Here is a 111,373-nt window from a genome sequence, read left to right as displayed (position 1 = left end):
ACTTTCATTTTAATTGATGATTTGAATCCAAAGGAATGGATCCCTACTGGTAGAATTCTCAACAGGTAGCACAAGGGGTGGAAAAAGAGGCCTAAATGGTATGCAGCCACTGGTTCCAGTTGGCCTGCATTTCACTTGCTTCAAAAGATGTTTCCTGAAGTTTAAAATAAATTTTTATATTTCTTAAGAATTAGTGGAAAATTATTAAAAAAAAATGCTGACTTATACTATTGTAGCTACATGTCATTGGAAGAATGATAAATACCCAAAGATGTCCCTGCTCTAATTCTTGGAGACTGTGAATATGATGTCTTAATGGGCAAGAGACAGAAGATATGAATAGTTTCAAGAAACTAGAGCTGGAGCGATTCTCCTGGATTATCCAGGTAGGTTTGACCTAATCACCTGATTACCAGGTGATTAATCACCTTGGGTACCAGGGATTGAACTCGGGGGCACTAGATCCCTTACCCACATCCCCAGCCAATTTTGTATTTTATTTAGAGACAGCTACCACTCAATTAATCCCATCAGAGATTAATTCAATGATTAGGTTAAGGCTGTAACCCAATCATTTCTCCTTCAAACTTTCTTGCATTATCTCACATATGCGCTTTTAGGGGAACACCACATCTAAACTATAACAAACTCTTTGTATATGAGAATCTTGTCTCTTTTTTAATAAAAATAGCTTTTTTGATTTTTCTCATTATACTGATAGGAATATTAAAACAAATATAAACAAACAAACCAACACAAATTAACCAAAAAACCATTTTACCCATTTGAAATCTCACTATCTTAAGAGATCTGCCATTAACTTTTTTTTTTTTTAGTACTGGGAATTAAACCAGCAGTGCTTAACCACTGAGCTAAATCCCCAACCCTTTTTATTTTTTTTATTTTGAGGTAGAGTCTTGATAAGTTGATTAGGGCCTCACTAAATTGCTAAGGCTGACCTGGAATTTGCAATCCTCCTGCCTCAGCCTCCCAAGTCACTGGCATTACAGGCATGTATCACTGTGCTCAGCTACCACTAATATGATTTGATGGGAAATGAAAATATTCTATACTTATATACAACTGACTTTTCAGTTGAATGTAGAATGGTAGGTTGGTCATGATTTTTCATCAGGTTTCTGATTGCACTGTCCTATTTAAAATTTTGTTAGCTAAAATATAGTACGTCAAATTAAACTTGAATTTTGGATAAACGGTGAATACTTTCTTTTTTGTCTAAGTAGGTCCCAGATATTGCCTGAGACACACATGTGCTGAAAAAGCAAAATTTATTGTTTATCCAGAATTCAAATTTAACTGTGCATCCTATATTTTTATTTGCTAAATCTGGCACCCATACTGATATGACTTACCTAACTTTATTTAGATCAGAAGACTAAAGATTGGGTCAGAATTTCTGCTCACATTTATATTTGCTGATATTAGGCTCTTCTGTAAGGTCAGATAGACTTCTTACAGAAAAATCCCTCATGACAGTACCTTTAGTCTTTTCTCTTGGGCTGGACAGAGAATCTCCCAAAGGTCTTCCTGTCAGTATCCTAGGAGCCCAGTGAGGGAAGGATGCTGGAAGAAACAGCAGGAATCTCTAAATCCAACACTTAGTTGCATTATAGTCTTCTAATCATCGTGGTTTTAGATAAGGACCCACTCTGTCAACCCAGCCTCTTAGTGAATAAGCATTCAGCCAAGATGTCAGAAAGTATCCTACTGTTGAGGTATGAGGAAGGAACCAGGGATTGAACCAAGGAGAAGGCATCTTGAATATCTTTTATACATTAATCCTTGTTTTAGATGTTTTTGCTTATTTTACCTCTGAGTCCTACAAATTTTAACTACTCTGCAATATAAATCAGGGTGTTCCTAGCTTTTCTCAGTGCTTGAGATTTATTCAATCACAGATAGTAGATCAATCCCTATTCATCCATTTGCTTTTCTGTTTTTTTTTTCTTTTTGTATGTGTGTGTTTTCCTGTTCTTTCAATTCTTGTAGCTTTACATTTTTGCAAATCTCCTTTCTTTAGTCTTGATGAACTGTAGAAAGACAGCAAAAGGAAATACCTGTATTCTCATGTTTAAATTGTAAAACCCAGTGGTATTCTACATATTGACTTTCATTTATTAGGTTTGAGAAGCAATCTATAGGTTATCATTAGGTTGCTCCCATAAACCTTCAGGAATATATCAGAAATCCTGAACTATTTTCTATATAAAAATTCAATATCGGGGCTGGAGTTGCAGCTCAGAAGTAGAGTACTTGCCTTATACATGTAAGGCAATGGGTTTGATTCCTAGCACCACATATAAATAAGCAAATAAAATAAAGTCCATCAACAACTAAAAAATATTTTTTAAAAAAATCAATAATTAGTTTTAACAATTTAAATGATATACTAGTCTAGCTACAGATAAATACATAGAAGGGAAGACCCGAAAGAAATATTCCAAATCTTATTAGTAATTATCTCAAGGGTTTAGAATATAGATGAAATTTTCTTTTTTTACTTGTTAGTTTTTTTATACTTTCCAAATTTTCTATTTGAATATTTATAGATGAGCGTACATTTAAGAAAGAGTTTTGTAAGTTCTAGAACATTCTACCCACATTTCTCAAAGTATCTTCTGTGAAATACAAAGATTCCATGTGACGTATTTGGGAAAACTCTTTACAAGGACTTTCTTTTGCTCATTTCTGTGCTCCTCTATCTCCCAGGACAATGTCTGGGGAAGAGCAGGTGTATTGTATACATCATATTTCACCAATTCTGAGTCATGTTTTTTCATATTTTAACACCATTAAGTTATAATTGATGGCATCTTCTAATACTGGCTGGGCAGCTGGTGGTCTTACCTTTTATTGCCTGCACAAGCTTGTTATTCCTGCTTGAATTGGTGACAGCTCAAACCCATAAATGTGTCAGTCAACACATCATTCAAGTACCATTTAGAGGAAGGAATAGACTTCTGATTGTTGTCTGAAAACATGCTTTTGCCACGCTGTGTTAAGGTCTGGAAGGTACCATCATATGAAGTTGGAGAATAAGTGTCAGTGGCTTGGAAAAAAATCCTGGATCATTCCTTAGAAATGCTGCAGCCTTGATGCTGTTGGGGTATAGTGGACATGATTTGTGGAGTAACCTTGACACCAATGACTCCAGGCCAAAAAAGGGACCAAGTAAATTTACACTCTGATTGTGAATTAGTATTAGGAATAGATTTTATGGTTTATTTTCCTTTGAATGTAAGAACAAGAAAGATATGTGATAGAAATCTTTGTCTAAATAAATCTAGAAGGAGCTTTTAGTAAGTATAAAATAAAAAAATACTAATACTTAAATCCTCATCTTTAAGAATGCTATCACATAACAGTGTCATTAATTGGTAATATTTTCTGCTTATTCCCAGGACACAGATTAGTGTTTTATTTAACAATCAATAGAAAGTTGGAGTAGATAAAATACAGTATTTGTTAATGGTATATGGAAAGTGCTATTAAGAGGACTTAATACATAAATACATAAAATACATAAATTTGTCTAGTTACGACCTTTCAAAGCCTATTTCATCATAGACTTGTGTTTTATATAACACATTTTAATCCTTAGAAGTATTCAGTGAGACTCCATATGGGAAACAATGTCATACATGCTCAGTTTTGCTATTATTATATCTCATAATAGGGTCAATGTCACATGGTAATTGGTGTTAAATGAGAATGAGACTAGTGAACTCCCTTTTCTTCATCATCCACCTATTTAGCTAATTTGCTTATTTCCTTTATCTAGGAACTGCTGGTGCAGCTGTGGGTAGAAAGTATCCAGGAATTAAATCCAGGCCATGGAGTTCTATGTTTCAAAAGAAGTACAGCATTTGAAGCTTCTGTTATTAGGAGCAGAAATAGTGTAAGTAAATTATATCATCAAAGATGCTTTTAAACAAAATAATGTGGATTTAGTTCTTGTATCCAATCCTCCGTCATAGTAGCAGTAGTCTAACAGTAATAACTAAGATGGACAAAGAAGAAAGAGGCAGGAAAGAAGGGAGATGGATCCTTGAACCACAAGTTAAGTAATAATTAGCTCTTTGGGATGAAGAGCAATTGACCATATTTTCACTCTCCTCAGATGTATTATTTTCTATTTTAAATCTCAAAGTACGTCTGAATTTTGGCAGGGGGTCTTGAGTGGAGTCATGTTGGGAGCTACTGCATAGGAAATGAGCACATATCCTTAGCCTTGAGCAATGGAGGTGTGGAAATGTCTTCTGCTTTGCGCAAAAGCAGATGGACCTCACCTCCGCTCAGCAGGGGAATGAAGCTCTAGGAGTGGGCATCACCCAATGAGACTGGGCTACACCCCCCCTGAAACCCAATCATTTGCCTCATTTGGGTTGAACTTTATTGAATGTCTTCCCCTCTATAAATAGGATGGTTTTAGGCATGCTCTCTCTCTCTTTCCAAAGGATCCTTAAGGTCAAGAGCCATCCCTGATTCCTGCAAGCAAAAGGTATCTCTGTGTGTTACGGGCTTCCTTCAGGGTTTTCTTGGTTATTAATGTAGCCAGCTCTTGTGAACGCAGCTTAGGTCAGCAGCCTGGCTGCCTGGTGATAGAGTCATCCTTTCTGCCTTTGGAATTGAGGGAGTTTAGACTGAGATAGAGATAATTGATCAGTGCACACAAGCAATGTGTGCTTAGAGAAGCTGAATATTCTCTAGGCCCACAAAACTTGGCATCGATCTGATTTAATTCACTAACAGAACTTAAGAGAACTGCAAATGAGAAAGGGGATTGGTCTGCAATCAAGGCATGCAAAGAACAGAACCACAGAGGCATGCACAGGCAGTGCCCATACTGCCTGATTCCTGCGTAGAGCAGTCCAGATCCAGTGCACAGGTCCTTGGTGGATCCTTGGCAGATAAACTCTTCATGTGGAAATGGATATTTTGGGGGGCAATATTACTCCCCATTCCTTATGTGGAAAGATTCTCTACAAGAAACATCCCTTACTTCTCTTTCCCATATTACTCCTTCCCACAGTAGGAGAAATGTCTTATCTAACAACTAAAACATGTTAGAAAAAGATGGTGTTCTCCCCCGCCCTCCTCCCCAGTCTTCTTTTTGGAAACTAGCCTCACCATAGGATGGATGCCTGCATTTTGGCCTTCTCTACTGCCCTGTCATCAGGGCCTGGCTATGGCAGTGAGAGTAACCTTACCAGTGGCAAGGTTAGATGGTCTAATTCACTGGAGAAATATTATCAAGTTCACTTAGTTACATAACTAAAGCTATGGCTCTCATCTAGTCTTCATCAGTTATAAAGTTGGCATCTGAAGCTCTATCGGATTGACTCCATATTTGACTTTTATTTGGTATCAAATTGGGTGGGGAAGGAAGGGATGCTGTCTACCAGGTCCCTTTATATAGTGCCAGATAAACCAGATTATTTTATACTCTTTTCATTAAATACCCAAATCACACACCTAACTCCTTTTATTCTGACTCCATACTTATCAACAGCCTTTGGATAATTACTTGCCTTTTTATGAGGCTTGTTAAAAGGAAAATTAGGATGTGCACCAAAAGATATTAAGTGCCTGACCTCCTTAGTAGATATATTCCTTCTGGTAAATTCATATGTTGGCATATATATTTCACTTTTGTGAGTCCTGGTAAATTGTGTCTGCCAATAAGAGATAGGTATGTCAACAGAATGATCTTTAAAATTTTGAGAACAATAACTAAAGTTCCAAGAGCTTTCACAATTCAATCTAATCCTTTTTTGGGGAGGGGAAGAGGGGCCACTGGAGATTGAACCCAGGGGCACTTTACCACTGAACACATCCCAGGCTTTTTTTTTTTTTTTTTTTTTTTTTTTGGTTCTGAGGAGTTTTACCATTGAGCCACATTGACAGCACTTTTTATTTTTTATTTGGAGACAGGGACTCACTAAGTTGCTGAAGCTGGCCTAGAAGTTGTGATTCTCCTGCCTCAGCCTCCCAAGTCACTGGGATTACAGTTGTGTGTACTGAGCCCAGCAATCCAATCTGCTTTTAATCAGCAAGAGCTGTGTGGTCTGATTAAAGTGAGAAAATGCAGGATTGCTTTATATGCAAATGTGCTCTCCTTTAGGTGTGAGTACTTTTATTTACCTTAAGAACTAGGGAAAATAAGATCAAAATCAGAGGTATGACCATGTGGGTGGAAGTTATAGACTCTAAACTGAATTGAAAATTAGATAATGATGATAATGATTCATATGAGCCATATGAAGTTTTCCTCTTTACTTTTGTAGTTCTTATTGTAGTGTGCTAGAATGTACAGAGCTCATTAGGTTCCATCCACAACACAGGCAAGATCTAATTTTGTCCTAGGACAATCTTCAAATTATCAAGAGGCTGAGAAAGTAGCTCTAAAAACTAAGTTGAGATATAGCCTCTAAAATTTTTCAGGATGATATATTTTCCTTGTAGAAAAACATTTTTCATACTTCAGAAGATTTAGATCCAATCACAGAAATATTTAAGGGAACCAAAACGTAGTATTCATATTTTTACATTAATTAATCTGTACAAAGTCACTGTATTTAGTGTTGGATTATATAAAACTTTAATCTGTTAAAATAATAGGTCAAACTTTTAACACCATTTAAAATTGTTTAATTGGAAATTAAACATTTAGAATTGTGGGTCTAGTCTGACTATAATTAAGTGTATTTGGGAATTTGAATATTTAAGAAAACTTGAAATCATTCTAAAAGTTTCTTTTATCAAATGTATAAGTATAGCTTAATACTTAAGAAAGTTTATTAGATAATTTATGTATATATAGAAAAAGTTGAGTGATTAAAGGTATTAATGCATTTTAAACTATTAAATGAAATTTAATTAACAAGGATTAAAACTGGTTCCAGACAATAATTAAAGGCCTTGTTTAAAGTGACTGAAAATTTTCTATTTTTGTAAATAGAATAATAAGGTTTGTAAAGTGAAGTGAAACTGTAAAGAAGAACTAATTCTTTTTACTTATAGCTTTAATAATAAATTGAATAGTTTTTACATAATCTACTAATGATTTTTTCCCCATATAAAAAACAACCTGGAAGAACGAAGATTCTCATTTAATAGGAAGCAACTTTAGTATACAGATGAATCAACTTTCTGATATCAAAAAGTTGAGGTCATTGTGTAGATTTGGCCAGGGGAATTTACTAAGATAATGCCAACTCAAGATGATTCTTGGGAGATAAGGAACTGACTTTTAACATACTACATTGTACTGACCACATTATTAGCAATTCTTTTGCTTTCTGAAATTTTTTGTCAGCCGTTTTAGTGTTTTATTAAAATAAATTACTTCCTTAAAGAACTGAATATTTTAAGATGCATCATTTCATTAAGATTAAAACATATACTTTGAAACTGGGTGTGGTGGTGCACACCTGTAACCCCAGCAACTCAGGAGGCTGAGACAGGAGGATCACCAGTTTGAAGCCAGCCTCAGCAACTTAGGGAGACCCTATCTCAGAATAAAAATATAAAGAACTGTGAGGATGTAGCTCACAGTAGTAGAGTACTCCAGGTTCAATCCCCCATACCAAAAACAAAACAAAACAATACTAAATTACATGGGCAGTGGATGCACTTCAGAAGTTGCACATTTGCATAGCATGAGGCCCTGGGTTCAATCCCCATTACCACAAAAAATAGAAACATACAATTTGATTTTTATAGTTCTAATGCTTCTCATCTTTGGTACTAATGAAGACAGGTTTGTAACTTGATTCTGCACTGTGTACAGCCAGAGAAATGAGAAGTTGTGCTCCAAAATGCATTCAACTATCATGTATAACTAATTAGAACACATTAAAAATAATAAAATAAAAATTAAAAATAAAATTAAAAATAATATATAATGGGGGCTGGGGATGTGGCTAAAGCGGTAGCGCGCTCGCCTGGCATGCGTGCGGCCCGGGTTCGATCCTCAGCACCACATACAAAGATGTTGTGTCCGCCGAAAACTAAAAACAATAAATATTTTTAAATTCTCTCTCTCTCTCTTTAAAAAAAAAATAATATATAATGCACCTAACTTCATAATGACTTTGCACTTCAAAAGAGCTATTGTTCCTTCCCTAGGTCCTATTGTGGTATGTGACTAAGTCACTGGCTAGCAATGTCGAGAGAGTTTAAAAGCCAGGCAGACCTTGTTTTGAATTCCAGGTGAGACTTGTACTTGTTTTGAGAATTTGAGAAGATATTTAAACTCTTACCTTTCTATTTGGATAATAATAATGACATAATTAGGTTGTGGTGAAGTTGGGAAGTATTGTATAGATATAATTGTTTCACTGGCCCTCAATGGATCATAGATATAATTCTTGTGGGTAGTCTGTAAACAAGGGCCTATGTGAAATTAGATGGGAAAGGGTTAATTTCTCCTTACAGAGGGTTCAATGTGTGTGTGTGTGTGTGTGTGTGTGTGTGTGTGTGTGTGAAGGACCAGCTGCCTTGTCAACATGCTGCAGTGAATCATGGCTGGCTGCCAAACAATGGCTGCAAAGACCCTTTTGCCATCAGGCTTCAATCTGTATAGAGTGAATGATACCCAGTCAGGACTGGACTTCAGACTTCATAGAGCCTCATGCAGTCCCTCAGAGATCACATGCTGTGAGAATAACCTTTAGGCCCAACAATTGTCCACACAGGTTTTGAGTTGCTTACTTAATTCTTTAGGGTTTCTTTCATTTACCAGCATATGTCCAGGTGTTGCTGTTGTCTGTATAGTCAGTGAATGAGTGTCTCCACACCTCAGACCCCATGGTTATTTGAAGCAAAGTATCAGATTGCAAATCTCTTCTGTGAAAACTATAAGAGACTATCTTTTTCCCCTTTTCCATATTGTTGTGGCTGATGAAAAATTCTGATAGTGGCAATTTGTATCAAGCCCCAACTCTAAACAGTGTTCAGAGAATCAAATAGAACAATCTCGAATTGAGAGGACGGGGTGAGGGTGGGGTTGGAGAGGGTAGAAGATGCTGACAAGATTTGGATGCAAAAATAGTGAAGCTTTTTTAGAGATGATATAAAGAGGAAAAGGATAGCTCCTGCCTTGACAGCCTCATTGAAATTCAGTATTTTTGAATGAAGCCTTTGTACATCTAAAGACACCTTTTAAATGGAACAACAGAGATAGAATCTAATGAATACCAGAGGAAAACTGACACCAATTCCATGAAGCAAAGGACACCGAAATAAAACACTTGACCATCATCCCAAACACACTTTGTTGATGTCTTCTTTTTGATGTGCCAAAAGTCAAACTTTTCCAATAAACATTTTCATTGAATTTTTCCCAATTTGGTCTAAAGAAAACTGAATTTTTAAGGCATAAAATATATATTGATTGGTTTACTTTGCATTGCCTTCAAGGGTTAATTATTCGTCTGATCACAATGTAGGTTTTGATAGGGAAAACTATTTTTTAAAAACTATTTTTAAAACTATTTCAGAGAAGTTAATTTTCAGGTTGGAAAAATGTTTACAGAGTGCTCCTGGGAGTTGCTACAACTGGGGAGATAAACAATAGGTGTTCTCTTTAAGGAGCTTACAGTCTGGTGAGGAAGTTAGACAAATGTGTAATTACGATGAACACTTTACCTGCTGAAAGAGATTTATACAGTGTGTTACAGAAGCAGCAGTGAAGGGCATGGAGTTAAGCCTGGGGCTGTCAAAGAGTTGGTTTTAGGCCTACCGTGTTGAAAATGCCAGCAAGCTGTCTGTGGGATGCTGGATTTACCTTGCAACAATTTTGGAGTAAAAGCTGCAGATGGAGCTCTAGGGAATATTCACAACTACAGAAAAATCAAGTGCCTCTGAGAAGCATTAGGCACTCATGTGGAGATGCTGGATTTTTCCTTATGATTAATTTTTTAAATGCCGTTTAAATATAAATATTACTAAGGGTCGCTTTGAAACTAATAGAAAAAGATTTGATGAGGAAATTCATCAGGAAAATGTAAAAAGGAAGCAAACTCTTGAGAAGATCACAGTTTCTAATCTCAACTGTATAGAGCCTTTTGACTAACTCCTACTATACAATCTATGAAATTAATGAAAAATCAAAGAAATCAAATAAAATTATGAAAGTAATAAAAATTAATCATAAATTGATATAAAAGGGTCAAATGTTCCAGTTTACCTTAGTTTATTTGTGGGCTATTTAGGTCTAAGGGGTTCTTGTGATTTCCTGATTATGGCACAGATGTTTTTGGTAATGAATTAAAAAAATTTTCAGAATCTTATGGAAAATACAAAATCACTCATAATTTTACCTCTTTTCTGCCCCCCTCTTATAACCTCTTAATATTTTGGTATTTTCTACAATATATACATTTTTGTGAAGGTACATAAGTGTGTGTATTTTCTGTTCCATTTTAATATGGGGGACATGAAATAATTTCTCTTGCCACTATCCCACTATCAAGAAAGAATCAAGAATAAATCATTTCTCTTGCCACTATCCCTTTAAATACAGGTAGTAGCATGGGTCAGTAAAAAGAAGTAACAATTAAAAGTATCCAGATCCATTTGAAATGGGGTAAATTGTTCAATTTCTGAGTAGGTTCATCTGGTTTAAATTTCCAACTCTTGCATTGAAAGCATGCAACCTTGGGCAAATTCACTTATCATCAGGAATTTTAGTTTCTTTATCTGTGAAATGGAGACAATGATACCTAGTATACATGGCAGCTGGGAGGGATTAGATGAGATAGTATGTGTAAATAAAGCTTCTTTAAGAGGAAAAAGCAAATAAGAGCTGAGATAAAGAGTAGCTGTAGAAGTAGGTTGGGATGGAAACTACTTAGGAAGGATCACTATGTTGACATCTCAGAGGAAGACATCTTAGAAGGCGCTGGTCATAGGAAGGGTAGAAGCTAAAGTATTCTAGGCAAAAGGCAGAGCATATATAAAGGTCCAGGTCAAGAAGGAGGTTGAAGTGTTTGAGAAACCATGCATAGACCAGTGGAGCTCATGCACAGTAATTAAGGCAAGAGTCCAGAGATATACACAGGGACAAATATCAGGCAAGATCTAATAACCACGAAAGGAGTTTTCAATTCACTCTAAATGTGATGGAAAGGTATTTCAGTATTTAAGCAAATGAATTACCTGATTGTATTTATGTTTTATGGACATCACTCTACTTTTTTTTACAGAAAATGGATTGAGGGGATCAAAGACAGATGTGGTAAAGGCTACGGAAGTAGTCCAGTGGAAAGAGGGTAGTTTTCTGGACTGGGTTGGTGACAACAGACAGAGATTAAGACAGATTTGAGGACTATTTTATAGAATCGATAGAACTTTCCACTACAGTGAACACAGTATAAGAGAAAAGAAAGGATCAAGAATAAATCATGACTTCTGGCTAAAAAGTGGTTTGTATCAATGGCAACGCCTTTCATTACTTGTCGAGAAGTGAGATGATGTTCCACCCAAGAGCATTTCATTTTGTGCACATTATGTCTGAGATATCCTGTGACAGTTTGGGTACCAGTGTCTGGAGGTCTGGGCTAGAGATGTATGTTTAAGAGTCATTGAGATATATACGTAACTTAAAGCTTGAGAACTAATTGAGATTATATAAGGGAAGGGAGAGACCGTGGGCCAAAAGAAAAGGAAGGAAAATAACTGGAAAGGACAAAAATGGCTCAGAAAATGCAGCTGCTCCCCATTCCATCATCGCCCAGTGCCCTGCAGGGAGAATGAGCTCTTGAAATTAATCCTGGGTTAATTTGGTGGAGTAGGGAGGGGACAGTAGAGACATATATGAAAGTCTTAAATAGAAGCAGCTGCTAACTCTTCTGGGTAGTAATTTGATGACTCTTTAGCTTCAGTGGAATAATTTTGTTGAGTAGATGAAAAGTTTAAAATATGCTTAAGCTGAACTGTGTATACCTTTACATATTACCATTTTTTTAAAACTTTATGGGTATATTCACAGAGGATATTTTCAAGTGGAATTGAAATGTTTTTTTGGATATAGAAAACTTGGATATGCCATATGCCTAGATTTGAGTTAACTTAATGAGCAAATATTCCTGTTAAAATTCTGAAGTACTATGTATCTGTTAATGATAAGCAATCATTTCTACTTATGCTTTTCACATTGTTATAAAAGAAAGAAAAATTATATCTGTAGCTTATATATATATACTACATCCATAGTGTCTAGTAAGTGATTTGGGGTTGGTATTCACTGGAAAGCAATCATTATTTACAAACTAAGAAACTTTTGTTCATTCTCCTTATTTAACCTGATGGCTTGGGAACTTTTGTTTTCTTTCTTTTTTCCAAGGCATGAAAGAGGCGAAAATCTAAAGCATCCCTGTTACGCCCTGCACTGATGTTACTAAGTTAAAAAACAAGTTCAGCAAGTTTTAAAGAAAAGACCTGTTAGTTAAGTAGAAGGCAAATATTTTCTTTAGTGCTGAGGGGAAAGGGGAAAGTCTCATATGACACATAGATGTTCTATCAATTCTCACCTTAAGCCCTTTTATCTCAGAGGAGAGAGAGACAACAAAACAACATGAGTGAAACAAGGAGAACTTATATTAATGAAATATTTTCTCTCATAAAATGCAAAAACGTGATGATGCTATTTAATTCAGCTTCTCTGTATTTTTTCATGTAAAACATAAACTCATGATAATTTTGGATGCGTTTTTGACTGGGATGGAGCAAGTAAGGATAGCAGCTGAAATGACACTGCTAAATGAGGTAAGGAAAATTGGAAAAGGAAGTACATTCTTGAGTTGGCCCCATTGCATACAAATGACAGAGATGATCTCTGCTTTTCCTCTCCTGAACAGCACCTCACTCAGAGGTAACATCCCAAAGGCTTTACTTATCCACTGGAAGACAGTGAAGTGTGGACATGTTGGAACTGAAACAAGGCTTTGGGAATGAACTCTGGAGCTGAGAGGGATTTAGCACAACAGTAACTCTGGTTGCTAGAAACTCTATTTGAAAAGAGGAGAGTAAAAGTGTTAAATTTTTAGAACTGCCAAAGTGACTATTCGTGAAGAAGGTTGATTTCTGCTCCTTGTGGTTCTTTCAAATCAGCTCCCAATGAATGTTGCCCTGAGAAACTAAATGAAGAATTCATACCCAAACTTTGTACAGGAAAACACTGGGATCCTGAGCCTCTCTGATCATGAACCTATTAAAAGAAGTGCAATATTAGTTAGAGGAGGACCACGTGACCCTTATACATACACATCCTTCTTCCTCCTCTACTGAGAAAGGAGTAAGAATGACCAGGGGAAAAAAACGAAGCACAATGTCACAAGTTGGCCTACATCACAAGATCATGGAGGCACTGACATGAGGTCAAACATGGCAATGAAAACTGAGTCACCATCTCGGCACCTGTGACTATGGAACAAATCTATAAGGAGGCATGCGGGCTGGGTGGGATAAACTGGATCTTGTAGAAAGAAAGAAGGTATACTATCTTGCACTTTAAATATGAACAAGGAAAAACCTGTGGTTGTTATCTCACTCTCTTGCCTCTGCAAACATATTCTATTACGTTGATGAAACAGGCCACACATATTCCATTTAGGGCTTGTACTAAAAAAATTTAATGACATTATGGTCCAGGCACTAACAAGTTGGAATGAATGCTCTGAAGCCCTGAAAGAGATCCTGGAAGATATGTGTACTCTCAAGATTATTGCTCTATTTTCTTGTTAGTACAAAATGTTGAGAGTAGACAGATTGACTAGAGAGAGAAACTCAAAAGGCTCAGAGCAGCAGCTAATAACCAAGTAGTTCAGAAGAATTCAGTATTTTATGACTAGGATGGCCTTATCAAAGTTTGCCAGAAGAATATGAGCTCTGAAAAAATTAGATTGCAATTTCCAAATGTTCCCTACTTCTTTAAAACTCAAATCAATGGTGTGTAGCATATTTTTTATGTTTTTGTTCAATCAACGTACCTTGGCATGCATCCTTGGTCATTCATCATGTATTTATGTTACTAAACATTAATTTTTATAGTAGAAATATTTCAGAACTTATTTTGAAACTTTCATTATACCTCGGATCTATAATCAAAATTGAATTATTATCCAGTGGCTTTTATTGGTACAGATGAAGATTCCATTTATGTATGGAAACAAAATTTTAATGTTCTACATGCATTTGAAATATCACAGGGCTCTTTAAATAACTATTTGGGAGGAACTCGTTTAGCATATCTTTCCAAGCATGGTTTCTAAAAAAGACAATCAAACTGGCAAATAAATTTTGCTGCTCAAAAATTACAAAGATTACTAATAGGAAAGATTTTTTTGTTTTCCCTTTGCCATTGCTCATAGCAATCAAGTTGCGAGAACTCTAGTTGAATGCACTGGCTCCTGAATGGAGTTCACTTGTGGTTCTGGCCAGAATGCCCACATGGAGTGAGCATCCTGACCAAGCAAAGCAGAGCCTGCAGATTGAGTCGCTTTCAAGCACCTGAGTGAAGTTTTCTACCCTCCTCCAGTAGCTAGTGATCAAGTACCACCTTTCCGAGGGGACAGCAAAGTACTGTGATCCTGGCAGACACAACTGACTCAAAGCAATGGAACAGCTCAGAGCTCCCTTGGTTTCAAAAAGAAGGAAAATCAGCTATTAGGAAAACTGGAGGAATTTTCTCTTTTGGAAAATTATAGGCAGAATGTAATCTTCTTCCATGTGCTTTTTCCCAGAGTTAGAAGAAGGATTTAAAACAACAAAAACAAACCCAAAACAAAACAATATTCAGCTTCTGGATCAGGTAGTTAGGTAGATTAGCAAGGAGACAGCCAGTTAGCTAGTGAATAGGAAGGCCATCTGTCAATTCTGCCTTTTCTGATTCCGTCTTTCTTCTTTAATTTGGTGCCCTCTTCTCTCCTTCTCTTCCTTCCCCTCTTTCTCTGCCCTCTCCTCCATCTCTCCCTATCTTTCTGCTGTAACTCCACTCACCTAGTGCTTCCTTCATCCTTTCTTCCAATGCTGCAGCACATATAAACAAGCACAGTGATGGAAATGTGGTAGAGTTTTGGAGGGTAGAAGTTTTGGGGGTGCCTAGGACAGATTTTATGATGTGGTATTCTCAAAGATTCAATATGTTAAAATATGCAGCTTTTGTATAATTAAGATCACTAAAAAATATATATATATATATATATATATATATATATATATATATATATAGGATACAGATTAAACTAAATCTGCCTTAGTATTGCTAACTAATTAAACTAAGTGAAGACTCATGATTTGTTATCATTTTTACATTAAGAAAATTTCTCAAATGGAGGGTAATTACAGCAGAAGCCTAAATAGATGTTAACAGACCATACTCTTTCTGTTCTGATGCATTAATATTTCTTTTGTGTTATAATTGTTGTACTCCTCAGGGCAAGTTAAATGTTTCTTTTGCAATAAAGTAAAATTGCATAGTGCAAAGTGGGGAGGGCAACACTTGAGAAGGAATCGCTGTTTTGAGATGAGTTTGATATTTCTAGTCAAATTCATTGCAGTTTTATTATCTATGTTGCAAAAATTTCTAAGACGTTTGGCACTGCTGTTAGTTTGAGCAGAAAATGTATCTTTTGAAAATCACACCTTTCTCTTGGTCTATTAAATTGAGATTCCTAAGAGTACTCATTCTGGGTTATTATTGATTATTGATGTATCCACTATTTTGTGATAACTGTTGTCATAAAAATCACAAAATATTGTCATTTTTCCCAGTAAATGAAAGAATGACAGGTTAAATGCATAATGATTGATGCATTTGATTGAATTAACTAAAGAAAGATGGACACTACTTTTTTAACACAAAATTGTACCTAAATGAATATCCAATGTATAAAAACTAAACTTAATGTGGGCACTTGATACAACTGTTTATTTTAGTCACAGCCATCTTTGAAGTTGAAAAATTGACTAAGAATAATAAGGAAAGCAAATTTAACAGTTAAAATTCCTAGATATATCCAGAAGCACCATGAGTATTTGATTTATGTAACACAGAGGCCATTTCTGAAGCTCTCTTAGAAACAGGAATTTGGTTTTATTTATTGCTTTTTAACCAAAGAAAAAATATATTTTTAATCAAAAAATATATATACCATATATCTAACTTGGAAAGCCTTAAAAATTGACATGCGATTGTCTTTTTCGAAGCACTGAACTATTTTCATAAATTAAATTGAAGGACATTCCCCATATCAGATCAGTAATTAGTATTTAGGAATTTTAAAAAGAATGTTAGAATATGAATATTTTGCCTCTAAAATGTTGTTAAATTATCCTAAAAATTATCTTTTTAACTAGAGATAACAAAATTTTAAGTATGTGATCTAATTTCTTAAATTTGTAACTATATTATTAAACTTAAAAAAGTTACTAGAATATTAATGATGAGAAGCTTTTACTTTTCCCTCAGGATAGAGAGCTGTTAAGCAACTTGTCCTGCCTCATGAAAAAGACAGCTGTGAACTTCATTTTTCTGCTTGCCAGTCCACTGGTCATTTCACTCTCTGTATAGACTTGGAGTGTCTCAGAAACAAAATTAGACTGGGGGTGGGGGAGATCTGCTAAAAGTAGAATTTCCTCCAAGTATTTTCTCAGAGTCTTTTTCCAAAAGATTAGTTCAGTAATACTTCTATGACCAGAGGCCACTTATCTTAGAACCTTAACTACATAGAAAATTGAGAAGTAAACACACACACAAACACACACACACACACACACACACAAACACACCACAAGCATACACACATTTAAATCATTATGCAAAAAAAAAAAAATCACAAAATCCTCACTAAAGCTCATTAATTTTTCTAGACTCTCATTAGAGTCTATTTTGTCTCATCCTGCTTCCTATTCTATTATCTAAGTTCTCCAGATTTTCTGCCCAAAGTAAAATTGAAGATCTGTCATTTGCTCTTGATAAGGAAGAGAGCTTGCCTCAGAGCTTGGAGCAAGTACATAATAACCAGTAAAATAGTAAACAAACCTGCAAATACCAGCCTGAGGATACAGAAAATTATGTTATAAATGCACTAAGTAGAGAAGCTAACAACCCTGCTTACCTTCACAAGCTGTGAGAGCAACACTGTGAAGAGACTTTAATGCGTTCACTGCTAAATCTCAAGCATGTTTCAGCAATCTCTGCAGGTTTACACATGCAAGCAGCTCCAGCTGTAGGGCTTGAGGTTTATGTCTGAAGGCTCAAGGCAGACTCAGGCTTACTGCTTACAGATTTCAGTATCCAAGGAAGTCCAACGTGTGTGTGTGTGTGTGTGTGTGTGTGTGTGTGTGTGTGTGTTGAAGGGTGGTCATAGTCGGGGGACACTGATTGTACATCGTATTAAGAAACAGACATTAAGCAAGTTGTAACATTATAGTGACTTAATGATCCATTCTCAACAGGTCCCCACAAGCAAGAAAGCAATTGAAAGAGTGAAGAAGATCTAGCTTCTGTGGGGGAGGGAGAGAATATCGAGAACAGAATAGTCAAACAGGATTTGAAGAAGGATTTCTGATTCTAAATAGGTTTCTAAATCGGAATGTCAGGTAGGAAAGGCAGAAACAAGAGATAAGAGCCCCTAAATAGAATTTGGTCAAGAGAGTAGGGTCAGGAGGAATAGGCTACTGCTGAGAGACAGGCATTCTAGAGAGCCCTGGAACAATTTAGGGTTGTCCTTGCTGTTGTACTATGTGCAATACCAGGGGTGCTCCCTCCTTCCCTTCTTCATTCCCGTCTTCCTCCCTTCCTTCTTCTCTTCCTTCCCTTCTCTCTTTCCTGTTCCCTTCCTTCCTTCCCTCTTTTCTCCTTCCTTCCTTCTTTCTTTGTTCTTCCTTCCCTCCCATTCTCCGTTTTCTCTCTTCTCTCTGTTCTTTCCTTTCTCTCTTTCTTATTAGTTTATTATCTCCAGTCATCTCTGTACAGCTTTGATTCAATCCACATCTTTTGTTTCACAAATATATTATACACATATTACTTTGTTAGAGTCTGTAAACAAGTCAGGATGGCGCCTGGCAAAATGCCAGAGGGAGTGGTTTGTAAAGTAACGCCAGCGAGCCATTAAGTGTGGAGATTCCTTATTGGTTGACTGCTCTATCGAGTTTATGTTAATTAGATAAGCTGTGTGGAATGTATAAATACCTCTGTTGTCCTACAATAAATGGCTCCCATTCCTGCTGTTATCAACATACACAAGTTGTTCCTCACCCCCGGTTATTCTGCTGCAGCCGGACTGCGGCATTACTTATAAGCCAGAAACACTGTGTGTGTGTGTGTGTTTGTTTGTGTGTGTGTGTGTGTGTGTGTATGCAGTCTTCCCTCCTAACTCAAGGGTTCTGCATTTGCAGATTCAATCAACTGAAGATTGAAAATAACTTCATGTAGGGATAGGGTTGTAGCTCAGTGGTAAAGTGCTTGCCCAGCATGGGTGAGTCCCTGGGTTCGATCCTCAGCACCACATAAAAGCAAATAAATAAAATGAACGTTAAATTCTTAAAAAAGAAAAGAACTTTGTGTATATACTGAACACATACAGACTTTGCAGATTTTAAGTCTCATTGTAGTTATGCTTCATTTGAGGTAACATTGTCATCATACCTTGTTCTCCACTTTAGCTGTGCTTGTTATACTGTGATGCATTTAAAATGACTACTTCGACTTCTTTTTCTGTTCAGAACAAATTCAGGTCAGTGTGTCACAGGCAGTTATTTGCCCTCTTGCTCCCACTCCATACATAAATCATACCTTCCTGTTTTTATCAGGTCTCATATTTATGTATAGGAAATTGAACATTATAGGTAATACATTGTAGTAACTCTAGGCCCTGGTCCCCTTTCCCACTTTGGGACTCTTTATTTCCACTTGTGTGGTTTTAAGTGACCAGCTGCATTTCTGGAGGGAGGACTATACCCCCATGATGGTGACAATCTGGATTGTTCCTCAGGGAGGCACAACTTGGCTTTTTTCCCACAGTTGGGCTTTTTCCCCACAGTTTCCCTGGGATGCCAGTGGTACTGGGCAGAACTCTCTACTCTTCCCTTGACCACAATCAGGTGTTAAACTCCATTAAATGTCTACTGCTAACTGTACTGTTTCAACAATGCCCTGGGCATAAGTTCCTTTAGTAACCAATCCAATCAAAATATAGCTTCTTCAAAAGAAGAACATTGGCTTCTGAGGCCAATATTTGGTATTTGTTCTGACTCCAGAATGACTCCTCCCAGCTGTCTGAAACACAAGTTCTCTCCTGCAAACTAGTTGTCTACCTCTAGGCTGAATCTTCATTAGATTCACCAAATTGCCTTTTATCACAAGCTCCACTGTTCCTGAGAGCACTGTTGGGCTTCTGTTTCTCCATGTTCTATTGCAAATGAAGTCATTTCCTTTGGGAAGGCTGGATATTTATGCCTTGCTGCTACCTCCAGGCTTAAAATCTCTGAGAGTTTCAGAGTTGGAGATGGGGGCCATGGCAAGCTTCAAGTGACATCCCCAATAGCTGATTTATGGGTAGGGTAGCAGCAGTCTGTAGTCTTTCTGGCTTGCCTCTCTTAGCATGGAACCACCACGTCATGAGCTGGAATGAGGTTGACTGGAGCCCCAATATTTACAGTGTGCCATGGGTAAGGACTTGAGTCTGAAGGAGGAAGAGAAAAATGATAATATGTTGTTGATATGAAGTAAGAGAGGGGAATCCTGAGAAGAAGGAACAAATCTTAATTTATTTTTAAAATTACTTCTATTTTCTTTAGGCAGCCAAGACACTGGGGGAAAAGACTGAATCTGTTGGAATCTGTTGGGAAAAGGCAGCAATTTAACTACAGATAACCCCAGAAATCCTCCTCCCTTCCCTAATATCTTCTTTTTTAAAGTGTCTGATATTTGTGGAACTACTTCTAAACCCAGTAAGGATGGAACTTTTTACTTTAGCCTTGCAAAAGTAGATGTAATGTTTGCTGTACATATTTCTCACTTAAATTTATGTTTATAACTTCCTACTATACTCTTGAAAATAGAGTATCATTTCCTGGGTGTGAAGCTTCGTTCTGTGTTAGTGTCACATGAGCTCTGGGTGTCTGGTGGGGGACCCCAGTGGATAAGTGCTGGGAACTGCTGAGCTGGGGGCCTTTGGGGAAAAGGGGCCTCTTGTGATGGATGGAGGGGGTCAATAAACACAATCACTGAAGAACTTTTGTTGAACTTGTTAGGTTTATGGCTAGTGTCAAGTCCAAAGAGCAAATGAAGATGGAAAAGAAAGATAAATAACAAAGACAGAGGCAGAGAAAATGGAATTGGAACAACATCAGATTATGAGGAGTTGATTGCAAAAGTGCTTCAAAACAAATGGAAAACTGTCATGGAGCACCCATCTGTTTTCTCCAGATTTGTAGTGGGATGTAGACATGAGGCTAGTGACTTCAAGTAGATGTGGTTATACAGCATGGCTAATGATCATTGACTCCTCCAGATGAATGACCTGGTCTCTAGGTTAAGGCACTCTAGACATGAGGAGAATTTAATGGTCATGGCCAAATACAAGTTCCTTATTTCTCCCAAGTTCCTATATTTCTACCTCTTTTTGTTTCACATCTTCTTAGTTGTCAAGTTCTTTGAAATGATTCAGTATTGGTATTTCTCAAAGTATGTCCAATAGAGTATTAGTATTTCTCAAGGTATGTCCAATATTAGTAAGAATTTCTTTTTCTTTCTCTAGCATCTCCAACACATGTGTGTACAACACATACACACTCATACATACAACTACTACTTGATCAAGAATATTTAGGGTATTCTGGATTACTTATATAAAGTAAGAGTTTTCTTTCTTCTAGGAGTTCTCAGGACCTCTAATATGTTGAAGAGTTTGCCAGTGCCCTAGGAGGCAAATCTAATAGTTAACACTTCCTATATGCATTTGCCCTTAGAATGCTTAAAAGATAGTGGTTCACAGAATATTCTTTGTTAAATACTGCTAACAATTGTCTTTCTACTGTGTCCTTGTCCCCACTGCATCCTATATATACTGCTATCAGAATAATCTTCCTAATGATCACACAGCCACTTATTTCTGGGCAATTTCTGTGTGCTGTGTCAGCTATTATAAGGCTGCAACCAGACAACCCAATATCGCATTTTGGCTCTTGCTTACTAAATACATGACCTGTCTTAGCTTCCTTATACATAAAAAGAATTGTTTTGAAGATTAAATTATTATTTTTATAGCACTCAGAAACAACACTTTCTAGCATATAGAAAGCACTATAAAAGTTTTTTGCTGAAATTTCTCTTAGGGAGAGGAGAGTGTGAAAACAGACTTCTAGGGCCTGGGAAGAAAGAAGACTACGAAACAAAAAGACAGTTATGTCTTCTTCATGAGAAGTTAACAGGAATTTGGAGATGAGGTGTAAGTAGTGAGAGAGAAGATCCAACAACAGGGGGCCACTCAACATGGAAGCTTTGTGGAAAAGGCTCTTGGGAAGAAGTAAGGCCCAGAGCAACAAGAGGATGTCTAGTATTTGTTTTGAGTTGTAGATGGTGCTGCTACAGAAATTCCTCCAGATTCTTTGAGTCTTTAGTCAAAGGCAGCAAGGAACATAGATTTGTGCTAGCTGTATGTTGAGAGGGAAGGAATCTTTTCCTAAAGGCTACTGCCCTTTAGGAATGTTAGTATATGTGGGTTGGCAAGAGGACCCATAAACTTGCTTATAATTCTAGAAGCATTCCCTTCTTCTTTCCCTATTCCAGAATCCCCAGGGACATTGCAGGGAGAAAACATTTTTACCCACTGCTTGCGGGAAAGAGGCTTAAGCTATTCTATTTAAACCTCTAAGGACAGTGTGACCCCAGCTAAATGTAGGCCACTCACACATTACATAATGCTCATGACCACTTTAGGAGGCAGGTGGACAGACAAGGAAACTGAGGCTTAAGGAGGTGAGATCATGAGCCCTTGATCACATCACTAGCAAAACATAAAGCCAGCATCCAAATTCAGGCCAACTTCAAACTCCTGTTCTTTGTTATGTTATTCATTTTTTCCTATCAAAATGTTTCCAAGGCTGTCATTGACTCTGAATGAAGCACAAACTCCTTAGCCCAGCCTCTAGGATCTTCCTTAGTCTGGAAACTACTTTCCTAATCTGTAACTCTTAAAACTAGGGTCTAGAGGAGTTTCTCTGGGATTGAATTTCTTGGTTTTAAATCTTGCTTTTTCTAGGACCCTGAGTTCAGTTCCCTGGATTAGCCTTGTGGACTGGGTCTTGGCAGAGAGTGGTTAAAATTCCCTTGGTGTGAAGCGGGGTCTTTCCTTGCTTGTGAGAAACTTTTCACATCTTTTATTCTACCCAACCCCTTTGACACCGAGTTCTGTCCCTCTGCCAGGGCACCTGCCTGTGACCATTTGCTGGGTCTCTCTGACACTGCCATCTGTCTTCCTGCCGGGATTTCCACCTACTCCTTGCCAACACATTCCCCTCATACTTGGTTCCGCTTGACTGCCTGCATTTACGTTGCCTTTTGATGAGTCTCCACTGAGTTCCAGTCACACTCTTAATTGATTGGTCTAGTTTTTAGGTTCTGGCCATCCATGCCTGCTCTCATAACTGGATGAGGCAATTTTGTGAAAGCTTGGATGTGTAACAAACACGGTAAGTTCATGTGGGAACACTGGCCCGAATGAATTGTTGTACGTGCAAGTTGGTGACACTAGAAGGAGAAGAGGTGGAGAAAGAAAGGAGATTTAAGAACCCCAAGTTTCTAGTGGCTGTATTCTCAGTCTCTATGTCTGATCCGGGGAGTGGCTGTTGCGACCTAGTTCACTAAGTCAACATGCAATCCACTTTCCAGCCCATGCTGTCTGCTGCCACTTTTTTAGGCCACCTTCCCTGAAGTGAGAACTAGTTCATCCCCACATTGGCAGGCTTGAAAGGTTCCTTCCCTCTGTGACCCTGTGCTAAGGTAATAGTGACACATAAAACACCACTAATAGAAAACTCACACCAAAATATGCATAATTCAATTCTCAGCAGGTTTTTTAATGAAAGTACATATATGTTTTCTAAATTAATTCTATTACATCCCAAGTCTTTTTCTCTAGTCAGTTAGAATAATGTTATTGATAAAGCTAAAAATGTATTCAAATATTGGAAATGCTTTTAAGTTATTAAAACTAACCATAGGAGCTCTCCATAGATGTCTTAAGTCTCCTTCATGATATCTCTTCCCTTACTACTGTGAATTGTAGATGGTTCATAGTGCTTTCTAAGAAAGAAAACTGACCAGAGATAGTAGAACTTAATGGCAATTGTTGAATGATGACTGTCAACTTTTTTTTTGTATTAATAAGTTAATTATTCATGCATCCATTCCCTGAAATATGAAATAAAAATTCATCACATTTCTAGCTTTCCATACATGATTGTGACTAACACACACATGTGTACATGAGCATGCACACCCATTCTCCCATGCAAACTAGAAAATTCCACTCAAAGCACCACAACACCAAGCAAATATACTTGTACATATAACAGTAAAACCAGAAATAGCGATTCATCTACTCATTAATGATATGATGCAATTCATATCCTCAGTTATTTTCTCTTGACTTTTCAGATATATGTAATGTATCATCACATGAAATGCAGATTACAGTTCAATATAAATTTCAATAAGACAATGAATAAATTTTAGTGTATTTATGTCCAATATGATTTTGTTTCATGCAATTTATTATTTCTTGTTTCCTTGAAATTTAAATTCCACTAGATATTTAGTATTTTATCTGACAACCCTAAGCTTGCGATATAGTGAAGTCTCCTTAATTCAGTAATGAAAGGATTTTCTCAGATTCTATTGGGTAAACTCTTTCAGAAGTGAAAGGTGAAAGTAAATTTGCCAATCATAGTTTATATGTTTTGAAATCCAGCTTCCTGTACTCAAAAATCAATTTTATATGCCTGGAATATTTTTCTCCTTGGTGCTTGTCAATAAATCTCCAACTGAGATTTGAAATTTTTTTGAAATGCAGATTAACGGGCAAAAGAATCCAACAGACCTGAGTTAAAACTTATCTGTGTGGCCTTGGAGAAATCAACCAAGTCTCAGTTTCTCACCAGGTGGTTATGAGGAATTAACAACTTTCTTTGTGAGAAGCAGCTGTCATGTTAGGCACAGACAGCTTTTTCACAACTTATTAATTCTCTTTCCTGTAAAGATTGTGAAGACTTTGTCCCAGGTATATTTATGAGGTCTTATACTAAGGAGCAACAGGGACTCATTCACATAACCACACACCTATGCTGCTCCTTTGCTCTCCACCCTTGGACAGAATAAGTGGAATAACAGGTATACAAATGAGGTGACTTGTAGAGTGAGGAACTGGTATTACCTTCCTGCACAACTGAATTTTATCCCTGACTCTGGGACTGACACCAGAGAGACTGCTTTTAAATACTTGTTCTATTTTGTTAATATCATTGCCATTATATAAACAGAAAAGAACGGTTTTGTTTTTTCTTGTAAGGCAGGGACTTAGCATGTTCTTCGACATGAGGTATATTAGATGTCACCCACTTAATGAAACACATGTTGCCTTAGGATGAGTACCTGCAACGCAGACAATGAATAGTGTAGACATTTTTTTCCTAATGTGCTCTTCCACATGCAGATTGTTATGCCTCCCACATTGTGAGTTTTCTATCCTCCTTTTGTGGAAAAAAAATTTAAAAAGCAGTTCTTACAGAGACAAATATAGAGCCTGCACATTGATAGCTGAACAAGAGGAGGATTAGGGAGGGAGGGAATGACAGCTGCCCTATAGAACTTGAAGAACTGTCCTATGAGAGAAAGACTTGCTCAGGGCTATGGACTCCAAAGGGAAAATTAGGGTGCAGGGCTACAAGTGAAAGGAAGGCATGGTCAAGTTTAAACCATCAAATCTGCCCCATATTGCAATGCCTCAAACGTGGTGTGGTGATGTCTCTTCTACTGAAATGTTGATTCGCAGACACCGATGACCATTTATCAGGAGTATATGAGGAATAACTACAGCACTGTTTTTCTTCCTAACTTGCAAAGTGGGGATAATAGTCCCAATTTATCAACTCACAGATGAGGGATTTGGTCTAGCTAAACACAAGGAGACTCTTTCTAGTTTTTAGGCCTCTATAAAGCCCTAGTTATTATGGTTCAAACTTTGCTGAAGACTAGAATTATCTTGGGAGCTTTGAAAAATCTATATGTGCAGGTCACACCTGCAGAGATGCTGATTTAAGTGTGTGGTGTAAACTAGAGCATTAGCCTTTTTTTTTTTTTTTCAAAGCTCTTTATGTAATTCTAATACACAGTAATTTTGAGAACCACCCAACTAGTGTACTGGTTGGAGAAACATCATAAGTGCAGTTTGGACTAGAAAATTTTATCATTCTAGGGCAGCTGACCTTTAAAGAAAAGGCACTTGATGGTCTTCTAGAAATAGAAGAGGTTTCTATTCCGAGACTTAGTGCTTACTGGCACTCTTTTTCTGTGTTTCAATGGAAGTCACAGACTTCCCTCAGTGAGGGGATTTTTATCTCTCAGAAGAGTGGATGGCACCAACAGCATTTGGATGGTTCTTTTGTTTCAACAGTCAAAATTTCAATGGGCATACACCTAACTTGCACATCAACTGGTAGAGGATAAAAATGGCTTTCTTTGTTCTTCTCCATGATTCCCAAAGTTGCTTTTTTACCAAGGAGGGAGTTGTCTGATGGATGACTAGACAGACATTTTCCTTTTTGTTTTGTGTGGATGCCTTATACTTCTTTGTGCTCTTTTGGGCTTGCTATCTTACACACTGCTTAGTAATTTGTTTACCAAGAATGTTCCTAGCTTAACCGTGGTCTCAATTTTAGTTCTATCCAAATAAGACCATGTCTCATTGTCACTCTGGTCATGCAGTAACTGACTCTAGACAGGTGATGATGGACAGAACTACAATATCCTTTTTTCCTGAAAGAAAATTTAAAGAGGACTCCAGTTATTAGGTTTTCCCATAGATGTTGCTTGTATATCAGATCATATTTGTTGGTAAAGTTTTATTTGCCACATAATGTGCACAAAACAATCAGAAATGCATACTGGTTATTTGTTTTTCATATTTTAGTAATGGGGACTGAAGTCACAGACATTTTACCCCTGAGCTACATCCCAAATCTTCTTCTTTTTTTTTTTTTAATTTTTATTTTGAGACAGGGTCTCACTAAGTTGCTTAGGGCTCAAAAAGTTGCTAAAACTGGTCTCAAATTTGAGATTCTCCTGCCTCAGCCTTCTGGAATTATAGGCAGATACCACCATGTCAGGCAGAAATGCACACTATTGTGAGACTAAAACCATCAATTTTTTAAATTATGGAAAATATGATCCAGTCATTTTAACTTTAAGTGTGAAATTTCTTACTTTTAAAAGGGAAGATGTTTAGAAGGATAATCTCCTTTTGCTGTTTTGATACTTCATAAATTTCCAGTTTAAAAAAATGCAGTTTGCCAAAAACCCGTTATTATGCATACATTTCAAAATAAATTCAGTTAAAACTCCAAACAAACAAACATCAACAAAAACCCTAACCAGTAGAAATATTGGAAACTGAATTATTTGCAAAAGAGTTGGAAAATGTTCTTTCTAGATGTTAGACTGGACAGAATTACTCTGATATTTATGTTTAGGTCAATGGGGGAAGAACTCCTTTTTAAAAAAATCAAGGAGTACAACAAATCAATAAGAGGGATCATAGGGCACCATGTTAATGACAAATCACAGGAGGTGGCTCCATAAAGGTTGTAAAAACTAGTTTCTCATTGCAGGAATTGGGTTGGGCCACCCCTTTGCCCCCCTTCTCAAACACAAATATTTTCATATAATAAAAGCCTGCTTCCCTATACTTATAACCCAGCCTCCAGTCCTCCTACACCACCATTTTAAGGGGTATACCCCGCGGACTTCTCCAAAGTTTGTAGATTTTATCTCTTTCTGCACCGCGTTGAGTAGAGGTGACGGGTCCCTGTGGGGGATCGCTCCGGGTGAGAGGGACAAGAAACACCCACTAGGACCCAACCCAGGCAGCCAGCGGCCGAGCATGCGCTGAGAGTTTGTGCAGCTGGCCCTGGCCGCCACTGCTGCCTTGTCCGGACTTGGCGAGGACTTGGGAGGGACAGCGGCGCTGGGAGGTGGCTTAGCAGAGACTTTCCAGCAACTGCTGCCCAGGACTCTTTTTTTTTTTTTTTTTTTTTTCCTTTTTCCCAGGAGGCGGCGACGGCGGCGGGGGGAGAGGAAGAGAAGGAAGCGTCTGCAGCTTGAGTCAATGCAGCCCTTCGGCTCTCCGGGAAGAGCGTTCCAACCCCGATGAGTCCTCTCCGCGCGTCCCCAACTATCCCCGGGAGGGAGTGGGGCACGGAGCCCAGCGCCGACGGTGAGTGGCCGCACGTCTCTCGTCTTTCCTGCCCGCTGTCCCACCAGCCTGCTGGCGGCTGCCCTCGCGCTGTGTGCTAAACTACTTAAAGGCTGGTTTTGCAGCACCGCGACGCCGGCGCTTCCCCCCGCGCCCTGCCGGGGGCGCGCGGACGCGGTGGCGGGGCCGGTGACCGCGCTGGCTTTGTGCTCTGCGGGCGACTGGGAGCGCCGGGTCGCGGCCGCGTCCGGGGTCGGGGGAGGGGGTATGAATGACTATCCGGCGTCTGCACAGCTGCACCGACCCTAATTCCCCGACGCCTCCTCCTCGCCCCCAGCCCCAGGCTAATCCATCATTCTGGGACGGAAAACATCATTTCTCACGTTCTCCCAGAGAAACTCTAGTCGCCGAACGGAATCCCAGCTCTGCGCTGCCCTTCGGGACCCGAGAGGGAGTGCGGAGTTGGGGTCGTCCAGGATCTGTCCTAAGGAGAGGGGCACTCGCGCCATCGGACTCGCGGGTGGCGCCTGTGACGTCTCCGGGGGTGGGTAGTATAGTTTCTAACCTTCGGGACAGTGCCGAGCTGAGCTGTCCCCAAGGAGAGGCGTGGGTTGAGGGAGGTTTTGAAGGGCGTCTTATCAGAATGCAGAGGGCCCCGCCGCGTGTCCCCAGAGAACCAGAGTTGACTGTGCACCTTCATTCATCCTGAGAGTCAGTGTTTCTCTTCCCAGCAGGTGTTATCTGACGCCAGTGTGGAACTTTGGGGAGTTTAGTTCCCACTAAGACTTAAGCAAATGATGTTTGATGAAGATGAGCTAGGCTTAGGGACCCTCAGGACCCTGCGGAGGGCGGGCGGAGGACGAATGGGCTGACGGTGGGGAACGCAGTATCCAGAAGTCCTCTGTTGTCCTCCGCCCCCTGCAGACCGCTGCTACTTTGCCTGTGGGAGTAGAATGTGGTGAAAGGATGGGGCTTCTCCCTCCTGAGGCTCACAATGGCCAGAGAAGATTCGGTGAAGTGCTTGCGCTGCTTGCTGTACGCCCTCAATTTGCTCTTTTGGGTAAGTCAAATAGTTCCATTGCTCCAACAGGTGGGGACGGCTGGACCGGGTTTTCTGCAGCCACCAGATAATACGCCAAAGGGCATGGTTCAGCATTAATTAATTACATGGCATCGCACCCTCTATTTTTCAGAGAAGTAAAATTTGACCTTCTTAAAATGTCTTTGATCTAGCTCAAGTTCCATTTGTAATTAGAAAAAAGAAATCCAGTCTTGGAAACTAGTGTCAGTGGAATTAGACATGAAGTTAATCTAGGGATATAAATAAATGCACGTGCTTGTACTGTTAGATAAGAAAATTATGACACACTTCTTGGGCAACTGCTTGTTTGCAGGAATTTTAGATAACTGCAAGCCATAAATTTTTTCTTTACGTCATTCTAGCCTATAAAAATTGGTTGGGGCAAGCAGTCCTAGTGTTTTTGTAGGAATTCTACCTTGGTATGCTATCAAAAAGACTGGGTAGATTTTTCTAGGGGATTCCATAGAGTCTGAAAGGTGGTTTTCATGTAACTATTTCTAAATTGGCAAAGTTTAAGGAATTTTGTGTATGCTTTTGGAAAATCCCATAACCATTTAAGGAAATAAAATACATAAAATTTAACAAGCTCATGGAAATCTTTATGCCCAATGAGTGAATGACTTTTTATGCTTTATAACCATCCATTAATTTTCATAAAGTGCTATTAATAATCACATTATTTATAAAGTTTAGGAAAATATGAAAATTCAAGCTTAGAATGTTCCTTCAGGTCATGCTCAAGCAGGCATTTTTTTCCTTTTCATCGTGTGTGTGTGTGTGTGTGTGTGTGTGTGATATCAATGATTTATATTCAAAATTTCCTATTAGAAGTTTTAAAGTACATTTACTTATTTGTTTGGCTGGCTGGCATTGACCAGCCTTTTTTTTTTTTTTAGAGGTTTGTTATACAAGGTCTCTAGAGAATGACATTTTTGGTTAAACTGGTCCTTATGGATTGGCATAATTTTAAGGTGACAAATTGAGTTTTCCTTTAGTGAATAATCCGAAAGGTATTTAAATAGTATGTTTTTTCTCAATGTGAATATTAAAACATATATTAGTTAATTTTACCATTGGAAATGTAAATCACTATGATTTTGTTGTAATTTTTAATTCTAAAAAGGTACATTTTTAAGTGGATCATTAAATCACCTGCTAAACTAAAAGGGTTAAAATTTTTGAAGTATTTCTTCTAAAATATGTAATTATTACGCCTATCTACCAGCTTCTAACTTGTCTGCATTATGCTTTTTAATTATAGAGTCATCACATCCTATCACTAAATGGAACTTTAAAGATGGCCTGGCTGAACTTCCTTTCTTTGTGAGCAAGGAAATTAAGAGCAAGTTAAATGACTTGCCAAAGGTCAAATATTCTAATGATATTGATGCCGGGAACAGAAGTTGGGTTTCTTGCACCTATAACATGTAGCCTTACTCAGTTTTGAACTTTGACATTACTGAGATTGTTTTGCTGCTATTCAATAACAAAATAAGGTTTGGGGAAATCTGTTTATCTTGTACAGAGGAGGAAAAACTCAAATCATTTGACAAAAGTATTGCTCTTCAGACAAATGAAATTTGTTTTAAAAACATCTGTTCCTTAAGCTTCTTCAGGCATCTTGGTTGCTTCCAGAGGATGTCAAATGCTATTTCTTTATTGTTACCTTGTCTTTTAATTTCCTAACTTTGTGTGTGTGCATTCTGATTTGTTAATTTGTTTGGATCACTTTTCTCTTTCTTCATCCCTTCTCTTCTCCTAGTATCTTCTCCATTCCAGCAAATGAATCCCTATATTTCAGATGAGATTAAGCATCCTCAGCGTGGGGTGGCTATAGACAAATCTCTGCATTCCAATTTGTTTCATACAAAGAGAGATTGACGCATACCTGTCTGCATATCCATCCTCATTCATGTACATTCATGATTTTTCCTCTTGTAAAATTATTTTTTCGATTGATTTAGTGTCATAGGAGTGGGATTCTTATGTCAAAGGTATATAATAATAATAGCAACAAAAACAAAACAAGATAAATAGCTAACATATATAACAAACAAAATATAGCTAACATAAAAAATCTTACATACTTTTATTATGTTTATAAGGAATATTTAGCATCTAATCTATTTAAAATACATGTAATAATCCATATTTTTTGAAACTGTTGTGAGGGTTAGAGCTAACATATGTAAAGCACTTAGAACAGTGGCACATAGGTGCTGTCTACATGATAGCAGTAGGCACAGTTGTAATTATTACAGTATTGATGATGCTCAAGTAGATTCCAGGAATGGATTACTACTATCTTTTTGGTACTAATAATTGTATTTGTTATTATTATGATTAATATTTCTGCTACTTCTACCACTACTACAATTTCTTTGATCTAGCAACCTTATCCTGGGAATCTATACCTTAGGAGTAAAAACATCAGTATACATTAGTATATGTACAAAACTTTTTTCCCCCCTTGGCAAGAGATGGGAGTATGGGGATTGAACTCAGTGGCACTCAACCACTGAGCAACAGATCCTCACTGAGCCACATCCTCTGCCCTTTTTTGTATTTTATTTTATTTTTTATTTTAATTTTTGCATTATAATCCTTATTACACATATAGAGCACTATTTTTCGTATCTCTGTACATACAGTATGTTCACACCAACTTATGCCATTATACATGTACTCTTTTTATTTTTTTGCATTACAATAGAATCTTGCTGAGTTGCTCAGTGCCTGCCTTGTTGTTCCTGAGGCTGGCTTTGAACTCACAAACCTCCTGCCTCAGCCTCCTGAGCTGCTGGGATTATAGGAGTGTGCCACTGCACCCTGTGTATTTTGCTATCTTATCAATGTAATAATTTTTAATTTTTGACAATTTGAAAAGTTTAAAGTGTTGTCTCATTATTACTTTATTTTGTACCTCTTCCGCTAACAGTTTGCATGAGCATCATTTTATATAGGCATACTCTTTGTGTATATGATTTCATTTCATTTTCATTAACCATTTTATATTATTTAGTTTTGATGTTTGCTTATTTCTGGTTTTATGTTATCTGCTGCTATGTAGTACTCAAAATAGTTAACCAAATTTTTATTCCTTTTAATATAATTTTTCCATAGATCTGTACATGTCCTTTTATATATCCTTTTATATTCCTTTTCTGTTTCTCTTTTCTTTTTTTAGCATCTGCATTTTTTTTGTATTGGTTAATATTTCTTCTTCTGCCAGGCACAGTGGCACAGGCCTGTAATCCCAACAGCTGAGGCTGAGGCAGGAGGATCATAAGTTCAAAGCCAGCTTCAGCAACTTAGTGAGACCCTACAAAACTTAGCAAGATCCTGTCTCAAATTTAAAAAAAAAAAAAGGTCTGGAGATGTGGTTTAGTGGCTCAGTGATTTAGTGCCCCAGTGTTCAATATCTGGTACAAAAAAAATTTAAAAAATAAGATTTCTTCCAGATGAGGTGGTACACACCTATAATCTCAGCAGCTCAGAAGGCTGAGGCAGGAAAATCACAAGTTCAAAGCCAGCATCAGTAAAAGTGAGGTGCTAAGCAACTCAGTGAGACTCTGTCTCTAAATAAATTACAAAATAGGGCTGGGCATGTGACTCAGGGGTCAAATTCCCCTGAGTTCAATCCCTGGTACCCCCTCCTCCCCAACAAAAAACAGATTTCTTTTTCCAACTTTGAGCTTATATTATCCATTTAAAAAATCTGTTGAGATTTTAAAATGGATAATTTAAATAAGAGAATTAGAATTGAATGAAATATACATTATAACTTTGGAAAAACTGGCATTAATCTTTCAGTGCTAAAGCAATGTTTTGAGATCTCATGGTATATTACCAAGTAGGAAGCAATTTTCATCTTTGTGCTGGGCACATTCCTGAGCATCCTTATATTACTCTCTTATTTAATTTTTATAGTAGCCATGTAAAATAGTTTTTTTTTTCCCTTATTCCTTTTTTTTTTTTTTTTTTTTAAGGTAAAGAAACTGGTATTCAGAGAAGTTCCATAACTTGCTAGTAAGTGGAAGAACAGAAATTCAAAGTTCAGCTTTGTTTTCATCCAAGTGTAGTAGAAGTTACATTGCTGGGAACAGTGGCAAATTTATTTGCAGTGAAGAAGCCAAGTAAACATTCTCAGTAGGAAGGGATTAGCTGTCCACCTGCTCATTCCAAGTCCTCTGGAGCAGGACTTCTTAGTCCTCAGTGTGCATGAGAATCACCTACGCATCCTGTTAAAAATGCACTTTTGGATTTAATGTGTTGCAGTCTTTCCTGAGTGTCAGCATTTTTAACAATCTTTGCTGCTGCTGGTGGGATCCACCCTCTGGGGAGCAATGTTTTAAGTTCTCATTGAAATTACAAGTAGAAAAGCTAGTGTGGCCTCTGAACCCCACTTCTTAAACCAGTTTTCACATCCTGACTATGGCAGTGTAGTGGGAGAGAAACAGACACTCACTGTCTTCCCACTGGGTTGTAAAATTGATAAACTTGCCCTCATTACCTAGGGGGTCAAGAGCTGCAGAACATTTTAAATAGACTTATCCTTCTGTTTCTTCTATATTGGCATCCATTCACCTTTTCTATTCCACTGGGTGTTTAGGGAAGACAAGAATGAATGTTAATCAGGAAAACATGGAGAACACTTGCAATTTTCTTTTGTTGTTCTGGGAGTTGAAAATCAAATTATAAATCTTTTAAGTATAAAAATACATCTTGATTGTTTAACTTCTTGAAGTGTGAGATGCAGATATGCGTAAGTGAGAGCAACCCATAGTGTATTCAAGATAACAAGTGCTCTGCATTTTCTTTATTGCTATGGATTCGTTGCCTTGATTTGCCATCTGCTGAATGTCTTTTCTACATAATGATGAAACATGAGCCTGGTATAATTGTACTGGGGCAACAGACAGATGCTGGGCCCTCTACTTTGTCATGAGTGTTGTGGGTTTATAATGCAAAGGGACACATGGAGATGATGCATGTAGGGTATATCCTGGGAGCTCCTTAGAGACTATGATTCACATTGTATCCATGATGTAGCCTATCTTTACTTGAAATTTATCACATTTTTACTATATAAATGGCATATTAAAGAAATGACACTTTCCTCTATTTTAAAGACGACTTTATGATATGAGTGTTTTCCATTCTTAGATGATAATTATTTTTTGCTATTAGAAATCGGGATAAATATGATTCTCTCTGAAAATTTCTGAAATTGGGGAACACTTAACATTCATCAAATATGTGTGTTTATAATTTTATAGAAGTATGATGTCCTGCCTGTAGCATTTAATTCCTACTTCTCACCATCTTAGAAGAAGAGCCATTGTTTTGTTAGTATCATTATGAGTGATAGTTGCAATGCAGTGAAACTACCATGATTAAATATGAAAAGAAACTCATAAAAGAAAGCCTAAAAAAGATGGACAGTTGGGACTTGTGAGGTAGATGAAACTACAGAAGGCTCAGGCATTCTGGTCTTTTTCCTCTGGCCATGTGTAATGAACCGTAGGATTTTGTTCCATGCAACCCCTAAAGAGTTGGATTCTTGGAAAGTGGAAGTTTGCATTCAAAGGACATTTATGTATTCATATTAAAATATGGCTTTTAAAGCCAGGCGCAGTGGCCCATGTTTGACATCCCAGCTGCTTGGGAGGCTGACACAGGAGGATTGAGAGTTCAAAGCCAGCCTCAGTAACTTAGAGAGGCCCTAAGCAACTCAACAAGACCCTGTCGCTAAATAAAATATAAAAAATGTGCTGGGGATGTTGTTCAGTGGTTAAGCTTTAGGTTAAGCATAAGTTGTACATGGGTTCAATCCTTGGTACAAAACACACACACACACACACACACACACACACACAAAAAACCAAAAAAAAAAAAACCTGCTTTTTGAATTGATAACCCCGACTTTATACTATGACTGGCATTCAAGTTTCTTTCTTTTTTTCTTTTTACTCTTTCTTAAGATTGGTGGAGTACTCTCCAATAAATATTTTTCATCTTGTAAATAAACTTTAATCATGAAAAATCCCTTTAGTCTAAGTGCAAACCTGACTTTTTAAGTTTTTTTTTTTTTAAAAATACTTTATGACTAGCTGAGTGAAGATTTGAGCCACTGCATGCTTCTTAGGAAATGCATTTCAAGGACAGGTATATGGTAGGTTCTTTGGAGTCTGCTGTGCTACTGTTGACTGGAGCAATGGGCCTCTCACTCATCTGAATCCACTTGGATGCTCCTGAGCTGGATGGAGTGGAGCTCACTGAAGTTGGCTTCACAGAAACTGTTGTGTAAAGTGAGATATTTGATCTTATTTTATCTGCAGTGCTTATATGGTGACCAAAGTCATGGAAATCTGGATGATTTTGAGAGTAGAGTGGATATCTACTCATATGCCAGAACTCCAGAGGCTTAAAGTAAGTCTCTCTCAATCACAACAGGAAGGAGAGTCACCCTATGTAACTGTAATGATCTGTAAGAACTATCATGCAGAACTCCAGGGTGCTATCGATTTAGTCAGCTCTAATTAATAGGTGTTCATGCTTAAATGATACTCACAGGTAATCTCTGGACCTCATTTCAACCATCATTAGTGTTGTCTAATCTTTCACAGCATTTTTAAACAATGTTATCTGTTTGCTCTCTTTTCTTCTCCATTTCCTGCTAGAAGGGAATCTGGTAAGCAGAGCTGACACAAAGCGGAGAGGGGAGAAGGCGTGAGAGCTTGACCCACACTTGTTACTGGTGGCACTTAGGTTGTGCTGCAGCCTCCAAACAATCCGGATTTTATTATACATTTACATTTCAATAAATAACAGCTTAAATCATATTTTAAGAAGGAAAGCTCCTACTCTAATTACTTAAAATATGTATGTATATATATATATATATATATATTTTTTTTTTTTTTGATGGTGTTTGGGATTAAACTAGTGACCTTGCAAGTGCTAGGCAGCACTCTCCACCTCATTTACATCCCCAGCCCTTTTATTTTTTATTCTGAGACAGTCTGGCCTGGAACTTGTGATTCTTCCGTCTAGTTGGGTTTATAGGCATATGATACTGCACCTGGCATATTCCTATTCCAGTATTTGCAGTTTCATGTTTCAAGATGAGCAACTAGAGGTCCTGAAAGTTTGAATTCTTTGTCCAAGTTCTCTTTGTAGAGAGAGTGTAACTAAGATGCAGATCTCTGACATTCTACATCTTGCTAATAGATCTGATACAAAAATAAAGTTCAGGGGGGTGACTTTAGACATCTTTCATCCTTGAAGAGAAACCATTTGTGTCACTGTCATCTTACATGAGACTATATAAGATACAAATAGAAAACTGAAGGTTTTAAAAGTGTTTTTGACTGTGACCTGCCATTTTATGGAAACTATAGTTATACATTTTCTGATAACTTCCAGAGAATGCAGATACACATACAGTTCTGATTTAGAAAACAACTTGATTCGTAACTTGTTTTTACAAGTGAAACCAGAGTGTCCCAAACATAAGCAAATTTAACGTTTCTAAATATTTGTTAAGAGCATTTTCTAAGCAGTTTTGCAAGGCAGAATGTGGCAAATGTTCTGCTAAGTAATACACTAAATATATTTCTACAAAGTAATACTTGTGTTATTTTCTAAACATTTTCTTGAGCTTCAAATAGTGTGTTGCAGTAGTTGAGACTATGTAAGGAATTATAAGCCTGGTTACATTGCTTAGTTATAACTATAGTGTTCCTAACAATTTAGTCATCAAGAATGGTTTGATTTGATCAGTACACAATTGAATACCATGATATACTCCATAATTATATATAATTATTATGTGTTAATTAAAAAGAGAAAATATCAATTTTAAAAGGGGAGAGTGCTAATTTGGTTAATGAGCAGAAATATCATCATCGGTAAAGAATCTGGATTGCTTACATAAGTTGTGCTTCTAGATTTAGTAATATCAGGATTAGTTATTGAGGTGACTATCTTACTTATTTAGTTTGTTGCTATAGGCATGCACTATTTTGGTTGCTGTTATCAATTTCTCAACCCAAGTGAGTAAAATCACTCTATGAGCATGAAACTGTTTTCAGATATTTAATGTGGCTGGAATTAACATCTAAAGAAAAAAAAAAAAAGCCATTGACTTTGTCCTTCACTGTGGGGTAAGGTTTTGCATTGATATTATTTATTTTGACTAATGTTCTATGTAGAGCTGTAATCTATGGGCGTACTCCTATGGGGAGAAATAGTGGGACAGAGTAGAATGTAAAGTCTGTAGTTTAAAGAACTTTTGAGAGCATCTAGTCAGCCACTAACCTGCATTGTAAATCTTTGATTGCCATTCAGCATTTCTCTGCTGGAAAACTTGCAGCTGTACGAAGCTGAGCTTGTTAAAGCACCTTTTGATTTTGTTAAAGATCTCTAATAGTTGACTTATCTAGCATCTCTTCTAATTACTTTCTGATCCATTCACCTAACGTGTGTTAGGTTCTGCAACTGAGTGCTCTGCTAGTGACTGATGGGGAGTTGAACCATGATCTGCCTTCTACTGGGGTGGCCATGGAAGGTAAAAACAGGAAATAACAAGATAAGTACTCTAGACTGCATGGAGAGGGAGGTCTGTGGGTGAGTGAGGAGGGAGTTGGTAGATAGTCTTAACACTGGCTGATGTTTGGGCTGGTTTTGAAGAAGTAGTGGTGGCTCACCCATGAGGATAGGAAGGCTGGGCAAGATGACATTCCAGGCACAGGGAACTGCATGAGCAAAGATGCCAAAGAATTGGGAACTATGAATGATGCCTCTTGCAGTTTTGTCATTGTCCAAGCATGGAAAGGATATATCAAGAAACAGGGTTGAAAAGATCAGTTAATGGGTGTCTGAAGAATCCTGTGTGACCTGGTCAAGAGTACAAACTTTATTCTCTAGAATGAAGCTGGGGAAAGAGGAAATAAGGGTTGGGAAGAAGCCAGGAAAGAGAGCTATAGGCTAAAATGCTGAATCTTTCTTCTATCAAGGTAGCTGAAGGTTGAATTCAGGTGGAATCTGTGAGCTGGAGAGTTCTATTATTAAGGTGATTACAATTGCCTGGTAAGAGAGGATGAGGGCCTGAACTAGCCAGAAGCGGCAGGAAACAGGGAGGAATTTACCCACTGTCTTGCAGGAACCATACAAAGGACTTGAAACTAATTAGATGTCAAATGGAGGAAAAGGGAGAGGTTCAGGCTGTCTGCCAAGTTGCCAGTTTATGTGATTGAAAGGTTGATTATACCACTTACTAAGACAGAAAAAACAGTGGGAGGGACACACAAGCTTTGAGAGGAACAGAGAGGCGTTAAGTTTTAGAGATGTTGAAATTGAGAATGACCGTGGTCATCCCCCAGCCCTGTATCACTGGGCTTCCTCCCACTTCCATTTGGTAGACCTTCAAATATCTGAGGATCCTATTTTTTAACTGATTTAGGAGTAGTTGAGTCTCTTAAATTGACTGAAAAGATGAAAGGAAAGCCCTTAGGTAAAAAATGACTTGTGATAATAAGAGGTAACATATATGGATCTTATTATTCTGTTTTTTTCATCATATGAATTTTCTCTGGTAGGATTTATTTTTTTATCACACTTGCTATTTGAAAAAACAAACAAACAAACAAACAAAACAAAACAAAACAAACCCTGAGGTTAAAGAAAGATTAAATGGCATACCCAAAGTCATAGAAGTGAAAAGGAGTTAGAGTTGAGATTCTTAACTGGAATTCAGAGTTCTTTGGCTCCTATTGTCATCCTGGTCAAGGCCACACACCTTGAAGCGGCTTCTGAGACTCTGGTCTGCCCCCGGCCTATTTGAGCATCCCCTCCATGTGCCAGTTGCCCTTCCTTGAACATGTCATGCTGTCTTCGCCCTGGGACCTTTGCTCTTCTTTCTGACTGGATTGCTCTTTTCAACCCCTCTCTTCCTAATTAGTTTGGCAATATTCTTCAGATCTTAGCTCTCTTAGAGAAGTTCCTCTGACCCTCCGGAACAGGTAAGAAACTCCAAAAATGATTTCTTAAATCAACTTGTACTATTTCTTCCCAACACTGAGTACAGTTTGCAGTTGCATATTTATATCTCGGATGAGTTGATTAATGTGTGTCCTTTTCACTTAGTTAATTGCACCATGGAGTCCCTGTTTCTGCGCATCCATGTCTCTCTAGCACATAGCATAGCACACAGGCAATGAGCAGATGACCAATACATCTGTGTTTTTTTTTTTTTTTTTTGAAAGGAAGAACAACATCAAAGCCCAGATTTCAATTATCCTACCATATAAGAAACATCTTGAATTATACTCCCCAAAACAAATACACATTTTTGTTATAAGTGGAAGAACAGTGGATATCGAGGCAGTGTTAACAGATTATACACATTGAAGAATCAGATAACTTATTGACACCTGACTCAGAGCTATTTATGATGTTGAAAATTGACTACATAGCCTGTAAGAAATTCAAGGCTGTGGAAATAGACATCAGTCATTACTTTGAAGTGTGATAAAGAAAGGAGAGTTGTTTTAACTGCAAAATAATTCAAGACTATGAAATAAAATAGCACGTTAATAAGCTAGCCTGTCCCTGTGACACTTACAAGGTATTTAAAGACCCACTTGTAGCCATGCAGAAGAACAACACATAATCTCAGATTTAAGGAGTTCATGGTCCTCTGCCAGTCCTTTGTGTTTTTTTTTTTGTTGTTGTTGTTTTTGTTTTAGAGAGAGAGTGTGGGGGGGGAGAGAGGAGAGAGAGAGAGAGAGAGAGAATTTTTTAATATTTATTTTTTAGTTCTCAGTGGACACAACATCTTTGTTTGTATGTGGTGCTGAGGATCGAACCCGGGCCGCACGCGTGCCAGGCGAGCACGCTACCGCTTGAGCCACATCCCCAGCCCAGTCCTTTGTGTTTTAATAGATTCTATTATTAATTAGGTATCCTAAGGCCAATGGATCAGTAGATAAATGCCATTGAAAAGATGATTCAGTTTGCTTGCAGATCCCAAGAAAAAGAGTATATGTCTCCCTATGGGGTGGGGGGCTAACAGGGGAAGCAATAGGTTTGGTGGCAGGCAGAGCAGAGGGAGAGATTGGAACTGTGGGTGAGTGCTTTAAAATTGTGGTTTCCATGAAAAGGAATGGGTGAGGCAAGGTAAGCAGCTTTAGAACTGGCTAGTTTGAAAATTGGCTCTGGGGTGATTAGGACAGGTGTGGTGGCCCTGAGTGTGAGAGCCTGATAAGGGAAGTCCTTGAGGGTATGGATTCTGGAACTGTTGGTTTATATTTGAAAAGTGCACCTGGGAGAAAGACTCTCCCAAGGAGAGGGTAGATTAAGGGAGGAAGAAGGTCAAGGCAAGGTGACTCACATATTATCATCTTTTCTGGAACAGGGTCTGTCCAGTATCTGCATGCAGAACAAATGTTAAAGCATCAAGTTTGCAGAAGCTAGAAAGGGTGGCTAATACACTGTGGCTGACCCACTTGGTAGATTTTATTAAGTTTGCAATTTGTTCTTCATTCCCCAAAGAACTGAAAATTAATAATAACTGGCATCATTCTCCTTGAACTGTGGTCCCAGGGTTCCTAAACCTGACTTACACAATCAACTCCTTTGGAAGTCTTATAAAGCCTGTAAATCATTTTCTGAATAATTGTATTTTAATATGCATGTAAACTGTATTGGCATACAGAGTAAATTAGTTATGATGAAATACATTCCTATATACAGGTTAAGAACCATTGAGCCCCCATTCACCAGAGAATGCAGTTCGGATATTTAGAACCATCCTGACTGCTACAGAATACTCACAGCCTTCCTTTTTAAAAAAGAAATCCTTCACTCTCTCTAGGCTGGTCTCCTCACTCTTTGTGAAGTTTGGAACGCTGATTTCTAAACTTGGAAGATAGTTAGGGACTTAGCCTGGTACTCCAAAGCCCAAGGGCTTGGATTTGGTACTCAAGGTCTGCTACCTCAGATATGCTACTCAAGGTCTGTGAGAACTTCAACAGGTCACTTATCTGGGCTTCATGGCACTTTTTACAGTTTTTAATTATTTCATGTAAATGTTTATTATCTGTGTCCTCCACAGTGCTTCAAAATGGCCAGGATCTTGTTTCTTTTATTCATTGTGAATCTCTGGTCTAGCCCGGTGCAAGGGAGATAGGAGGTGTTGAGTAAATATTTGTAAATAAATAGTGTAAGAGTGAATTCATTAGCTGGTTTCCAAAGCAGATAGCCATTCTTCACTGTTCAAGAGGCCACAGGCTCTTCTTAGAACCTTTATCTGGAAAACATGTTTCATGGCCATCCTTTGCATCAGCACAGAATCATTTGTACTTTAGATATTCATTATATCAGCGTTTAAAGATAAATCTGTGACAGAACTGTAACTGTTGTTCATTAAGATGCTAGAAATTGCTCAAAGTCAGGAAATTAAATTTTACTATACTTCACTTAAGATGGTAAGTGCAAGGCACATTTTAGAAAGATTTCCACCCAAATAGGAAAACCCTTTAGAATATAGCAGTTAACATGCAGTTTTTAGAAGTTTTCCAGGAAGACTCATTCTCAACATATTTTAGATAGGATTTTTTAAAAGTTTTTCGTTATGGGGGGGCTGGTGTAGAAACTCAGTAGTAAAGCACTTACATGCCTAGCATGAGTGAGGCACTGGGTTCAATCCTCAGCAACACACACACACACACACACACACACACACACACACAAATAGTAATAATAAAATAAAGATATTGTGTTCATCTACAGCTAAAATAATATTTAAAAAGTTTTGAGTTATGGAAAATTTAAAACATGCTAAAGTAGGAAGCATAGTATAATTAATCCCAAGTTACCCATTACCCACTGTCTATAATTATCAAGATATACCCTTTTCTACTTTTTGCCTAACCTTTACATATCATGATTATTTATGACACCATATCCCAGTCATCATGATATTTCAGTTATAATTACTTCAGAATATTTGTCTAGATCATAAGGTCCCTTTGAAAATAAACATAAACCTAACCCATTTTTATACCTAAAATAATGAAGATAATTTTTAATATTTTCAGACAACCAATCAGTGTTAAAATTTCTCCAGTTGTCACATAAATGTTTCTTTGCAGTTGATTTGTTTGAATCAGGATACAAACCAAATAAATATATTATACTGGGTAATATCTTCAATCTCTTTTAATCTATAATAGTTTTTCCTCCCTTCATTTTTTCATTTGCCAGTTTTTTAAGTCAAAGAAACCATATCATTCCTCTCACGTTCTGATTTTACTGATTACATCCCGATGGTGACATTTAACAAGTTTAAATTTATCCTCTGTACTTCCTATACACCAGTAATTAGAATTGGAGGCCTAGATTCTAGTTTGACTGACTTTTTGGTAAAAATATTTAGGAGCTATTTCTGATCACATCACATTGGGATATACATTGTGACTGGTGGTCTTTTTTTGTGACTAAGATTGATCAATGGGTCTGGTCTTCTCAATCTGATCTCTCCATTCTAAAAGTCCCCATGAACTTTACACATGAAAACCATTCAGTGGTTCTCAGCCCTACACATGGGAACATCTGTGGAGCTCTGACACATTTCGGATGCACAATTTCCTCTTCAGAATTGGTCCAGGGTGACTGGACCCAGTAATTTATTCAGATTGTAGTGATTCTAATGTACAGACAGGATTGAAAATTCCTGACCTGACAAATTTGGTAGCCATGGAGGAACTTTCCCTCACTGGGGTGCTATAGTGTAATTTCTGCATATAGTAGCAGAAAGTTTTCTATTAAAACTTTCAGTCTTTGGTTTCCCCTTTAATTTTTTATACGAAAAGTAGGATAAATATAAATAGTAGAGTTCTATAATGAGTCAAGTATCCAATGTCCTATATAAGTGAATAATGAATTTTCTTAAATATTTGGAGTTTATATATTTTTAGAACATTTGTTATGTTTCAACCATTGCATTTATTATTAGTAGTGCTGTTATTTTAATGCTTACATTTTATCTGAATTGTATCGAAGAGAAGCCCATTTAAATTAGATCCGTGACTTTTTTTTTTATTCTATTTAATTGCCCAGTAGTCACATTTTATTGTTTCTTTTTTTTAAGTATGAGAGTGTGTTTTAGGCTCATCTTATGTCTGATAATTTAGTTCTGTGATCCCAGCTGAGGTAATTTCTCTCCTGAACCTGAAGTCAGCCATTTAATTCTTGAGTTTTCTGTATCCTATTTGGTGGTATTCTATTTAGTGGTTATGGTATGATTTACTAAATGAAATGGCCTATATTTATAGTAATTGTAAATAGGTAACAAATAGTAATTAGAATATAAAGATTATGTAACAACAATTCTTAATTTTTCAGTTATTAATCCTATAGTGAGTTTTGCATAAATCCCGGTAACCATTTTACATTTTTTCTCCTTAGTTAATGTCCATCAGTGTGTTGGCAGTTTCTGCTTGGATGAGGGACTACCTGAATAATGTTCTCACTTTAACTGCAGAAACAAGGTAGGCTTTGTGATTACCTATTGAATTCTTCCATCAGGTTTCCTCTGATCCTCATGCTTAGATACCTGATAGGTGTGGGGCTCCTCCAGGACCTTGTAGTCCTGCCCATGGCACCTGCCCATGGCACCTTGTTGCAAAGGCTGTACTTTTAGCATTCTCCCTGAGGTGTGTTGCTGGTCCCCAAAGGGATCCAGTGACTTATGTTTGTGTGGGCCTTTCTGAGTATGGTAACCCCAGTCACCTGTCCTCCTGACGGTGTGCCAGCCATGTTATATTTGTGTATAAAGGAAATCTTGGCTACTGTTCCCCAAGGAAACCATTGCCAACTGCATACCTTCATATTCCCGGGCTAATGAAAACCTTGCAGTGACATTTTTTTTATCAAGTTTCAAGGGATGATCCACTAATATCACAAGGGACAAATTACCTTTCCTCATCTCAGAGTGAAAATTGTAGTATATAACCCTTAGAACTGTGGTAAGGATTAAAGTAGATACCTTTCTTTAAAGTCCTAAACACAACAAAGCTTTTACACTCTTAATGGTTAAGTTTTGTTATTATTATTATCATCATTAATTCTAATTAACGCATTTTTGTACTATTCTAGCAAAAATCATCTCTTTTCTTCTGTGAATATAAATCAATTCCCTCTGCATGGCATTCTTTCCCACTTTAGAGGAGGGGAAAGTCTTTCTCACAGTTGTCAGGGAGGAGAGATGTTATGCACATGGAGTGAAAGATCAGAAGAGCGAAGGTGATCCTCCCCGCTAGCTGGGAAATTGCCAAGGATCCCATGCAGTTTGCGTAGGCTAAGGCTTCAGAGCTTATATTATATTTTATAATATTGTGTTTTATTATATTTTAAATGAGTTGGATAAGAATTCTTCCATTTGCACAACAAGAAAACAAAACAAAAACAATGAAAAAGGAAGCAAGCAAATAAACACAAAAATAGCACCAAGGTTTTGAAAGAGGCAATATCACCATTAGCTTTAAGGGTGATGTTTCAAAGAATCATGGTTCACAGTTGCATCTGGCACAATGTCTTGGGTGTGTTTTGAGTCCATTTTACTTATAACGTGCTATGTTTTTTTCTTTCAGGGTGGAAGAGGCAGTCATCTTGACTTACTTTCCTGTGGTTCATCCGGTCATGATTGCTGTGTGCTGTTTCCTTATCATTGTGGGGATGTTGGGATATTGTGGAACAGTGAAGAGAAATCTGTTGCTTCTTGCATGGGTACAGTGTTTATATCTTTTTTTTTTTAATTATAGTTAAAAGGACCAACTGGTAATATATTACTTTTTATCAGTCTACAAGATTATGAGCTTGGGGAATTGCAATAGCAGGAACTAATCTGATGTAATTGATCATCCTGTGAGGATAGAACCCTTCTTTCTTTGAGAGATGATTTCAAGTAGTTGCTGTACTGAAACAATGAGTAGGGAAATATGTACATTTCTTCATGATTTCACTCCAGGGTTATCCTATACATTTTAATTTGACAGCATAAGTTTGTTTGTTTGTTTTTTTTTTGTTTGTTTTTTTTTAGTGTCATAGACAGGATCACCACTCAGAAAGGCCCTACTAAATGAGACCTGAGAGTCATAATGGAACTCTGTTTCCTACTCTTCTTTTTTTAAAAAACCCACCTTGTTAACTCATGTGAAAATCCAAGTGTTGAAATAGCTGATACAGATTTTAATGTTGGTGCTGCCTTTACATAGTTTAGTGGACATAAGTGAGCCTCAGTTTCTCTAATCTTAGTTATTGTTAATTTTTTTTTAAACTCTCAAAGAGTTGGACAAGATTATATTTATTTTATCATCAAATTCTATGGCTAATCTTTTAAATCAGAACTTTGCAAAAATTAGAGTTAATTTAGTTGGTTACTGTGGTACACACCTGTAGTTCAGTGATTTGGGAAGCTGAGGCAGGAGGATTGCAGGAAGAACTGGGGATGTATCTCAATGGTAAAGCACCCCTGTGTTCAATTCCTAGTACAAATAATAATAATAATAATAATAATAATAATAATAATAATAATAATTAGAGTCAACTAAAAAGTCTGCACATAGATTTTTAGAAGAACGTTGAAATATAAAATATTGGACACCTAGTGGCGTAGGTAACAGGACTGCTAACATGTAATTGCCAATATGTAAAACTCCTGAATAATTAACTCATTAGCTATATTTCTTTCTTTGTGGAAGGCCTCAACCCTGGCTAGGCATTAATTTCATTTTAGGAACCTAAAAAATTTGAGGGTGTGCTGGTAAACTGCATCTCTGGACAGTTAAAACCCTGATGTATGAGGATTTCCATAGGACAAATCCTCCCAGCATGGTTGATTTCAGGTTACCAACATGATGTCCCTGAATGTGGAGTTGGGGAGAGAAGAGCACAAATTGGCTCTTGGTAGGCAGCATGCACACACCCAAGCCTCACAGGCTCTCCTCCCACACAATTAAAACAGAAACTTAGTGGGAAGCAGAATAAAGCTTCAAATTTACAAGAATAACCTGTATTGATGTATTCATGGGCATCTTGGAGGATAACTCTTGAGGTGTAACATTGGAAAACAGAGGACTTTAGAAAATAAGCCACATTCAGGAAAGCAGAAATACGCCTCTGCCTAACTTCTCTCACGTGGGTGTATAGTGAAAAGGAAAATAGTGGAAAAGTTTGGAATCATATCATGTTAAGATATTTGGACAATAACTTAAAAATAAAAGACAGGACTTTATATTAATCTTCTGTAATTTGAAGGATGTAAATATATTTCAAACTTTAAAAAGTTTCGTGCTTCTTTTTTAAAACCAGTATTCAAGCGCTTCTTCTATCCAGTCTCTCAGAACAATGGCTCTTGTCCTTGCTCTTCCCAGCTGTTACTCTGGTTGGTCTCTAGGTAGTGGGATGAGGCCAGGTGGGGTCAGGTGGTTCAAGGAACCACAAGGGCTTTTGGAAACACCCTTTGATAACCATTCATTCATCCCATTTACTTGGTAGCCAATCAAGTGGACAAATTACAAAGTAATCAGGCCTGCCACTGAAGATAGGACAAATCCTGGACCAGTGAATGAGAGTTTTAGGATGCATAAGTGACAAGGAGGACCAAGATCCTAAGGGCCATGAACTTGTGAATTTGTTCATTCCCTGATCACTTACTGAACACATTTACTACCAGTTTTTGCCATCAGACCAGCCAGTGGATAGACAGACAATTTCACTACTCTGTGATAAGATCTCTAAGATCTGCTGAGACCAGAGAGGAAGAGTTATAGTCTCAGCCGGAAGGGCTGAGTGCTGGTTTCTGGGAAGATGATGAGCATAGATTGATGCTTACTTTTCCCCATCCCCTACTTTGCTGGGTGGATGTTCTCTTTTTTTATGAAACAACTTTTTGTGTTTTGCTGCTTCTGTGTCCATGGGTGCCACATCTAGATTCCTTCTCTGTCTTTGTCAGTTCATTCTCCATGTGCTGTCTCTGTACTCATCTAGGCAGAGTAAAGTCTAGGTCCAGCACAGTGTCTCCCTTGTTAAAGAAAGAACTATGGTCTCACCTCCCAGTTGTTCATTACAACCAATCTGTATCTAGTTTGTTTCTGAGGCAGTTTCTTCTCTAGCTTCCTCTTCATAGTCCCCTCCTCTACAAAGTGGCCATGTCCTTTAGGTTCTGATTCCATAATCTTGGGAACTTGTCTTCTCTTTTCTGTTGACGTATACAATGTTCCAGTTCAGGCTCTCAGGACTTCTCACTCACATGGTGCAGAGCTCCCTAACTAATCTTTCTGCCTCTGTCGTCCTCTGTTCTACCCCAAACCAATGTTGCCAAGGTTACTCTAATATAACCACAATCACGGATTTCCTGTCCCAAGACTTTGATAGTCTTTCTAATGCAATATTTACAGGTATCTCAGACTTACACCAAGGCCTTTAATCAAGTCTTCATGAGCTATTTTTCAGCTTTCTTTCCTAATTCCCTATTCTCTGGTCTCTTTATTCTTGTTTAAATATCACCAGTCCATTAAGATTTATGTGAAATACTATCTCCCAAAACAACAACAACAATGATGACCATGATAATTAAAGTAGGTAACATTTCTACGGAGTTTACCATGCCAGACAGGGTGGAGTTTTACATGATTTTTTCACATAAAGATTTTGACATGAATTACTCACTTTTATCTCTCTACACTTCTAATAAGATAGGTACTGTTATTTTCAGATAACATGAAGGTGAGGAAATGAGGCACAGAGAGGTTAAGTGATTGACTTGAGTTTGCCTGGCTTAGTAAATGGAGAATCTGCTATTCAGACTATGGCAGCCCAGTTCCAACAACACATCTATAATAATTTTGTTATTTTACTGAACACTCTTTACTAATGTGTCTTGCAGTATATAAAACATTTCTATATTATTGTTCATTTTAAACCTGTAAATAATCATCTGAGATAAATAAATATTAAATGAAGCTCCGAGTTAAATAATATGTCCAAGGTCCCCGGGCAGTAGGGGTGGAGTGGGGTTCAGCTCTGATTACCAAGTCCAGTTTTCCTTGGGCCTTTGCTAATGTCTCCAATAGGCTCTTCTCCACTTTTGAAGTTATGTGTATTACTTTTACTATATATTTTCTTTGTTGATAACTGGTCTAAACTACCAGACTACAAACAACTTGGTAATGTGAGCCATTCTCCTTCCCCATTGCTTTAACAAATATCTAGTAAATTCAATAATTCATAGGAAATTAGGATAGTGAGAGTAAGGGTGACCAGCATATCAGACTGAGGATGAGGCCTGGAAGACAGGAATGAGAAAGCTTGTAAAGGAGGAGCCTGGCTGTTATGAAGATTAGGTTACAAGGGAATGGCTTGTTAAAGGAAGATGTGAATAAAGAATGGGACATAATGTTAAGACTTTGGTAAATATTTGCAAGGCAACTCTCATGGTGTGTGTGTGTCTATGCGTGTGTGTGTGTGTGTGTATGTGTGTGCACGTTTATCCTTCATCCTATTGTTTTTTAAAAAATTTAGAAAGTTCCTGACTTTTATTTTGGATGTAGATATTTAAACATGCAGAATGCATTCGACTAATCTGTCCATTTCTCTGTGTTTAGTCTTGTTTCACATTTAAGGCCAATAAATCAGATTCGTTTGAGTAAGTTCATTTTTTTATTTTAAATATATTTTTAGTTGTCAATGGAACTTTATTTTATTTTTATTTTCAGTTGTAGATGGACACAATACCTTTATTTTGTTTATTGTTATGTGATGCTGAGAATTGAACCCAGTGCCTCACACATGAGAGGCAAGTGGTCTACCACTGAGCCACAACCCCAGTCCAAGAGTTACTTTTTTTTTTTTTTTTTTTTTTTTTTAAAGACAATTGGTATCTCTGAGATTTCCATACATATTGAATGATTAAGAACCTGGCATGGAGGTGTACTACTGTTCAGGCAAAAGTAAAAATGCTATTATTCATCCACCTGGTCAAAAGAAGTGAGGGAGCGTCCTTCACCACAGATCTTTATAACCAACCTATTTCCACCACCCCTTCTCCTCCAAACAGCAGCAATGAAAAGCTGAGAGGTCACCTATTAGAAAACCTTGAATTTAACCCTTTTGTTGAATTATAGATTTTTAGATGAAAGTTGTTCAAACACAGTAATTTAAGGTTTTCTGATAAAATAAAGGATTTCTAATTAAATTGTATTTCAGATAAAATATGAATAGTGTTTTAGTATGTGTTTTAGTCAGCTTTTTCCCTGATATGATTAAAAGATCTGACCAAAACAATTTTAGATGAGGAAAAGTTTATTTGAGGGCTTTTGGTTTCAGAGGTCTTAGTCCATAGAAAGTTGGCTCCATTCCTCGGGGCTCGAGGTGAGGCTGAACATCATGGCAGAAGAGTGGCAGAGGGAAGAAGCTCACATCACAGTAATCAGGAAACAGAGAGAGACTCCACTCTCCAAACCCAAATATATACCCAAAGCCATGCCCCTAATTCCTACCTCCTCGAGCCATGCCCTACCACTTCAGTTACCATTCAATCCCCTACTTAGGGGATTAAATCACTCATTGGGTTAAGATTCTTACAACCCAATCATTTCTCCTCCAAACCTTCTTACGTTGTCTCCCAGGTGAGCTTTTGGGGGACACTTCAGATCCAAGCCATAACAGTATGAGTGTGCTCCACGCAAGACTTAAAATAAACATGTATTGAAACATTATTTGTTGTTTATCTAAAATTAAAATTTAAATGGGCATCCTGTATTTTGTTGCATTTAGCTACCCTACTGTAGCTAGATTTGTTTTTCATCGTATGAAACTGTCATAGAATAGAAACATTTATGTATTTATATAAGGAATAATTAAAGTCTAATTATAATGGGAAAATAAGAGGCCAGAAATAATTAGGAAAAGAAACTTGACTATTCTGTGACTTTCAAAGTAATTTCAGGAGGAGAATTTTTTCTCTCTTTAAAAGATAAATTGAAGCTAACTGGAAATTGGTTTTAAGTCTTCAAAGGATGCTTCCCAGGCTTCAGCTGCAGACTAAATGAAATTCATTTGTTATTGCAGTTCTACCTTGCTATTAACGCAGGCATTAGAAAAGCAGTGGTAGCTCAGGGGAAATGTAAACAGATTGAACAGACAAGTTTACAATGTCGGCATCAGCTGAATGTCACTGTCAGGAGTTCATCATTTGTCAGAATGCAGTGTTAATATACACTCACCTGCAGCAAAACAGTCAAGCTCTGCTCAGAAATGATGTTGGATGTACCTTGCATGTTTAAGACCTGTGGATTGTGTTTTAAGGGGGACAATTTTTTTTCAGTTTTATTATTCCAGAGAATTTGCATATAGTTATTGATTGTGCAGAAGCATTTTTAAAGCTTTCTTAAAAATATGGAGCGATTGAAACAGATCTGAATGATTTCCTTCATGGAAATCAAGTAAATTTTTAATGGCCATGGAAAAAATTTCCCCTCCACAGTTGTTGTGTTGTTTAAAATCCTAAGGTAAAACCAGGGTATTCTTAAATAGTAATTAACTTTCTACAGACTCTTTGTTTAAGGATGTCTTTCATGTGGTTATAAGTGTTACAATTATGTAGTTGGTGATAGGTTGCTAAATTAAAATTAAAGTGTTAAGTTGAATATCTTCATTATTTTGTTCATATTATTGGCTGAAAGCCTAACAACTTTATTTCTAAATCAAGGTCTCTTATGTCATTCACCATATGTTCAGCATCTATCTATTGTTTTACCTTTGTTTTCTCAGAAAATACTTAAAGCAACTAGATATGGTTAGACCTATTTTACAAAGGAGGAAAAGTAGCCCGCCCAAAGACTCACAAGGTGCCCCCCTTAGCTGCTGTCATTAGCATTCAAATGCAATGTATGCTCCAAGCCCATTCATGTTTCACTACACTCCACTGTTATAATACGTTTAATTAATTACTGGCATTATTTTCACAGACTTAACTATGCTTCAATTATTACTCTGAAGCATTCAGTAGTCATTTAATTTTCAAAATTGTAATCTTTTAGTGTAGTTACTATAAAAGGAACTCTGAAAATTTTACCATAGTGATCATTCTCTCTAATCCTGCCAAGAATCAAGCAGGTTCTCTTTGCCTTTCACCTTTCCTCTGTTCCCATTCTCCATTCCATTCCTTTTCCCTCCCTAGACATTGGGTATTGTGTACCTAGCCTGTAACAGGCATGTGAAAGATAAGAAGAAAGGGGAGAAAAGAAAGAAAATTAAAAAGTGAAATGTATTAAATTTACAAATAAGTGTCCTTGGTATCCTAGAGTCAGGGACAATGGAGACTTTCAGAAGTTTTCACAGGAGCATCTTTATCTGAGGTGGATATTGAAAATTTATTGGGTAGAGAGAGGAGGGAAGGGGATTTACAGCAATGTGGGGAATGCATGCAAAAATGGAGGAGTAAAGGAGTGTTATGGTTTGGATGTGTGGTGTCCCCCCCAAAGCTCATGATGAAATTATGTCAGAGGTTTCTAGGTAGAGTGATTAGTTTATGAGAGCCTTGACCCAAAGTGAATTAATCCCCAATGGGATTAACTGAGTAGAAACTGAAGGTGGGAAGGTGTGGCTGGAGGAGGTGGGTCAGTGGGGTATATATTTTGTATCTGGTGAGTGGAGTCTTTCTCTCTGCTTCCTGATCGCCATGTGAGCCACTTTCCTCTGCCACACTCTTCCACCATGATGTTCAGCCTCACCTCAAGCCCTGAATTGAGACCTCTGAAACCATGAGTCCCCAAATAAACTTTTCTTCCACTAATTGTTCTGGTCAGATCTTTTAGTCACAGCAGCAAAAAAGCTGACTAAAACAAAGGGCATGGCAAGTTTTGGCAAAACTTAGAGATTCAGTCTGGTTGTGGTATCAGTGCACAGTGAGAACAGTGTAAAGACAGTTCCGTTATTAAGGCCTTTGGAGGAGATTCTAATGGTACCTTGCTCTATAGAAAGCCAATGGGTATTTCTACAGTGGGATTGAAATATTTCACATTTGGGACTGGAGGCAATAGAAAACCCTGTTCATAGTTGAACTGTGGCTTTTGTACACACAAGAGCCCATGACAGAGTTCTGTGATCCCTTCTGATTCTTAAGTGATGCTGGTGTGACTGCCTCTAAATATGTCCCCAAAAAGCATGGAAATAGATGTCTTTAAAAGAAAATGCTGGGTTGGAGACTGGGGCCAGGATAGCTGCATGTCTTTTTGACAGGATTTTGGATGCTTATTGGACCTTTGGCTTACTTCTGGGTTTGAGACTTGAATGATTCTAGTTTCGGTATTTCTGACCTTTGCACTATTTATGTGTATTCTGTCATGGGAAGCATTTGAAGCCTTCTGATGTACTGTTTTTTCGTAGACACATTTGAAATACTTTTAGTTAAATATAAGACAAATAAGTCTATATCCATTGATTGAGAGACTGTTCTTAGACTGTGAGAAGTTCAAAGACACAAAGCCAGGCGTCCCTCTAGCAGCATGTACTGTTGAAGTGACAGTTCCCCTGTGTATCCTGGTCACTAGCTCAGCAAGCTCAAGTGCTTCTCAAGGTGAATGTAGCAACTGTGCAGTGTTTTTGCTTTCTCATCTGCTTCCACATTGTCTCTTTGGCAGACATAAAACAGTAGACATTCATTTAAAAATCATGTAGCTGTCTAGATGACTCAGGATGCACTGTGCTAAATGTACAGAGAATTAAAACAAGAGGGCAAATCACAAATATAAAAGAGAATCTTGTCATTTAAGGCAGTAAGGAAAGCAACTTCCAGATAAACTGTTTAGGAAAATTATGCTTACTGTTTACTTTTATGTGTGATGTTTATGAAGCTGGTGACTGAATAATAAGATTATGAATTGAAAAAAAATACTTTTTTATGATATTACATATATTTTTAAAAATTTACTTTTAAAGATTGATCCATATGCCTTTCCCTTTTCACATAAAAGGTGATAACATTCCCTGGTTGCATGTTCAGGTTAAGATGGATCTAAGCTCAAATGAAATAAATGATAAATTTAAATTTTATTTTTAAAATATAAGTAATATAGTTATCACATGATGTATTCCTATTAAGCAATATATTTGAAGTTTTTTAAAATAAATGGTTGTATCTATATAAAGAATATATATATGTAGATGCATACATGTATAAAAAAAGATAATCTGAATTTTCTTTTGATTGCATTTTTTTCACTTTTTTTTTTATAACTCTCAAGTTTGGAGACTGCAAATTTCCTCAACATAATTAATAACTATGAAGATGTTTTAAAAATATTGGGTGTACTATGGTTTATGGGATGCCTTTGCTGAGTGCAGGGTAGGTTTGAAGATCTAGAAGGCTAGTGGCCGGAGCCACTGTGATAATGCTAGGAAGCTCGAGGTGGACTTGGAGAAGGGCACATAAGCATCATGGGGTGGGGTGTAAACCAGCAATGCTGAAAGCTGGACATGGGAGTTGGGGTCAATGTATGGACAATGTCTAGTACCTGTGCATACTGCATTTTGATTTTTTATGAACAGAAAGGTGGTGCATTCTGACCTGGCTTTGCTCATGTCCTTGGTAGCAGTGTCTGTTCCTAGTTGCTTCTGGGCCTTTTGCTCAATTACCTGGAAGATATGACTACCTGATTGTGGCACTCAGGACTAAGAGGACTTCCTATTTAGGAATTTTTTTTTTTTTTTTTTTTTTTTAATGATAGAAGAGATACTAGGATTCTCACAATATACCTTTACTGACAAATAAAGATGTTCATGTGGGGAAGGCTAGCTCAGTGTTTTAGATTTTTTTTTCTGTATGTCTATTGTAAGTAAAATTCTATAGTCTGAATATCTTTAGTTCAGATTTGATAGTAAAAATGTAGTTAGAAAACTAAATAAGACACCTAGAAACTGGGTGCTGGGGATAAGGCACCCTTTGAGAGATAAGCCACCACCCAGCACCTTTATTGGACAGGTGAAATCATAGTTCTTAGGGAGCTGCAGAAATTTTCCAGCCTCAGCAGTAGTGGGGGAGAGGAAGATTCCACAAACAATGAAATGGGTCAGGACTGTGGGACCACCGCTTAACTTGTTTGAGAACAAGCTAATTCATGTTAGAAACATTTACTTCTTATAGATAATGGATATGCTTTGTTCAAGTCATCATTGATTTGTTTATAAAAGCTTGTCTCCAAAGGCCTTCGCTTTTCAGCATTGTTCTATTCAAATATTTGTTTTAACAAAAGTGTGTTTCTTTAAAATTGTTCTGTAATTCATTCTGCTCAATTCACAGTGATCCTTCTATCAATTATACTCACTGATATTTTGGCAGCATTCGTGATTTAATGATTATATCATTATTCACACATGGTTTTCCTTCTCTGAACATTGAACCTGACTGTGAATTAGTTGTAACAATCCCCCAAAATTGTGTTCTTATGTTGTTTTTTTCTTTTTTTAAGGAAAACAAAAACCCATGTTTTTGTTCAAGAAGAAAGTATATATTTACTTCAAAAGATGTTATCTACATATATAAAAAATATAAACATAAAATGTATATCTATATAAAATTATAGAATAAGCCTGTCTACTTATAATAAATATTTGTACATGTGGATTTAGAATATTTAAAAGAAACTATTTCTTTAATACTGTTTTTAGCAAATAGGGATGTTGGTTATTCTAGAAAATATACAAAAATAAGTTATAAGGCATATTTTGCTCAAAAACCAAGATAAAACAATGAAAATAGTGTGATTAGGAAGAAACATCTACAGAGTTATGGATATGTTTAGAAGTTATTAGCAGATATTAAAGTATGAGTTTTCTCTTTGTCTAGTCAAGAATCATCTTTTCACGTTTTCCATATTATTTGTTGTTCTGTAAATGTTGTAAGAATGTCTGCCATCATGAACTCCTGCCCGTCTTGTGCTGGGGAAGAGCCTGACACATCTGGGTGGGTCTTAGAGGTGGGATCAAGGTCAGAATTGAGTCTGTTTTGCTTAGTTATTTCTAAGGCTGCTTCCTATTTGCCTTTTTGCGGGCAGATTCTGGACATGGGAACCTCTGTCTCAAGTTCTGAAGAATGGCCCAATAATCTGTAGAGATAGCTTCTTCAGAGACCTGTAACACCCTGTAAATCTTTGAAGGTGAGGCTGAGATTTCAGCTGACCTAGCTTACAAGGCAACAGAAGCCATTCACTTGGTGACCTCTCCAGCGAGTCCAGCCGTTTTATTGCAGGACTTAATGTGTTACCTGCCATGGTGTAAGTCGTTGACCTTGAGAACTCAGCTAGACCTGGGTTCCTGCCACAACACATTTCTCTGTCTAGTAGTTGAAACAGCACATGGTGCAAACACTAATTTGGACTTCAGCAACACCTTTGATTAAAAAAAAAAAAAAAAAAGACTCAGCAAAGACCAGTTTAAGTAAACTTGAAAAGAACAATAAATTAGGATACATTTGTAGAAATAGTAGTATTCTGTACTTATTCAAGTATAAAGTCTGAGCCACAGGGGAACACAACTTACCAATACTTTCTTACCTGAGCTTGACTTTCTACCTGTACTGAGTAGTTATAAAACTATTTCTTTAACAACTGGCCTGCAGTTGTAGCTTTTCCTAAATTAGACTGACCTCATTCTACTTCTGATTCTTTAAAGGAAGAATTGTGTTGCTTTTCTTTTGAAAAAATTGTGGAGACATCAGACAAGGTTAACTGTGAGCCTGCAGAAAGTACCAACCCTGTGTCTGCTATGACATTGTTTTGAGAATTAACTAAACAGAGACTGTGTGTATATATGTTTTAAGCAGCAAGTATTCTTGAGCTGTTAGTATTTTAGTCCCTGTGAATTCTTAACAGAAGGGCGGCTGTTCCATTATCTTGTACAAATATTTGGCACTGGAATTCCCTTATTTACTAACTATAAGTAATACAATATTTTTAAACCTCCAATCACTGGGAAAGGAAAAATAAACAACTGACATAAAGATACTTAGCACTGAAAGCTTGCAGAGTTTAGTATTTGACAGCGCAGAGACTGGAGTTTATCATTTATCATTTAGTGAAAACAGACCTTTAATCAAACTTTTTGTTTATTAAAAGGGTTGGTTATATAACATGTAGAAGGAGTCAAAAGGGTCTTTGTTTTCAAAATACTAAAATGTTCAGCAAAGTATGCTATATTTTTAAATAGTTTTTTATTGTGGGCAATTGCATCTCAGGTTGTATTATTTTTCCAAGATAAACAAATCTGACTTTTGTGGTTTTAAATTATGTTGACTATTACTTATAGGAAAAAAATCTGAGTTTTTAGTCATAAATTAAGAGAGTAGCAGGTTAAAATACTTGTACAGTGTTTATAATTTTTACTTTTCTCTCAGTGAAACATGTTCTTGATGGAGTTCTGTGATCCTTATTTGATTATTTACTTGCACAAGGACACACGCAAAAGTGTTCAAGAAAGCAGTAGTTTGGTTTTATAATAAGGATTCTATTATACTCGGTATTAATATAGAAAAACAGTTTAGATAACAATTACCTATTTGTGATGATTAGAATATGGAGTTTTTTGTTTTCTTTAGATAGTCTGTGTTATAGAATACTTTCTTTATAAAATTAGATGAAATAAAGATGTTCAGTTTTACACTGACACAATGTGTTTTTTTCTAAAAATGTCTTTTTAATTGGAAAATCTATTTCCCTACGTTTCTTAACTGTTTACTGGGTTAAATACACTCAATAAATTGATTAACTTTGTTAGGGAAGATTGCTTTTTTGTTTACATTAGATTAACAAAAGTTAAAAATGAAGATTGAAGACAAATCAATTTCTCCCAATGAGAAAAAGTTCTTTGAAATATTTTACACAAAAGCAAATAGTACCTTCTTAGAATTTGTTAATATAAATAATTAATAGGAAGTAAAGATGTAAAAAGACAAACATTTCTATCATTTTTTAGTGCTTTTTGAAAAGTTGGATTTAATGAACTATTAAGCACTCATTGGCTACATGTCCCTTACTTAATTATAAAAATTATAAAATGTGAATAAGAACAAAATTAATTTTACTGTTAGAAGTTATAAGTTGAAAAGGCAAGTAAGATGGAATTGTTATCTGTTATAACTTTTTCACATAGTTAAAACTGTATTGGGGCCTTTAACTAGACATATAAGGTAGTAGGAAAAAAGGAATTTTTTGCCATTTTAAAAATTTTTATATATTGGTGATCTTTTATTTTTCCCCACCTAGGATTGATCAAAGATGGATACATGGTACTTTTGTGACACTCTTCTCTAGTTTAAAGATGAGGTTTTGCATATACATGTATGAATGTGTACTTATATGCTTGTGTGTTTGGAAGTTAGAATCTGTAGATGATGTATTATGAGGTATTGCTAACAACAATGTTCCTAATATAGATATGTTTTGTTCCAGCCACTGTTCATGTACTTTGCCTACCTTGGCTTACCAAATTCTTCCACTATACTCTGAGCTTGGCACTTCTGTTATCCTATTTTACAGATGGGAACAGTGAGGAATGGAGAGGTTAAGTGATTTGCCCAATTAAATCGTAGCGCTAGAATCTAAGTCCAGAATGTCTGGTTTTAGAGCTTGTGCTCTGAAAAACTTAAGTGTCCCTTTTCCTCTCGATCATAAATGAATTGTGTCTAGCTCCATTTTCTCCTTTTGGAAAGATGGAGATGATAATAGTTTTGTAATTTTTGATGAGTAATTTATATTAAGATATGTAAATACCTAGCACAATAAAGGACTTTTTCTTTGAGTGAAACAAACTATTGTGGAAAATAATCCATTTTATACTAATTTGGGTAGAATGTATGTGTGGTTTTAATGAGTAATATTGCAGAAGAGATCCAAATCTCCAGGTGATATGTATTAAGAGACCTTAGATGTGCTCTAGAAACCACATTTAAGTATGCACTTTTGTGTTGTGTTATACCACTTCTATATTAAACGATTGAAGGTATATTTAGCAAAAGAAAGGCAGGGCCTGAACATACAGAAAGTTTTCAATTGCCACTCACCTCCTTTAATCCCAATAACCCTTAAGTTTATTTGAGCTACTTATAATTTTTGGCATTTTAGAATTACTTTTTCTGTGTAAAATACATTTAAGTTCCTTCAGTATCGAGTCTTTTCTCTTTGGTGTCGAGGTTGAGTTATTGTTTGCCTTATTTTGTTTTTACTTTTCAGAGTGTTTCATGCACATAATTTGAAGAGTTAATTTAGTGTTAAAACTTTTTTTTTAATGAAATATAGCATCCTTCACCCCTGCCATTTCTTACTCCCAAAAGGCAACTGCTATCAATTTTTGCTTTAGCAGATTCCTTTGTATTTACTTTCACATCTCTAAATCACATATTTATGTAATTCTTCTCATTCCTTTAGTTTTAGTTTTAAGCACTATCCATTGACTTCCCCCATGAAGATGAAGAATTGGCATCCTTTCGTGCCTGACCCTCTCCACCTCTACCCGGAGGTATCATAATTTTGGTTAGATCAGTGTTTACATGATTATGACTATGGAAAATCTACTCAGAGCTAGGCCAGATAAAATACTGGGTTTATGTTTTCTTTCTGGAATAATATGCTGTTTTTCTTGGAATTAAGAACTTTGTTTAGTTTCCTATGTATTAACGTCTAATTTAACTACACATCCCCTGGTATAATTTTTCCTCTTTATGTACTCAAATATATTGGACATTTCACCAATTTTTTTTTCCCCTAAACATCTCTTAGAACATTCTAGACTTGCTCTAGTCTTGGCCTGTCGACATTGTCGCCATCATAGAATGTTTTCTCACCTCACTGGCATTTCCTTTGCCTCCATTTATTTTAGATACTGTTTCCTGGATGTCAAGTCATTGTCTTTTTCTGTTTATTTTTTCATTTTAGGGAGCTCATCTTCTAGTAGTTTCCTGACAAAGCAAGCACAGGTGATTTTTAGAAGCCTGTGTGCCTTAAAATGACTTTGTTTTGGTGGTACTGGGAATAGAACCCAGGGCATTCTACCACTGAGCTACATCCCCAGCCCTTTTTATTTTATTTTATTTTTTTACTTTCACAAAGGGTTTCTCAAGTTGCCAGGGCTGACTTGAAACTTGCTGTCCTCCTGCCTCAGCCTCTGGAGTTGCTGAGATTGAAGGCATGTGCTATGAAGCCTGGCTGAAAATGTCTTGATTAACCCTCATATATTAATTTTGATGGCTACGGAAAGAGGTTGAAAGTCATGCATATTTTTTTTCCCCTCAGAATTTGGAAGAGCCTAATCTGCTCTTCTTTAGCTTCAAATATTCTATGGAGAAATCCAATGCTATTTTGGTTTGAGTTTTGAGCTTTTGCAGGAAAGCTAGATGAATTTGACATCATTCCTCTGTAGTACTGTACTTTCTCTCTTATGGTACATGCTGTGCCCAGGTCCAAGACTGTCCTAGTGTGCCCTCTTCCTCAGACTTCTTTATTGATAGAGGTGTGGCAGCCAGCTAGATGCATGCTGTGAGGGAGAGAAACTACAAGGTCCAACCTCTTCCTAAAGGGTTTTTGGCAAGTTGTCTTGTCCTCATCCACTTCTAGAAATATCTAGAGCTTCTAACACTGAAGTACACCAGGCTCTGCGGTATATGTCAAGTTGTTCCCAGCTTTCCCCTCTATAGACCTACCACTCAATTTTCATGAATAGCTGAGAAATTTACTATTCTTTTATCTGCTTTGCACTTTCCAAAATATGCTTGCTGTTGTATCATTTTATTTTTAATTTCTCTGGGATTAGATCTTTTTAAATACCCCTTTGTTTTCATTCTAGTAAAGTTTCAAGAGGGAGACAGGTTAGGGTAATTGGCTTTCTCTGGTGTAAAATCCTAGGGATGGTGGTAACAGGGAATCAGATCACTTTTATAAATAAATTTATTTTAAGAATCTTCTTGTGATTCTACCATTTTGTCTTTACACATATAAAGAAATGAAATGACATTTAAACTTGGGGGGATATGTCCCCTTTGTTTCTGTTGGGAGGTACATTTATAGTCATCTAGGACTTAAACAGGAAGGTGGGATGTTATGCCCTTCCCTTCTTCCAGTGGGCACAGGTTGGTAAGTGATGCTATTCTTGCAATTCTGTGGCCAACTCTAGTTAGTTTAAAATAATAAATTGGTAAAGGCAGGTAATTTGGTGGAATGAGATGGACATCATTACCCTGAGTACATGTATGGTGTGACGCTATATTATTACAACCATAGAAATGTAAAGTTGTGCTGCAATTTTGTACAATTAATCAAAATGCATTCTGCTGTCATATATACCTAGTTAAAATAAATTTTAAAAGTAAATAAAATAACAAATTTATTTCAGTCCTTTAGAAAAATAAATTGGATCCCCACCCTTCACACTCATTGTGCTTCAGTTTTCTGAATGAAGACATTTTTTGGAAAATGCCAGCTATATTCTGACTGGACAGGGATTTAAGATTTTGCCAACTAGCTTCTGGGATTGGATGCTCTTTTGTGGGGGTGACACTGATAATCTCCAGAGGATGAACAGTTTTACACATCTTCATCCTATAATAATTACTTCTGTTCAAGAAGTGTGACTTGAGTGCTTGCTATGTGCCAGAAAGTACATTAGGTATTTTAAACACAATGATCTTTCTTGTCCTTGTAGGCATGTATGTTCTGGTAGACGCTGTTATACTATTATTAATGGCTTCCATTTAGGGAGTGGTTACCATGCAATAGCACTTTACCTCATTGAATCCTTAGCACAGCACTACAAAGTGGTTTTAACATACTCATTTATAAATGAGGAAATTCAGGCTTACTGGTTTGCCCAAGGTCGCTCAGTTAGTAGGTAAAATAGCTAGAATCTGAAGCCAGGTCTGTTTTTTCTTCTTCTTCATCTTCTTTTTTTTTTTTTTAATCTTCTACTTGTGTAGCTTAAAAAAAAAGGTCATCAAGACAACTTCACATATGTTGTTCTATCTAATTTTCTACCAGTTGACCCCATCAGGGCACATACATTTGAACTGAAGTTATTTATTTTCAGCTCTAGCAGTTTGATGAAAAAAAAATCAATTATCAATTGAATTATTTCTGGGGCATGTCCTATTATCAGAGTGCCTTCTAGATATAATTTTTGTGTGGATGTATGCTTCGGGATAAAATTAATATGACTCAAAATTTAGCTTCGTTATAATAGAAGCAGTTCTATTTTAAGGAACCTTGTATTGAATAATTTCTCAAAGTAAATATAATAGTGATGCAAACAATTATATTCTAATTTCCTTGTATAGACAACTATTTCCTCATTCTTCATTTGTTTGTAAAATGCTTAGTTGATAGTATCACAGGAAGATGGGGAGACTGCATATTGCTGCTTTTCTTGAATTATGCAAATGGCTTTAAATGTTTCAAGGCACACTGGATTGTCATAGTATAATCTACAGATACACATAAAACAGAGGCAATATTTAAAATAGAAATGTGTAGGTGGAAATCAGGGGAGTCAAATGTTAACAAGAAATGCAAGGTTCAAATTAGGTAAAGGAAACCCAAGGAAAGGCTGAAATTGGTATTCTGAGTTGGTAACCTGATCATGATTTCCACTGATATTTATTGAATACCTACCTGCTCTGTGATAGGTGCTATTTAGGCATAAGGAATAAAATAATGCTTAGGAATAAGATCTTGCCAGCTGACACTCATGGTCTGGCTACTGAGTGAGCACTGTGACTTGGGGGTAATGCAGCCATGGAGTTGAAAGCCTACATGTTTGATACCTGAAATACAGTAGACAGGGGATCCTGAAGTGCAGAGGGAAGGAGAAAAAGTAAGCTAGTCAAGAACAAGTGTACTGGAAACCGTGGCACATTGCAGGCTATGACAACTATGTACAGGAAGAAAGAGCAAATCAATATTGGATTGTGTTTCATAAACTAGCATAGAATGGCATTTATAAGTCAGCATATCTGTATCATACCTCACATTTTCTGAAGCCCTTTCACATATACCCATTCCGCCTTTACAACTGCAAAAGGCTTTATTTTTATTTTCACTGTGCAGATGAGCAAACTGACATGGGGGCAGTTAAAGGATTTGCCAAAGATCACACAAGTGTATTTTCAAGCTGGGAATTTTCTAACTCAACATTCAGAGGCTTTTCCACCATGCTAGAGAGAAGGCACCCAAAGAAGAGAGGGCTAATTGCTCTGCAAGCTAAATTGGTACAGACCATCTCATCAAACCATATGCACTGGGAAAGTTAGCATGAGAGGCACATGCTAACACCAGTAGGGCAACATATACATGCTCCCAAATAAAGCTGAGGACAGCAGATGGTTGTGTAATGAAATGTGATATGACTGTCCACTTCAGACCATAGCAAAGCTCAGTGGAAGCTGGTACTTATTCTTTGCTAGTTATGTTCTGTTGAAACTATGGCTAACATTATACTTTACAGATGCTTCAAATCCAGTCCTTAAACTAAATGGCGACTGAGTGATTCTCTATGCAGTAATCAACATAAGAATGACTTTACCAACAACTCAGATCTCATGGAAAAAGAAAATTTAGGAGTAAATGCAGTTCATCTAGTGTGTTGCACAAAGGGTAGATTTGACATTCATATTTAAGAATGGAAATACAAGACTGAATATTTCAGGCCAATGTAATAACAAAAAAGTGAAGACAGCTAACAGTGAAGTTGCAGCTTCATTTGTAAAAACACAATATTTCAATTAAAGTATAGATTTAATTCATTACAAGAAAGTTTTATAATGTTAATGAAATTTGTGCTTTCAACCTCAAAGTCAAATAGGGCTCCTGAGTATTAGTGAAATAAAATAAAAAGCAGGGTAATTGTTTTGTATGGGAGAGCTTGCATCAGATGAAAACATTGGAAATCTGAAATACATGATCATTTTGGAATTTTCCTAGAGTTATAACAGTGGCCAAATGAAACAGAATTTACCCTCTTTCTCCCATAATCTGTAATCTCAATTTTGAGTTTGGAATGAGAATTTGGTTTAGGTATATATGCTTGATGTATTCATTCCTGTGGATGCCTAGGTCATGGTATTGCTAACCCACTGTAATACTCATTCTAAGAAATCAAACGTGATATCATGAATCCATAGGCCTGGCAATTACTCAGGTATTACACATGTTGCATACATCCGGGTACTTGCCCAGGACCCTGTGCTGGGTTCTTTCAACAGGTTCAGCTTGGGCTTTTGCAAACTTATCAGTGAATCCAGGAGGCAGGAAATGAGTCATGTCAAGTGGGATTTCAAAGGATATAAAATCAGTCCAGAAATCTGCATGGTTAACCCCAAGATAAAGTGAGCATATCTGTATCTCCTATTCTCCTTCAGCATATAGAATTATATCCATGTCCATGTTTTATCCTTGGAGACATCTGGCCTTTTGAGGACTGCTTTGGTTGTCAATGTAGCAAGAAATCAGTTTTGAAAAGAATTTAGGTTAAGGATCTGAGAGAGCAAAGGTATCCTGCCGTGTCATTTTTCTCTAAGATAGGAAAAATGATCTAGCATGTAACTACTGATCATTTGTCCACTGTACCATAGGAGCAAATATAATTTTTTGTGTTTAAAGATCTCTTAATTAAATATTAAAGAGATTGCAGAGACTGAGTTGGAATACTGTTGCTCACCAGATTTCAAGACTGAAATCTTTAAATGAAGTCAAAAAAAAAAAAAAAAAAAACACTTGGAAATGAGAAGTGAGGAGATTAAAGCTGACTATGAGTCCTACATATACTGAGAATAAGTGTAGCTTGTAAAATGGATCCCCAAAGCAAAGTAATACTTTATGTCTTGAGCAATTATCATTTTCAAGCCATGCTGTTGTCTAAGAAATTATGCCGTTCTATATTCTTTATTTTTTTAAATAAAGGGACTATGACAGAAGCAAAATGAATTTTATTGCTTTACATTTTTATAGTATAAAGATTATATTGTGGACATAGCAGAAAAATCAGGTTAATTTTCTGTATTGTTTAATGTTTTCCCTTCTTTGGGCAAAAATTGTATTAAAACTCAAAGTGTAAGTTCTGGTAGCTCACAATCCTGTATCAGCCCACTATCTTCCTTTCCCTGCTACCCCTTGTTCAGAAGCTCCTTATGTAAGTGACCTCAGCACACTCCAGTCAGAATGGTAATTATAATGTGTACAAGTAACAATAAATGTTGGGAAATATGTGGGGGAAAAGGCACACTCATACATTGCTGGTGGGACTGAAAATTGGTGTATGGAAAGCAGTATGGAGAGACCTTAGAAAACATGGAATGGAACCACCATTTGATCCAGTTATCCCACTCCTACGCCTATACCCAAAGGACTTAAAATCAGGATGCTGTAATGACATGGCCACATCAGTGTTTATCAGCTCAATTAACAATAGCCAAGTTATGGAACCAACCTAGGTGTCCTTCAACAGATGAATGGACAAAGAAACTGTGGTATATATACACAATGTAATATTACTGAGTCATAAAGAAGAATGAAATGATGGCATTTGCTGGTAAATGGATGGAGCTGGAAAATATCATGCTAAGTGAAATAAGCCAGTCCCCCAAAACTAAAGGCCAAATCTTCTCTCTGATATGTGGATGCTAACACACAAGACGAGGATAGAGGGGAAAGAATAGAAGTCTCTGATTTATCTTTCTTTTTTTTCTTAACAAATATTTATTTCTTAGTTGTAATGCCTTTATTTTTTTTGTTTATTTTTATGTGGTTCTGGGGAACGAAATCAGGCCCTTGCACATGCTAGGCGAGCACTCTACCACTGAGCCACAACCCCAGCCCTCTGAATCATCTTAAATATCACCTTTATAAAGAAGCCTTTCTGGATCACCTGGTATACAGAGCTTCCAGTCACTTCCTAGCAAATCTCACTTTTTCATTTATCCTTTTATGTAACACATACTTATCATGTAACACATACCTTATGTGATGAGAGACACAAAAAAGTACCTGCCCTTCATGAAGCTTTCACTTCAGTGAAGGGAACAGTTGATGATGATTGCTGCCCAGGACTCTCACACAACCCTGCACTGTGAGGCGGAAGATTCATGAGCTCAGGGATGTTTTATTCCTGACGGAGGCATTGAAAGAACTTTTAGAGAGCCCATTTTTTCCTCACACTTTTGCCATTTCCTTATGTAAATTTATCTCAACAGCGGGGGAGGTGGGCAAAAAAGAACATACATAACGGATACGTACGATGGCCCAGCCCTCCAAAATGTACTGTGCACATTCTTGAACATTATCTACTTTGGGCATTCATTTTCTCATTTGTAAATGGGGTAGCCTCATTCATTTCGCAAAGTTCTTGGCTGGATTAATTATGAAAGTGCCTTATATATAGAGTACTATCCAAAAGTTGCTAAATTTTTATTTCTAATCATCCTAATTTCTATCCTTGGGTATCTGAGCACTGAACTGGCATTTCTAATAGTTGGATATACATTTCTGTGTTGCTCAAAGTCAGTGTTTTCACAGAACTACTTACCCTTCCACATTTCTCTACCTAGGGTTGATGTGTCTTTCCCCTTCAGTGTCTAAATCCAGCCAGTCTAATTTCTTTTATTTTATTTTTCTTTTATTATATTGCTTGGAGGTGGTCTTTCCTGCCAATTTGCAAGGACACCATCTAGATTCAGGTCCCCACCTCCTGTCTGCTCTTTGTTCCCTTCTAAGGAATCATCAACCTATCTAATTGGTGCTTCCCTCTCAAACCAATTAGAATCCTTGTTACCATGGAGATAGATTTTAAACCCAGTAGTGTATTATTTAAAGCTCACCATAATCTGTCTTAAATCGACATTTCATCTGCCTTTCACTTTTGATCTCCTAACATTTCTCTAATAGGTGAATCTTATTCTGCTTCCTTAACCCTTCATTGAGCCTTTTGGCTGCCTCTGAACACTTGTTCATGTGTTTTACTTGTCTAAAAATTTCCTCTTTTTGTTCAGCTCCCCTCAGTTTGTGTTCATCTGTGTTCTCCATTATAGGAATCCTGAATCGTTATCCTTATTTTTGATTTCTTTCTTTTTTTGGTACCAGGCATTGAACCCAGGGGTGCTTAACCATTGAGCTACTGAACCACATCCTCAGTCCTTTTTTTTTTTTTACTTGAGACAGGGTCTTACTAAGTTGGTTAGGGCCTTGCTAAGTTGCTGAGGCTGGCTTTGAACTCTGCCTCAGCCTCCAGAGCTGATGGAATTACAGTTGCGTGTCACCACGCCTGACTTCATTTTTGTTTAATTTTATACTGAACTCAGGTTTGTGCTATCTATTTGCCCATGCGTACCTTGTCAGACTTTCTGAAATTCTTTTATAAATCTAAGTGCCTTCCCATGATAGCAGCTTACTATTACTTTTTTGCATTGTCATTGGTAGTTGATATTTTGCTTTATACTATGCTTTTCGAAGAATGCAGAAGAGGTCTCCATTGCTTAAAAGAGTGAGTTATAATATGCTTACAGGCAGCACATTGAACTTTTTGATCATACTTCATTCATTTTGAAAAAAAATGAGGTTTAATTTCTCAGAGAACTTGATTACGGTTTATTAAGCTTTAAAGTGTAAATTCTTCTTTGGCCTATGACAAATACTGGCATTTATAAAAGATTTGTCCTAGGAGGAAATAAAAATGCCCACTTAGATGAGTATTGCATGCTATCTGTAGGTGTTTCTAAGCTTGCTGAAATTTTCCTCATCTGCTTAGTTTCCTTGTCCATTAGATAAATATAACACTATATAATATCTGATTTGTCTTTGATAACCATACTTCACATGGTTCTGTACTAATAGCAAACTTTTGTTTTTCTTTTCTTAATAAAATATTTATTTTATTTTTTAATCCTAATTTGTTATATATGACAGCAGAATGCATTGCAGTTCATATTACACCTATAGACCACAATTTTTCCTATCTCTGCTTATATACAAAGTATATTAACTTTTGTTTTTCTACAGTACTTTGGAAGTCTCCTTGTCATTTTCTGCGTAGAACTGGCTTGTGGTGTTTGGACATACGAGCAGGAACTTGTGGTGAGTTCAAAGAAATATATAATCACAATATAAAACAATATCTAGTTCAATGCAGTAAGTCAAATATTTTAGAGTAATGTCAGTCCACAATTGTTAATTTGAATGTTCATACTACATAACATGCTTCGTAACAATGAAGTCCTAATACTTCTGAAAAAATAACTTTCTTTTTTGTGTCTAAAGTGTATTTTCAAACCTTAATTTATAATACTTTATTTGGTATACTATGGGACATGTCTGTAATTCCACAGATTGCTTAGATGTGGATGTTAGAGATAAAGCTAGCATATATTGTTAAATAATTTTCCAACTTCTGAGTTAATCATAGGAAAAATCTGCATGTATAACAGGATTTGTTTGAGAATGCTTGAACATATCTCCTTAAAGCCTTCCAAGATACTGATTACACAGAACAACCCTGGGACCAGGAAGCTTGCATCTCCTGCTTGCTAGAGGCTGAATCATCTTCCACTAAAGGAAGTGTGCTTGGGGATTTGCTGTTTGTTGACTGCCATCTAGAAACACTCTCACAGCTTGAGAGTTGGCTACTTGAAAAGTGCTCTTCAGCAATTTTTCTCTTACTTCAGCCATTGAAATGGCTGGAACAAATTTTATAGCTGTATTAGCATGAATGAGGCTAGGAGCTTCTCAATCTTAAAATTCTACTGGTCAAGTTTGGTTTGTCTCTCACACTCTACTTTTGCTCACAATGGGTGTTACTTATTTAGTCTGCTCACTTCAGTGATGGAAATTTGTGCATTTATTATCCGTGGGGTGTTATGCCTTTGCGTGTCTGTGAATGCTGGCTGTTTTCATGGAAGCAGGCCAGATTTTTTCCACCTTAAGCATTGTAGAATAATTCTGTTTCAGCAAAATGGTGCTTTCAACATGTAATCCTTGGACCATCTGTAGTAGGACTTACCCAGGGTGATTCTTAATGGTGCACATAACTGGGCTCCAACCCAGATGTGCTAAGTCAGAAAGAGACAGCAGGGTAGAGGGCAGGGCCAGGGACCCTGCATTTGTGATAGTTTTAAACATTTTTAAATTCAATAGCTCTGAAGAAAAGAGGGTGATTAGTTTGTATTTGTTTGAGAGAGAAGAGTGCATTAGACAGTTGTGTTAATAATTGAACTCATTTCTGGCAACTGATGCAGTTATTAAAGATTGAATGGTGAACTTGCTACTTCTGTGAGGCTGTTGTGAATATTAAGTGGCAATCTACTACAGACTGGTGGGTACTCTGCATACTGCAATTTACATGTAAATGATGCCTTGGTGCTGTCACTCAAAGGAGCCCCATGAAGGCACTCCTACCAGAGGGTAGCTACTTTGAGGAAGAGGAGTGGATTTATGTTCTCTTAGCTGCATTATAATATAAAGTGAAGAACTTTCTTCAAAATGAAATCTACCAAGAAAATATAAATTCTCTTTTGGTCTTTGAGTTCACATATTCACTCCATCCCTAGAAATTTAGTATATTTAGGAAAGTGAAAAAGTAGTTGGGGAATTAGTTTTGGGGTCTTTGTGGTAAAGAGATTGTTAAGTTTCTCTGTTTTCGAATAATAAATTTCTGTCCCTTACAGTCAATCAATAGAGAGTAAATTTTACAACTAATTCTTGATCCCTTTACCTCAGCTTTGGATTGTGTTCTGTTTGATAAGTATCAGATTGTTTTAGAAATGAGCTTACTTTCTGTGGATTTTTAAAATGTATTTTATTGTACATATGGAATACTGATATATGATCAGTCTCCTAAGTAATAGCAAGTTTAAAATGAATTCATTTAAGGAATTTGAAAAGGGATTGTTTTAATTCCAACATACTTCTAAGAAACACGAGGAAACTCAAAAGAGTTTGTATTTGTTTAAACACCCCATTCTATTAAGGGACAATCTGCAAAAGGCTTCTGAGTTCTAGTACTAAATGAGTGCACACTGCCATTTCAATTGAGGGCATACATCATTGTTTTGCTTGCATAAATCTTCCCCATTACCTCACCAGGATAGAGCAAGGGCTGTTTAAAAGTAAAATGTGGAAAGCAGTCTTTAAAAGAAAAAAAAATTCTTCACATTTTTTATTGCTTCTGCACTAATAACATTGAGAATGAAAAGTGCCATTAAAGTTTATTATCTGCCAAATTTTGCAGAACCCAGCCTTTACATAGAATGAGCTTTGTGCTTCTAGCAGTTCCCTGCCTGTTACTTTATGGCCAGATCCCAGTATTTTGTGCCAGAACCTCAATGGTCTCCTCTGTTTTCTTACCACATTTGGTTTCAGAGTGATTGTGGTCACCATGAAGAAACAACCAATATTTATTTTGGAAAGTTAAAAAAAAAAAAAAAAGTAAAAGAATGTTCTATTAGCTAAATCAAGAGACTTGACATCAATCTAGTTCTCTGTCATTTTTGTTGCTTATATGTGTTTACCTTTTAGTCATCATTCCTTTAGATAAAATCTGTCAATAACATTCTTTCAGATGACACATCTCTTGAGAATTTATGTTACTTCCATTTATTTTATGCCTCAAAAGCTATGAGATAATAATAACTCATAGTGGGTAGCTTGAACTTGGGTTAGTTCCCTGAACTTTGTTGAAGCTATATTAACAGAGTCAGCCCAGTATTTGAGGAACAACATTATGTGCCCAAGTGTTTGTATGTTTTCTTCTGTGAAGCCTTATTTCCAATTTTTTTTAAAAGGAAAAATTGAAGAATATCTGCGATCAAGAATTTTTAAACTATTTCTATCAACATTGCTATGTTTAATAACATTTCAAAAATTATCCTAATCTTGAGTTATAGTAGAATTTGTCTCCCCCTTTTTATTTTCAGGTTCTTGGTTTTTGTGTCTTTTTTTAAAATGTCAGGCTTGCTGCCCTGAGCTTTATTTAGTCCACAAACAAATAGAAATTTGAAATAGGATTTGCAAATTCTAATACATTCTGAATGTATGTGTCAATATATGAGTGACAGCGTTTTTAAGTATGTGAGAGTATTAGTGTTTGAAAAAATGTGCTTGTGTGTTGATATAATTTCCCCCTCCCCCCCCCAGGTACCAGTACAGTGGTCAGATATGGTCACTTTGAAAGCCAGAATGACAAACTACGGCTTACCTAGATATCGGTGGCTTACTCATGCTTGGAATTTTTTTCAGAGAGAGGTAAGTGCTATAGTTTTGGGGTGAAGAGTATAGTATTAGTATCACACTTTCAAAACAAGTATTCAAAGATTTGGCTTTGGTAATTTTTTTGTGCAGAAAATTAAACCTATAATTTAATTGTCACTGGTGTAATTTTTTATGGAGAAATACCTTAAGTTAACTCTATACTCTGTTTTTTTCCTCCCATGAATACTATTTCCCTTTTATTTCACCTAGTTCATATACATTTATTTGGAAGTTATTTTTCTAAACTATTCTGAAGTTCCTTTTTCATGAGTTATTTTGCAATTATCCAAGTTTTTATTTAAATAGATATTTTTTCTCACGAATTTTAGAGCTATCTGTATTTTAAACATCTCTTTAATTTTTTTTAAAGATTGTTCTCATTTGGGGGCTGGGTATGTGGCCTAGTGGTTAAGCGGCCCTGGGTTCAATTCCTGGTACCAAAAATAAAGAAGATTGTTCTCATTTAGGAGTTTGGAGTCAGTACATATATCATTAAGAGCATGAACTTTCTAGTCAGAAAGTTCTTGATTCAAATCCTAGCTCCACTGCTTAAAATATTATGTGAGATTTTGTAATTTTCTTAACCTCCTTGAGCCTCAGTTTCCTTGCCTATAAAATAGGTGTAATAAAAGTATCTACATCCTGGGAGTGCTGAAAAGTTTAAATTATATCAATAAATTTGATCTCATTTAGTTTATGGTTATTAATAACACCAGAAAGTATAGAGGCTTTTAGCTTTTCTTAAATAACTGCCATGTAGCACTTTATGTGGCAGTGTATGCATGTATATAACCATTTCAAATGCAGTCTATATTTAAATGTTGAAAATCTGGTGACTTAAAGTTGACCACTGTTCTTGCTTCAGACTAAGCTTTTCTCCCAAGCAATTTCCTTGTGTTTAACATTCCCAGATGATCCAGAAACTCAGATTCCTTTAATTCATCTTTGTGATGGACTGTGAAGCAGTCCAACGAATATCTTACCCAGTAGCCAGCTCTCTGCTTAATTATTCTGTCTTGGAGAGGGACAGAGGTTCAAGTTCAGGACAATCTCCAAATCTGGCTCTTTGTCTTACAATTGTTGAGATGGTAAAATTATCATTGTAACACAGATTTCCTGTTTGTTTAAGTGCTTCCTGACTTTGTTTGTTTACTGCACATTGGTACTAAAAACAACACAAAGGGAAAATATGTGAAGCATTAGGGAATTTATAATAAGCAAGTAGCTGAACAGCTACTGTCCTGGGGAGGAGCACCCCAGAGCTATTTGTTTTCTGGAATTTATGATGTAGACCATGATAATCCAATAATCCAGGTTTAAAAAAAAAAAAAAAGTGAGGTGTTTTCTGTTGTTGTGTTTTTTTTTCTGATGACTTCAGCTAATATACATTGGATAGACAATGTATAAACACTGCACTTGACAATGCGCTATTTTTAGAATTGTCACATGGTAAGCTCCCTCCTTCATGTCATAAGGCTATTCCACTAAAAGGAGTGGGGATGATCTCTGAGCACCCTGAAATAATTTTTCTAAGGCTCTTATGTTAGTCTGCTAGGACTGCCATAACCAAGTACCACAGATATGGTGGCTTTTAATACAAATTTATTTTTATGTGGTTCTGGAGGTTGTAAGTCCAAGATCAAGGGGCTGGCAGGGCCTGTGTCTTCTTAGGCCTCTCTCTCCGTGGTTTATTGTGTTAGCCACCTTTTTTACTTTATGACAGAAATACATCACATAAACAGTTTAGAAGAGGGGAGATTTATTTTGGCTTGTGGTTTCAGAGGATTTAGTCTATGGCTGGCTGGCTAAGTTGCTTTGGGCTTGAGGTGAGGCAGAACATCATGGTGGCAGGGCATGGCAGAGAAGAGTTGCTGGGCTCATGACAGCCAGGAAGCAGAGAGAGAACGAGAGACAGGAAGGAGCCAGAGACAGAAATAGTTCCCAAAATGATACCATGTGACCTATTTCCTCTACCTGTAGCCCACCTGCCTACAGTTACCTCCCAGTAAGTAGTCCATTGTTTCAGTCAGCTTTTTCACTGCTGTGACTAAAGGAGATGACCAATACAACTGTAGGGGAGGAAAAGTTTATTGGAGGGCTCACAGTTTCAGAGGTCTTAGTCCAGAGGGAAGCAGCTCACATCATGGTGGTCAAGAAGCAGACAGAGAAACTCTACTCTCCAGATACAAATATATACCCCATAGCCACACCCCATATATACCCCATGGCCACACCCCCAATTAACCACTTCCTCCAGCCACACCCCACCTGATTCTAGTCACCACTCAGGGATTAACCCACCAATCTGTTAACTCTCACAATTCAATCATTTCTCCTCTGAAACTTCCTGTATTGTCTTACACGTGAGCTGTGGGGGGATATCTCATATACAAGCCATAACATTCTGCCCCTGGCCCCCAAAAGCTCACACTCATCTTGTTATGCCAGATTTGTGGGACCCCAATAGACCTCCAGGAGCTGAATCGGATTTATTGCAAGCTCGAGCCTGGACTCACAACCTTCCCGACGCAGCGGTCCCAGGGAGTGAGTCCTGGTCCTTTGTTCAGTGAGATTTTATAGGTTTTGGGGGGATACTCTATGCGTCACAACATCACACAGCAAATCATTCCATACCGCGGGAAAGTCAAACAACAACTCTTAACATTGATTAGCACATTCAATGGCAGGAACAATTTGGGTAGGGGTGATTGGTTAATATAAGAGGGGGATTCGTTTGAACTGATTGGTTTAGGCCACGAGGGGTGTACGTGCTAAACTACATGGTTTCCCAACATGTTATCAACCACCATAAACTACTTGGGGGTCATCTGGCATCCCAGTTATTTTCTCTGTCTTATGCTGATTGGAGGTTGCTAGGGGGGTTGCTATGGGTCCTTACCTAGCCTAACTGAGTCAGGGACACCTGGCAAGCAGACCTCTCCTGTTATTTACAGACAAACAACTCAGCAGGGTGGGTATGTGCTTAGGAGTGCTCTGTGGGTTTTTCCAAGGACAAGGGTCACGCCCCCTTCCTTAGGATAGGCCTTGAGGTAGAAGCTGCTGTTATTTATTTATTTTTAAAAATGGAGTCACATTAGTTTCTCAATCTGACAATGCAAAATATATTTAGTCCAAGAGTCCCCATAGTCTCCACAGTTCTGAGATTGCTCAAAGTTCAAGTCTAGAGTCTTCTCTGAGGCTCAAGGCAATCTCGCATTGTGAGCTCCTGTAAAATTAAAAGCAATTTAAAAGTATCCAATATATAATGGTACAGAGTAAACATTTCCATTCACAAAAGTAGGGACATACAAAAAAAGGCTAGGACCAAAGCAAGACTGAAATTCAACTGGTCAAACAAGTCCTGTAGATCCATGTCTGGCATCTGGGGCACATGGCATCATGAAGTTCCCTCCAAAGGGCTTGTGTAGCTCCGCCCCTGTGGCCTTGTTTGTTGCATCTCAAGGGACCTTTATTTTGGCTTGTCTCTGCTTGGTTCCTGCAGATTTCCTAGGACAATGTCTAACATTACTGGTATTTCTTAATCTTGGGGGTCACCATTGCAGGTTTGGCTTCCTCCTCAAATCTCCATACCTTGCCTTCCCATGGAGTGCCCACAGAGACTCTGACCCTGCTGCACTTTGCCTGGCTTCCAAGGCCTTCCTTTGAAATCTTGGTGTAAGCCTCCATGACCCACTAAGTCCAGCATCCTGCATTCCTGCAGACCAGTACCAGTACCTCCATGTGATGAATGCTAAAGTCTGCCGCCATCTTGAGCAGTAGCCAAGCCCCCAGGGACCCTGGCTGCAGCTGCCTCTGAGTGTCTGGGTGGCTGAGCATGTTGAATAAACTTCCTAGGCCTCCTTGTGTAAGAAGGATTCCCCACTGGTCTCTTCTCAAGAAAATTTTCACTTTTACTCCCTTGAGCCTGAGATGGGTTTGATCTTGCCAGCTCCTGAGATGTATCCAAGCCATCTTTCTTACTGTTGAGGCAAAAGTCTTTAGCATGTCTTTAGTGGCAATAATGTCTTTAACAACTACAACTTCCGTAGCCCCAGTATTACTTCCACCTTTGAAGTCCAAGTTTTTCCAATCTTTTCTGCTCTGCTTTCTTCTCCTGATTATCACAATAAACGTGGCTAAAGGCTGCCAGCAACATCCGTGCCACTGCCTGAATGCTATGCTGTCTAGACATTTCTTCTACCAGATTAAAAAGTCTATTGCTTTTAAAATCAACTTCTTATAAAGTCTCAGGACATGGGCAAAATCCAGACAACTTCTCAGCTTGAGGTGAGGCAGAACATCATGGTGGAAGGGCATTGCAGAGGAGAGTTACTGGGCTCATGACAGACAGGAAGCAGAGAAAGAGAGACAGGAAGGAGCCAGAGACAGAAATAGTTCCCAAGATGACACCCTGTGACCTATTTCCTCTAGCTACAGCCCACCTGCCTACAGTCACCACTCAGTAGTCCATTAAGTTATTATCCCTTCAAATAGATTCATCCACAATGAGGCTGTGACCCTCATAATGCAATCATTTCATTAAACCTCCACCTCTGAACTTTGCCACACCAGGACCATGCTTTCAACACACGAGCTTTTGGAGACATTGCAGATCTAAACTATAACACTTATAGCTGACCATCTTCTCCCTGTGTCTTCGCGTTGTCTTCTCTATACACATCTGTTTAAATTTCCTCTTCTTATGAGGATGTCAGTCATTGGATAAATACCCACCTAATGGACTAATTGTTTCTATAAAGACTGTATGTCCAAATAGGGTCACATTCTGAGATACCAGTAACTGGAATTTCAAACCATGAATTTGGTTGGGTGGGTGACAAATTTCAGCCTATAATACCCCTCTTCAAAATGAATCAGAGCTAAAAGTCACCTTTCAGGTTTCAATTTTCTTGATCTCTTGTTCACTGTTACCCTGAGTATGTGCCTCAATTTAATGGAGTCTTGCTTAAGTCCTAGTGACATTTATTTAGTACCTTTTTAAAAAAACTATTTATTACCTTTAACATAGTGGTTTGAGTACAGGCTTTGGGATAAGCAGGCTCTGCTACATTTTGGCATATGACCTTGGGAAATTACTTGACCCATCAAGGGATCTCAGTTTATTTATGTATAAAATGGTGACTGTATGGTATTTTCTAGAACTGGAACAGTGTTAGCAACAGTAGAGCTATACTACTATGCAATGTTAAAGGAGACAGGAAAATGACAAGAACCATGGTGATGTGTTTGTATAATGATGAATTTACTAAAAGACATGTTCAGGAAATGTTTTGGTACAAATTCACTATCCTCCATTGAAGAAGAAAGATAGCTATGTAAAAGAAAAAAAATTCAGAGACTTATGAAAAAAAAAAAAAAAAAAAAAAACATGTTTGGCCCCGACCATAGTATGTTTAAGTTATTGGAAAAGATAGGTCAGTGCCATTTCCTGACAAAGTCAGATAAATGGGCTGTACCACTGTGATTGAGTTAGGGTGTTCCAAGGACTGCCCTTGGAAGTCATCAAATTTGGAAGGACTCATGCCATTAGAAAATGAGAAAAATGAGTTTTCTCTGAATGTAAGGATTTTAAAAGACTGACTTTGAAAAAAAACAAAATAAAAAGACTGACTTAGAATTGTAGTAGTTGATGATTTTTAGAAAGTGAAGTCCTTTTACTTACTACAAGTTATTTTTAAAGACTACTTAATGAGTTATGTAAAATATATGATGTCAAATTATGTTTGACTTAAATTGGTGATGTTTCTGTTATGTCTGATTTTAGAATTTGACTTTGTGATGATTATGTTATATTCATGACTTTTAGAGTGAGTTGATACCAGGAAAATATTAAAAACATTTGTAACACTTCTCAAAACTTTAGTATTAACTATAGCTTTTAGTAATCATCATTTATAACACTCCCAAGATAACTGTTGTTCTTTTTAAACATCAGATATTTAGGCAAGTGGAAAAATCCAAAATAAATTTTAGTGTTTTCCTTATTTGGTTTCTCATGAGAAGTTCAGAGTTCTTCAAAGTTGACTTTAGTTAAACATTGAAATGATGATGCACTATTAATCTTGAGCACAGATTGATCTCTTGGGCTACTTCATTTGCATAACCAGTCACTCTTGGCGGAGTTTTTCTCTGTGACTACCCATATTCCTTGCTTCTGACTCTATGGAAGAGTACTTGTTTCTCCTTTACCCAGGAGCAGAAAATTATTCAGGAGATAATTCTCTGAATCTAATCTGTGTATGTCTTTAAACTGTGTTTCTAAACCTTCATCAGAGTTTTTTGCTAATCTTTGGTGCAACAAAACAATAGAGAAAGTATAGTTTTCTTAAATATGATTTAAGAAAGCCAATATAAGTTGTAAGTCCAACTTTATTCAAGCTTAAAGGCACATCATTTTTTTTTCCTGAAATTATGATGATAGACTGTGATGGTTTATTTCAAGAATCTCTTTCTGTTGAATGAAAATTTGTTGGCCCAATCAGTTTATTTCTTGAAGTTTTTGGAACTTTTATTGGTTACGGATTCCAAGTCTTCAACCTTTATGATAGATTGGTCAATAAATCTTTTCACAGAGATTATGAAACTTTTAATACAATATTTAAACGTGTTGAACAATTAAATAGCTAGATGATATACAAATCGACTAACTACTCACTAATGGCTAGAAGGAAATGGTAAAGGTAAGATTTCAGCTATTTGGATTTGTTATTTTGTACATCAAATTTGCCATTGTAGACTTGTGGAGGGTGTTGGAGTTGGGAAGGGAGACTCGGTCAGACCTGATTTGTTTTTATGTATTTGGGGCATTATGGTTCAGAATTGTTCCATTATGGGGTAGGTAGCCCTGGTGTTCCTTTACAGCATTTCTATCGTCAACTAGAATTTACACATATCATTAGGTGATGGCAGAAATGAGTTTAGCTCTGAGTACAAAAATTTAAGAAATCTAACATTTAATCTTCCATAAGTTAAAACAATATTTTTGTAGTTTCTGAGCCTGACCAGTAATTCTTTTGCAGTTTAAGTGCTGTGGAGTGGTGTATTTCACTGACTGGTTAGAAATGACTGAGATGGACTGGCCTCCAGATTCCTGCTGTGTCAGGGAATTCCCAGGATGCTCCAAACAGGCCCACCAGGAAGATCTCAGTGACCTTTATCAAGAGGTAAGGCCACACTTGTCATGGACAAACCTTTTAAAAATAACTTTCAGGAATTGACAATATGTCTATGAAATTTTCCTGTGTAAATCTGAAAGGCCTTAAAACTTGTCTCTGACATGTGGAGAAACAGGATGAAGCTAAAAAGCCAACATAAAAACCTGAACACTAAAGACATTTTTAAGTGAGAAGACCCAGTTTTACAACTACTAATTTTCAACTGTATTGTCTAGAGCCAAGTTCAGTTGCCAACTCCTAGAGAACCTTTGAAAACAAGCACATGTAGATGATATAGCTAACTCTGAATATTTGGAAAGCACAGGGTTTGGAGTTCCTGGGCAGAATATGTGTGTTCGGGCCTCCAGGGATTTGGGGGGAAGAAACATTCTCCAGGAAAACACTTCTTGCTACTCTTCAGTTCCCCCTGGTGGCTAATGCCAGTAGTGATGCCAGTTTTAGTTTGCTGGTGGAATTTTATAATCACTTGGATTAAAGTCAACCTTATGTGCTGAGAAACTTACACATTTGTGCGTTCTGGGCTAGTTGATCCAAATCATCAGTTACTTCTTATTACTTTCCCTATTCCTTCATTTTCAGTGGTGATTTTCACATTGTTAGGAGTAGAATCCCAATTTCAAATTAAAGTCTAGAACTGTGTTGTCCAGTACAATAACTGCTGGCTCCACGTAGTTATTTCTGTTACAATTAAATTAACATAGATTAAAATCTCAGTGTCTTATTTGCACCATTCATTTCCCATGCTGAACAGCCTCTTGGTGACCAGTGATGTACTGGGGATGCAGATATAGGATTTTCCATCATTACAGGAAGTTTTATTGAGCATTTCAGATCTTGAATGAAAACTCAAAGTGTGACTCAGATAGAAGGGAAGCTGCTCAGGCTGAGAGGCTAGGTTCAGTCCCCAGGAATCTATTTCTGTCATCTATCTATATCTATCTATACTACATATAAATATACATGTATGTATATACGTGTGTGTGTGTGTGTGTGTGTGTGTGTGTGTGTGTGTGTATCTCCATTCAAGTACCAAACTAACAAAGCACTCTTGAAAAACTCTGGCTTATATCTTGGGATGCTGAGGCAGGAGGATTGCAAGTTCAAAGACAGCCTCAGAAACTTAGCAAGTCCTAAGCAATTTAGTGAGATTCTGTCTCAAAATAAAAACACAAAAAGGACTGGGGATTGGCTCAGTAGTTAAACATGCCTGGGTTCAATCCCCAGTACAAAAATAAATAAATAAAACCAAACCAAAAATACCCCCACAAACTTCTGGATTAACACAGAGTAACCACTTACGCTATTCATAATACACACACACACACACACACACACACACAGACACACACACACACGTGTGAACACTAAAGACATTTAAACACTAAAGACATTTAACACTAAAGACGTGTGTGTCTCTGTGTGTGTGAGTGTGTAGATAAACATTCAGTATGGCTAAGAATGAAACTTTAAAATGAAATACATCAAGATTTATAAAACGTGCTTTTTGTTTGTGGGAGGAGTACTGGAGATTTAACCCAGAGGTACTGGGGATTTAACCCATGGATGCTTTACCACTGAAGCTACATCTTTAGACCCGACTATTTGATTTTTTATTTTAATACAGGGACTTGCTATATGGCTGAGGCTAGTTTCAAACTTGGAATCCTCCTGCCTCAGCCTCCCGAGTCACTGGGATCAGAGGCATGCACAACTGTCAGCAAAACATTCATTTTGTTTATTTCAAAATGGCTTACCTTAGGAAATTACACATTTTCCCCAAGAAATGCTATCATTTAAAACATCTTAAAACATTTTTTAGACTGTCTGCCAAAGTCAGCTGCAGAGATAAACAGTCCATTTTTACTATATATCAATTTGAATGCTATAATGAATTAATGAAAAGAATGCTGGATTACCTGCACATGTGATCTACTGTACTCATATCATAGATATGAGTAACTCTTGGCTGTTGGAAAATTTTATCTCAGAGGATGAGAATATGCTACATTCAAGAATATTTTTTTTTGAAAAAGAGTGATCTGTCCTCTTGAAGGCATAACCTGAAGAATGCCAAATATTTAGGAGTTTCATAATTTCATGAGCTTGCTAGGGTATCACAAGCTGAGGGGCTTCAGCAACTGAAGTTTACTGCCTTGTAGTTCTGGAGGTTAAGAGTTCCAGGTCAGTGTGTCAGCAGGGTTGATTTCTTCTGAGGGTTGGGAGGGAGAACCTGGTGCAGGCCTTTGCCCCAGGGCTGGTGGCTTGCTGGCATCCTTCCCATCTGGTGGAAGCATGCCACAACTGTGCCTTCATCTTCATATGGTAATCTTCTTGTGTGTGTGTGTGTGTCTTCAAACTTCCCCTGGGAGCCCACTTTTCTCCAGTTTGACTTCCTAACTTTGTCATATCTGCAACAACCCTATTTCCATTTCACATTCTTTGGTTTGGAGATTAGGACTTAAACATGAATTTTGGGAGGATGCAATGTAACCCATGACAAGAATTATGGAAATAACTTGTTTATTTTAAAAGAATAATCAAAATACTTTTTTTGTCATCCCACACACAATTAAGAAGCATTGTGTTTGGATGCTGTGATTTTGAATGTGTTATGTTTGGCAACATTCGTCTTCTGTGAAAAGGAACACACGAGGTATAAGTAATTGACAAACCACTATTGGGTCATAATTTCTAGGTCCCTCTGATTATGCCACATCTTTTGTTCTAGATGTGAACTGAATACCGTGTTGATGTTGGTTAGTGTCTGTCATGGTACAGTCAGTTAACAAATACAACAAAGTCATGATCGGTCCATAAAACAAAATAGCACTTAATTTTTCCAAGATAGTAGTAAGTGCAAACAAAACTGTGGATATTCATATACATTATAACTTACTATTAGGCATTTAAAAACAGGTAATTACAGAATAGATATGTGTAGGACATGTGAATTGAAACCCATCAATTTCCTTAGTGTGAATTTAATACATTTTTTCTGCTTTTTAGAAGTATTAGGTCAATATTGAAAATTATTGGGTTATAACACTATAGTATAACTTCTACTTTAGTGATTAATATTGATGATGTGATTATAGTCAATACTGAGCTCAAGAGAAAGGCAAAACATGAACCAGTTTACTAAATCTACCTGAAAAGTCTGAATGTGGATAAATTATGTTTATTTTTACCTTATTAGCTGAAAAAATGTTTAAATTAGCATTTAATATACTCTTCTTGTAAAAAAAGTTCATTTTTACATTTGGCTTAGCTTATTTTCACTAATAGTACTTTATAATGGAACATTTTGATTTTAGAATGTCTATAATGGAAAGATGGAAAGAAGCCGCGCTTGTGCAAATGTGAATTGAAAACTCAGATTATTTTGAATATTTTTGTATTTTTAGCAAAAGATTTCACCAGCTAGCTGACATTGTATATTATAAGATGTTCTTTAGACACAAATTTCTGGCCAAGGAGAAGGTTCATTATATCATAGTAATCTTATTTTGCATCTCACAATTAATAACAGACACTTACATTGGCAATGATATAGTACATAATTATATGCATAGTTGACTTACAAAAGTGGATCATTTAATAACTTTATGGCACAAGTACAATTAAATCCATAATTAAAAATAAAACTTAATTCCACTTTGCCCTGGAGAACATATGTTTCCTAATTGCAGTGTGTCCAGAGATCATACAGTAGGAAGATGAGTGTGTGTGTGTCTAAAAGAAGAAACAAGTGAATAATAACTGGAGGTATTTGGGATGTTTATTCTGAAGTTGAGAATACTCAGGGGAGATATTTCAGATGTCTTCAAATATTTCAAAGTTCATAATTCAGAACAGGAACTAGACTTATGTGTTGTTTCTCCAGGGCCAGAAGTTACAGGAAGGAAATTTTGAATCAATAGAAGGAAGACCTTGCTCATCAAAATCTGTCCAATTGTGAGACAGGTTATCTTGTAAAACAGTGAGTGTCTCATCACTAAAAACATTAATGTCAAGGTCAGGCAACCGTGTCATTGGTGGTATAGAAAGCGTTTTTAAATTAAGAATGAATCCAGACTAGATGAACTTCAAGGCCCCTTTTATCTTTCATATTCTGTAAACTCAGACAAGAACTGGCTCTCTTTCTATAATCTTTCTTCAGTAGTCTGAAATCAAGGAAATAAATCATCTTCAACCATCTGGTGGCCTGCCTGGTCCCTGACCCAATATTATATGACACATTTTGAAGCCTGTGAAAAATGATAGAGCAGAAATATAGCAACAATTGCACATTTTAGAAAGATTCCCATCATAGGTATTGTTAGGTTTGCCACAGAACTCCTCACTCCTCAAATAGCCATCATAAGCTACGCACTTGTATAAAACTATCAGCTTAAAAATCACAGATGAAACTGTTGCTGACCCTCAGTTTGGTCCCAGTCGTTCATTCATCCAAAATGTCTTGTGATTGTCTCCTGAGTTCCACATGCCTTTCTAAATGCTGGGAAAACCATGAAAAATATTGCTGACAGAAATCTCTCGTTATAATTTATGTTCCAGTTTGCCATAGAGTCATTTAACATGGGAAAAATGTAATAGAAAATAATTACATGTGGTAGTACGATATTGAAGACTCTAAGCAGGGCAGTGGGCAGGACTTTGTTGGCAAGGGAGCTATTTGGAATAGACAGGAATGGACTGTCTTAGAAGATAGTATTTGACCTGTGACCAATTTGTGAGGGAGCCAGCCATGAAGAGATTTGAGAAAGAGTATTTTTGGCTTAGGGAACTGCAGGTACAAAGGCTCACCCTCAGGGCCCATGAGTATTGACTATCTATAACCCTGTTCTTTGGAATTGTCTGTATAACCATGCTCTCTAAATGCCAAGTGTCAGATTTGGCCTCAGAAAAATGTCAGACTCAGAGTTTAAGTTGGTAAATAAGGGATCTACGGTGCATCTCTTCCTTCTCTCACCTGGTGAGTTTCCAGCATACCTATTACTAAATATTGCATCCACCTTATCTGGAGAAGAAAAGTGGAGAGATAAAAGGAAAACAAAGAAGCCAGACAGAAAACAGGTGTTTATATGGCAGGAATTCCAAGACTCTTGCCCATGGACATGAGCTATTCTTGGATGAACTTCAAGGGACAAGTGATATAGCCCATTTTAGTTTTTAATATTTTATATGTGTTTTGTCACAGCCATTACTTTCACCAACTTCTTTTAGGAATAGTTGCAGTTTTTAATCTCAGATGGGAAAAGAAGCATAAACAGCTCCTCAAAGGACTGAAATGCCATTCTGCTCCTCTCTGTGTCACTTCAAGAAAAATAAATGGAAGTAAACAGGCTCAAAAGAGCCCTGCTTCCAATGGACCCACTCACAATAAAAGGCAAAGAGGAACAGACAGTCAAGCAAATGCATCTCCAGAGACACATTTCTTTGTTTTGTAGTTAGAAATAAGACTGCTGCTAATATATTGACAGCTTATTGTGGTTTAGATCTAGAATGTTCCCCACAGGCTCAGACTAAAAGGTTTGTTCCCCAATGCATCAATTTCCAAAGATGAGGCTTTTACAATATGATTGGATCCTGAGGTGTCTAGCCTTATAGGTGGATTAATCCATTTGATGGATTAATCCATTTGATGGATTAATAATTTGGATTATTGGGGGTAAGCCTTTATTGGAAGGTGTGGGAAGACGTACAGCCCTGCACTTTCCTCTTTTTCTCTTCCTCTCTCTGCTTCTTCTTGACTACAAAGAGTTGAGCAGCTTCCCTCCACTACACCCTTCCAGCATGTTGTTACTCAGCCTTGGAGTCAGCCAATTGTGAACTGAAACCTGGAGTCAAAACAAATCTTTCTTCCTTTAAGTTGTTGTTCTCAGATATTTGCCACGGTGACAAAAAAAAAAAAAAAAAAAAAAAACCTGATAAACACACTGATGCTTCAGAAAAGTATTCACAGAGGATCATGGAGGGTTGAACAGAGAGATACCCTCCACACAACTGTGTTGCTTTGAAACACTTTTCCTTTAGACTTCTAAACTTGGTACATTTTATGTTTCAAGTTCAAATTTCAAGGACTCTTAGTAATTTTTTTGTGTGTGTGTGTGTGTATGTCTTTGACAAATAAGGTTACCCCAAACCACTTATGACTCTTTGGTTGGTCATTTACTTCTTCTTCCAATACAAGAAAACAAATAAAGGAGATGGGAAAGGGCAAGACGAATGGGAGTGAAGGAATATGACCTTCTCTGAGTCTTGGCTTTTCCAGGGCAAAGAATCTGAGTGGAGAGGAGTACCTGTAGATCTCTAGTGCTCACAGAACACAGATGGACTTACAGGGGTGCTCCTCCAGGTTAAAGATGAGGAGAGCTTATAATAGTACTTGTTAAAGACAATAAGGAATACTTTATTGGAGGTAGAACTACTGTAGTAGGCACATTGGGTCTTTGGGGGTGGGTAGATTGGGATCAGCTCTGAATACAGCATGGACTGGTGAGAATTTATAGTCAAGGAGGATGGTGAGGGTCAGTGCACAGAAAATTACTAAGAGGAAGTATTTGGCATCAGGATGTATTCTGGCTAACCTAACTCCCAAGACAGGCCAGTGGGAATCGACATCAATCACCTGGATGGGAGACATGAGAAAGGTGATTAGATATCAAATGTGATCAATAGAAGAATGGGGAATTCTAGCTAAGTGAACTTAGCAGGATTCTTACTAAGACTGAACAACCCAAATGTGAACGTGAAGATCCAAAGATCAAGGCCTAGTTGACAAAGAGCTAAGGAGAACCTGAGTAGAGTTTGGTCAGAGAGAAAAACTTGGTCAATGCTCATTCTTTTTCTTGCCCATCTCCTTTGTGTTCTTTGTATTTGGCAAGTGGTGTTTGTTTTATACTCAGTATATATTCATTTTTCTCAACAGCATGTCAGTCTTCAATAGTTCTCATTAACATTCCTTTTGTTAACATTTTTTTGACCAATTCTTAAGATTAGCCAATCCTCTTTGTGTATTTGACTAATGTAAACGATTTTTACTTTAAATTTTCACACACAACATCTTATTATTATAAACTTTTCCTCAGTGCATCTTTGTCTGAGATATGACAAAGTGTTGTGAGTACAGGGAAAAAATAAAAAAGGCTGTGTGGAGCAGGCTCTACCTAATTATGGGCTCAGTGGTTTTTCACCCAGCCAACCTTGCTCTTTGTTGCTAGTATTCTTCCACACCCAATAAGATTGCCACATCTGACACAAAACAAAGTTAGGAAGAAGAATTAAAAGAGAAGTTCAAGGCAGGTAATAACTTAGACCTCCAGCTGGGTCCTGGCTAGTTACACTAACATGATGTTGGTCAAATTTGCATAGAATGGAAGGCCACATCAGTAGCTGGAATATGAAGTGGGACTTAGGTAATCTTGAAGTGGGGCACATGAAGGAGCTGGCACACAGTCGTCAATCCTTCATTGCTTTTTTTTATGATTGATATATTGAACCAGAGCACATAGAGATAGCAATATATCTTTGGTCTTCCAATTGTAAAGGATAAATAGGTATCATTCAGATGTGGAAAATATTTGAAAGGCATGAGGCTGAGAAGGGCCTACCAAGCCAAGAAGCAGTGGTGCAAAGTTAGAGCTGAAAGCAGGTGAGCTCAGCGGGAGCCCAAGGGATGAGAAGAGCTAGGTCACAGTAATATATGGGACAGGGATTGGGTGATGAAGAACCTTGTATATCTGCTCATACATCAGGTTTATACTGAAGTGTGTGCTTAGCTGCCAAATGAAAAGACAAGCCTGATCACAAATTTGAGGCATTATTAGGAAAGAAAGGCTTAGGAAATAGTCATGGGATTCTAGTTTATTAATAATGAAACTCTTTTAGATAAACACACATAGATCCTTCTGCTCTGATAGTAAACAGTAGGCAGCTTCTCAGGCTCAGTGATTATTTGGACAGAATACTCCCAAGAGGTTTCATTCTCAGGGTTCTTTTATATAAAATCAAAGATGTTCCCATGTGTCTCTTGGCTGACTTCATTATGTCCTCCCAGACTGCCAGCAGGATCAGGTTAGGGTCTGGCTTGGGGTGGTATCTGCAGGATAGGTTTGGGCTGGGGGCCATCCTTTTTATCTTCAGGCTTTACTTGATCTCATAAGGCCTGGAACTATTCTTCCAGTTTTGCCTCAGGTATACAAATGCATTCTTCTTTTCTTTCACTCTTTTTCTTGACACAATTCAATTGTGAGTTTCCTGTTCCTTGTTCACTGTTCAATCAACTTTTCCTCTTGTACTTTATTAGTAGAGACTTGCAATTTTTGCCCTCAGGTTGCATGAATATGAAAGTCTTTACAATATTTTGACCTGGAAAAGTACCTTACATAATAACAATCTTAGATTTGTGCTTAAAAGTCATGACACTGACATTGTAGAGAATGAGGTGAGGTGGGGTTGAAGTGCGGATTGGGTCCCTGAAGCAGGGAAATTAGGTAGGTGACAGTGGTGAATAATTCATGTGATTATGAGGGCTGGGATTCAGGTAGTGGCTTTGAAGATGGAGGGGAGCAAATGAATGTGAAAGATACTTAAAAATAAAATGAATAGGATTAGGTGATGAATTGGCTATGGGGAATGGGGGACAGGGAACCTACAAACACACCTGGCTTTGATGTGGACCCTGAATAGATGAAGAAGCCACTTATTGAAGGGAAGGGTTGGAGTCTCTTAGTTCCATTTTGGAAGTGCTTTGTTTAAAGTTCTTGTCAGGTACTCTGCATGCATAAACTCAGTAGGAAATATGGAGCTCTGGAGACAAAACTCAGTGAGGCATGTAGATTTTGTCAGCTTTTTTGCAGTTAAGACTAAAAGACCTGACAAGAACAACTTTAGGGGAGGAAAAGTTCATTTAGGCTCTGGCTCATGGTTTTCAGCTGTCTCAGTCCATAGAAGGCTGGCTCCATTCCTAGGGGTTGGAGGTCAGGCAGTACATCATGGCAGAAGAGTGTGGCAGAGGGAAGCAGCTCACATTATGATCAGAAAGCAGTGAGAGGTCCACTTGCCAGATACAAAATATTACCCCAAAGCCATGCCCCCAATAACCCACCTCCTCCAGCCACACCCTCCCTGGGCTTCAGATGCCACTCAGTGAATCCCCCTGGGGGATTAATTCACTGATTGGGTTAAGGCTCTCATAACCTAAACATTTCTCCTCTAAACCTTCTTGCATTGTCTCACCCATGAGCTTTTGGGGGACATCCAGACCATAACAGTGTGCTAAATAGGGAAAGGGCTAATACAGTGTCTTACATAAAGGGGAGGTTTATTTTTCTCTCAAAGATCCTTCAGTTTGTCCATGCTGCTGGTCAGCTCTGCTGCCTGTTCATCCAGGGACCAGGATGGTGGGACAACTTTTCATTTTCAAATACTTGTCTTCCAGAGTTTGTTCTGATTTTCTCCATTTCCAGGCATGAGGCAAACTGAGGTAGTGAGTGGGAAGGAGCACATTCAATTGCACGAAGGCCTGTATTGATCACCCCTACTCACATCCCACTGGCAGGGACTCGAGAGGCTGGGAAATGTGGTCTGTGGGCTGGGATAAGGCTGTGTTCCCTATAGGACATTAATTACTGTGGAAGAAGTGAGCAGACTGGGTGGGGGTGGGGGTGGGGCACAAACAGTACACAGTTCTCATCTGTGTGTAAGAGACATGGGAGGAGAGGAAACCACATAAAGAGGTAGTATAATGTACTTATCCAAGGACAGAATTCTGAGAATGCTAACACTTAAGAGTAAAAGTGGAGACACCCAAAGTAGAGACAGATGGAAAAGCAGGAAAGAAGTGAAAGAAAGAGAGGTTCTTAGGAATAAGTTTTCCTTAGTGAGGAAACATGGTTTGACAAGGATCTGAAGTCAGACTCTTCGAGTTAAATCTTTGATTTTTTCCTTCATAACTAGCTATATGACCTTGGGGAAATTTTTGACCTCTCTATACTTCAGTTTTTTTATGTGAAAAGTAGGAATGACCAGATTACTTACCTCTTAGGATTTTTTATTGTTGTTGTTTGGTTTTTGAGAGTTAAATAAATTAGCATTTTGAAAGCCTAGAACAGTGCCTTTTTACAGTGTGTACCACCATTTACAGTGGTGACGTAATGTAAGTACAAGATTGAAAAAGTACATGTATAGGAGAAAAAAAAAAATTCTATTTTTATCTCACCTCTCCCAAAGTTCATGGCTAACACTTCCTATAACAGAGCACTTACAGCTAATAAAAGTTTTACTTAACGAGAAAGTCTTCAAAAATGAAGACCCAGAGACCCAGGAAAATCTGTATTTAGAGACATGAAAGAATTGGATAGTTCTGGAGAAACTTGATCAGACAAAAAGGGCTGTGAACTCTTGGTAGTAAATTGGGACTTCTACTTGTTTCAGATTCTTCCTTCTCAAATGAGGATCTGCAGGGGAGAAGGGAAGAGGTCAGAAAATGACCTTCCTAGGTTTTATGGCTTTCTTCAGGGGAAGGAGTTCTGGTTTCTATACATGCCTTGGGAACAGATAGGGGAAGAGAAGAATGGTGGAAGGCAGGAGAGACCTTCTTGCCTCTGCAGCCTTCCTGTCTCCTTCAGCTCAGAAATACTCAGCGTACCATATTTTGGGGAGTTGCGTTCAAGCTCTGACATACACATTGGACTTTTCAAATAGGACATTTATTTATATAGCTCTATGATTAACTATTTTAAGTGCATTCCCTCATTAAGATACAAAGTAATTCTTTGAAGAAGCTACAGTAGTATCATATCCATTTTATAGACTAGAAAAGTGAGGCACAAAGAGGCTGAACAACTTAGCCTACTTGTCGAATAAGTCAGTGACTAAGTCTGGATCTTTCTGATTCCAAAGCCCATGCTTAGAGATACTAACATTTTCAGATGTTGAGTGGTCAAGAGCAAGAGTGTTTGTAGAATTTTTCCTTTCTAAACTTCAGTGCCCTTATCAGAAACGATATAAAAGGTACTTACTTCATTGTAATATGGCAAAGGGACTGAGGTTCTGCATGAGAAATCTTTAGCACACCACTTGGCGCACAGTAAGCACACATTTTCAATTGACAACGGTGGCTAATGACAATAATACCAGTGGCTCATGATTTATTGAAGTAAACTGAGAAATGACTGGTTTACAATTAGAGTTCAACCTAGCTAAATTGCCCCTAGTTTTGCCTGTCATGACAGGAGAGTGTACATTTTCAGGTTTTACAAGTTTGTGCTTCCCAAAGGTAGATTTCCAAGTGTTTGGGACTCGGTGATTTCCCTTTTCCCTCTAACTTCTTACAGATGGATACTTAGGGTGGACAGTTCATAGGAGGAGTCTCTGAATAAACTTGTGGGCTCAGCCAGGCAAGGGGAGCCTCCTGCTGCAGGAACCAGTTTCACTAGTGAGAATCGGATCTAACTGGGTTTTCTCACTCTAGTCTCTTTATAACCCCATCTTTTGGTAAAATTGAAAACTGTTCAGTAAATACAGTCTTTTCAATTTGATAGTTCTGTTGACCTGATGGGGCTATTGTGAGGATTAAATGAGATACAAGGGTCCGTCATATAGTAAAGATGGATAAGACTTTTTCTACTGCATTTCCTAGGCATAGGTTAACTTTACTCTTTAAAGGACAAAAAGTCCCATTTATGAATTTTATTGATTGCTGTTTATTTATTTATTTTTTCTTTAAAGAAGTATCTGTTTCCATTCAGAGCTTAAAGATTGTCAGTGCAGTATTCTTCTTTTTATTTATTTTTTGTTATGAGAGCTTTATGGTATCAATACAGACTTTTTGATCCAAATTTAATGCCCATGAGCTCATGAGGTCATGAACTATTGTCATTCAGTTCCTCAATTCTAGAAGAAATAAGGTTAAATATTGTATATTTGTATGTGATAATTAACACAGTCATTTCAAACTTGAGAGTTACCAAAAATCAATTACAAAAATATCAATACTGACGTGTATTGGCACCCAGATTTTATTTACACTTTATCTTCATAAACATTAAAAAGCTGCCTGACTTTTGATGTGGCCTGTGAATATTGAGTACTGAAAAGCCGTGGGTGTTCTTCCAATTTTAGAAACTCATTTTAGAGATAGATCAGAGAATAATTTCAAGTGTGTAATTTCCTCAAGTGAAATGAGGCATCCTGACATGCCTTCAGATAGATTCCAGGAAATGTAGGGATTCATGCTTTTTCTCTGATAAAGGTAGTGTTATTATTTACAGTTAATACTTGACTAGAATTTTAATACTGCAGCCAGCAAAGTAGGTTAGCCAAGTCTTACTCATACCTCTGAATTATCTGAAGTTATTAAAGTAGGACTAATATAGCTCTATTTAGGAAGAAAACACATTCAGGCAAAATCAACCAGAATATTTTACTTTGAGAAAAGCAAATAAGTGCAATTCAGTTCTTTCTCAAGCTGAATAAAATAGCATTTGCAAAATAGAATGCAGTTTTGGTTTTCTAACATTTCTGTTCCCTTTTTGACTTACTCAACTGAAGTTTGTGTTTTGCAACTAAATATCAACAGTATAGCAGATTCTATAGAAACATTTATAGTTTTTTCTCTAGACGAGTATTCCGCTTTTTAACAAAAGCATCCAAGTTTCTAGGGATAAAATGTAAATCACATACATAATTATTTGTCTCAAACTAAGCTGAAGGTTATGTTTAAACTGAATTACTTCAATAAGAATGATGCAGGATGAACAATAAACCCTGGAGCTATTTCTGTGAAGAATTTAGATAATGACTGAAGAAGAAAGTATAGATGAATATTCTTTGAAAAGTACTTGTGTAAATGATTCCCTGATACTCAGCTCAGTACTTCTGTTGCAAGTTTTTGCAGTGCTCTCTGCGTCATCAAAAATTTCTAAATGGTGTATATTTTAGAGACACTGTGCTACTATTTATATTTACAACTGTATCTTACTTTATTGCATAAAGGATTGAGTTCAGCACATAACAAAAGTATAATGACTTAATAATAAGGTCTAAACATAATTGGAAAATCAAAGTTCAGAGAAAGAGTAAGCAGACACGCATACTGTGAAGGCAAATGGGGTTGCAAAAGTTGACTTTCCTGTTTGTCTCAGCTTTCTGACAGCTCAGCTGAACAGGAGACACGCTTATCTGCATATTCTAATGTTAGAAGAGAAAATATTCTAATTTTACAAAGGGAGCACAATTTTAACTTTTTTTTTTGGCTTTATATCTGCTACTCTTAAATTATCTAGGAAAATATCTTCAATATTGGACCATTTTTATTTTTTTTTTACAGTGTGCATAATACTTCTTTCTGAGAGGTTTTTAAATTCTCATGATGAATTTAAGGATGAAAATTGTGTCTTGTTTAAAGGATTATCTATGTGCTTTATTAACTAAATGAGAAAGTGATAAGGTTAACATGTTATTATAAAAATGAAGTCTAATAGTGTCTTAGTTTCTTTTTCATCTCTGTGACTAAAAGATTGATGAGAACAATTAGAGGAGGAAACATTTATTTGGGGGCTCATAGTTTTCAGAGATCTCAGTCCATAGATGGCCAACTCCATTGCTCTGGGCCCAGGCATGGCAAAATTCATGGCAGAAGAATATGGTGGAAGTGGCTCAGTGGTAGAGTGTTTGCTTAGCATGTGGTGAGACATTGGATTCAATTCTCAGCACAACATAGAAATAAATAAAATAAAGGTCCATCAACAACTAAAATATATATATATAAAAGTGTGATGAAGGAAAGTGGCTTAGTTCATGGAACTAGGAAGCAGAGAGAGACAGCTTTCCTCATGATGAACAAAATATGTACACAAAGGCATACCCTCCAGTGACCCTATCTGCCTACAGTTACCAATTAATCACTACTTATGAATTAATGCACTGATTTGGTTAAAGTACCCATAATCCAATCATTTCATCTCTAAAATTTATTGCATTTCCTCACACATGAGCTTTTGAGGGACACCTCATATCTAAACCATAATATTCTGCCCCTGGCCCCCAAAAGCTCATGTCCATCTCACAATGCAAAATACATTTAGTCCATTTCCAAGAGTCCCCATAGTCTCAACAATTTTAGCATTGTCCAAATCCCATTCCAAAGTCTCCGCTGAAACCCAAACAAACTCTTAGTGTGAGCTCCTATAAACATCAGAAGCAAGTTACATATATCCTTTGTATAAAGGTACATAGTACCTTTCCATTCCAAACAAAATGGAGAAACAAGTGTATAGAAAAAAAATGAATGGAACCAACGCAAAACTGAAATCCAGCTGGGCAAACAAATTATGTAGCTCATGTCCAGAATCTGGGGTAGATGACTTCATGATGTTTTTTCCAAAGGCCTTATGTAGCTCCACCCCTGTGGCTCTGCTGGTTACAGCCCACATGACCCCTCTGTTTGTTTATCTCTGCTCAGTTCCCATAGCTATCCTTTGCAGATGTTTCATGGTACAAGTCAGCTTAATCTTGGGGTCTCCACTGCAGTTTTGTTTTTCTTCTCACATGCCCATGCATCACCCTTTCAGAGACTGTTCACAGGCACTCTTACCCTGTTGCAACTTGTCTGGCCTCCCAAGCCTTCCCTTGAAATCTTGGTAGAAACCTCCATGACCTCCTAACTCCAGAATCCTACATTCCTGCAGAAGAAGCTCCATGTGGATGACACCAAGGTCAGCCACCATCTTGAACATCAGCCAAGAATCTTGGAACCTTGGCTGCACAGCCTCCAGGGACCTGTATGGCTAAGCATGGTTAAAGTTTCAGAACACTTTATGCAAGCCAGGTGCCCCCTTGTCTCTTCTCAAAGGAATTTTTACATTTACTCCCTTGAGCCTGAGATAGGTGTGGTCTTGCCAATTCCTGAGATGCCCTCAAGCCATCTTTCTTATTGTCTCTGGGCAGTCTTTAGAATTTCTTTAGTATCTGTAATGTCTTTAGCAACCACACATTCCTTAGCTAGCCCCAGTTTTACTCACAGTTTTCTGATCAAACTGCAAGTTTTTCAAATCTTTCTGCTCCTGATTATCACAATTAACCTGGCTAAAAACTGCCATTAATATACGTGTCATTGCCTGAATGCTGGGCCACCTAGAAATTTCTTTCACCAGATTAAGAAATTCATCACCATTAAATTCAGCCTCACAGAAAGTGTCAGAACTCAGGCAAAATGTGGGCAACTTCTTAGCCAGAATATAACATGAATGGTCTCTAGTCCAATTTCCAATACAATCTTTCTCCTCTAAAATCTGAGCCCACTCCTTACTGTCCACAGTCCTATCTGCATTCTGGTCTTCAGAATTGCCCATTAAACTCTGCTTACAATAATCTAAAACTTTTTCCAGCTTGTATCTTGAAAATTTTCAAAATTACTTCCATAAATTCTAAAGGCTTCTAAACCACATTGTCAGATTAGTCACAGCAGCAACCCCACTTCTTGGTACTAATTTCTGCTTTAGTCAGCTTTTTTGCTTCTGTGATCAAAAGACCTAATAAAAACAATTAAAGGAGGAAAAGTTGAAACGTTTAATTGGGGATTTATGGTTTCAGAGGTCTCAGTCTATAGATATCTGACTCCATTGCTCTGCTTGGGGCCCAAGGTGTTGCAAACGTTATGGCAGAGGAGTATGGTGGAGGAAAGTGGTTCAGGTCATTTCACCAGGAAGGAGAGAGAGAGGGAGGGAGGGAGGGAGGGGGGAAGACAGAGAGAGAGAGAGAGAGAGAGAGAGAGAGAGAGAGAGAGAGAGATATGGCTCCCCTCACCATGGATAAAATATATCTCAGAGGCTTGCCCCCGTGACCCACTTCCTCCAGCCACACCCTACCTGCCTATAGTTACCACCCAGTTAATCCCTATCAGTAGATTAATGTGTTGGTTAGGTTAAGATCCTCACCCAATAATTTCAGCTCTAAACTTTCCTGCATTGTCTGACACATAAGCTTTTGGAGAACACTTCATGCTTGAACGGTAACACATAAGACCTTTGCTTTGAATAAGTCACACCTGCCCACATCCACATGGAGATAAATCTCAGGCTCTAGTGATATGGAAGGACGCCAACTCCCAACTATGTGGCTTAACAATACAATCCTCTGTTGACTCCTCTGGGAAACTGACAAAACTTATTTTTTCATTGGATCTAAACCTTTTCATAATAGCCTTGATTGTTTTTTTAAAAATATTGCATATTTTTAGGTTTATAAAGTTAAAAATTGATGTCATTGTCAAAAAAACTGACAAAATCAGCATAATCCAGGAAAGGATCATCAAGACAATGAAGTATATACATTTGGAAAACTTGAAGAAACCAGAAATATTTAACCTAGAGAAGAGATAGGTTATAGGGAAAGTGATAAATCTTCAGTTATGTCTCAATTTTATGAAAAGGGAGTGGGCTAAGAGTAGAACTAGAACCAGTATATTCAGGCTCCAAGAAGGAAATGACTATTAAGAATTAAAGTTGTTCACAGGATATAGCTCAGTTGGTAGAGTGCTTGCCTCACATGCACAAGACCCTGGGTTCAATCCCCAGCACCACAAAAAAAAAAAAAAAAAAAAAAAAAAAAAAAAAAGAATTAAAGTTGCTCAAGTGTGAATGGACTGTCTACTGAGACAAGGAGATCCTCCCATTATGAGTATAATTTCATTGGTTGCTTTCCCCCCACTATGTATGAGCCATGCTTTCTTCTTTCTTTGCAAGTCTTACGATTTTTTTTCCTTAGTAGAACACTGGACATTTTAAATAATTTAATGTAACAATTTTGGATATCAGATTCTCTCTCACTCCCTCCAATGTTTATTGTTGTTATTTGTTAATTAAGGACTTTTCTAAATTAATTCTGTAAAGCCTGTATTCTTTGTCATATGTGGTCACTGAAGTCACTGCTCAGATAGCTGAGTGGTCAATAAATGAATGAACAGATTTCTTTAGATACGTGAAACCAATAATTCTCACAGGCTTTGCCAAAGTTGCACAGAACCTCAAGGCTATCCAGAGGTGAGATCTTGGGCTCTTTTTGGTTCTTCCCAGAGCATATGTGTAGCTCTGGGCATGTACATAACTTTCTAGATCCCCGTGTCCGAACCTGGCCAAGCCCAATATGGACTTACCAATGCCTACCTTTTTCTTTCAAGCTTTTTGGTCAGCTCACAGTGTGCAACTTTTATGAAATGCTTTACAGCCTCAGTGATCAGCAGCAGCCTCTGATTGTCTTTGGTAAACCTTCTCAGGAGAAAAGGTTTTCCCCCCAGTTGAGCTCAGGTCAAATAAAGACAGCCTTGTAAGTGAGGTCTTCTAGGGGATCACCAGACCTAATAAATAATGACAGTTCTCATTGAGAATGAGGCTTTTTACAGAAGCTCTAACCTCATTTTGCCCCTCTGGTAGGCATGAGTCTGCCAGTTTTCACCATGATTTTCAGTATTCCCAACGAGCTGAGGAGGAAGACTAGGAAGAGGGCAAATAAAAATGTCACAAAGCTTATAATTCTTACTGAGATTTAGATGCTTTACTTGCATAAATGCTGCTCAGATTGCTGTAAGCCTTTGGCTGATTTCCAGAGTTCTGAAAAAGTTGATTCTCCATTTTTGTCTACTGCTTTCACTGCTTATATGGAAGAGAGACTACTCAGAAGTCCTAACTGTGTGCATTTAGCTGATGTCAATCCAGAAGTGTTTTTAGCTGTGCTTAAAAAAAAAAAAAAAAAAAAAAAAATGGAAATTGGACAGGGCAAAGGGGAGGGAGGGGAAGGGAAGAGGGACGGGATAGGAAAGACGGTGGAATGAAATGGACATCATTACCCTAAGTACATGTATGAAGACCCTAATGGTGTGTCTCTACTTTGTGTGCAACCAGATAAATGAAAAATTGTGCTCTATATTGTGTACTATAAATTGAAATGCATTCATTCTGCTTTTATGTATAACAAATTAGAACAATAAATAAATTTTAAAAAATGGAAAGCTGTTAACTAATACATCTAATTCCCAAACCATCCTTTGAAATATGATCTACTATGACTTTTTAAAAAATAAATATGATTACTCTAAAAATATTGAAATGAAATTTCCACAATGTGAAAATAGGAAGCACAATAGACTGTACTTAGTTACTAATTTCTACTTTGTTTTACTCATAGCTTTAAAAATCACCTCTTCTGTGTAATTTCTTAGCTTAAAATGAATTAGTCCAAAAGGAGGGGAGAACTTTACCAATAAAGAAGAGAGAGGGAGAGAGAGAAATTTATGGATAAAATTTAAACCCAGAGATTGTTAAAAAGGTAAAAATTAAGTGATAATTGACTGATAGAATTTCATAGGTTTGAATCATCAGCATATGTATTTTTTGAATGATTTGCTTTTTTAAACATATTAATTATTAATTATGATCATCAGGTTTAACAATAGATTTCTTGAACTATTTTTATATAATTTAAATTTTATATCCTTGAGTGGCTTATTTTTAATTCTAATATTCCTTGTAATTATCATAACCCAAAATAATGATCTTCCATACTAATTTTCTGACCATCAATATTTATATTAAATACTGAGAACACAGGTAGGGGTCAGCCACACATGATCCAAGCCATTTTTTATTAATTCCTTGAAAATCAGGTGTGAGACTATAGTACCACATTGCTTGTCAATAATGTTATGTGAAGTATTCATATCTCAATTTTCCATTTTGAGATCAAACCTTTTTTCTAAATATTTAATTCATTTAATTATCTCATAATTATCTGCTCATAGAAGACTTCTGACAATCTGTCAGGTATGTTGGATATAATTCTAATTTACACATAAGCAAGCAGAAGTTAAAACTTGTTCAGAGCCAACAACCTAGGCCTTTTGTCTCCTGTGAACCTTTTTTAATTTAGCTATTTTGGGGGCGTATGTTTCCAGATTTTGTTAGATATTTCTCTGCTTAATCAGGATGCTAGTGATCTAATGTCTCAGTGGAAGATAATCATTTTGCATGAATGACTTTACTGTTCCAAAACACAGCGACAGCCACTGGGAATGTGACATCAGTATTTACTGGTGACACATGCTCTGTTTTTGGTGTTTTTGTAGCGTGTTACAAATTGTTGTGCCTCATACTTTCCCATAAATATCTGTTGGTCACAGATTTTTCATCTGTTTTTAATTTGAGCATTCTAATCTGTGACCTGACACACCAGGTAATATCTGGTACCCCACTGGCCTCTTGCCATGCACAAGACATCATTCTAAGTATTTGTTCATTTAATTCCCCAATATCCCAAACAGGTAAACGCCCTTAACATCCGGGTTTTCTGATGAGAAAACAGAAGCACAGAGGGATTAAGTACCTTGCCCAAAGTCACAAGGCTTATAAGTAACAGAATAGGGATTTCAATTCGGACCATTGTCTCTGCAGTTCACATCTCAACTGTTATACTCTATTGTTGCACATTAAAAATGCTTGTTAAATAATACATAAACATAAAAGTGAACGGGCTCTGATAGAATACCCAAGTGGAACTCTTTGAAAAGTACTTAAACTTCGTTAAATTGTTTTGTGACATATATTTTGATTTCAGTCAGAATATATGTATGTCTATGTGTATATATTTCTTGTATGTATAATAGTCAGAAGTGACATTATAATATCCATTTAGGTATTATAAAATCATAAATATTTTAATTTCACTTTTGGCAAAAGAGATAAACATTTGCTTATCATTTGCTGTTAATTTTTATTGCAGGTCATACCAGAAAAATGGAGTTATTTAGAAGTGTCCACAACTAATTTTACTTGATTTTTTAATTTCTCTAGAGTAATTCCTTATTGGGTAAGGTAGCAATAAGTATCTTTGAAATGGAAGAATTATGTTTATTCCTTTCTCACCACCAAAATAATATAGAAATTAACAACTGACTAAATAGTCTTGCTTTAGTTGGCTTAGTGAGTTCTTTTGGAACAAAATAATTTGAATAATTATGAATTTCTTCTCATTCAAATAGCTACTGCTATTGGATAAGCACTGAGTCACTCTTACTACACAGAATAAATAAGAACTTTCAAAGTCAAGTTCTTGCTAGGAGATAATTTTTTAAGACTGCTCACTTTCTGCATTTCTAGTGACAAAGGCTGTGGATGCCATTGATCTGAGCTGTCTGGGATGTATGCAAAGAAAACAGCCTAGAAAATAGATATATTTTCTCCCATCCTAGAAAATGACAGGTTTGTAGACTGTCTAGTACAGTAAAGGTTATCCTCTCTAAGGTAAAAGGCAGATATGCTTATTGCCCATTACCAAAGATGAGGGTTCCCTTAGCTTAGATTTAGATTCTTCTTCCATAACACAGCCTTCTGTGTGTGCAGACATCATCTGACCTTCTACATGTTGTCCTTGGAACTTGAGGAACTGACATTTTCTCAGGCGTTTGCCATTGCTAACAGTAATACAATCCAATGTCTCTGTCTTCTGCCAGCAGCCATTGAATGGCAGCCTAATTTGTTAGCTTCCAAGTATCGTAAAATCTCAGAATTTTCAAGGTTCTTAAAATTTGTTATAAAGAGCTTTCTCAGCTTTTCACTTTAATTTACAATTAATTTCCCTTTAAGAGAGTGAATTATTTCTTTACTGTGGATACTAGACACAAGGCATCGCTGCTTGGTCACTTGAGACACTGGTTACTAGAGATAAGGCGAGTATGCTTTGGTCCCGCAAGAGGGACACAACAGTTGCTAGTGACAGTTTACCTCCTTTGTTCCCCCTCACCTATTTTTCTTTTGCCATGATTTTTCCTTCTCCTACACATTTCCTCCTCTCCTCTCCCTTCAGAATTGGTTTTGATATCGGCCATGGGAACTCTTAGGCTTTTGTATTTAAAATGCAAACAAAAACCTTTCTCATTCTTTCTTAAGTGTTTCTGACTTGTACAGGAGCTAAAGATGTGTTTCAGATCCTTGCCTGGTAGAACTAGAAATTAGTTCATGATAATAATTTCATGTGTATTTCTGCCATAAGCCAGGAAAGAGGATAAGGTGGGGTGTATAGGGTGATTTCTATGTGTCATCACGTTCCAGCAGCCAATTGTGGAAATGCTTCTGATCACTGGGGAAAAGTCTGCTCAAATTAGCTATAATTCAACAATGAACATAATAATAATAATAATAATAATAATAATAATAATAATAATAATATTGTTTTAGAAAAATTTAGATCTGTCTGAATCCAGGGTCAACAATCGATTGCCTATGAGTAGCCAAATCTGGCCCAGTGCCTTCTGGTGCACATGAGGTTTTTTTTGGAACATACTCACTTTCATTTATTTACACATGGCTGCCTTCATATTACAGTGGGTGAAACAAGTAGTTGCAATAGAGGTCGTACAGCCTGGAAAAAAAACCTGAAATATTTACTATTGAGTCCTTTGCAAAAAAAAAAAAAAAAAAAATTATTGCCAATCTCTGTACTAGACATAAGACATCATACAAGTGAGTCTTAATTTCTGATTGTGTAGACAATGAAAGAAGGGACAGGCTCATCAGAATCAGCTAAGCAGGCTTTTTAAAAGGTGCATTCTTCCCTCTCATCTTCTCAGAAGCCTTTCCTGTTGAGAGTTATTTTTTTAACTTTATGATTCTAGTTAACTGATACATTCTTTGATTTCATTACTTTTGACCCTCTGTAACATATCTACAGTAATATTGATCATGTTATTTCTTTTACAGGGTTGTGGGAAGAAAATGTATTCTTTTCTGAGAGGAACCAAACAACTGCAAGTACTAAGATTTCTAGGGATCTCTATTGGAGTGACACAAATCCTGGCTATGATTCTCACCATTACTCTGCTCTGGGCTCTGTATTATGACAGAAGAGAGCCTGGGACAGACCAAATGATGTCCCTAAAGAATGACAACGCTCAGCACCTGTCATGTCACTCAGTAGAACTGTTGAAACCAAGTCTTTCAAGGATTTTTGAACACACATCCATGGCAAACAGCTTTAATACACACTTTGAGATGGAAGAATTATAAAAAATGTCAAAGAAAGAATCAAACTTGTTTTATGGGACTTGTGAATTTTTGATTACAGTTTTTTGTTTCAGAAATTTGCAGATGTAAAAAATGTCTAAGTGTATGATTTTCTACTCTTTAAAACTGAGAGAAAAAGTTTCTTATGTCACCACCTGGACAATAACTGATGCCCTTTATGATGCTAAGGACAGATCTAATAGCCACTTTATAGCTCTTATAAGATTTTTACTGAATACAGTTATGTTCTGAGGTAGTATGGTTTGGTTGGCATTTCTGCATCCATGTAAATGAGACACATATATTCAGATTAGACCTACATAAAGGTTGATTTTCTTCCACTGGCTAGTATATAATGTATCAATTAACTGCTAACATAGGAAGTTAAACAGTACTAATGACTTGTATTACTTGGTAATGTATTCTTTTGAGGGTGACTAGATTGCACATATGAACATTTCAAATTGGTGTCAACCTAATTGTGATTTTTTGCTGGTTATTGAAATGTTCTTAACATCTATAAGAGCAAACACATTGTCTTTAACTGATCAGGGAAATATGTGTATATAAATCTGTTCTAAGTTTGTATAATTCAGTAGATTTCAATTCTTATAATGTTAAGAGTAACAATTGTGAAAAGGATAAATTTGTCTTGTATAGCACCATTATTTTTTAGTCTTTCCTGTTCATAGAGCTTTTAAGTTCTGTCTTGAGTCTACATTATAACTGTTAATTTAAGTACTTAACCACTAATTTCGAAAATTACCAGTGTGATACATAGGAATCATTTTAATTCTGAATACAATCTGGTCTCTAGGAAGTATTAACAAGAAAATTCACGCATAATTTAGTTGATTTAGTAAAGACTTGGATGCCATTTTCTTTGAAGCAAAGATTCTTTTTGACAATGAACATGCTTTAAAAGAGCTCATATTTGCCTTTTCCAAAAAGAAGTAACAGTCTTCAAGCCAATATAATTTTACAGAAAGTAATTTTCTTTGTCCCCAGAAAAATGCCTGTAAGAAACATTAAAATAAGTGACAATTTAACAAGAGATTATCTTTGCTTTATTTCACTGATTAATATACTGTGGTGAATTACACAGATTATTAATTTTTTACAAAGGTAAAATATATTTATTTGAAATGGGAAAAGTGCATTTTACTGTATTTTGTGTATTATGTTATGTTTATTTCAGATTATGGAAAGAAAATTAAAACAACTGTCAATAAATATTTTCTAGAGAGTAATGATTTGGGCCTATTTTTTGTACATATGAGCACCTTTGCTACTTGAAGAGGTTTACAAGTGGTGAAAGGAATGAGAAGCAATGCTTGAATAAGTTATTAATAATTTCCAAACTCCATAACTAATATATACAAGTATGTATTTTCCCTGAGAAGACAAAAAAGATGTGCTTTTTAAAGCTTTCTTTGTAGAAGTATGATAAATAATATAGTTTGATAGAATATAAAACTATGCCTATTTGTGTTAATATACCTCCTTAATGATTTCATATCCCAGGTTTTATAACTGTTTTAATTTTTAAAGGAAGATTGGTCTAGCCAAAGTATGGTGGTACACTCCTGTAGTCTTGGCCATTCAGGAGGCTGAGGCAGGAGCATCACTTTACCTCAGGAGTTCGATGACACTAGTGTGACACAGCAAGATGCTTATCACTTTAGAAAGAAAAAAATGTCTAAGAAATACAATATTTGAAGTTAACTGTCTTATTTAAAATCATCCATAGATTTCAAAGAAAACTGAATTACTTGCTCAATCAGAACCAAAAGAATTCCTTTCCCTAATATCCTCAACACCCCAGCTCCCCATAGTTTTGCTAATAATACCCAAGTAATTGAGGCAGCTATGAATTTTGCTTGAATTATTTGGATAATGGTAAAATTTGGTTATGTGTTTTGTGATGTGCCACACTCATAGAAAAAGCAAGCTTATGTTGAGCTTACAAAAAAAAGTTCTTAAGTTGCAAAATAAAAGTTGATTTCTACATTTTGAGACTAGATATTTTGATATATTACTATATTAACCACTCTCTAGAAGAGTCAACATAAATTTAGACAATCATGTATAATACATTTGCTTAATGGAAACAGGTGGCATTTATAGCATGGGTCCGAAAAGAACTCTTACGGTAGCAGTGCACCTGGAATAATAAAATCTCAAGGAACTTTAAAAAGTGTGCTTAGTGCTGCAGAGCTGAGGGAGTTTGCTGTCTGTGTTTCTTTGGGATATTTTTTAAAGCTTTCTTTGGTAAAAATTGCCACCTTCAGAGTAAAACTTTAGGAAGATTATTTTTTTAATATTTTTTTTTAGTTGTTGATAGACTTTTATTTTATTTATTTCTATGTGGTGCTGAGAATCGAACCTAGTGCCTCACACATACCAGGCAAGTGCGCTACCGCTGAGCCCCAGCCCCAGCCCAGGAAGATTATTCTTAGACTGGTTAACAGGCAATTCAAAGTGCCCTGGACACCTGAGATGGCAATTAGAAATGATGTCTGTTCTTAAGCCCTGTCAAATCTGGGTTGGAGACATTGTGATAACCACAGGAAACCTAATAAAGGGATATGCAGTAGGTAAGGCCGTGCTTAGGAAGACGATACAGAGGAAGGTGGAATTAAGGCAGCTACACCAAGGAAATGATCTTCAAGTTGGGTCAGGAAGAAGGAGAGAAACTCAGCTACCTCATGGAGAACATTCCATGAGCTCTGGGGTTAAAAAGTGAACATTATTTTGATTCAGTGTGGTTAGACAGAACATATAAGAATTGAAAAAAAAAATCATGGTAAAGGAAATGGGTGAAAATTGGATTGAGAGTTTCATTCTTCTGTAGGTTCCATGGAGAGCCCCTGAAGTGTTTCCAGAAAAAGAAGTAATGCCTGTTTCAGAAATTTCACTGGATTAGACAAATGGGAAATGATGCAGGGAGATAGGTGCACCCATTGCACAACCCCCCCCCCCAGGCGGGGGGCAGACCATCTCTTACCCAGTCTAGGTAAATGGAGCTCTCTGGAGCTATAAGATGCCACACAGCCTGGAGGTAGACTAGATGGACTACTTCTTCTGTGCCTCTGGAGAGAGGCAAAGATCCTCACCAGAACAATAGAAGTCAAAAATCAGAGTGCGTAAAACAGATAACTACAGAGTGAATCCACAAAAATTGGCAGCAGATTGACCTTGGGGAGTGTGGGACAAAAAGCAAAAGAAGTGAAATTTCTACATTTTGAATCAGGTAAATTGGCAACGGCATTAACCCAGATAGAAGGCTGGAGGAGAATGAATGTGTGGGAGGGTAATTAATTTGGTTTGGGACAGACTGAGTTGGAGATGCCTGTAGGACATACAGATGGAGATGTCTATAGGCAGCTGTAAATTCCAGTCTGCAGCTCAGGAGAATTCACTGAGGAGCCTGAGAATTTTTATGCATTGCTTTTCCATCTCAGGAAGCCTGACAGAAAATGGGCCATGAACCAAATCTCATATGAAGAGAATCTTAAGCAGGATGCTACAAGAGCTTCTTTTGTCTGAACTCCCACTCCTACAGATGAGTCAAAGGAGGTAAAGAAATAAGAAATGAAGACGTACTGAATTCTTTCATGGCAAAAGGAGCTGCCCCCTTTTAAAAAAATACTGCCAAATACTATGTTGCTTTGCCTAACTGTTCCCCCTGGTTATCATCATCCTGCGATTTAAAAGTGAATTCATCTTTCCTCAGAACTGAATTCTAATAAAAATGTGAGGGAAATACCCTCACATCCAAGCACACCTTAGAAATAAGTATGGGAGGATCTTTGATCATCTTGAAAGCTCATTAGCTTTCTATTTTAACTTGTTAATTGCAATCCATCTTTCTCTGAGGAACAGACCCACCATGAAAGACACTTTGCATGTATTGCCTCTGCTCTTCAGAATGTTTTTGCAATTTGTAAGCATCATCAGTCCCGTTTTATTAATGGACTCAGAGATACTATTTATCTAACGAGTAGGAGCCACAGCTCTTCTTCCTCCCTCTCCTCTTTGACTTCATCAGCCTCTGGTGTCTTCATCAGCCTGTGGTGAGGCTCAGCTGACTCTCTACATAGAAAGGTAGATTTCTTACATCAGAATCAATATCTCCGGGTCCAGTGATTCTCCAAATTCTACTACTTCTTCCTTCAAATTAACACTTTAGTCTTTCTAATTTCATTCTTCCTATTGTAAACCCAGAAATTATCTAAAGATTTGAAGCCATACATGGCTCTTTCCCTATCTATGAACTCCTACTGATATATCTGTGTACACATGCAGAGCCAAATTAATTACTTGAATCAGCTTTACTGAGGTTTATTATATGCGCATACATACATATATAATATCAATTTTAACTGTTCAGTTTTCACTCATGCACGCATGCACACACACACACACTCATGTAACCTCAAGCACAATCATGATACAGAATATTATCATCACCTCAACAAATTCCTTTCTGGCCCTCTCTCCTAGAAATCCCATCTCCTGATATCCCCATTTCTAACTTTGGTCCACATGCATCTGTTAAATATCATTCAAATTCTTGAAGAGCACAATTCTTAATCTGTCACTTTGTTACACATCCAGAGGTTGCCTGTTTTATGTAAGACAGAACTTTTCAGTTCATTAGTGTATATCTCATTCACTCAGCATGGTGGGGTAAACGAAGGTCAGAGACCACTGGCCATTCTAATCTGACTGCCCTGAGGACTATAAGGAGATTATAGCTCAACACTTGGGTTCAACTGAGTTGTTAGAGACCTCAAAAGATAATAGATTAAACCAAATAGGAGTGAATTTATATTTTATAAAACACATGTGTGATTAGCCCAAAGTATGGCAGTCTGAAGATGTTTGGGGCTTAGTCTCCTTCTGTCCTACTAGTCTGATATAGTGAAGTAGCCTGAATGACACATTTATAGAGTCTGATATCCTGAGGTACCCTGAATATCACACTTCCAAATAGCACACTTTACCTCCACATTTCAAGTAGTAGACTGGATAAGGAAAAAATTAAAGAGGAAGAGGCACATGGCTCTTCCTTTAAGAACATACCCAGAAGATACACCACTTCCATTCCCATTGCACAGCTCTAAGGGAGAGCTGCAAATACTCCTTGCTCTGGATGCTCATCCAGTTAAATCAGGAAGTTTTCTATGACCACCGAATTAGGGGGAAGTAAGTATTGGTGTGCAAATTTCTGCCTTACTCTTCATTACCTGCAGAATGAATCATCCATTTGAACCTATTTTTTCAAACCAGACACCTATTACTTTGCTAGCCAGCTGAGCCAATCATGGTCCATTCATTGTCACATCCCATGTATCCCTTGACTCCTTGATTTTGCTCACATAGTGGTCTTCTCTGAAGTAGCCTCCTCTCCACCCATTGAACTTGTTCTTAACCTTTAAATCTCAGATCAGCAGTCACTCCTTACAGTAAACTTCTTCCCCTGACCATTGCGGCCCTCAGCAATATCCTCTCCTATTGGCTCAGCATTTGTTACTGTGTTATCTCATTCTGTCCTTGTATTTTTGATTTGATAATATTACTTTTCATTTATATTGTTTTGTTTTATTTTCATTGCTTTATTTTCCTGAAAATAAATATTTGTTCCACTATTTTTCCACTCAGCATTTTGCATTGGTTTAGGCAATATTTCTTAGGTATCAGTTGCATATCTAGTTAGTATGGATATAAATTAATATATGCATGAACAATGAGTCAGTTAAATGAATAAAAAACATTGTCCAAAATGACTCCTATAAGGAGAAGCCACCTTAAAGAAGGCCATCTATTTTGTTTGGGACAGAGGACACTGGATTATCATGGGCTAAGTACTCACTTAGCTACAAATGGATGTAGATTGGATCTGCAGAATGCGTTTAGAGATCAGTCAAGTCTTATAAATGTCTGAGTGAACTATCAAATTGTACTTGTGGCTTAATAATATAATAGTGGTTTAGATTCATAAAATGCTTTTACTCCTAACCCCAGTTCCTTTGGCTTTAAATATGCATTTGTTTGAGTGGTAGTGTGCAGAGTAAAAGCTGAATGCATATTGCTAAGGAAATCCCTGGAGAGTGGGAGATTGGAGCAATCTTTAAGGTGGATTCTCCTTATAGGAGTCATTTTAGACAATGTTTTTATTTATTTAACTGACTCAATGTTCATGCATATATTAATTTATATCCATAATAACTAGATATGCAACTGATACCTAAGAAATATTGCCTAAACCAATGCAAAATGCTGATTGGAAAAAATAATAACCATGCAATTTCTATGGGATTCTAGAATATAACTTAAAAAGTTAGCATAGAAAGTGTTGGTGCAATTGTATCAAGAAGTATTTCATTTACTCTTCTCATAATCCCTTTGAAGTCAATTTTGTAAAAACAATGAAATACAAAGATGATAAGGAATATGCTTAAGATTATACAACATTCAAGTAACATTGCTGGAATTTTAATCAGGCTTGTTTGAAGTCAAAATCCATGCTCTTCCCAACCTTATAAGAGAACTACTTCTTTGTTAATAGATTTACAAAACAATTCTTAAGTTTATGATTATAGTGTATTGTTATTTTAGTATATTGCTGCGTTTCGCTTACTAGTCTTTATGAATACTAGTTATACTTGTTTGTTTTGTGTGTATGAGTAATCTTCAATACTTACTATATCAAGAAAATGATATAACCTTGTAAATGTGTTTTTACTTTTATTCTAAGAATTTGGAATATATGAATCCCATTTTCAATTCTACAAGATAAAAAAAACAATTCTTGAAATATGTCTCCAACAATATTAAGAATGGCAAAATGGTACCTTTCTCTTCTAGCCAAGAAGGAACAACAAGGAATAAATAGTAACAACAACAACAAAATAAATAACAACAACAAAAAAACTCATAACAAAATATTTGAAATAATAATTTATTACACACTGAACACTGGGTAACAAAGAACCATATATTTAAGAACCTGATAAAAAATAGGTGAGCCCTATGTTTTCCCAACTTCATTCAGAGTTTACCAGATGTGGTGAAGGGGAGCATCTAGGTATAGCTTAGAGGACTCCATGGATGAAGGGGTAGAACTGAGAGGACAGGGATACCAGGACAGAGTGATGGAGAGGAGAGGGATGCATAGATATAAAGCCCCACAGATGTGTTGAGGGTCTCACTGGAGTATTTTGCTGAGTACTGATCAGCACACTTGAACGGATTTGGAGGAAATCTCCCACAGAGGAATGGGAATAATGCCAGTTCTCATCAACCAGAGAGTGGAAAATCTCATAATTCACAGGGCACAGGGTGGGGAACTCAAAAAATCTTCTCTCATTAATAGGGAATAACTAATGTTGGAATAAATGTGGCTGTACTGGTACCTACCAAATCAAAAAAACAAGACCCAGGATCATTGTACTCTCTCTTGAATAATTTAAAAGCATCTAAAAAGAAGCTTAAGAATATTCATAGAGTTTCAAGGATGATGTTGAATGAAAGTGGTGAAAGAGGGCATCCCTGTCTTGTTTCAGTTTTTAGCAGGAATGCTTTCAATTTTTCTCCATTTAGAATGCTGCTGATCTTGGGTTTAGCATATATAGCTTTTAGAATGTTGACGTATGTTCCTACTATCCCTAGTTTTTCTAATGTTTTGAACATGAAAAGGTGCTGTATTTTGTCAAATGCCTTTGCTGCATTTATTGAGATGATCATATGATTCTTGTTTCTAAGTCTGAATATGATGAATTATGTTTATTTATTTCCTTATGTTGAATCAACCCTGCATCCTTGGGATGAATCCCACTTGATTTTGGTGCCCTGTCTTCTTAATATGCTTTTGTATGCAATTTGCCAGAATTTTATTGAGAATTTTTGCATCTATGTTCATCAAGGATATTGGTCTGAAGTTTTCTTTCCTTGATGTGTCTTTGTCTGGTTTTGTATATGGGTGATATTAGCCTCATAGAATAAGTTTGGAAAGGTTTCCTCCTTTTGTATTTCATGGAAGATTTTGAGGAGTATTGGTTTTAATTCTTGTTTGACAGTCTTGTAGAACTCAACTGAGAGTCCATCTGGTCCTAGACTTTTCTTGGTTGGTAGGCTTTTGATGCTGTTTTCTATTTCATTACTTGAAATTGATCTATTTAAATCATGTATGACCTCCTCATTCTGTTTGAGTAGGTCATATGTCTCTAGAAATTTGGCAATGTCTTTGATATTTTCTATTTTATTAGATTATAAATTTTCAAAATGAATTATCTTCTCTATTTTAGGGGTGTCTGTTGTGATATTTCCTTCTTCTTCTTGTATTTTAGTAATTTTTGAGTTTTCTCTCTTTTTCTCTTTGTTAGCATGGCCAGGGGTTTATCTATTTTATTTATTTTTTCAAAGAACCAACTTTTTGTTTTGTCAATTTTTTTCAATTATTTCTTTTGTTTTGATTTCATGAATTTCAGCTCTGATTTTAATTATTTCATGTCTTCTACTGCTTTTGGTGTTGATTTGTTCTTCTTTTTCTAGGGCTTTGAGATGTAGTGTTAAGTCGTTTATTTGTAGACTTTTATTCTTTTAATGAATGCACTTAATGCAATAAACTTTCCCCTTAATATTGCCTTCACAGTGTTCCAGAGATTTTGATATGTTGTATCAGTGTTCTCATTTACCTCTAAGAAATTTTTTTATCTTATCCTTAATTTCTTCTACTATCTATTCATCATTAAATTGTGCATTATTTAGTCTCCATTTGTTATAGTAGCTTTGATTTTTTATTTTATCATTGATTTCTAATTTCATTCCATTGTGGGTCTCATAAAATGCAGGGTATTATAACTGTTCTTGTCTTTCTTTCTTTCTTTTGTATTTACTAAGAGTTGCTTTGTGGCAGAAAATATGGTCTCTTTTAGTGCTGCTGAGAAGACAGTAAATTTGCTCATTGATGGATGAAATATTCTATATATGTGTGTTAAGTCTAAATTATTGATTGTATAATTTATTGCTATAGTTTTCTTATTTAGGTTTTGTTTGGAAGATCTGTCTAGTAGTGAGAGAGGTGTGTTAAAGTCACTCAGTAATATTGTATTGTGGTCTATTTGACTCTTCAAATTGAGAAGGATTTGTTTGATGTACATAGATGCTCCATTGTTTGAGGCATAAATATTTATAAGTGTTATGTCCTGCTTATATATAGGAAAACTACTCCATTCACAATCACCTCAAAAAAATATAAAATACTGGGGAATCAATCTAACAAAAGAGGTGAAAGACCTCAACAATGAAAACTACAGAATACTAAAGAAGAAATTGAAGAAAATCTCAGAAGATGGAAAGATCTCCCATGCTCATGGATAGGCTGAATTAATATTGTCAAAATGACCATACTACCAAAAGTATTATACATATTTAATGCAATTCCTATTAAAATTCCAAGAACATTCTTTATAGAAATAGAAAAAGCAATTATGAAATTTATTTTGAAACATAAGAGACCCAGAATAGCTAAAGCAATCCTTAGCAAGAAAAGTGAAGCAGGAGGCATCACAATACCAGACCTTAATCTATACTACAGAGCTATAATAACAAAAAAAGCATGGTACTAGCACCAAAATAGACTTGTAGACCAATGGTAGAGAATACAGGACACAGAGACCAACCCACATACATGTGATTATCTATACTAGACAAGGGTGCCAAAAACATTCATTAGAGAAAAGATAGCCTATTCAAAAAATGATGCTAGCAAAACTAGAAATCAATATGTAGCAAAATGAAATTAAACCTCTTTCTCTCACCCTGTACAAAAATCAACTCAAAGTGGACCAAAGACTTAGGCACTAGAACAGAGACCCTGCGGCTAATAGAACAAAAACTAGGCCCAAATTGTCACTACTTCAGCCTAAATCTGACTTCCTTAACAAGAATCCTAGAGCACAAGAAGTAAAATCAAGAATCAATAAATGTGATGGATTCAAATTAAAAAAGCTTCTTCTCAGCAAAGGAAACAATCAATAAAGTGAGTAGAGAGCCTACAGATTGGGAGAAAATCTTTACCACGTGAATTTCCAATAGAGCATTAAGTTCTAGGATATATAAAGAACTAAAAAAACTTAACGCCCCAAAACCAAACAATTTAATCAATAAATGGACTAAGGAACTTAACAGAAGAAGAAATACAATTTATCAACAAAGATATGAAATAGTGTTCAACATCTCTAGCAATTAGAGAAATGCTAATCACGACTATTCATCTCACTTTTGTCAGAATGGCAATCATCAAGAATACAGGCAACAATAAATGTTGGTGAGGATGTGGGGGGAAAGGCACACTCATACATTGCTGGTAGGACTGCAAATTGGTGCAACCACTATGGAAAGCAGTATGAAAATTGCCGCAGTCTGGCTGGGCACAAAATCACGAGCCACTCACAGCTTTGTAGATTCAAACAGCAATTCTTTATTCCCGAACTCACACCGACACTCTACAATCACGTTCTGGGGAAAATCACGTTCTCTGCCAAGTTCCACGTTCTCGGGAAAATCCCAAAATACACTCTGAATCCCGCGAGAACTCCAGGAACTACAGGAGCTGGCACGCCTGAGGCAGCAGGATACGCCCTATTCCCAGCAGGGTACACCTTAAACCTGGAACCGCCCTAAACCCAAGGAGAGCCCTAAACCCTGATCCGCCCTAAACCCGGATCCGCCCTGGTCCTTGAGCAAGGTCACTTTACATGCAATGTCACTACAAAATGTCCAAGGCAAGTCCATTTTCATGAGTCCTTCCTCTAAGCAACATGGGGTACGCTGGCAAGGAAATTGTCATACCTACTTGGCTAATGGCTCTCAGCAGAAGATTCCTCAGAAAATTGGGAATGGAACCCCCATTTGACTCAACTATCCTACTCCTTTAACCAAAAGACTTAAAATCAGCATACTATAGTGATGCAGCCACATCAATATTTATAGCAGCTCAATTCACAATAGCTAGACTATGGAACAAGCCTGGGTGTCCCTCAATAGATGAATGGATAAAGAAATTGTGGTATATATACTCAATGGAATATTATTCAGCTTTAAAGAAGAGTGAAATTATGGCATTTGCCAGTAAATGATTGGAGTTGGAGAATATCATGCTAAGCAAAATAAGCCAATCCTTCAAGATCAAAGGTCGAATGTTTTCTCTAATATGCGGATGCTAATTCACAATAAGGTGGAGGGCACTAGGGAAGAATAGTGTTACCTTAGATTAGGTAGAAGGAAGTGATGGGGAGGGGAGGGAAGGGGATGGGGGATAGGAAAGAGAATGAAACAGACATCATTACTATATGTATATATGTGACTGCATGACCAATATGATTTAGCACCATGTACACTCAGAAAAATGAGAAATTATATCCCATCTGTGTATGACATATCAAAGTGCATAAATGCATTCTACTGTCATGTATAACTAATTAAAACAAATACAAAATTTTTAGAAAGAACATTCATAGAATACCTATATAGCTATAACCCAACAAAGAAAAATTTTTAATATTAGATATCCAATAAAAGATTACCAGCTATGCCTAAAACCCAGGAAAATTCAAAAGAAAAACATCACTCGAGATAGACCTATAACTGATGTAGGTGTTGAAATTAGGATAAGAACACTAAAATATTAGAATGGTATCCCATATGCCCAAGAAATTGAGGGGAGTTAGGGAAGGCATTTTTAAAAGCCTGAATCAAACTTTTAGAGATGAAAACTACAATGTACAGCCTGGACAATATACTAAATGAAATTAACAGCAGGTAAGTCATTGCAGAAGAAAGGATTAGTACACTTTTAAAGCATAGCAATATAAATCGCATGTAAGAAGCGAGTAAAAAAAATAAGCCATTGAGCTGTGACAATTTCAAGTGGTCTCATATGAATATAATTCCAGTCTTCAGGGAGAAGGGCAGAAGAAGAAAGATTTGAATAAATGCCAGAAAACTGGAACTAGGGCAAGCCCTCCGTGGTGGAGGGCTTGCCCAGCATGAGCAAGGCCCTAGGTTCCATCCGCAGGCCTGCAGAGGAGGGAGAGGGGAAGAAAACTTCCAAATCTGAAGATTTTAAAGATCCAAGAATGTCATATCAAAGAAACTCCATGTCAAGAAACTTGGTAACACTGCACCAAGGCAAGAT

General features: G+C 37.0%; 1 protein-coding gene across 2 annotated transcripts; it reads left to right on the top strand.

The window, feature by feature from the left end:
• Positions 1–27,262: 27,262 nt before the first annotated feature.
• On the top strand, positions 27,263–100,418 carry Tspan12 (tetraspanin 12). Of its 2 annotated transcripts, none has more exons than XM_076834178.2 (8): positions 27,263–27,521; positions 28,425–28,560; positions 43,054–43,136; positions 44,238–44,373; positions 66,675–66,749; positions 69,804–69,911; positions 76,958–77,101; positions 98,866–100,418. In XM_076834178.2, the coding sequence occupies exons 2-8, from the start codon at positions 28,495–28,497 to the stop codon at positions 99,169–99,171; spliced, it is 918 nt and encodes a 305-aa protein (XP_076690293.1). In that variant the 5' UTR covers positions 27,263–27,521; positions 28,425–28,494; the 3' UTR covers positions 99,172–100,418. The 2 variants fall into 2 exon arrangements, with proteins under 2 accessions (XP_076690293.1, XP_076690304.1); XM_076834189.2 differs by lacking the exon at positions 27,263–27,521 and adding an exon at positions 27,694–28,044.
• The last annotated feature ends 10,955 nt before the right edge of the window (positions 100,419–111,373 follow it).

The sequence above is a fragment of the Callospermophilus lateralis genome, chromosome 1 (assembly GCF_048772815.1).
Source record: "Callospermophilus lateralis isolate mCalLat2 chromosome 1, mCalLat2.hap1, whole genome shotgun sequence".
Lineage (NCBI taxonomy): Eukaryota > Metazoa > Chordata > Mammalia > Rodentia > Sciuridae > Callospermophilus > Callospermophilus lateralis.
Note: the sequence above shows the minus strand (reverse complement) of the source record. Positions and strands in the feature narration are given on the sequence as shown.

Bases quoted from the DNA above. Each gene is read 5' to 3' on its own strand.
- Tspan12 (XM_076834178.2), top strand. From the start codon at position 28,495: ATGGCCAGAGAAGATTCGGTGAAGTGCTTGCGCTGCTTGCTGTACGCC. The intron at 28,561-43,053 runs GTAAGTCAAATA...TTTTCTCCTTAG, and splicing joins CCCTCAATTTGCTCTTTTGG to TTAATGTCCATCAGTGTGTT. The intron at 66,750-69,803 runs GTGAGTTCAAAG...TCCCCCCCCCAG, and splicing joins CATACGAGCAGGAACTTGTG to GTACCAGTACAGTGGTCAGA.